The sequence below is a fragment of the Saccopteryx leptura genome, chromosome 2, assembly GCF_036850995.1.
Source record: "Saccopteryx leptura isolate mSacLep1 chromosome 2, mSacLep1_pri_phased_curated, whole genome shotgun sequence".
Classification (NCBI taxonomy): Eukaryota; Metazoa; Chordata; class Mammalia; order Chiroptera; family Emballonuridae; genus Saccopteryx; species Saccopteryx leptura.
This window is the reverse complement of record NC_089504.1, coordinates 348493383-348632770: the sequence shown is the minus strand read 5'-3', so window position 1 is coordinate 348632770 and position 139388 is coordinate 348493383. Positions and strand designations below refer to the sequence as shown.

Sequence of the window (139388 nt, the reverse complement as noted above, 5' to 3'; positions counted from 1 at the left end):
AGTTCCTACCCAATGACTCTCCAGTCTCAGGAAAGAGCCCGCACTGTGAGCTCTGTGACTCAGAACAACTCAGCTTAGACCCTCCGAAGGCCATCTGTCCGTCCTCCTGCCTTGTCAGACTGCTGGCCCCTGAAGGGCGAGTGTGTCTTCCCTGTTTCTAATCATGTCCCCTGAACTGTTTTCATAGTCCTTTCCATTAGCCAGCTGGACTCTGGGCATGGAAGGGACATCCGGTCAATGGACTGTTGAGCCTGGAGCCCAGAAGTTCTAGTCCCCAAATTCTAAACAAGCGACCTCCACTTTTCTTCTACAGCTTAGTAAACACGAAGGATTTAGTCTGAGTCGAAGAATTTAGAATCAGGATTTTGGAGACCATGTAATCCAACTCTCACAAAAGAAAATGCAGTCTAGAGAAGCTTGTGAGTTGCCTGAAGTCACAAGTGTTAGTATCAAAACAGGGATCTGAACTCAGGTGTTTTGACTTAGAGCTCAGGAGGGTGCCTTTGACTGCACAGACTATTCAGTTATCTGATATCCATCCCAGTGAACATGGCCTGGAGAAACCAAGCTAGGGTAATCCGAAAATAAATGTCTACCATCAACACAATTGATGACAGTAGAGATAATAGCATCTGAACTAGCTATGAAATACATTATAAATTTTTTTGTTTGTTTAAGGCTGAAACATTTTGTCTTCCTGCCTTCAGTGGCCAGGAGGGAGACTACTAATCTGTCTACAGTTGTTGGGGTGCTAAATGGCATAATCCCACATCCAGAAAATTGAAAGCGGAGCTCCCTGAACCTTGCCCCAGCAGATGGTCAGAGGTGGCTCAGCAGTGCCAGAGGTTTTAGGACCTCCTTCCAGCAGGACACATCCATGTTCAGGTTAAGAAACTGCGTCAGAGAGGGGCTCACCAAACCCTGTAGGCTACCCAGCAAGATAGTATTGATTTAATTGTGCAATGTATGCCGGAAAGTTTTCCTTAGATACTTGATCTTCATAACTCTACCTAAAGTCAAACCATCCATGGCACTGAGTCCCAGTTCTGCCCCTATTATAACTGTGAGATGACAGGGAAGTTACCTGATTTCTTTACGCCTCAGTTTCCCCATCAGTACAATAATGATAACAAAGTAGCTGTTAGGATTGTTCTTGTTGTGATGAAGGACCCCAGGCTCTGCCTTCTTTCCTGTAGACTCGGGTTCTTGTAGCAGCAGTGTGACTCAGTGGCCGCACCAATCCTCAGCACGCCGCACACCTGCTCAATGTACAAAAGCCTCCAGGAAAAGATTCCAAAAACAGGCCTCAAAATTTCTCTACTTTGTATTGTTTTCTTTGCTTAGAATTTGTGTTTCTAAGTAAACAGTGAGCAGTCAGGCCTGGAGGGCAATAAAGAGCTGGGGCACTTGGTCAGCACCAACTGTTCCCTGCCACCCCTCTATGGAGGAGCCAGGCTCCGGAATGGCTGTCACCCCTTCTCCTTCCCTTTCTCATAGTATTATGATGACACATTTCCCTCCACGAAGGAGCAGATGGCCTTTGAGAAAAATGTCTTCAATAAGACAAGCCGGACTGACAGTGAGTACGCTCCTCTTCCTCGCCTAGAGTTCAGATGCGCGCTATTGGCTTCTCCATCTGGGCACATCTGTCCCTGTCGGCCTTGCACACCTACAGGGCATTTCCTTTTCTTCGGAGGGTCTTTTTCCTCTCCTTCCTGGCTGTTACCTCTACCTCTGGGGAACCTGCACCGCCACCCCTCTCAAGCCTGCCGCACCCAGCACACCCAGACCTCTCTCTCAGGGGAAGAGTTGTGGGTCCCCTACCAGCCTGAGACCAGTCCAAGGCATTGCACATGGTGCGAGGGGGTGGGAGGTCGATCTTGCACTGGGTTTGTTAACTCCTCAGAATGAGGCATCACTAGAAATAGAGGGGGAAGGACATGAGCAGCCCACCTGGAGTGTCCCCAGTGCTAGTCTGCTAGTCTTCCCCAGGGTTCCCTGGGAAGGGAAGAAGGAAATAGGGGGAGAGGCGCAGAGCCGGAGGCAGGGAAGAGGGCCAGGCAGAGGAGGCCAGAACTGAAAGTCCCCTCCACTTCTAGGTGAGATTGCGTTTTTCGGGGGCATGACCATCGTCTACAAGAGCAGCATTGACCTCTTCCTGTATGTGGTGGGCGCATCCCATGAGAATGAGGTGAATTCAAGAGGTTGGGGTCCAAGGAGGGTCTGGCCGTGGGGGAACGGCTTGGAATCTGGGGTGGAAGCTGGGTTCTAAAGGCTTACCATTGGTACCCCTCTGTCTAGACTTGAGGTCAGAGAGCAGCCAGAATGGTTCTGGGGAAAGACATACCCATTATGCCCCTGAGGTTCCTTAGGAACCAGAAATGAAGTTCTCTGCAGGAGCCTTTGTTATTGTTGTTGTTGTTGTTTAAACGTCACCGGAGCAGGATAGGCTCAGTGTCCCACAGCAGGGCACCCCAGTGCTTCCCAACCTGTACACAGGAGGTGCCCTCCAAGGTCAAGCTGCAGTCAGTCTCCAGCCTTGTTGTCTCTGGAAAGGGACAATTGCTCACGCAGGTAGACTCAGGTCTCCTTTCGGCCTTCTCAATTTCAAGCTCTCTCATTTTCCTCCTCCCACATCCGCCCACCCCCAGCTGATGCTCATGTCTGTTCTCACCTGCCTGTTTGAGGCCCTGAACCACGTGCTAAGGTGAGTGAGGTCCTCTGCCCTTCAGGGCCCCCACCCCCCAGGCCTTGTCACATCACAGAGGGAGGGCCCTCCCTCACTGCTTTTGTCCTGATGTCCCTACGAGACTAAGAATGGAGCCAGAGCACCCCCCTTCCAATGCCCTTTACCCAACCACCGTGGTCTCACCCGGAGCAGAGCCACATGAAGGTATGGCCAGAACATGAGGTTTAGAGAAGCTCAATGACTTGCCTGAGGTTACAACCTGTTTTTATCAGAACAGAGACTCAATCAGGTTTTCTGACTTGAGGCTCTGGGTAGTTTTCACTGGACCCTCATTCAGTTATCTGGTGTCTATTCCAGTAAGCATGACCTGGGGAAACCAAACTAGGATAACCCCAAAATAAAGAAATTCCCCAGTCAACATAATGAACTCTACTAGAGCTATAGCGTCCCAACTAGCTATGAAATGCACTAGGGGTGCCATGGTGGCCATGGTGTCTATGCCCCAAGTCGGGGAGGTTGGGCAAGGAGGGCTTAAGGAAGCAGGCCTGTCCTCTGCTCAGGACTCCCTGGCATAGGAGGCGCCCTCACCACCCTCGACCTTGCCCTTCCCAGTGCTGGCCGGGGGTGTGGGGGTATGTGTGGGTGGAGAGGGGGGGTCTGTGCACCTGGGTGGGCACCTGGCCCGCTGGCCTGGAGTGGCTCAGGCGCTGTGTCTCCTCCAGGAAGAACGTGGAGAGGCGCTGGCTGCTGGAGAACATGGATGGAGCCTTCTTGGTGCTGGACGAGATTGTGGATGGCGGGTGAGCAGGGGAGGTCAGGAACACTCCCGGGGGGACGTGCCTCTGAAGGTCATCAGCTCTAATTTGCACCCAGCACACTGCTGGCTCTCTTTGGCCAACTTCTCCCTCCCTTCCCCCAGCACATTCCCAGTGATCTCATCCCCCCACCCCACTCATGAGGATGGAGGTTGATGTCAGTGTTAGTCAAAGCCAAGCAAATAAGAAAGGAAGCTGATGTCCAGCTATGGCTGACTGTTGACTAGGCAGGGTTTGGGAGAAATGGTTTGCTCTCCAGGGCCCAGACAAAGCAGGTGGCAGACACTTGGCCCTCCCTCGAAGGACTTCATTCCAGCAGAGCACTGCTGCCTCCACACCTCCCACTCTTGGAGCTCCCTTCCGGCCTTGGCTAGATATGTGACCTGGGCCACTTACTTATTCTCCCTGAGCCTCACTTTATTCATCTTTCAAATGGGCACGATAAAGGAATTACCTCACAGGATATAGGGATTAAATAAGCTGATGCGGCCCTGGCCAGTTGGCTCAGTGGTAGAGCGTCGGCCTGGCGTGCGGAAGTCCCAGGTTTGATTCCCGGCCAGGACACACAGGAGAGGTGTCCATCTGCTTCTCCACCCCTCCCCCTCTCCTTCCTCTCTGTCTCTCTCTTCCCCTCCCGCAGCCAAGGCTCCATTGGAGCAAAAGATGGCCCGGGCGCTGGGGATGGCTCCTTGGCCTCTGTCCCAGGTGCAAGAGTGGCTCTGGTCGCGACAGAGCGACGCTCCAGATGGGCAGAGCATCGCCCCCTGGTGGGCGTGCCGGGTGGATCCCGGTCGGGCGCATGCGGGAGTCTGACTGCCTCCCCGTTTCCAGCTTCAGAGAAATGCAAAAAAAGAAAAAAAGAAAAGAAAAAAAGCTGATGCTGGTGAAGCTTATATTCTCCTTCAATAGATGTCACCTGCAATTGGGATGCTATTAAAATCTTAGGAAAGTGGGTGCTCTTATGAGAAAGATTGGTCAGTGAATTCCCATTGGGGGGCAATAATTGAAGACAAAAAGAAGTTCTGGCTTTGGGGCAAACGATAATGGAAACTGATCATCTTAGAGACAGCCACGTGTCTCTACCATTATACCCATTTTAGAGGTAAAGAAAACAGAGGCTCAGAGATTCAAGTGACTTGCCCAAGGTCACATGGCAGGACCAAGATCTAAAACCATGGGCATGGTTCAAGATTGCAGTCTTTCTGTGGCACTGTGCCACATTCCTGGGGAGCAGGGAGCCCTGGGAGATGGGGTACTGGGGAATGCCTCCCCCTTCCCTCCCAACTGACTGCCTCCTAGCTACTGCAAGGCCTTGTTGCTAATTAGTGGGGCCCAAAAGGGAGTGGAATAAGACCAGGTTTTGTGGAACCAGAAGTATATACAATTTGGTGGACCTTCTTTAAGAAAAGCACACACCCACAGGCACACTCACACACAATTACAAAGTGAGGCGCAGGGCCTATGATGAGCCCATACAAGGGAGGACGTAAACTTTATAATCTTCTGGGTCCGTGCCCCCAGCAGGCCCAGCGTCTGCCCCTCGAGTAGCTCACAGTCCCCCTCCAGGGAAATCAGGGAACTGTCAGCAGAGTCACTGCCTCAACCAGAGCACTGGCCTGGGATCCTTCTGTCTTTATGGGGGAAAAGCCTCTGCTTGAGGGAGCCTGGCTCCGAGGGTGCCCGGAAAAGGCTCTTGAGAAATGCTTCTTCACCCCTGCTTTTGAAACCCTGATTGTTCTGGACTGGACTCACTGTTTCACAGTTCTTGCCCGATGACAACCAAGTGTGTGGGCACCAAGTTTGAAGTGTGCGAATCAGAGCTGAGAGCTCTCCACAGTCAGGGAGTTTGGAGTTGAGCAGTATTGGTGGGAACGTCCCCCAGAAGGGAGTGTTGCAGGACATGGTGAGGAGAGAAGAGGCTTGGCAGGGGAGGCGGCAGAGGGGACGATTGTGTCACTGATCTTCTTCCTGGTTTCTCTCTCACCTTGTAGCGTGATTCTGGAGAGTGACCCCCAGCAAGTGATCCAGAAAGTGAATTTTAGGGTAAGGGTCTTCCTGTATGCCCCCACGTCTCCTCTAGGCTGCGCTCCTGTCCTCCCCGCCCCCTGTCCTCCCTGTGTGGGGGGCTGACAGGGCCCAGCCATGGGAACCCAAGCTCCTCTAGCAGAAACGGCTACTGGAGCTATGTGCACTTGTGTGGGGGGTGTCAGTAAAAGAGATCTCCTGTCACCATCCTTCCTGGTGGGGAAATAAACTCGAGAGATACAAAGTGGCTGCCTTGGCCTTGAGGCTGGGGAATGGGGGTCTAGATGGAACCACCCTGCCTAGTTTGGCTCTCCTGTATGAATTAAAACCTTTTCTCCCATCTTTATTCCCTTTGTTCCCTTATTCTCCCTGCACCCCAGAGACAGGGCCCTGGGGGTCCTGGCTTCCAATGACAGGGTGCAGTGCTTCCACTAACTGGCGATACAGGGCAGTTCTGGGTCCCCTACCCACTGCCTCTCTCACTACTGCCCACACCCCTTCACCTCCCTTGCTAACCCCGACGCCTTCATCCCGGCCTGACGACCCTCTGACACTGCTTCCTTGCAGGCAGATGACGGAGGCTTGACTGAACAGAGTGTGGCCCAGGTAGGCCCCCAACAGCTGCCTCGGGCTAGAGGGAAAACAGCAGAGCTTCCCAGGGGGACGCAGTGGGGGCTACCAGCATGTGGGAGGCATGAGGCAGTCACAGGCCATCTGTTGGACAGAGTCGCAGGAGGCTTCTAGAAGTCTCCAAGGTGGTGCGAGCTGGGCATTAATAATTGATGCAAGCCTTTCTGGCAGCCCACCTCATCTCTTGGCTTGATATTGTTAGATTGAAACCCTGGGGTAAATTGCCCACCCTGGAGATGGCTGGGTCACTTGTCCCCCCAAAGCAATCTGGGGACTCAGATCTCTGATGCTTCCCCTAGCCTGGGAAGGACAACAAATAATCTTCCTCCAAACCCTCACCCCTCAATGTTAAGGTACAAGCTGGAGTTGTTAAGGGACCCTTCAGCCCATGGTCGGATCTAACTTTCTCCAATCCTCACTTGCCACCCAGCCCCTGAATGGCCTGACTGTGGAAAAGTCCACTCCGCCAGCCCCCTGCATGGTCCTAGCTGGGAGTGCATGCGGGGGAAGGGGGAGGTCCCTGGATCTGTGGCTCGACTGGTTTCCCAGCTTCGCAAACTTCCTGCTTATCAGGCTGCCTGCTTGACCTCTGTTCTGTCTGCCTGCAGGTCTCTCTGCACAGACTAATCCTGATTGTGTGGAGCTTCCTGCCCTGGCACTAACTACCTCCTGCTGTGATGGCCCAGGCCGGGATGGGGGTGTGACATTCCGTGTGGAGCCCCAGGTGCGGTGTCCACATTCGTGTCACTGCCCCAGTGCTCACCTTGGAGCTCACCCAGCCTCCCCCCCCCACCCCCCCACCCCCCGCCTGGTTCTCCAGGCCTCCCCGTCCCTTGCTGGGAGGAATGCAGCCGCCTGCCCGCTTTCAGGGCCAGGGAGGTGAGGGAGCAATGAGCAGAGCAGATAAGAACACAGGGCAGCTGTGGCTCCTCCCGGTACACATGCTCCACTTTACTACCTGGAATCGAGTGACCTAGGGCAAGTTACTCAACCTTTCGGGGACTTGTATCAACACAGCACACTCCTCATCGAGTTATTATTAGAATTAGATGAGCTAATGTATGGAAAACTCTTTGCACGACTCCTGTTTTTCCAGTGGGGGAAAGAATGAAGGCAGCATTTTTCTTGGAATTCTGGAGTAAAAGTTGCAGGTAGTGCTTGGGAGATGAAATGAGGAGAAAGTTAGATTCTGGTTAGGAGAAGCAGGACAACCTCCAGGGCCAAGCTGTCCCTGAGAGAGGAAGGGAAACCATTCAGGAAGAAGGGACGGAGAGTTTGGGACAAACCTTCAGAAGGGACTAACGCTTGGTGGCTGGAGTTGCCACCACGCTGGCATTGTGTGTGTACATTCGTGTGGATTGTTTCCTCAGCTGCGTGTGATAGTGACCAATCTGAGTGCAGGTGTCCTGTGGCAGTGTCTGGCCAGCCACAGTTTGCCAGCTGTGCCACATCAGCAGTGGGTTGGGGTGGGATGCGGAGGACACACTGCCCAAGGCCAGACCTAGAGTTTTCCTGAGGTATCTGGGCTTAGGAAGTGTCAGGCCCGAGCCCAGTTTCTGCCTGGACGTGGCACTGTGGGCAGGAGCTAGCATGACATGGTATGGGAAAGTGGAGCCCATGGCCACACCCACCACCTCAGATGCAGAAGCCAGAGGATTGGGCAGGCTTGGGGCCTGGGCTGGGAGCTGGCTGCAGCCAGTTTGGACTGCTCTTTGGTCAGGATGGCCTGTCCCCGCTTAAGTCAGACAGAGATGAGTTGCTGCCACCTAGTGACCACAAGATGCAAGGACACTTAGAAAGGGTGGGCTGTAGACCTCCCTCTCGCTGCAATATCAAAAAGCATTTGACATGCTCCCTAATGCTTTCTCTCAACCTTCCTCCCCACCCCCAGGTTCTTCAGTCTGCCAAGGAACAAATTAAATGGTCGTTACTGAAATGAAGGTTGTGCATTCAAGGCTCCCTGCCCCCAGACAATTTCCCCAATTCTAGCAAAAACTCAAAGACTGACCCCAAGGGACAGGACAGACCCCTCTGTATCCCCAGGACCTCACAGAACCGACACCTGGTTCTCTAGCTAGGGACTCCGAAATGAAAATATTTGGCTTTAGCACTGAGTCACCCCTTCTCATTGCCCTGTCCTGCCCCTTGGGCGGTGAGAACCAGCTGAACTGCATTAACTCAGACCTTAGGCATCTCTGATTCCAGTGCCCTAATAAACCTGCTTTTGTCTCCTTTTCCTGGAAGTGTGTGTGTGTTCTGTTAAGCGCTCCTGCACCCTTTGTGCCTCGTCTTTAGGATGTCCATTATCAGGCATATCCCAGTGGTTGTGTGACTGGGGAGAGGAGAGTCACGGGAAAGGGGACAATTTAGCATAGTGAGAAGGGTGACATGAATACGACGAGGCCCCATATGTGGTTGTATGATCGTGTGACACGGTAAAAGTAATAACAGGAGGAACGAAGCATATTTGGAAGAAGGAGACAAAAGATGGTACCCACGTGGTGGACCCGCTAGGAATTCTTTTGAGTCACTTTTCTATTACCAGCCTCCAGAAGGGAAGGGCGTAAGGCTTCCTCTGGACAAACTGAGGAACAGCACGCTTGTTTTTCTTGGCATGCCTGGGACTGCGGAATTCCTATACTGGCATAGACCCTGGGCACTGGAGCTCTGCAAGCTGGCCATGGCTGGACCTAGATGCTGGAGGCTAGGAAGCATCAGCTAACACCCCCTCCCCAGCCCACGGGCATATGTGTCCAGAGCACCCAGTGCACTCCAGAGGGTGTGAATAATTGCAGGTCCATTGGGATAGAAGGACGAGGAGGGACCCCATGGGCAAACGGGAAGGATGGAGCGACTTTCTGGACTACGCAACTCCTCTTTTCTCTCCCCATCCCAGCACCCCTCGTTTCTCCCGTTTTCTCTGACGTGTACACTTCTTGAGTCCATGTACTTAAGTCCTTGAGAGTGCCTAATGCTCAGTCCCCGGAGAACTTGTTTCCCTGGATCTCTTGCTAACTGAAACCGCCAGTTTACGCTTCGCTCCGGCCCCGCCCCCACCCCTCGCTGGCTAGTGGGATGAGGGGGATCTCCGCCCCATAAACGCATTCGCGATCCTGTAGCGCCACCTGGAGGGACAGGTGGGAAACGCGCTCCCTCTGGATCCGGCACTCCTGATGAACTCCGCTCCGCAGGACCGGACCGACCTGGGCCTCTCTGCAAGATCGCGGTGGGGCTCCTTTGCAGGTGACTGTCACCGTGACAGCGTTGCACTAGCAACCAGCATGCTTGATCCGATCCGTCCCGCGAGTTCCGCGCCAGCGCGGGCACAGGAATTTCCGCCGGCCGTTACAGTTAGAAAGCGGTGTGCCCTGGGCATTAATTGAGGCTGTCCCTGCGGGTTTAATGTCCTCCATTATAAAACTCTCTTAAAATTGGTTATTTATAATGGGCATGACTACTTCTGTAATTAGAGAAAACGACAAAGGTATAGTTATGTAAACATATATATTGTAAACACTGCACAACCCATTCTAGTAAGTAATGCAAAAAGGCAACTCTAAAAGGAAACAAAGAGTATGCAATTAAATGCTGTAGAGTTCAGGGGCCAGTGTGACGACGGGAAATGAGAAATTCTCCAGAAATACTTTGGCAAATATGCGGCCTCATCCGGTACCCGGCTCTAAAAGACCGCAAGGACCGGAGGGGCAAAATCGCTTCCTAGCAACCCGGTCGCACCCTCCCGGGCTCTGCAATTTCAATTGTGCAGGAACAGGAATGTGAAAGCCCAGGGTTTCCACAAACTGGCTCATTGAATCCTGTAAATTCAATGCGATGCGATGCTACCCCTATTTCACCGAAGGGCACGCCGAGGCTCTGAAGGTTAAAGTATTTGCAGCAGTTTCAGTAGAGCGAGGCTCCGGACGGAAACTGCTGGAGAGAGGTGGCTTTCTCACACCTCTCGCCCTAGGGCCGCCTGGACTACAGAGGAACTGTTGTGGGTTAAGAGGACTGAGCCGAGGGGGCATGGAATACACAGAGGCGACCAGAAAGGCATCCTCGCCTGCTCTGGCTAAAGAACTAGGGGAGGGGGTTGCAGTAAAGCAGTCGACCCAAGCTCAGGGCTGCTCGGAACCGCGGGAGGAAGAACCAGGGAGGGCCGGCAAGGAGGGGACACTGCTCCTACCCAGGGAGCCCAAGTTTGCAGGTACGACCCTCTGGGGGCAGACAGGGAAGCCCCATTTTTTCTTTTTAAAATTTTTGTATATTGATTTTAGCCAGAGAGGAAGAGAGAGACAGGAACATCGATCCGTTCCTGTATGTGTCCTGACCGGGGATCGAACCAGCAACCACTGCGGGAAGCCCCGCCCCCCCCCCCGGCCCCCTCTCGGCGCCCGCTGCCCCGCGGAGCCAACAGGACGGCGGGCCTGGTCGTCTGCCCACTGGCACCGGCTCTTCTCAAACAACCTCATTAACGCTGCCGCAGGCGCGAGCGGACGGGCGCGGAGGGGAGCACAGTGCTGTCTGCCCAGAACCGGGTTTCGAGAAGAACAGCCGGCGGTTCCCCGCGCGAGTGGCCGCCGGGGCCTGTATTCCCGGCTGCTCTCACCCAGGACCCCTCCCCGTCTTTCTGCATCCCTCTCCCCCTTGCCCTTGTGGGCGACCCAGAGGGTCTCGAGAGTGTGTAGTGAGAGGGGCTTCCGAGAAGTCCCTTTCTTTCTGTAACGTCAGAAACAGAGACCCAGTGGGCCCGGGTCCGGCCAGAGGGCGCACAGGAAGCACTGGTCCCCGGGGCTCTAGTATGGAGGAGGGGCGCTAGCCACACCTACACCGGGTTAGGGACACCGAAGTAGTACCGCCAAGCTCTCGGACCCCCTTTATACCACTCTGAGCCGGCCACCGACCCCCGTCTCAGGCTCCGCGCGCCCCCTGCTTTCTGGTCATTGGCTGGCAAGAAGGCAGCACTGGTCCGATTGGCTAGCATCCGGACAGTGACAAATGGGCCCCTACGGACTGGACCGCAGCGGGGAAGGTGGCTTTGCCTTGCTGCACAATTTGGCGAAGGCGGGGCCCGCCAGGCTTGGGAGTGGGGTGGGGAGTGAGCTGGAGACCCACCTACGGCGCAAACTCTCTGTGCCCTCAATCTCTGTTTGAAACTCTACAAAAGAAAAGAAAAAAATCTTACCTTTAAATTACCAGTAGATATCCTTTTAACTCCGGAACCTGGTGCAGGTTAAATAGAATAATTCACCCAAAGCAGTTTGGGCACAATCCTACAGACCTCCCTTTCCTTCCAAACCGAGTCTCATTCATTTAACAATATTGGTGAGTTCTGTTCGTTCGTTCACTCATGTATTCACTTATTCAAATATTTGAGTGTTTGCCATTAGCCAGGAACTAGGGGGCAGGATGGGGGTGGTGGAGGGGGGGAGAGAGACTGATTAGCAAGTGATTGGGCCCAGACGTGGCAGTGGGATGGGAATGGAGGGTTGGAAGGAGAGAAGAGATTTGAGAGATATTTCAAAGTAGAATTACCTTTTAAAATCAGATGGTGTTCTATAGCTTAATCTGGGTGGTGGTAAAAATTCAGCACTTACTTCTAAGATGTGTGTTCTTTCTTGTAGGCAAGTCACACTTCATTTAAAAAGAAAAACAAAAATTAGCCCTTGCTGAATAGCTCAGTTGGTTAGAGCATCCTCCCGAAGCACAGAGGTTGCTGGTTCAATCCCCAGTCAGGGCACATACGGTCTATGTTCCCCCCTCTATCTCTTTCCTTCTTCCCCTTCCTCTATCTCTAAAATCAATCAATAAAAAAAGATAAATGTAATCAAATGATTGTCAAAATGTATTCTATCATCAACATTTGTATAGTCCTCATCTGTTTCCTACTCTCTTCCTCAGCTCTACCAACTAAAACTGGAAAATATTTTAGGTGAGGATCCAAAGAAATAAGAGTGGTTGTGGAACACGTGTGGATTTTCACTGTACATGTAGACAAGCGCCATCCCTCAGAGAGGACTCTCTGGTAAGAAAAGCAGCTTTGGCTAACAAAATAATAGCAGTACTAGTAAAATAAAGTTTCTTTTGGAATGAAAATTTTTTAAATGAGAGGAGGGGAGATAGACAGATTTCTGTATGCACTCCAACAGGGATCCACCTGGCAAAATTCTCCCCCCACCCTGCCCGTCTGGGGCTGATGCTCTTATCAACTGAGCTATCCTCAAAGCCTGGGCCAACACTCAAACCAATTGAGCCACTGGGTGAGAGAGGGGAAGGGGGGAGAGAGGAAGAGAAGCAGATGGTTGCTTCTCATGTGTGCCCTGACCAGGGATCAAACCTGGGACATCTGCATGCCCAGCTGATGCTCTATCTACTGAGCAGACCGGCTAGTTTTTTAAACAGATATTTACTAACTGGCTGTTCTGAACCAGGCACCTCGCTGGGGCTTGGCGGGAGCTTCTAAGCTGAAATGAAAGATAGCTTCTGACCCAAGAAGCTTACAACTTGTTTTTTGTTTGTTTGTTTTTTTGTTTGTTTGTTTTTTTGGTTTTTTTTGTATTTTTCTGAAGCTGGAAACGGGGAGAGACAGTCAGACAGACTCCCGCATGCGCCTGACCGGGATCCACCCGGCACGCCCACCAGGGGGCGATGTTCTGCCCCTCCTGGGGGTCGCTCTGCCACGACCAGAGCCACTCTAGCGCCTGGGGCAGAGGCCAAGGAGCCATCCCCAGCGCCCGGGCCATCTTTGCTCCAATGGAGCCTCGGCTGTGGGAGAGGAAGAGAGAGACAGAGAGGAAGGAGAGGGGGAGGGGTGGAGAAGCAGATGGGCGCTTCTCCTGTGTGCCCTGGCCGGGAATTGAAACCGGAACTTCTGCATGCCAGGCCGACGCTCTACCACTGAGCCAACCGGCCAGGGCTTACGACTTGATTGGGACAAAGTCACATATGCAGAAATTATAAACATTGACTGAGGAGATGGTGTGTTACATAGTATTAGACAGAGAGAAATCAGGGAAATAGACACTAAAAAGGGAGCTGTGGCAAGCAAAGCAAAGCAGAGAATCTGTCTAGAAAATTGCAGGTAGGCAGATGTAGCTGGATGGAGGATGTGTGTCTTCGGGGCAAAGCTGGGGTGTGTAGAGATGTGAGGCTTCTCCCTAGACAGGTCCAACTAGATCAAGGCAAGTGTTGAATGACATGCAGAGGAATAACTGCCACTTACTGAGTTTACTACTGTGTACACCTTAGAAATACTATTGTCCTCAAAACAACCTAACAAAGTAGGTGTTGTTAGCCCTGCTTTTTACAACTGAGAGCAAGAGAGTTTGGATAATTTGCCCCAGGGCACAGAGGTGAGATTTAAACCCGTGCTGGTCTGACTTCACTGCCCATAGCTTTTTGTCTCAACCACAGAACTAAGGAGCTGGCCTTGTATTCTGAAGGTAATGGGGAGCCACTGAAGATTTTCAAGCAGTTAAGTGATATCAACTCTGTATTTTGAACAAGGAACTTTGCCAGTGCCATAGAAGGTGAACTGAAAAAGGGGAATAAGAACTTAGGGTCGGGCCCTGGCCGGGTAGCTCAGTTAGTTGGAGCATCATCCTAATATGCTAAGGTTGTGGGTTTGAGCCCTGGTCAGGACACATACAAGAAGCAACTAATGAATGTACAACTAAGAACAAATGACTGTTTCTCTCTCTCTCTCTCTCTCTCTCTCTGTCTTCCTTCCTCTCTCTAAAGTCAATAAATAAAAATAAAAATAAAGAATTTAGGGTCAGTGTATGATCCACAGAAGGTAATTGTTTCTATTACACTCACTTCTCATCCTTTATATAAAACAGTGCCATGCAGCTTGATTGCTGATCTTGTCACCAAACCACTTGCAAAACTCAGGTCCACCTAGAGTTTGAATTAATTTAGATAATTACGAGAGGGGTTCTAAAGGGACCACTTTGCTAGGGACAATAATTTGGACATTTAGGTAATAAAAAGTATGTTCAAAATAAATAAATCTATTTTATAGTTTATATGTTTGGTGCCCTCTTATCACCCTCACCTACACTTACCCTGAAAATAGACACTCTCTCTCTCTCTCTCTCTCTCTCTCTCTCTCTCTCTCTCACACACACACACACACACACACACACACACACACACACACACACGAGATCAAATGAAAGAAAAAGAAATCGCAAAAGTGATCTGATTCCATTTGACCAGAATCACCATTTCTTTTTATCCAGACATCTGATTTTTAAGACACTGAATGCATGTATCCTATTCTCACAGTTATCAATGAACCTGCATCCAGGAAAACTTGAGAATAAAACTCTGAGAGCCCTGGAGACTTGGCTCTGCCTCCAGGCTACAGCTTCTTAGTGACTGACAGGGATTCCTGGGGTGGGTATGTTAGGGGCACGGGGGGTAGATAAGTGGAGACAGGGGTTCACTGATAGAATGATTGGAAGAGACCGGCCTCAGCTGCTTCTGGATTTCAGTGGGTTGGGGACCATCCCTACCACTCTGGAAAGTTGGAGGGCTCCTGGAACATTCTCTCCTAAGAGATGGCTAGGAAAATCCAGAATTCAGAACTTGGTTATGGGGAAGCAGATGAGTCCAGAAGATGGCGCTGTAAGACAAGCACCTCTTCCATCCTTCCTTGCCTAGCAGTTACCAGGATGGGGTGGTGGAAAGGCCTGCAGGAACCAGATCTAAAGGGCATCTCTATCTACTACCTATGTGGAGGCAGTTATCCAATAGTACTGAGCATTGGAGTCCATCCCTAGAGATCCTCTAGACCACAGGGACGAACCTTGGGTGGGGGTCCCATGTGAGAGGTGTGAACACCTTGGTGGGAAAAAGGGGGTGACAGACTCTAGGAACTGGGGAGAGTTGTGCTGAGAAAACAGGGTTCCTGGTGAATACACTGTCAGGAAGCCAGACATGCCTTTCAACACTCAACATCTGACCCCACTCCCCAGCGTTGCTGGTTGGAGAGGGATCTGAGGGGCTTGGGCACAGAACGAGGCTTATACTCTCAGGTAGATACAAGGAAGTTGATTGGTTCTGGGAGAACAAGCTGGAGAAGTTCAGATGAGGAAAGTAAAGCTCAAAGGATGACTTACTCGATGTCATACAGCTAATAAGTGACAACTGAGACAAGACGAGGGTTTCCTGAAAGCCTGCTCATCTCCATGTGTCCTACACAGAGAGCATCAGAATCTAACATTTATAAACAGAATTCCTGTGACAAGGAGAGGCATTTCTGGGCAATTAAAAAAATAGCAGGGTTCTTGATTTGAATGCCAAATCACATTTTTCTTTCCATGTGAAAAGATTGATTGAGGTATAATTTACATACATTAAAATAGATCCATTTTAAGTCTATATTTCATGAGTATTAACAACTTCATACAGATATGTGGTATAGTTTCTAGGTATACCAACTCCAATAATGTTCTTAAATAATGAAATTAGGCCCTGGCTGGTTTGCTCAGTGAATAGAGAATTGACCCAGCATGCAGACATCCCAGGTTCCAGATGAGGAGAGCTCGTTGGTATGAGCATTAGCCTTAGGCACTAAAAATGGCTTGGTTGATTTGAGCATCGGCCCAGGTCAGGGCACATGTGGGAGTCTGTCTCACTAGCTCCCCTCCTCTCACTTAAAAAAATTTTTAAAAATAATGAAATTAATAAATGAGTGCTATCAGCTGCATTTATTTTCAAACAAAGGAAGAAGAAATTATATATAAAATACAGAACAGAGTCTTGCACAGTTTTTTTTAAATAAGATTCATGCAAATAACTCACATTTGTCAAGTTCTATAAAAGAATTCTCTTCTTCCACACAGGTAATTGTATTTGCACTCCCTCCTGCTGCGAGGTAGGCAGGTATTGTCATCCCCACTTGACAGGTGGGAAAACTAAAGCAGTGAGCCAGTCTGTGAGGCCTGACCGGGGAGTTGGTTTCACTTTGAAACAAAAGGTGTCTCCTTTGTGAGAACACTCTCCCGGACCCAGTGGGCCTGCCCTTCTATTTGTTTGCTGTGAACCCGGAATGTTTTCTGGAGCTGGCAAGATGGCAAATCATGACTGACAAAATGGCTGGGATTGGGCTAATGGGTGGATGGGTGGGTGGAGGAAGGAGCTGGAGAAGCAGATTCCAGTAGAAACTTAAGGGACAATATTGAAATGAATCGGAGAAGGTAAGAATCCTGGAAAACATGGCAGAACACTGCACCCCCTCTCCTGACCCTTCCCCCAGGGAGGACTGGGATGCAGGGAGGCTGCTTTGATGCAGCCAGGATGAAACGAGTGTTTACAAAGGCTGGGGACCCTGCCAGGACGCTAGTCCAGGAACACCTCATTTCCAGGACCTGAGATTAATCCTGCTTCACCCTGAAAAACTGAAAATGGGTGGAGTCTCTATTTCTGTACCCTCTTTGTTCTAGGGGGTGCATTTGGGGTCTCTTTAATTTCCGTCTGGATAAATTGAGAGGGGCTAAGATGCAGCAGGTGGGAAGGAGACAAAGAGGGGCTAGGAAGGTAGGAGGGTGTAGCAGGGAGAGAGGGAGGCGGGCTGAGAGGCTGCCCAGGGCCTGGGAAGGCTCTTACTTGCCCCCCCCCCCCCCAGTGCATGTGCACAAGCATCCCCTCCAAGATGGAGCTTTCGAGAGGATTAGCTTAGAGCTCAGACCCTGGGCAGCATCAAGGAGGGGGAATTGGACTGTCTCAGGGTAGGAAGGCTCAAGGGACCTATTTGTTGAGTCAGAGGCTCATGGACTGCAGTGTGCAAGCTGCTTAGGGCTCTGGGAGGCAAGAGAAGTAAGAAGCTTCCCTGGTGACATTCTTTCTCCTCCTCCTCCTCTTTCTGACTCACATCTTCCTTCTACTCTCCCTAAACCCACTGAATCCCTTAGGCAGCTGGGATCAACATAAGCTAGAGGCTGATCCGTGTACAAGGGAAATAGAGGAGCCTGGAAACAGCAGAACCTGGGAGAGGCATCCGTGTACCGAGCAAATGAGGGGAGCCTGAAAACAGCTGAATCTGGGGAGATGGAACTGCCTAGTGAGAGAACAAGGGGGTTCTGGAAACTGTCGAACCCAGGGAGGCCAATTTGTGTACCAGGGAAACATAGGGGAACCTGGAAACAGCAGGAACTGGGGAGACAGTTCATGTACAGGCGGGGTGGGGGGCAGGAAGAACGAGAAGCCTGAAAACAGCTGAAGCTGGGGAGGTAGATTCGTGTGCAGAGGGAGCAAGGGGGGACTGGAAACCGCACAATCTGGGGAGAGGCGACAGTGTACAGCAGAGGCTGGGCAGCCTGAAAGCAGGAGGTCTCTGGGGACGGATCTGTGTCCATTACGGTGGGGGCACCGGGGAGCCTGGGGAATCTGATGAGGCAGGAGGGGGCAGGGAGACAGGCGAGCGAGCACAGGTGTGAAGTCAAGAGGGGGCTGTGTGGACTGGGGCACCATGGAGCCCCTTTACCAGTAGGTTTGAGTTAGACTCCTTTGCAGCCCCTCCTCCTGGACAGGGCAGGGTAAGGGAGTAGTAGATCGCCAATGGGGACCCAAGATTTCACTTGGCAAGAAGCGAAGGGTCTTTGTGGGCAGTTGCTGCCCTGGTTCCAAAGTGAGCAAAGCCCAGAATTCCCTTGGGGAGCTAAGGAGTTGGGGGGGGGATGAAGAGCCCCTAGCTCCTCCACACACCCCCCCCCACTGCCTTCCTCCCTGCCTTCTTCCCCACCCCTCACTGACAGGGACAGCCTTTCTTCCTTTCCACCAACCAGCCTGACCTCTCTGGCAGAGGTTCACTTCTGAGTGACAGACAGACAAAGACAGAGCTGCAGACAATCGACTGAAGGAGGCCCCACAAAAGCTGTCTCCCCACCCACCACCCCCAGAGAGGCCCTGGGCTGGCCAGGGCCAACGGGAGCTGTCACTCCAGTGGAGCTGCCTGCAGGTGACAGGCCTTCAGGAGATGGTGACAACGGGCTTGGAAAAGCCTGAGATTTTTGGGATTCTGCCTGTGCCTCTTGGAAACCAGTTTCCCAGTCAGTTATGGCCTCTGAGAGAGGGCAGAGAAGGGCACCCCTGGTCACCATAGCAGAAAGCAAAGCCTGGTTCCACTATTCTGTGGATCTTGGGCCAGTTCTGGTCCCTTCCGGGATCTGTTTCTTCATCCGTTAAATGAAAGATTGGTTTAGCTCTCGGAAGGTCCTTGCCGCTCTAACAGGAAGATTCTTAGTAGACTCAGGAGAGAGATCCCTGAGTAGCATTTCTTCTCATTCGCTGATCTGCTCAGGACTTTGCAGGCAAACGTGGGGAGGAAGCCTGCATTGGGGATCTTGTGGGAGTGTTTAAGTAAGCTTTCTCTGGCGCTGATGAGAACTCCACTTCTCATCACCCAGGAAGGGTCCCTCCTTGTAAACAAAATTACTTTTTGTTTCAACCACCCCGAACTTCCTGTCTTGTCATTTTGCCTGGAATGTGGAATCTGCAGGAGTCTCACCTCCCTGTCCCTCATGTTTTGCATTGTTTCCATGCTGGCTTCACGCCCAGCCCCTTGTCCTCTTTTGCCTGTGGCCTGTTATTACCCTGTTTTTCTTCCAGCCAGGGATGGTTGGAAAGGGGGCTATGTTTGGGATCTTGCCATGAAGGTTCAAAGTCTTCAGGGAAAGGACCCTTCTTCCCCTAACAGAAATTATCTCACTACCACCTTTGCCTCCTACCAAACCTGGAGAAGGGACACTGTGTATCAGTTTTGAGGCTTCCTGTTGTAGTGCATCTGAGACCACCAATAAGCAAGCTGCCCTCGTCTGCAGCCTGGGGGCATGGAGAGCCTACTGAGTGTGTGATGGGGAGGGTCAAGGTAACCACGGACCTAACTCATCAGGCCGGCATCATTTCAGTACCTGACCTGTGCCTCTCCTTTCCTCCTTCAGTCTGAAAAGGACTGGGTTTAGCACTAGGGGCATAGCTTGGACTGGTGCTCTGATCGCTCCAGAAACCTTCCTCGCCTCCATCTCTGCGGAAGAATTAATTCCTAGCACTTTCAGAATCATAACGGAAGAAGAGTCCTGCCCAAGCAGAGGGGCAGCTAGGATTACTTGCCTTACCTCTCAGAGACCTCAGATGACCCAACCTCAACAAAACCAAGGGGAGGAGAGGTAGTCCCCAGGAGAGAGTCCTGGGAGCAGGACCCCCCGCGGTAATAGTGCGACTAAAGATGGCCTCAGGTGCACAACAGGGGTCAGTCATTCCTAAACACGGGAGTGCGGGGCATCTCTACCCCTCCTCTTGCCTCAGCACCATCAGGGATGCACCAGCAGTTCTTAATGAGTCCCAGGGATGTGGGAGCCGGAGGGTAGTGGGCTGGGCAGAGGAGAGTGGGCTCCACGGGCCTCAGGGAAGGGGGAGGGGAGGGGATCTGATTAGAATCCGGGCCGTATGGCGAACGCTGCGGAGATGGAGGTAATCACTGAGCGGGCGAGACAGCGTGCTCCGCGACAGCAGGCGGCCCGGCCGTCGCCATGGCAACCACGGCCTCCGGGGCGCGCGGCTCCGCGAAGCTCCGCGTCCGCGGCGGAACATCTGCTTTGCACCGGGCTGCTGAGAGCCGGGGGGCACGGGCGCGCCTGTTCCCCCCACCCCGCGAAAAAGAAACAAATTAGGCCAACTGTCCAATGAGGGGCCGCAAATGTATTTATTAATGCGAGGGAAAGGTTGTTCCGGAGCGCAGTTTGATTAATGTTTGAGTCTTCAGCTTGTCAGTCTGGTTTTGTCTCCCGCAAAAGGGGGAAGGGACGGGTGGGGTGGGGGGCTGGAAGGGGAGTGGGGAGGAGAGAGACAACAAAGCGGGAGGGGATGTTAATAGCCAAATAGGCTCTTTTTCATGTTTCCCTCAGCCTGCCACCCTTGATGGATGGCTCAGACAGAGACCGGAGCGCATCAGGGAGACGCGAGCCCCTCCGGAGGGCTGGGGGAATGGAGGAGAGGGGGGCCGCTGGAGCCTGGCTGGGGTCTGTGGGGAGGGTACTCCCGAGAGCTGCTAGCAAAGGAATGGCCCCAGGAAACTGGCAACTCCCGGGGAAACCGAAGGAAAATTGCACAAACTGTTTGCATTTCTCCCCTATTTGCAACCTCTGGGCCCCTGGGACAAGCACGGGAGCGCAGAGAATGGGAGTGAATGTCCTTTCTGAGTTACAAAGAGCAGAGACGCTTTCACCCGTGGGGTTAGGGGTTCGAGAGGGGAGGTGGACAGAAGACTGTGGCTTCGAATTCTCCTTCTTTCTTTCCTTCACTGTTTTCTTTATTTTTCTCCCCCCGCCCCCCGCCATATTTCCCATCTTCATTTTTGACTTCATCTTCCCTCCTTTCTCTTTGTCTCTTCTCCCATTGTTTCTTTCCTGCATCTTACTCTCCTCTCTTGGTGGCATCAACTGCTGTGATAAGGTCTGCCTTGCAGCGATGTCTGCTGTGGACACAGTCTGAACGTATCTAATGCTTCCCATTTTCTGTCTCTTCTTTTCTGGAATCCCAAACTTGACCTGAATTATGGGAAGACACAGCCCTACTCCTTTTCTTCCCTCCTCACCAAATGCTCCTCAGCCCAGAAAACTAGGAATGCAGGGCAGAAGGTGCAAGTTACAGATTTCCTGTGGACCTGGGATTCAGAAACCCAGGAGAGAGGGTCTGTAAACTTAAGACTGATCTGAGGTTAGAGGCTTCCTCTTTCCTATCCCTTGCCAAAACAAAACAGAAAAAGGAGAGTGGAGCCCTTTACTGTAAAGCCCAGGCCAAATTCTAATGTAACTGCAGCTCATTTTATCTTGTACAAGAAAGGGTTGAATGTGTACTTCTGAAGAGCTTTGCAAGGGTGAAGTTATTAAACACTAAAAGCTGCTGGAACACATTAAAGCCTTGCTTTCTTTGGAAGGTTTTTATTTATTATCATCAGCATCACAGTTATTATTTGAAGTCTTGGGGTGGGGATTATCTTCTTTGTGGTAATTAAGAGCTAGGACTGTGCAATCTGACCATCTGGGTTGAATTCTGGTTTTTCTGCTTATTAGCTGGATTACCATGGGCAAATTAGCTTCTCTGAGCCTCAGTTCCCTCATCAGTAATATGGGGATTATACTTGTCCCTAGATCACTGGGCTGTGGAAGGGATATATGAGATAATTCACATGAAATGTATCGCACTGTGTCTGATGGTTATTACATGTGCAACACATGTTGGCTATTATTATTTGGCTATAGACCATTTCCAAACAAATTCCATGATCACCAGCACTGAAGATTCATTGTGTTCCAACTATATAAATGGCATTACATTAAATATAAGATGGTAAGAGGCTCTGGCCAGGTAGCTCAGTTGGTTAGAGCATCATCCAGATACGCCAAAGCTGTGGGTTCAATCCCCAGTCAGGGCACATATAAGAATCAACCAATAAATGCCTGACCTGTGGTGGCTCAGTGGATAAAGCGTCGACCTGGAAATGCTGAGGTCGCTGGTTTGAAACCCTGAGCTTGCCTGGTCAAGGCACATATGGGAGTTGATGCTTCCTGCTCCTCCTCTCTCTCTTTCTCTCTCCCTCTCTCTCTTCTCTCTAAAAATGAATAAATAAAATAATTCTAGAACATTAAAAAAAAAACTTCCTTAAAAAAAAAAAGCCTGACCAGGCGGTGGCACAGTGGATAGAGCGTCGGACTGGGATGCAGAGGACCCAGGTTCGAGACCCTGAGGTCGCCACCTTGAGCGTGAGCTCATCTGGTTTGAGCAAAGCTCACAAGCTTGGACCCAAGGTCGCTGGCTCAAGCAAGGGGTTACTCGGTCAGCTGTAGTCTCACGGTCAAGGCACATATGAGAAAGCAATCAATGAACAACTAAGGTGTCACAAAGTGCAACGAAAAACTAATGATTGATGCTTCTCATCTCTCCGTTCCTGTCTGTCTGTCCCTGTCTATCCCTCCCTCTGACTCTCTGTCTCTGTAAAAAAAAAATAAATAAAAAAAGAATCAACCAATAAATGCATAAATAAGTGTAACAACAAATCGATCTTTCTCTCTCTCTCTCTCTCTCTCTCTCTCTCTCTCAAATCAGTAAGTTAAAAATAAATAAATAAACATAAGTGGGAAGAGGTAAAAACATAATGTCTGCTCTTGAAGGACTTATAATCTTTCGTAGGAGAAAGAGTAGATGCACTAAAATTACAAATCATCTAAAGAGTCATGTGCCAAGAGCCAAATAAGTGGTATAGGTGCCGAACACAAACACTCAGCCTAGAGGTGAGGGTTGCAGGAGTCAGAGCCCCAGAGGCGAAGAGACAGGTTTCTAAGGACGTGAGGGATGGAGTGTAGTGCAGTGGAAGGGGCGTGGATGCCAAGAGCGAAGACTGAGAAGATGTCTTGCTCGTGGATGGAGGAGTTTAGCTAGATCTAGAATAGAAACTTGAGGTGAGTATTCAACACAGACACATGGAGATAGATATGTATATCTATATATCCATATATAGACCCATATAATATCCATATATATATGGATATATATATATATATGAAAGATTAATCTAGTGGTGTTATGTAGAATGCATTAATAGGAGAAAGACTGGAGAGAGCCCAGGGAACCAGTAAAATAGGACTTGGACCAGAATGAAGAGAAAAGAATAAATGTGAGAAGTGTAAAAAAGTTTGGTGACTTGATGGGATGTTAGAAAAAGGGAGAAAAAGAATGATTAAACATTAAGCTCTAAGGCGCTGAATCTGAGTGCTGAGGAGGAAATCTACAGAAACATTGTTTGGTCATCATTAGCTTGAGTTCCAGCTAGAGCCTAAGTTACCTTAGTTTAGCAGGTGACTGTGCAGGCTGCTGCCATATGCTTGTTAGTGTCCTTTCACATTTACTGGGCGTCCATTATAGAGTGCGTATTGTGGGAAGTCAACGTTATCCATTCTCCATCAGTCTGACACGTGTTCTGAGTTGTTGGGAATTGATTACCCAGTACATCTTTGTTTTCCCACCTACATCCTCCAAAACTGATCTTAGAGGTTAAGGGTCCATGCTATGGCAGGTATAACTAGCCCTTTCAGGGGGAGGCTAAACCTAGGGTTCAGCTCCAGCAGCCCAATACTCAACAAATAAGCTGAGAATGTACCTATCACATAGGCCCCGCTCTCTGGGACCTGAAATCCTAAGATTGTGTGCAGTTTGACTATCAAGTAATGAGGCAAACTTGTAAGCAAATGCCCTAGGAGTCATTCCTCTTTTTGAGGAGTTTCCCTCCAAATTCATTTCACCAGTAGGCTGGCTGCACTTCTTCCAGATGCTTCCATTGCTTAAAACATTGGTGAGGTGACCCTGGCTGGTTGGCTAAGTGGTAGAGCGTCGGCCTGGCGTGCAGGAGTCTCGGGTTCGATTCCCGGCCAGGGCACACAGGAGAAGTGCCCATCTTCTTCCCCACCCCTCCCCCTCTTCTTCCTCTCTGTCTCTCTCTTCCCCTCCTGCAGCCAAGGCTCCATTGGAGCAAAGTTGGCCCAGGCACTGAGGATGGCTCTGTGGCCTCTGCCTCAGGCGCTAGAATGGCTCTGGTTGCAACAGAGCGACGCCCCAGATGGGCAGAGCATCGCCCCCTGGTGGGCATGCCGGGTGGATCCCGGTCGGATCCCGGTCGGGCGCATGTGGGAGTCTGTCTGACTGCCTCCCCATTTCCAACTTCAGAAAAATACAAAAAAACAGAAAAAAACATTGGTGAGGTCTTCATGGGAATTGCCCTCAGGGTCTGCGGCACATTTATTTTGCTGTCCTCAGAGGTACCAGCTCTTCACCCTTGGAAGGTGTGATGGTGTGACTGTTTCTTAGGTTGGCACTTTTCAAAAAAGTTTCCAAACTGCTTTTAGCGAAGTGCTGAACTGAAAACATGGGCTCCCACCAGAGAGTATGACAACTGAATGCCATGCATGACCCTGGACCGGCTCCTCAACTGGGGGTAGCGGGAGATGGAGGTGGGGATGGCTATAAAGGACATTCCTGGGGAAGCTGATGAACTTTGATGATGGACTATGAATTACATAGTAGTCTTGTAGCAATGTTAGACTTCTGGATTTTTATAATTATACTGAGGTTGTTTGTGTAAGAGAATGCCTTTGTTCTTAGGAAATACATACTAAAAGTATTTCGGGGTAAAGGGACATGATGTCTCTAACTTAATCTCAGAGAATTCAGAAAAAATATGCCTATGTAAACATGTGGATAGAGAAGGATAAAGCAAATAGAGGGAAGGGTAAACAGTGGATAAATCTGGGTAAAGGGCATATGGGAATTCTTGGTACTATTTTTGGTATTCTTATGTAAGTTTGAAATTTATCAAAATAAATACCAAACAGACCAACTGTAGTCTCTAATGGAAGGAGACTCATCTTGGCATTGATTCTTTCAAAATAGTCCACTCAGGAGGCACAATACTCTTCAACACTATTGGGGATTGGATGAAGACGTGGGAAACAAGCTAATCGCATCTGTGGATGAGACAGAGCTGGTTAATATTATGGGTAATAGGATCTAAGACCTCAGCAGGATGGGAACACTGGCTCAAATCAAATGCAGTGAAACATGATAATGCTCCATATGGTTATATGATTTGAGTAAGATGATCTTGTTTTTAATTTTTATTTATTGATTTCAGTGAGAGAGGAAGGGGGAGAGAGAGAAACAGGAACAATGAGCTGTTCCTATATGTGCCCTGACCAGGGATCAAACCAGCAATCTTGGTGCTTCAAGATGATGCTCTAACCAACCGAGCTATCCAGCCAGGGCAGTAGAAAAAATTTTAATTTTATTTATTTATTCATTTTAGAGGGGAAAGAGAGAGAGAGAGAAGGGGGGAGGAGCAGGAAGCTTCAACTCCCATATGTGCCCTGACTGGGCAAGGCCAGGGTTTTGAACCGGCAACCTCAGCATTCCAGGTTGACGCTTTATCCACTGTGCCACCACAGGTCAGGCGTAAAAAGAAATTTAAAAGGGTTAAGTGATATTTGTTATACTTATGGCCAAATGTGTTAACTTAGTAGGGTTGAGGAAGAATGGCTTATGGGGGCATAGACCCAAAACAATAAGTTTAGTTGACTGCAACCTCAGTATGCTAATGATATAAAAACACTTATGACCTATGACTGCCGTTAAAACATTATAGATTCTGAGCTGCATTAATAAAAATACATTCTCCAGAACAAGGGAGGTAATATTGTTTCTCTGCCCTGTGCCCATTGGACTTAATCTAGAGCCATGATGGCGAACCTGACACGCGTAGCCATTTTTGATGACACGCAGCCGCATGGGGCCGCATACCAGAGAAGTATGGGGCCGCATGCCGAGAAGGACATTTCATTCTCAGCTCCTGAACAGCCAGGTGCAGTAGCCGAGTATAAAATATTTGCTGTAGTGTAGACACTCTGTGCCGGAGGTCTGTAGGCCTAAACAACAGAACTCCGGTACAAAGCGTCTAGTTCTGGGACTCCCAGTTAGGCCGTTAGGGGATCCTTGACCTCACTTCTGGCCAGCGGAGCTAGGAGCAACGTGAATGCTGGAATGCTGCAGGGGATGCATCTCTGGGGGCCCTGTGATCGCCATTACCAGCAACCACATAACCACAGCAACCATCATACAATCTACTGTGCTGGGGTGTTGTGGATTTCTAGTTGACCATCATTACTGAGATAAGTGAGGGGGAGGCTGGGAGAGGCTAGGGCCTGTGCTATGGGTGTCGTTTCCCGCCATTAGAAATAGCGGCAGCCATCTTAATTTACATAAGTGCAACTTGCAGAATTTCAAGACAGTATCTGGGCTCAGGTGTTTGTCGACTTGAGGTCAGACTTTGAGAATCTGGAAATGTGCCGCTTGGAGAATCAAGAGGAGTGCCACTATGAACAGGAAATTTGGAGTGCCTGGAACCGATTACCAGACACTTTTAGCATCCTGAAAAATATAGCAATGGCTTTACTCCCAGTTTTTCCCTCTATATACTTTTGTGAGACCTTATTCTCAGCGTTAAATAATATAAAAACCAACCAAAGAAACAGATGGACAGATCAAGTTAGTAGCGCTTGCTTGGACTTGAAGTGTACAAAATACCAACCTTCGATTGAAGATTTAGCCAATGAAATTCAGCAACAAAAAAGTCACTAATAGGCAGGTTAGTTAAAGAATTCCCCCTCCCCCTCACTTATCTTAGTTCACGGCACCCCACAGAAGTTAAATAATATCAAGACCAACAAAAGAAAACAACTGACAGCCTGACCAGGCAGTGGCGCAATGGATAGAGTGTCGGACTGGGATGTGGAAGACCCAGGTTCAAGACTTCAAGGTCGCCAGCTTGAGCACGGGCTCATCTGGTTTGAGCAAAAGCTCACTAGCTTGGACCCAAGGTCGCTGGCTCAAGCAAGGGGTTACTTGGTCTGCTGAAGGCCCGCGGTCAAGGCACATATGAGAAAGCAATCAATGAACAACTAAGGTGTTGCAATGAAAAACTAAGGATTGATGCGTCTCATCTCTCTCCATTCCTGTCTGTCTGTCCATATCTATCCCTCTCTCTGACTCTCTCTCTGTAAAACAAACAAAAACTGACAGATGAACAAAGAAGTCACTAAGCAGGTAGGTTAAACAATTAGTTTTTGGTTTATTAAATACAGTTATATGTTACAATTATACATTTCTGTTATTTAAACTATAAGTGACACACCGGTTTTTTGGCAAATTTTGATACACCAAGCTCAAAAGATTGTCCATCACTGATCTAGAGCATTCAGTTTAGGCCTGGGGCAGCATTTATAAAGAAAATTATTGCTAATGAAAAGGGATACAGAGGAGAAGAGAGAAATTTTGAAATAAGAGCACTTGAATAGCTGAAGAAACTAAGGAATGCGTAAATTTGCAAGGGTTCCTGTTGGTTTGCCTTCTACAGACACTGGGAAGGAAGATTTAACCATTCTCCATTGCTTCCCAAGGTGAAAATAGGACAGAAGATGGGAATTATAGGGGATTTAATATAAGACAAAATTTTCTAAACAGTCTGTAAATGGAAAGAGGTCACCTAGTGAGGCAGTAAGTTCCCTGTCACTGGAATTATTCAAGAAGATATTACCAGGGCCACTGTAATAAGAATTCTTGCAGCAGCAAGGACTCTGGGTTAGATAGACCTCCTGGTCCCTTGAACTCTGAAATTCCAGGTAATCATGGGTGTGCTTAGAAAGAAAAAACAAACGCACCAACCTCCTTACTCTGTGGTCTTTATTATATCGTGTTGATAGAACTGCCCACAAACCCGGGGCTGGTATAAGGCTTGGGGAGACTGAACAAGGAGCCTGCTCATTCTCAGCTCTCCCTGCTCTCTGGCCCTGGCTTTCCAGTCTCCCATCTGCCCCGTGGCTGCTCTGCTGAGAACTCCCCTTATCTGCCTACAGGATGGGACTTCCCTGGAGAGATTTGTAACGTTGAGAATTCTAGGTGATGTACCAGCTCCCCTCTCTAGGCTGACTCAAACCCATAGTTAGCGTTTGCTTTCAGAGGACAATTCCTGCACTTGAGGATTTAGCTGGGACCCCAGCACTTTGGTAAAAAGCGGCAGAAAGTGGGGAGAGGGGAGTGTCATTGGTATATGTGAGTTCTCCCCCCCCACACACACATGTGAGTTCTAAACCCCAAGTGAAACGAACCTCTGAAGATGGACTGCAAATCTTAAAAAAAACAAAAAAAGTAGAAAACAGAGATAAGAAATAGGCCTCTCTTCTCTGCTGTAGTCACAGCCTCTTCCCCCCCACTCCCCAATTCTTTCCTGTTTTAATCACAAGAAGAATGATTAGTCAGCCGAGGAAGGACAGGGGAAGAAAGCAGATGAGTTTTATCTGGCTGGGGTCTGCCTAAGCCACAGCCATGTGACTACCTGGCTGACCTGGGGTCTCCGTCGTGTCCCTGCCTGTCCACAAGACGGATCAGGCTGCCTCTCAGCCCCCCCCCCCCCCCCCCCCCGCCTGCCTCATTCCGGGAGAGGGTTGCTAGGATAATTATAGTCTCCTTGTTTCTCTCTCTCCTCTCCTACTCCTTGGGGTCCTAGAAATGTTTTACTTTCGCAGGGGACTGAGAAACCTGGCAAACTAGCGCCCGGAAGGGGCTCTGCAGCAGAAACCGTGAGGTTAGATTCTCAGAAATCATCGCTAATTTTCATCCAAGCGCTAACTGGAAACCTAACCCTGTTTGTAGCTTTGCCCATTGTTTCAGCAACACAGAACCTTCCCTGGAAAACTCAGGCCTTCTCTGGTATCGACAGAGCTGCTCCCTTCACAAGGGCCATTTCTCTTCCTCACCATTGGAGGAAACAGACCCGGGTTTGAATCCTAGTTCTGCCTGTTGCAAGCTGTGTGACCTTGGGCACCTGGCAAAATCTCTCCGAGATCCAATGATTCCATTTGTGAAATGGGATTAATTATACCTACTTCAAGATTTTTTTTTTGAGGATTTAACAAAATAATGTATATAAAGCTCTTAGCCAGGGGTGGGCAGTGTAAGTGCTCAAAATACAGCAACTATTACTCCTCGGGTTGACATCTGCCCGTGCTAAGGGGATAAAATAAAAGGTGATAGTCAAGGTTAGGGAAACAAACTAGGAAGAAAACTCAAAGACGAAACGCTGAAAGGGATGGACTTGCTTCAGTGGAGGAGGGATGCAGAGAAGGAGGCAGAAGACTGAAGAAGGAAAGGACAAGAAGGGCCCGCCGCAGACTGGCCAGCGGAGGAGAGAAAGCGGGAATGGACGGAACACGACTGAGAGGGGAGAAGAGATGAACAGACAGCAGAGGACGGATAGACAGAAGATGAAATGACAAAGATCGGGGGCGGGGGTGGGGTGGGGGGGCGGGGGGGCCAGCTGGTGTGGGACAGACGAGAGATAGAGGGAAAGGAAAAAACTGAGGGGGAGGTCAAAACAAGAAGGGGAAGCAGGGGCAGGACAGACAGACTGGGAGCGAGCGGGGAAAGCATGAGACAGACAGACAGATGGCAGGGACAAGAGGGTGCCCTGGGTTGCCTGCATTCTGCTGTGTTTACCAGCTAATTGAGTTAAATTGTTGTCAGAGATGTAATTAAAGGGTAGAGAGAGCTCTCTGGCAGGCCCGAAACAGATGGAGGGGGCTTTAATTGGTAATTAAATTCTTCCCTGGCAGCTGAGGAAGGAGCTTGTGCTTCAGCCGCACAAGGCCACGGGTGGCCTTCCCCCCACTCCCGGCCCCTCTCAGGGGCTCTTTGGGGAGGGGGCTGGGCTCTGCACACCAGCAGTCTGGCAGACGGGAGGCCTGGTAACTGCAGGAGAATGCCAAAGCAGCCCTTCTTCCCTGCCCGAGCTGGCTCAGCTCCCAGGGGCCGATCCAGGCAGACCCACCCCTGTGCCTGCCCCTTCCTGACCTCCCCGCTCCCACCCCCCAAACTAGCTCTGACCAGTGAATTCCTTCGTGGCCCCTACGGCTTCACTTGGGATCCCAGGGAGGAACAAGGGGCTCTGGCCCCCCACGCTGATCGCCTTGGGAAGGGTTAGTTGATTTAGTCAGGGACTCAGGCGGACCCATCTGTTGGCATGGCTCCCAGTGAGCCTCTCAGCACCTGCCCCTGCCCACCGCCCTCCCTTCCAGGAGCCACTGTGCAGAGCTGCTGTTTTGCCCGCATATCACTGTCAGTGCTGACTCTGCCCCGTCCTCGCCTTCCACCCCCCACCCCCACAGCAGCAAATAAGACAGGATGGGATCAGCAGCCTTGATGGGCAGATTGGTTCGACTCTCTAAAATGTGGGCATTTAGACTAATCAGCTTTCAACTCCAAATCTCAGTTTGACCTGCATTTCGTTGGAGAAGACCCTTGGGAGGGCAGATTTCCCCGAAACCCACATCTTCTCGACACGTTCCACTTCAAAGGAAGAGATAAGTAAAAAGAGAGCAAAGAGGCAAGCCTTTTTAAAAGAGAGCCGAACGGGAAGTTCAGCAGAAATAAAATGCGAAGGCAGACATTGTGGAATTCTTGTAAACGGCATGGTGAACCGTGAGTGAGTAACATAGGCCCACAGACAAAAGCAAGCTCCAAGCCGGCTGCATAAATAAGGAACGTGGGGGTCACTCGCTCATTATAGCTCAGCTGATCAGACAAAAGTTCTTTGTCTCTCTCCGGGCTCCCTGGAGCCCAGAGAGTTATGGAGGAGCTTAGAGGGGTTTCTGGGAAGGGGCATAGAAATGACAGGAAGGTTCGGGAGGCACAATGCCTGGCTGTGTGGGTTTCCACTCATTTGGTTGAGGCTGGCTTTGCTGTCTTACCTTCAGTCCCACACATGCTGTTCTTGCTGCCAGGAACTGTGCTCCCTACCCTCCCACCCCCCTTTCTGGACTCTTCTAAGGCCACAGCCTCTCCATCATTTCTTCAGAACTCTCTCCCTCCCTCCTCCCCCCAGCCCAGCATCTCGGGTCCCAACATTCCCTCCATTGCTAGTTTCCTTCTGACTCCCTCCCAGGCTGTCAGCTCAAAGGCCAAGGGTCATGTTCATTTTGTCCACTGCTGTCTCCCCCTAACATAGGACCCTGCGACTAGTAGGCGCTGAAGGAATTTTTTGTGAAATAAAAAACAACTCAGAACATTCAGCATGCAGACAAACTCCAAAAGCCATCCATAAAGTTATGCCAATGAGAGGGCTAGAATTGCAGCAGAGATGTAGGTTAGCATTAGGGAAGAGCTTCCAGAATCTGTCTGTATTTGCTAAGGGAGAATGAGGAAATCTCTTTTAGAAACAGAAAGAGGACAAACTAACTGATGGCCAGCTCCGATGGTAGCTCTGTCTCCACTGTGGGCAGCTAGGAGAGTGAACCTTAATGGTTCCCAAACAGCACAACCTCCTGCATTGGAAACTTTTAAATCAGTGTGGGTTACGGGCAGGGGCAAGAAATTGTATTGTTTTAAAAATCTTCCCAGGTAATTCTGGTGGTTGGCAGAGTTAGAAAGCACTACATTAAATGCCAGGATTCTTTCAGCTACAAATGTAGTTTTTTTCTCTCTCTCTCTTTTTTTTTTTTTTGCTTGCTGCACCCCCACGCCCACCCCCACCTCCACCCCCACAAGAATGAATCAGCCTGGCTGATTCTAATAGGCCTGAAAGCAAGCAAGCTTTGGGAATATTGACTTCCTTCCCAGAAACTAGGTAAATAAATGTAGGAGTGAAACTTGCTTACGGAGAGGGCCCTTTCACCACCAGCTGAGTGAGGTTATGCTCCCCGGTGACCACCCTGTACCTTCCCCATTGAAAAGACCAAGTTTAAAATGAATATGATTTTAACCCTAGTTTAGCAGCCCCCATCCCACAAAATGGTACTGAAATACAAAAACCGTCAAGGTCAGGGACTGCAGGATCTAAGATCAAACCTGCATTTTATTTCTGGTCTCTACCTCTCCTGGTTGGCATTTCCCCCACCACATACTGACAAATCCCACTGGACTTCCCCCAGAAGGCTCCAGCTCTCTCTGTACCTGAATGGACCCAAGTGGCACAGCCCTCCCCTGCACCCAAGAGGTCAGGGGACAGTTTGGGGGAGGGGAGGCCAAAAGAGGGAGATGGATGACATGCCCTCCTGCCACCCAGTGAGAGGCCTCCTGGTGCCAGACCTCTCCTGAGGCCCCTGCTCTCGGAGACCACGACAAAACCTTGGGACCTCAGGTTTAAACCACTCCCAGAATTTCTCCCTGTCTCCTCAAAGCCGACTTGCCCACACAGCCAAGTCTTGATTAGCCAAATACAGTTGTAAAACCCAAGCCTCTCTATTATTCCCCATTCTCCCTCCTGTGTTACCTCCTGGTCTGGTACTTAAGACTCTCAGAATTTACAGCTGGAACGAATCTCAGGCTTCTTCTGGTGTGACAGTCAAGTCCCGGATTTGGCTAAAGCTTCGAGGGAAGGGGAGTTGGGGGACACTCCAGCTTCAACCAAAGCAGATCCGCCTTTCTGTGTTTTTATGTAACATGTTAAGAGTCTGGTCAGTGGTGCAGTGGTGTGCTGGTAAAAGTTTAACAGTCGATTCTCACTTCTCACTGGGGTGGTAGTACAAAGTCCCCATCTGTAACATTTGCCACTTTCTGTGGTGTAAATCCTCCTACCAGAACCCATTCCAAGCTACCAACCGGAAGTGACCCAATGCGAAGGTGGGAAATCCATATAACAGGTTCTTGGGAGCTCTTGGGGGGCCAGTTCAAGTCAGCAAGCCCCAGCCCTAGTTCTGGTCCTTCTATTTATAAATGTGAAGACTGTGGTCTAGCATCACTCCTTCAAGATGAGGCCACTGAGGCCCAGAAAGATTAAGAGTTGCTGAGGCTCCCACAGCTAGCCAGGAGCAGAAGCCAAGCCTCCTGACACCCCTCCCACCCCCTCCGCCAAACCTCCCAAGACGCACTACAAATCCTGCTCAGCCTGTGGCAGGGAGCTGGGAGGGAAACCGGAAACCATCGCAGTGGGTCTGGGGAGGACCAGCAGCAACAATGTCACAGAAAGGAGCAAGCCATCTTGCAGCCAGCCTTTGCTGGGCACCCATTTGGAGCTTCTCCTTACTCTTTTATTTTTCTTTCTGATTTCAAACTTCTGCTTGACTTGAAAAACATTTATTTTTCAATTACAGCTGACATTCAATATTATTTTATATTCGCTTCAGGTGTACAGTACAGTGGTTAAACATTTATATAATTTATGAAGTAATCCCTCAATAAGTTTTTTTTTTTTTTTTTACAGAGACAGAGAGAGAGTCAGAGAGAGGGATAGATAGGGACAGACAGGAACGGAGAGAGATGAGAAGCATCAATCATCAGTTTTTCGTTGCGACACCTTAGTTGTTCATTGATTGCTTTCTCATATGTGCCTTGACTGGGGGCCTTCAGCAAACCAAGTAACCCCTTGCTCGAGCCAGCGACCTTGGGTCCAAGCTGGTGAGCTTTGCTCAAGCCAGATGAGCCTGCGCTCAAGCTGGTGACCTTGGGGTCTTGAACCTGGGTCCTTCGCATCCTAGTCCGACGCTCCATCCACTGTGCCACTGCCTGGTCAGGGCCCTCAATAAGTTTAGTACCCAACTGGCATTAAACTTAAAATAGTATTTTAAGTTTATGTATAGTTCTTAAAATAGTATTTACTATATTTCCTATGCTTCTTCTTACTCTCCATGGAGGCCAAAATAATCATCATCATCATCATCATCATCCAACAATTAATAAGCCTCAAACTTGCCTGACCTGTGATAGAACAGTGGAAGTTCTAGCATCAACCTGGAATGCTGAGGTTGCCAGTTCGAAACCCTGGGCTTGCCAGGTCAATGCACATATGAGAAGCAGCTACTACCCGCTCCTCCCTCCCCTTTCCCTCTCTCTTTCTCCTCTCTCTAAAAATCAATAAATAAAATATATTTTTTTAAGCATCAAACTCAAAAAGCCCTATGTTCAACCAGCCTCCTTCCCATCCTCAGGGAATGACAGTCCCCATCCCCACCGGGATGACACAGGAAGCACCTTCCGCCGCCATCTCCACGCGTGTTCTGTCTCCCACGTCTGCCGAATGCCTGGGGCAGTACTGTACACAGTATGTTGTTGAGAAAGAAAAAGTTCTTTCAGACAAGTCCAGGAGTGATTATTTTAGCAACCATTATACAATATTTTCTCCTGGGTAAGAAGCAAGGCAGGATTGTGGTGGACACAAAGTCAAGGAAGATGATCTTCTAGAATCCTGGATTCTAGCTCTGGCTCTGCTGCTAATTTGGGTGGTCTCTTCCCCCTTCTAAGGCATCAGTTTCCTTATCTGTACAATGAAAAGATAGAATTGATGCTTTCCAGCCTCTCTCTCTCTCTCTCTTTTAATTCCATGAATCTCTAAGGGGGAAATGTGTCAGAAGCCACCCAGTAACGTTTCTTTCCCCCCACTTCCTGCACCCCACTCTCTTTCTCTGCAGGTGCTCCCCTCTCCATAGACGACACCCTGGAAAGGCTCCCTCCTCTGGCCCCTCTGCACGGGGCTAGGAGACGGGAAGTCTCCAGGCCGGCCTTGGGGCTGCCCCAGGCCGACGGCTGGTCTCCTGTGTCCTAGTGATTTCTTTGTGTCTGTGTTTCTTCCCAAGGAGATGGGGTCATGGTGCCAAGAAGAATGAAGGGGGGGGGGGGTCATTTTCCCCAGCTTCTGCCCATCTCTCCCTCCCTCCTGTCTGGTTTTCCAGGGAAGGGGAGGGTGGGTGGGGGGAGGTGGCAACAGAATCTTGTGACCCCCCCACCCCCACCCCCAGCCTGTCCTGCACCTTCTCACTCCATCTTCCCCTCCACAGGGGGAAAATGGGTCAGGCTACACACACAAGGGCCGTCATCGCCAACCTGGCCCTGCTGCTGTCTGATAGAGCCCAGCCCTCCCCCGCCAGATCTCATTAAGGGGTCACCGCTTATGCTTCCCAGTCGCCCCCCATCCATCTTTGGCCACGGATGACAGACTGGGCCCGGGGGCTGATGTCCGGCAGGTGACAGGGTTAATGGCAGAAGAGGGCAGAGGGCAGAGGCCAGCCAGCTCACAGTGTCGGGAGGGCAGCCTGGGAGGCCCTGGGTCTATTCCAGCTGGGCAGCCCCTTAAATTACAGCACCTGGGGGAGGGATGCGCCCTGGACCCATCCGTCCCCAGGGAAGCAAGGTGGGCAGTGTCGGCCATCTTGGGAGCAGATGGTGGGAGGAGAGACTGTTAGCCTGGGAAGAAAAGGAAGGAAGAATCTTAGAAGGGGAGGAAGGGCTAGAAAGAAGTGGAGGGAATCCCTCTCTATGTGGGCTCAGTGGAAGAAAAAAAAAAAAAAAGCCTCTTGGATCCCTGAATGCCCTTTGGCAAGAAACACATATTTTGCTGATGGGTCTGAAGTCGGGTGAGTGTTTTGGGGTGAGTACCCACGACCCGTTCTGTTTTCTCTCCCACCCTGTACTCCAGTGGCCCAGCACTGTGGATAGGGGCAAGGTTCCAGGGTCACACGATGTGGGTCCAAATCCTGTTCAGGTCCTCCCTGTGTGAGTCAGGGTAAGTTACTTAACCTCTCTGAGCCTGATGTTCTCCAGCTGTGCCGTGGGAATCTAGTGTAACCAGCTCCCATGAGGATGAGGTGACGTGATGCGTGGAAAAGACAGTCCTGGTCCCCTGTGTGTGTTCAATGAGAATTGTCTGCTTTCGGTAGTTGCAGTATTGTTTTCATTATCGTATCACCTTTGCTGCCTCTCACCGATCCTCAGGCTTTTCCCAGGCCTTCTGCCTCGGGACCTCCCCTCATGTGACCTCCTACATGCCCAGGATCACCTCTTGGCCTGTTCTAATCCCAGGGAGCTGTTGAATGCTGCTTTGAGGGCAGCTGTCCCCCTGACCACTCCCAGAGGGGAGGCCCCACAGTGGCCAAGGGTTAGTACCTCTGGGCCTGGGCCTTTGAAGCCCCAGGGAGGGGAGGGGCAGCCCTGTGGTCCTCCCCTGCCACCGTGGGAGGAGAGCTGAGGAACAATGGGCAGTGGAGGGCTGGCTCCAAGGCTGGACAGCTGGCAGTCAGGCAAGCGGGTGGGAGTGGGAGCGTGACCTCCCAAAGCAAGCCAGAAGTCCAAGAGAGCTGGTAGGCGCTGTGGTCTCCCCACAGGGAGCCCAGATGTGAGGGTGTCCTACGTGGAGGGGAGAGGGATTGTTGCCATGTTGGACTGAAGTTATCCAGAGCTCTCCCAGAAGGGGGCTGGGAGCCTCTCCTCAATTCCAGGGACCCTCTCAACTGCACCCAATCTCAGGATGGACAAAGTAGCCAACTAGCACTGCTATGCCCCCTTCCGGAGCCTGGAGGGAGTGGCTCCCCCAGGTGCTGATCGCCTCCATTAGGTCCTCAATCTTGTGAGGATAATTCATGGCCCAGGCTGGGCTGGGGGAGGAGGCCTGCCGTGGGGCAGCTGGAGGCGGACACAGGGGTCTGAGCAGAGTAGCAACCAGCAGGCCTAAGGCTGCCCCTAGTGGCCATCAAACCTGGGCTGGGCCAGTAAAAGCGGCAGGGTGGGGTGCAGGTGGGGAGGGGGTCTGTCCCCACCCTCTGCAGCCCCTAGCCTCCTCTGTAGTCTCATGCCAGCACCACTAACTCCCTGTGGCTAAACTTCCAGAACTCAGAGGAGCTTCTTCTCAGGGTGTCTCATCTTCCCCAGGCTGCCAGCCCACCTCCTGCCAGGGTCCTGGGTAGCAGGAAACAGCAGGATCGGCCCCACTTGACTGGACCAGAATCCTGCTCAGCCCAGAGCCTCTGAGATTGGCCCAGCAAGACCAGAATAAAAACACCCTTGTTGGCGGTGGGACTCAGAAAATGAGAATATTTCCCCCTGCTGTTGTCTGTCCACAATTGTCAAATGAAATAAAGTACGACACTTTTTTTTAATTGACTTACACAGAGAGGAGGGGGTGGGGAACAAGAAGTATCAACTCATAGTTGTTTCACTTTAGTTGTTCATTGACTGCTTGTCGTATGTGCCTTGACCCAGCAAGCCCAGGGTTTCAAACTGGGAACCTCAGAGTTTCAGGTCTTTGATCTATCCACTGGGCCACCGCAGGCCAGCAAGCAGGGCACAGTCTTTCAAAGGCAGTATTGCTATGTTGTGGCCTGCTTGTTGCTACGTTTGGACGTTCCTGCCTTTGCCGGTGTACTCTGGCATCCACGCCTTTATCTCAGTTCATCTCAGCCCAACCTCTGTGTGCTGTCCGTGGGGAAAGCCCTTTTATACCACCATGTGTGTTAGTTGGCAGAGCCCTTTCATACCTATGGGCAAATCTACCTCTCCCCACACTGCCAGGTGGGAGGACAGGTGTTCCTATCCCTGGAAAGCAGCTGAGCCTAACAGGGACTTGGAGCCTGGAGTCAGATAAGTCCAGGTTACAAACCAGCATCTCTGCTTACTGGCTGTGTGACCTCTGGCAAGCGGCCGAATCGCTGGGAGCCTGAGTTTCCTTATCTACTAAATGGGGATTAAACTAGTTATTAGTATACCCATTGGGTATGAGAATTTGTTAAATGAGATGATGCTAACGTAAATCATTCAACACAGTGCCTGGCACATTATGAATGCTTAACAATGGTAAAGGGAAAAAGCATTTTTTTAAAATCCCTAGTTTCTAGGTGAGGGAAATGAGGTCCTGGAAAGTGAGAGGTTGGGTGGGATCATAGGAACAGAGAGGGTGCTGAAGTGAGGTCCCCAGACTCTCAGTCCAGTGCTCTCTCCACCGCCACGTCCAACAGGCGCCTTCCTGCCCTGCCTCAGCTGGTTCTTTCTCACCCTCCGGCCCCCACCCTCCGGCCCCCCACCCTTGGCCCCCAGCACTGAGCTGGGGCGCCCCTCTCCAGCCGCTGAGCTCCCTTTGCCTGGGAAAGGCAGGTTCTCTCTTCCCATCAGGGCCGAGTGGAAATGTCTGTAATAATGGGAGCAGCAATCAGAATTCAAGGTCCATAACTCACCAGTGATCAGATGCAGGGGAGGTGCCAGCCCAGTTATATTAATAACCGCACCATTAAAAACTAGCAAGCAAGGCTCTCGTAAAGCATGGTTGGTCGGGGTGGTTGGGTTTGTTTATTTATTTATTTTTTTTCCTGCAGGAGCAAACAGGGCCACAGAGGGAGAACATTAAATTATCTCGTGAAATGATTCTGGTAATAAGTTGGGCAGGTTAGGAGAACTGTTGGCAGCTCCCGCCAGACCTCCTTTGACCTTTCTGAACCCCTATCTTTCACTTGGCCTTGTTTTCTAAGGGGCCAATTACTCCCTGCTGGGTTAGCCGTGCCCCTTGTTCAGAGCTGCTGCCCTCATGGGCAAAATGTGTGCTCTCTCATCAGCCAAGCAAGCGAGAGTGATCAGGTAGTATTCTTTGCCAGAAATCAGAACATGCGGTGTCAAGTGGAGAAGAGGGAACTTGCAGGGAGGGACAAAGGCTTTGAATATATTGAAATACGCACTGTCCTGGAAAATCAGGTCCACAGAGACCCAATGATAATAACATCAGTAATAGTCGTAACTAACATGTCTACAGCGTGGATGAAGTGCCAGCTTCCCCCCTGAGCGCTTTTGTGTGTTAGCATATTTGATCTCATAATAACCCTGGGCAGCAAACACTGTTATTATTCCCATTCTCTGCATGCGGAAAGCGAGGTCTCTCAGCTGGTAGGTCGCGGGTCCGGATCGATTCCCAGCGGGTCTGTGGTCCTGGTTGTGTTCCCACCAGCTACACTGCCTCAGACATTCTTCACTGGGGATGTCCTTGATCTTTAACAGTCTGAGCTGGCTATGCCCTGGCCTGAGTTAACTAGATCATTCCTGAAGCCTGAGGATTCCTGCCTTGCATAGTCACAGCCATCGTACCTTCCTTCCGAGAGCCAGGCGCTATGCGCATGCTCTGTGCAGCATCTCACTTGTACCATTGCCTGTGAGGTTGGTACATTGTCATTCCCACTCTGCGGATCAGCATATCAAGGCTCAGAAAGGCAGGCTGTAGTAAGCAAGTACCAAAGTTCAACCCAGGACTGACTGCATGCCTGGCTGCCCTGTAAGAGTTCCTCCCGCTTCCCATGCCAGGATTTTTATGATTCTAGTGCTCTAGGGTCAGGTTTGACCAAGCCCCGTTGCTAGGAGTTTAACGCTTTCTAAGATGCCCAGATTCCCCAGGGTGGAGTCCTAGGCCGGCCGACTCAGCCAGAAGCAGGCAAAGATAGGAAGGCACAGGGAGTCTTTTAATTTTACATTAAAAGAGAGCGTCCCCTCCCCCATGCCCCTTCCCCCTCCCCTGCCTCAGCTCCCTTCCAATCACATCAGAGACCCCGAGGAGGCTTGACCTCTGTCCTCGGGGGAGGTCAGCCGGGGTGACCCCGCCTGTGTGCAGGATCCCAACGAGAGAGGCCCAGCTGCAGGCCCCGGAGGGCTGGAAGCGCACCCGGAAACGGGCTCGGGGTCACCGAGGGCGGCCCAGCTGAGGGAGGGGCTTCCCGGGCCCTTTGTGAGCGATGGGCAGGGGGAGATTAGTTCCACAGGCAGCCCCTGTGTCTCCAGAGAAAGGGGCTATTATGGAGCGACTGAAAATACAGGGCACAGCCCACCCCACCTCCCCTTTTATCGCCATGGAGATGAGGGAGGAGGGGAGGGGATGATGAAGAGACCAAAAAAGGGAGGGAGAGCGCAAGGCAGGTGAAAGCAGGGGAGGAGGTGGCAGAAAGGGTGGCAGTGGAAGCTGCCAGAGGAAGAGGGGAGAGGGTAAGAGGGGAGAGAGCCTTGTCTTTCTCAACCCGAGGCGGGTGGGCTCCCAGCTCGATTTCCCTCTCACCACTGCCTCATCACAGACACTCCCTGGGGGCTACGAGGGCCGAGGGGGGTTGCCCACTACCCTGCAGCTGGCCCTCTGACCTTTGAGGGTGAGGGGTCTGACCATCTGGGATTAAATTGCAGGATGGCCACATGGAAGGCAGCTGGAGAGCAGCTGCTGGGCCTTGTCCAGCTTCTGGGCACACAAGTGCTCTCAGCGTCATCCAGCCCAAACTCCCTTTCTCTGCAGGGTCCCCACCAGACATGGATCCAGTGTCAGCCTAAGGTCCTCCGTGATGGTGACTTTCTCACCTGGGCCCTGGGGAGCGCCTCCGGTTGTCAGAAAGGGCTTCCTTATATTAAGTAGAAACCTGTCTGCCTCTCCTACACAGGCCTAATTCTTCCCTCTAGGACTGCACAATGGAATAAGGTAGGCGTTTAATAAATATTATAGAAGAGAGAACAAAAGTCTGACACTTCTTGACATGAAATATTTGGAAAAAGTTGCAGAGGGGGTAGTTGTGTTGGAAAAAACAACAACAGTGCTAGCCACAGGAATCACATTGGGTGGGCAGAGGAGAAGATGGATTGAGATGTCAGGATCCTGGGTGTCGTTCTGCTGTCCACACGGAAAGTCATAGGGCAGGGCTTTCTGTATAGCTCAGCAAAGTAGGCATTTGATGAATAAGCAGCCCAATGAACAGAGAGGGGACCCATAGTCAGAATTTGCCGGGTTATTGTGGCTGGTCTTTGGCTCTATGCCTCAGTGTCCCTGCTACAAGCTGGAGAAGTGACCTCCATCCCAAACAGGATGCTCTTGAAAAGAGGGACCAGCTCCTAGTGAGCAGCCAGAGGACCTGTGTTCTCATCAGAGATGTAGAAAGGAAAAGACCTCCTTCTTTGGGAGCTAGAGCTTCCCAAGTGGAAAAATTTGTGATTTCATAATTTGGCGAGATTTAAGGATTCAGGGCTGAGGGAGGGTCCTTTAACTAGCAAGATTACAAGTTCCAGCCTGCATTCTGGGGCCCCCACCTGGCCCCCTACAAGACTCTTCTTACCAGGATTGGTCAGTCATGAGGCTGCGTAGGGCAGGGAGGATGGAAGAGAGACAGGAGGCAAACTCATTGTGTAGGAAGAAGTTAAGGCTCTCTGCCTCCCCCTACTACGCCGCCGGGGAGCCCTCGGAAGCAGGCTGCATAGGCAGACAATCAGAGTTGGTGCAGTTTAGCTGCACCAGGCACCAGAGATAAGCTGAGGCTTGAAGGCATGCTGACAAAGGCCACATCTTATGCTGAAGAACAGTTGTTTCAAAATGCCAGGCCTCAGCAGATGTTGGAGACGACCCTGATCCATGCATTAGAGAGAAAAAGGAGATTAGTCCACAGCCCCCTGTTTGAATGGTGCCAAAGCGTTGGCTGTCAAGAAAGGCAGGCGTACCTGCTGTTGTCTCTTCCCATTCAGCACCGGGGCTTCTGCCCAAATGCTCATGTCCAGATTGTATTTATGACTGTTTTAAGAAGGAGTGACAGAGCCTTTTAATATCCCTGACAGCCTGGGATGTTTTAATAGATGGTGGAGCTGGGCTGCGGGAGTTAAGAAAAGAGAGCTGGGTCGCTGAGCGAGCTGTCAGGCCTGGTTTCTATGACAGACCTACTGATCGACTCGACGACAAAATAAAATACGGGGCTGTGTCTCTCCTCGGCTCCGTCAGGTTGACAGACAGCCTGTCACCATTGTATGTCATCTTTTACCTCCTAATCACACCGGCTTAGGGGACTTGCGTTTAACGGGGAGTTCTACAGGATTTCCACCCAACTTGCCTCCCGAGCCTCAGGTCTCCTTTCCAGGAGCTCCAGCTGGGCTTCTCCAATTTTCCAGATCCAATAGAACTCTTCTGCCCACAGAACTCTGCCTCACTTGTTGCTGTTTGTTAAAGGTGATCATAGGTCTTACAGGGCGGCTGGATCACCTGCTAAAACTGATGGAAAGGGTGGTGGGGATGGTAGTATTGATACAACGTTGTGAACGTACTTAGTACCACTGACCTGTACACTCAAAAGGGTTAAAGTGGTCAATTTTATGTGATGAGCTGGGTCAGATATCTTCACACACACACACGCACACACGCACACATACACATGCACACAGATGGAGTAAGAAACAAAGAGAGATACTTTGGATCTCTAACGTGGGTGTTCTACAGCCTATGCCTATAACCTGTAGCAAGACTATTCCCAGGGTCTTTCCTCCCATGGAAACACTCCACCCTCACCTCCTGCTTCTGTGACTTTGCCTCCACCCTGGGCTCAAGGTTGGTTTTGGTTTTTGAGTTGAACATCTGGAAGTTCCTTTGACACACTTTTCCAGCCCCAGGCTTGGGGCTGGTCTGACCATGAACTTAGTACATGTATGTGGTTAAAGCCACTTTGGTCACATCCTCTGCATATCCTAGTAGGTGAGGTCCGTCGGGTTCTCTTACTTTTTTTGGGGGGGGGGCAGTAAAAGCAAAAAGCTGCAAATGTAGGAGCCACTGATCTTGTTTTTCTTGAGTGGCTGAAAGAAACCAGGAAGGGAGCACGAAGGCCTCCCTTCCTCACGTGTTAAGGTGAGTGGGGCTGGATCGGCCCCCCCATCCAGAGCTCCCCTCCCCCCTACACCTCTGACAAGGGGCAGCACTCAACCTTCCTGGCCCCAGTTCCTGGAGCAGCAGACAGCTATAGACAAGAGCTCCTCCTACCCTCACCAGCCCAGGGCTCTGCGTTCGAGTCCTCTGCCAGGAGAGAGTTAAGGGCTTGGGCTTAATTTGCCCGTTAATCACAGTTAAAAGAAGTAATGAGTGTCTCCCTAAAGCCTGGGTGTTTCTCTGCAGATTAAGCAGCAATTTGCATAGCCCCTTTATTCATTCCCACCTTCCCCTGTGGGGCGGCTTGTCCTTTCAGACACAGCCAAGCGCAGCCTGCGGAGGGAGCTTTGACAAATGGCTTTGCTGCGCGTGGTTTGGGGGAGAAGGAGGGAGGGGAAGGCTGGGAAGGAGAGGGCAGCTCCCGACAGTAATGGATAGCTGGGGCGTTAAATAGTGCAGAACTTTTTATTAGACACACAGGAGAAGTTTAAATATTCCAACTGGTTTTCTTTGAAGCCTGGGGAATGAGAGGAGGGTGGCAGACAGGATAAGGAAGAGTTTAGGCAGGGCCAATTTGCTGAGAGGCCCTGCCCATCACCTGAGAGGAAAGGCATTTGGAGGACAAGGCAGATCTGTGGTCAGCTGGCACCCCTGCTCCACAGCCCTGAAGTAGGCTTGACACCCTCCTGCTGGGCCCTGGGGTCTGCCAGGCAGGGTGCCTGGAAACAGCTCCTGGGCCTGACTACTCAGGGTGCAGAACAGCTCCGTCAGAGCCCAGCGTATGGGCTACGTTCAGTAAGTGGGGGCTGACTCCAGCTTCAGATAGTAAACCTGGTCCATAAAGCAACAGTATCTCCAAGAGGATGGGATGACAGCCCTCTCCTCTCTTTCCCTCCCCTCCCCTCTCCTCTAATTCTCAAAAAACAGGGAAAGAGGAGAAATGAGGCCCACAAGATACTCGGGGCAGCATTCTCACTGGACAGCTGGGGGACAGGACTTCAATCTGACCATCGATCCATTTGAAAAGCCTACATAAACCCAGTTCCTACCAAACATCTTATGTTTTGTGGGTCTGTTCCTTTTTATAATTTGTGAGCCATATGATGATATTTTAGAGGTCACTTTAGAAATCAGTAAGACAATTGAAGTTCAGAGAAGTTTGAGATTCCAAAAGGGACCCGAAAATGAGCAAGACTCAGCTCTGGCCGGGTGGCACAGTCATCCTGATACACCAAGGTTGTGGGTTCAATCCCCGGTCAGGCACATGGAAGAATCAATCAATGAATGCATAAATAAGTAGAACAACAAATCGATCGATCTCTCTTAAATCAATCAATAAAAAAATTAAAAATAAATAAAAGAAACATTTAAAAAGAAAGAAAAGGCGCAAGACCCAGCCCCTGCCTTTAAGCAGCTCAGTTTGGGGACAGTCGCTGGGATGGCATTAAGGTGCAGTTGTTGGCATCTCCACATGGCTTCTTCAGGGATATTGCTGAGGAGGGAGGGACTAATTCTGCAGGAGGACTGGAAGTGTCCACAGACATGTTTGGATCTCTGGATCAGGAAGATTAGGAGGGGCCACAAAGAGGGCGGGGGCTCGGGGGACCATGAGGATTAGGTCTTAGATGGATATACTCAGGCTGGAAAGGCAGGTGAAGGCCCGAATATCAAGAGCCGGCATGCTACACTGGGAATCTGGGGAGCTAAGGGGTCCTCAGAGTTCCTAAGCAGAGGAGTGATGGATGATAAAGCCCATAGCACACGGAAAGTGTGAATTAGCAGGGAGCCATGGAGACTGGGAGCCTGTTGATGGCAGAGAGGGATGTAGCGTGGGATGGGGACGATACTGCATTTGGTCTGGGACGTGTTGGAAAATCTGGGACATATGGAGCCAGGACCCAAACACAAGTTTCTACCCCGGTCCAGGATATTTCCAGTCCACTAGCCTCTCGCAACAGCTGACATGTGAGTCTTACTGCGCCATGCACTGTCTAGGTGAGTCTATACCCACGACCACAGCTACCTACCCTGGGGTAGGTAGTATCTTTGTCTTCATTTTACAGGTGAGAGAAATGAGGCACAGAAAGGGCCAGGGTCTTTCCAAAGGTCACACAGAGGGCAAGAACAGAGCCAGGATTTGACCCACTTCTCAGATCTGGAGGATATGCTAACCATTACCACTTTGTCTTGCCTGTCATCTTCTCAAACGTTGCTGTTATTGGATTTTTATATGTGTACGTACAGGCGTGGGAAGGAGAGGAGGAGAATAAACACATGACAATTAAAAGATGAAATAAAAATTAGTAACAGGAGGCCCTGGCCGGTTGGCTCAGCGGTAGAGCGTCGGCCTGGCGTGCAGAAGTCCCAGGTTCGATTCCCGGCCAGGGCACACAGGAGAAGCGCCCATCTGCTTCTCCACCCCTCCCCCTCTCCTTCCTCTCTGTCTCTCTCTTCCCCTCCCGCAGCCGAGGCTCCATTGGAGCAAAGATGGCCCGGGCGCTGGGGATGGCTCCTTGGCCTCTGCCCCAGGCGCTAGAGTGGCTCTGGTCGCAACAGAGCGACCCCCCGGAGGGGCAGAGCTTCACCCCTGGTGGGCAGAGCTTCGCCCCTGGTGGGCTTGCCGGGTGGATCCCGGTCGGGCGCATGCGGGAGTCTGACTGTCTCTCCCCGTTTCCAGCTTCAGAAAAATACACACACACACAAAAAATTAGTAACAGGAAAGCAAGGATGAAAAGGCAGGAGAGCCCAGGACTGTGTATCTGGAAGAGAAACTGTAGGCAGAATCTTGGGACCTAATGAGGGAAAGGGAGAGGGGGTGGGGGTGGGGAAGGCGACGGGATCTGGATGGGGGAGGAGGAGTGCGCCCAGGATCATCTCCTGCACTGGAGGGCTTGGGATGTACTTTCCTTTGGTCCTCAGCTCCGGGCCAGCTCTCTGGAGCAGGTAATTCTTTAGACGGGTGAGATTTTTAGTGTAAATTATGCAGAGAATTCCCAGCCCCACACTGGCGATGGGAAGCTAGTTCTAGCTGTGTGGGACCTCGTATCTCCTTTAGTGGGCGGCCAGGACCCAGACGAACAATCGTGAGCATGCCACTTAGCAGCATGTTCATGGTCAGCCACTGCAGGCTGCAGTGCCAAGGGTCCTCCTTCTGTTGACAGTGAAGAGACTGCACTTTGAGAGGACACTGCTTGGGGCTTGGGCAGTGACCGGATTTAGCAGGGTGAGGTTTTGGGAAAGGTGACTCTGCTTCCTTCTCTGAAGCAGGGTGACAAATCTTAGCTAAACAGTCAGGGCCTTAAATCTTTTCTGGAAAGAGGCAGCATAAAAGTTAACCATAAAAGTAGGGTGCGTTTTTTTTTTTTTTTTAACATTTTTTTTTTTTTAGTTTTTATTTTATTTATTCATGTTAGAGAGGAGAGAGAGAGGGAGAGAGAGAGACAGAGGAGAGAGAGAAGGGGGGGAGGAGCTGGAAGCATCAACTCCCATATGTGCCTTGACAAGGCAAGCCCAGGGTTTCGAACCAGCGACCTCAGCATTTCCAGGTCGATGCCTTATCCACTGTGCCACCACAGGTCAGGCAAAAAGTAGGGTGCGTTCTTGGCAATAACTCATGTCACCTTAAAGATTCGAAGGGTGGAATCGTGGCCCACTACCTCCCTGAATTTTTTTTCAATCCTAAAATCCTGACTGCTCAGAACTTGGTCTTCAAGCTCCACGAGGAAAACCTCAGCCCTCCCTTTCAGGAAGGCAAGTTAGACGAGGGTGAAGAGTCCTTATCATTACTTCACAAACCAAAGGCAGGAGCTCCCATTTGCCCAGCGAGTACTTCCCCTGTGCCCAGCACTGTTCTGAGGACTCTGTGTCCATCCACTCATCTAATGCTCACAACCACCTCTGAGGCAATTCTGAGAAAACCGAGCAGGGACCTCAGCGCAATGAGAGCCACGCAAGGGAAATGTGGAAGCCAATCCCGGGGACACAGAGGGTCCTCCCGCGGGGTGACACACCCAGGCAGGATCTTCAGTGCCTTAGGAAGGTCTGGGAAGGGGCCCCAGGAAGCAAAGAACAAGGCCAAAGGCAAGTGGGGCTAAAGGTTCTGGAGAACAAACCCAATGTTACATGGTTAAAGGCTTTTTAAAAACCACTTCCATCAGTCTAGGGGTGGGGTGGTCCTTCCTCTCACCAGATAAGCGGTGACATGGGCCTAATCCCTCTGAGCAAGAACAGTCCCTTAATCATACCATTTACCCCGGCGGCCAAACCCTGCTGAGGAACCTTTTACATAAACCCACCTCCTTTCCTGCGCAGATGGCAGAATCTCAGCCTGCGCAGTTCCTCCCACCGGCCCTCTGCAGGGCAGAGGAGGTGGGCGAGGTGCTCCTCTACAAGGGCAGGAGTGAGACTTCGAGGCCCGAAACCAGCCTGCAGGGTCACGTGATCCAGAGCTTCTCCCTAAAGCTCGGTGCCCGGTAAGCAATAGTCTGTGTAACAGCTGGTGATTGGATGAGGGGCATTAGTGGGCAAGGGCAGCATGCCTCAGTGAGCTGATGGCTGCTGCAAGAGGGAGGCCAGAGGCCAATGGAGCCAGCAGCGGAACAGGTGGGGCAGGAGGCAGCAGCCATTCTCCTGGAGGGGAAGGGACCACGGGACACGGACAGCTCTGTAGCCCGAGAGCCTTCGCGGCGACCGAGGGCAGGACGCAGCCCTCTCAGGTCCCTTTACGCCCTTCCATTCCAAGGACAGTTTTACCTCGACATTCCACACCCATCGTTTTCCAATTCCTAGACTTATTTCAACCCCCAATACCCCCAAAAGGAGGTGAACGGGCAAAGATTGGGGGGAAGCGATGGGCTGACATTAATTGATAGGAGCAGCTTCAAGCAGTTCATGCTGCCTTATCTCTCTCTCCTTTGGATAGCGTGTGTCCACCGGAGTCCGCGGGGTCGGTGATTAATAGGGGCCATCACTCACTGTCCAGGACGGCTGAAAGGCAGCAGGGAGGGGGCGGCCCTCCCCAGAACTGAGATAACAAGCAGCAGGAATAATGAGTGGTGTCACTCCACTTTTCATTTTGATGGAAAGTCATTACGGGAGTCAACGCCAGCGACAAAGAGCCATGAATCAACTGCTCTGCTATGAAATTAAAATCGAATTGCCGGCCACCCCCAACCCCTACCCTTCCTGGGAAACGGAGATGGGTAGGTGGCTTGGGAGAGGGTGCTATCCTGGGGTGGGCTCTGCCCAATCACACAGCAGGCAGTTACGGGCAGGAAGTGGACAGGCAGCTAGTGAAGGTGACAACTCCTGTCTCCACCTTGTTCATCAGACCCTTCCTCCCCAAACCGCGTTTCCCCTCGGCCTGGAGGTAAGCTGTGATTAAAAGGAAAATACAGCTTTGCTGGCTCCAGCCAGGCTGCCACCCACCTGACTGCATCTCGTGGGCTTTTGGCCTGAGTGGGGCAGCCTAGGCCTGGCTGAGAAAGGGCCCCAACTGACCCAAGGGGTTAACCCTCAAGTCCCTTGCTGAACCATTTGCAGGTATTAACTGGGGCCCTCCTTGTCACCAAAAGAGGGAAAGTCCCTAATCTGGGCCTCCATGGAGCCCACGGGGATCAAAAACCCCATACGAACAGGGGCGCAGCCTCAGGCCCAGGCCCAGAGAAGCAGCAACTGTCAGGAATGAAGCCAGAGTCTCTTCCTCTTTTATTAAGTCCAACTAGATAACGAGAAGCAACAAAAGCTGTGGTTTCAGGCCGCCAGCCACAGGGCCAATAAAGACAGCTTCTTGCAGAGAGTACAGTGAGTGCCAAGGTTACCATCTGGGTGCCGGCGGTTCCAGCATGTGGCTTTCCATCCTCCAGGCGGCCTGGTCTCTTGCTGGGAAAGGTCCCGCAGCATCAGCCCCGGCCACCCCAGCATTGTCCAGAAGGCCGAGAAGACGCACAAGAAGGGTGTGCACGGCATCACAGGGAGCTTCCCATCAGGTTCACAGGGCGCCCATTGTACCTCTTGGAAATGTCAGCTTCGATCTAAAAGACAGTGATGCCAACTGGGCAGGAAGCAGAGGGGCCTCGTTCTGCAGAAACTGCCCCCCCCCCCAGGTCTCCCTCTCCTGTCTTACCAGCTTCTGCAGCTCCTTGGTCTTCTCTAGCAGCAGGTCCAGCTTGGGCTCCAGAGCGGCCTGCTCCTCAAGTGCTTCCTGCTGCTTCTGCACCATCAGCTGTTTCTTCAAAGCCAGCAGCTGGGACTGCTTCAGCTTCTGCTGGAGGAGCTCAGTCACTCTGTCCACATACCTGGGCAGGGCACTCAGTTAAGTGCTCAGTGGAGCTGGCACCCCGAGCATCCTGTTCAACTGCTGGGAAAGGAGTGGCTCAGGACACCGAACCCCCAACGGGCCTCGTCCTGCCGCCCTTTAGAGGAAGGATGCCACCCCTGGTTCCCGTCCTCCTGGGGAGCGGGTTCTGTCTGCACACATCAAACCACCCATCTTGCCCACAGAGAATCTGTGTCCCCAGTTGGGGTGGCACAGTTACGAAAGGCAGATGTGAGGTCTAAGGGGTCATGGAGAAGAATACAGGGGTCAGGGCTGCTCAAGATGGCAGGGCGCCTGACCAGGCGATGGCTCAGTGGATAGAGTGTCGGACTGGGAATACGGAAAAACCCAGGTTCGAGACCCTGAAGTCGCCAGCTTGAGCGTGGGCTCATCTGGTTTGAGCAAAGCTCACCAGCTTGGACCCAAGGTCGCTGGCTCGAGCAAGGGGTTACTTGGTCTGCTGAAGGCCCGCGGTCAAGGCACATATGAGAAAGCAATCAATGAATATCTAAGGTGTCGCAACAAAAAACTGATGATTGATGCTTCTCATCTCTCTCTGTTCCTGTCTGTCTATCCCTATCTATACCTCTCTCTGACTCTCTGTCCCTATTAAAAAAAAAAAGATGGTAGGGACCTGCATCAGGTCCCCCGACAGCCTTGACAATGTCAAGGTGAAAACCAGACCTTGGTGAGGCCAGGATCATAAACAGGTGTTGCATTCGAAGACTGGTGAGCCGGCCAATCAGGTCCTGCAGCACTGACACCATGGTGACCACCTTCTCTTTGGTCTGGCCCTGCAGGATGGCCGGAGCCAGCTGGAACTGGCTCACCGAGAGGATGTCCGCCTCCTCGCTCATCTCCACCGCTCTCTGGGACAAGAAGATCTCGAGCTGAGGACCAAAGAGGATTTGATTCAAACTAAGAAGAGAACTCAAAATGAAGAATGAGATATATGGGTTAGACTCTGGATGAGGACAGGGTTTTTCCTCTGAACACTTTGATTGCTAGAAACTCACCAACTACAGCATGGGAGCTTGGGGCAGCCTCCACTGTCCCTCTTTGGTCTCCCATTTCTATCTTGGGCCCAGACCCCCCTGCTTCCTCCCAGCCTGTGGATCAGGTAACTAAAAATGCAGATTCACCTGACTGGGCAGTGGCACAGTGGATAGAGCGTCGGACTGAGATGTGGAAGACCCAGGTTCGAGACTCTGAGGTCGCCAGCTTAAGCAAGGGCTCATCTGGTTTGAGCAAAAGCTCACCAGCTTGAGCCCAAGGTCACTGGCTCGAGCAAGGGGTTACTCGGTCTGCTGAAGGCCCGCGGTCAAGGCACGTATGAGAAAGCAATCAATGAACAACTAAGGTGTCGCAATGTGCAACGAAAAACTAATGATTGATGCTTCTCATCTCTCTGTTCCTGTCTGTCTGTCCCTGTCTATCCCTCTCTGTCTCTGTAAAAAAATAAAAAAATGCAGATTCAAAGAGCTCTCTCGGCCAGTGAAGGTCTTTTCTCTCCATGGGAGGAATGAGACTCAAGGCATATGAATCCAAGTTTGAGAAGCTCTGGAATAAGAAAGGGCTACGAAGAATCTGAGAACCAGCCACACAACTTGTCACTCTTATTCGACAGGGAAACTTGAACCCTTTTATCGTCCTCTCCCATGAAGGCTAGGAGGGACCTCTCTGGGCAGAAAGAGGACAGAACTGGTGAGGACAAGAATTTTCATGAAACCTTCCCCACCCAGCAGACCACTGGGAAGGGGACAGACCCCCAGCTTCCCAGCTCCACAAAGAAGGCCCAAGAGCACTGGCTCCTTACTCCTTAGCCATAGGGATGGTACCGAAACAAAAGAGATCACGTGGCCCCAAACCTGCGCAAGCCCTCCTACAGCTTCTCAGTTCATTCAGGGGAAAAGCCAGAGTTCAGACTCTTTGCTTCTCTGATCTCCTTCACTCTCCAGCTCTGGCTCTGCACACTGGCCACCTTGTTCGTCAAGAGTGCAGGGCAGGCCCTGGCCGGTTGGCTCAGTGGTAGAGTGTCGGCCTGGCGTGCAGAAGTCCCGGGTTCGATTCCCGGCCAGGGCACACAGGAGAGGCCCCCATGTGCTTCTCCACCCCTCCCCCTCTCCTTCCTCTCTGTCTCTCTCTTCCCCTCCTGCAGCCGAGGCTCCATTGGAGCAAAAGATGGCCCGGGTGCTGGGGATGGCTCCTTGGCCTCTGCCCCAGGCACTAGAGTGGCTCTGGTCACGACAGAGCGAAGCCCTGGAGGAGCAGAGCATCGCCCCCTGGTGGGCAGAGCGTCGCCCCCTGGTGGGCATGCCAGGTAGATCCCGGTCGGGCGCATGCGGGAGTCTGTCTGACTGCCTCCCCGTTTCCAGCTTCAGAAAAATACACACACACACACACACACACACAAAAAAGAGTGCAGGGCAGACTCCCATCTCAGGGCCTTCGCCATTGTTCCCTCTGCCTACAAAGCTTTTTGGCCTGGCTCTCTTCACATGGCTGCAGGCCTTGATCTACTGGTCACCTCTGTAACAAGGCCTGTCCTGATCATCCGATATAAAGCTCCACAGCCCAACAACCCCACATCTCTCCCAGAGGATGAAGGTACCTCCATGAGCTCATCAATGAACTGATTCCGGGTCTCAGGGTATTCAAGAAGTGTCAGGGCGTCTGAGCCCCTAGCAACTCCTTCCGGAGCTGCAGGAAGAGAGATAGAGAAATGACGAAGGGGTTGAGGACCAGAGAAGGAGACTCTTGTCCCGACCCCAAGTTTGAGAATCCCTGGTGGGTTAATGTGTACATGGACTCACTGAACTAAAGCCAGTCCCTGTTCCAACCAAAGGGGGAAAGGTTACCCATTCCCGTGTCTCAGCCATAATTAGGCACTACTGCCAACCCCCAGCCTGTGGGGAGTGGGAAGGCCAGTCCTCTGCTCTGGTGGGCAGTGGGAGGTCAAGTTTCATCCTGTACTGCCCTCTAGTGGCTCACACCACTGCTGCAGCCTCTCAGCTGGTGGGGAGAGAAGACTCAGACTGCAGAACCTATCAGCACTCCTGGAATCCCCTCACTAGAATAGCTGACCTACATTTGCCTCCAAAAGGTTGAGTGTTTCATCCCCACCTTCCCCCCTCCTTTTCTTCCCTCCCAGGTGTGCTTCCCCTGCCTCTCTTTCTCCTAAGCGACAGAGAATCCAGGAGACTTGTAACCAGGGGAGCAGTGGGCAGCAGCAGCTCATCCTAAGCTCACCCCCTGAACCCGTCTCCAAGGCCCCCCTTCCTCTGACTTTCTTCCTGCACCGCCAGTAAATTCTTCCTTTACTTGCTGCAAAAAATAAATAAAAAATAGAGTTTCTAGGCTGAATTTTAAGGACTCTCTCTGACTCTTGCACTCATACACTCATGTAGGTTTTCAGCAAACAGTTACATGTGTGAGAAGCCCAATCTGAACAATGCATTCTGTCTTTTGTTTCTAGTGGCATGGGCAGGAGACGGTGCACTCACCCTGGGTTCCAGCTTCCAGCACTGTGATCTGCAAAGCAGCAGTGTCTCCCCAGTCTATCTCGTCACCCCCAGCTTCCTGGGTGGAGAGCAGAGAACCCCAACAATGTTGGCAAAATTGTCCCCAGCAAAGGGAGCCAGAAAAAACCAAAGCCCCCAGTAAGTACCATGACTGCACATTTCACCTGCAGGAAGGACATGCAGCCCTGAGGCAGGTGGCAAAGATGGCAGTGTGGGCCCAGGTATGTTGCCACCCTCACCCGTTTTGTCAAGTGACCACCTGCCGACACCCCCACACCTTGCCCCAAACACAACAAGAGGTCAAAACTCTGACACGCCATTTTGGGAACTGTCTCCCCCTAGACTACAACGTGGTCTGAGAGTTCTGGACTTCGAGTGATGCCTTTAAAGACACAGACAATACTTTTCTTCTCACTGAAGCAGTACCACAGAAAGTCCTCAGAGATGGACCATGAGGGCAGCCTAACCTTCGAGTCTGATTCCAGGGAGATGCCCCAGTCAATTTCAGCGGCCTGGGCAGAGATGCCGGAGTCAGTCCCTTCGGAAGGCACCTCGACCCCAAAGTCGCCCCAGTCAATCTAGGAGAAAAGAAGTGTTAGCTCTCAGGAGGTGGGTGATGCCAAGGGGCCTGCCTCCCCCCCAGGCCTCAGCCGCTTCTGTAGGGAGTGCTAGCACATCCTTAGACGCAGTAGCCTCCGACTGCCCCAAAAGAGAGCCCATCTCGGAGAGCTTGTGGGACTGCAGGGCTCCTAGTTCAAAGCCAACCAGTCTGTTGAGACTTTTCAGCAGTCATCTATACCCTGATCTCAAGAAGGCCAGAAAAATAAAGGAGGAGGGCCTTCTGGGCCCTCCCACCTGGTCTGTCTCCCACCTGGTCTGTCTCTCACCTGGTCTGTCTCTCACCTGGTCTGTCTCACAGGAACCCCCTTTCTTCCTTTGGGATTCTGATTCAGGTTGTGAGGGGTTGGGTTGTGTGTGGGGGAAGCGATTCTCCCTCAGCCTGTCTTACCGCATCTTCTTCCACCTGCTCAGGAGTCTCCTCGAGGTGTGGCCGCTCCACCACGGAGGGCTCTGTCCCCGTCCTCCACTCGTACACCGTGGCGTTTCCCCGCTTCTGCACAAATCGCAGCATTGGCAACACCTGCTCTTCGGGGCTGCAAGAGAGCATACAACTGACCCTCCTGCCTCCTGCTGCGCACTCCTGAAGCCGACAGTGGGCTCGGCTTGGGCCATAAGGTCAGACGGGCAAAGCTCTCTTGGGCTCAAGTGTATAAAATAAAACTCAACTGTCATACGGGAAAAATAGAAGTGGAGAAGAGAACAGCCAGGGAAAACAGAGCAGCTGTTTCCCCTGCTAGACAGAAGCCGAAGCCCGTTTACCTTTCACACACGAAGCCCACACAGGCCTGGTACAGGTCAATGGCTTCCCCCAAGGACTGAGCTGCAGCCCCAATCTCGGCCAGCTGACTTGGCAGCTCCTTCACTAGGGACAGCAGCTCTCTTCGGACACTGTCTCCCTAGAGATGGGAGAGGTGGGCTCAGACAGTGATGAGAAGCGGAGGCCAAGGGATTAAAGAAAACACACAGAGACTGGAGATAGGAGAGAAACTGGCTCAAAAAGGGCACAAGCAGGCTGAGAAGCCTTTCCCAGATGCAAAGGTGTTGGGCCCAGACAGACAGGCCCCAGGTGCCTCCAGTTCCAGCGAGACCCCTCCCTCACCATGATGCCCTAGGGTTAGCTCCAGGGAGACCCTCCCTCACCGTGATGCCCTACGGCTAGCTCCGGGGAGACCCTCCCTCGCCGTGATGCCCTACGGCTAGCTCCGGGGAGACCCTCCCTCACCGTGATGCCGTAGGGCTAGCTCCAGGGAGACCCTCCCTCACCGTGATGCCGTCGGGCTAGCTCCGGGGAGACCCTCCCTCACCGTGATGCCGTAGGGCTAGCTCCAGGGAGACCCTCCCTCACCGGGATGCCGTACGGCTAGCTCCAGGGAGACCCTCCCTCACCGGGATGCCGTCCGGCTAGCTCCAGGGAGACCCTCCCTTCTCCGGCTAGCTCCGGGGAGACCCCTCCCTCACCGTGATGCCGTCCAGCTAGCTCCAGGGAGACCCTCCCTCACTGTGATGCCGTAGGGCTAGCTCCAGGGAGACCCTCCCTCACAGGGATGCCGTCCGGCTAGCTCCGGGGAGACCCACCCTCACCGTGATGCCCTACGGCTAGCTCCAGGGAGACCCTCCCTCACCGTGATGCCGTACGGCTAGCTCCAGGGAGACCCTCCCTCACCGTGATGCCCTACGGCTAGCTCCGGGGAGACCCTCCCTCACCGTGATGCCATACGGCTAGCTCCGGGGAGACCCTCCCTCACCGTGATGCCCTACGGCTAGCTCCAGGGAGACCCTCCCTCACTGTGATGCCCTACGGCTAGCTCCAGGGAGACCCTCCCTCACCGTGATGCCGTAGGGCTAGCTCCAGGGAGACCCTCCCTCACCGTGATGCCGTACTGCTTGCATGAGTGGTAGAACTGCTCCCGCATCTCGGCGGCCCCCGCCTGGCCCTCCTCCTCTTTGCGGCTGTATTCCTGCTGCAGCTGCTGGCACTTGGCGATCTGCTTCTTCAGCGAGGGGATCTCATAGTTGACGTTCCGAACCAGGAGGCTAGCGAGTTCCACTGAGAAGGCCCCAGGAAATTCACCTCAGATACCCACACCATAAGGCAAGCGTGCCCCAGGCCATGCACACATATACCCCAGCTTGGAGGCGAAGAGCATGGGGTGGCCCCCAGCTCCTCCCTTCCTAGCTGTGGAACCTAAGACAGACATTTAACCTCTCTCATCCAATTCTCATCTGTACCAGAGGGACAAGAACATTTACTGTGAGGATTAAAGAGGGATTCCATATAAAGCACCAAACATAATTCCTTGTATAGGTGTTTGGTAAATTGTAACTGTTAAGATTATTATTTATACTATTAGAAATCATACCCAAACTACAATCAGCCCTTCAGTTACTCTCTCAGGCACCTGTTATGACCCAAGGATGATCCATGCCTCTTCCGCCTCGTATAGAACAGGGGGTGCGTAGGGGGTGGGGCTCCCCACTACACCTTATCGAGACTTCAGTGGGACAGAACTCACATACACCTGCTGGGTCAGGCCCAGCAATCACCGGGGCCTGCTGGTTCTCCTCCTTTTCCTCCTCCCAACACTCTTTGGGGAGTATTTTTTGCCACCCTGCAAGCATCTACAGCCCCACCTCTTCCCCCACACGCGGCCTGTGCCTCCCAGAAGCCTCGTCTCAGAACTGAGGGAGTGGGCTGGCCACTTTACCCAGGTAGCTGTTGTCCTTCTCATACAGAGCTACAATCTCCTGCCAGTCCTGAGGAAGAACAGAAACAGAAACAGAAACAGGAAGTGAGCCAACAGCACTCGGCAGCCCCGTCCCAGCTCAGTCCCGGCCAGGGGAAGCTCTCCCAGGCTCCGCCTTACATCAAACACAAATTCCTTAGCCTCCTTTGTAACGCGCTGGCGCCAAGGAGCAATCCCCAAAGCAGCAGGTCTGAAACGTAAACCTAGGCTAAGAGCTACTTTTGGCATAAACCCTGGGGACGGAAAGTTCAGGAAACATTCCCTGTTGGCGTCTCCATCGGTTCCTCCCAGGGACGGGAGAGGCTCCTGATCCCATTGCCACCCTCGCCCACACTTGCCTTCATTCGCTGTGAAGAGTACCGGCCAAAAATATTTTTTGTGGAAGCTTCAGTGCCTTTGAGAAGGTCCACGATTCTTAGGCAGTGGAAGTAGTGAATATCTGGAAAGAAAGGACGAGCAAAGACTGAGAATTTTAGTATCGCCTGACCTGTGGTGGTGCAGTGGATAAAGCGTCGACCTGAAACACTGAGGTCACCAGTTCAAAACCCTGGGCTTGCCTGGTCAAGGCACATATGGGAGTTGATGCTTCCTGCTCCTCCCCCCTTTCTCTCTCTCTCTCTCCTCTCTAAAAAACTGAATAAATAAATAAATAATTTAAATTTAGTACCTTCCCCATGGACCCTGGCCAGTGCACACAGATGACTGACGTATATGCCGGTAATTTCAGCGTGCAGAGCCCTCCCCTTTCCCGGTTTGGGTTAGCATAAACCATCATCTCCACCCCACACAACAAGTCCCTTTCCCAAGGGATCAGCCCTGTGGCTAAACAACAGAGGAGCAGCTCAGCTGATAGACACCACTCCGGGAAGAGGGGGCTCCAGGAATGTAGCCCCCAAGCACTCACAAGATCCAGAGAGCAGCTGGGCAATCTCCTCGCTTTCCGGCATGTCCTGGATGGCAGCATTGATCTTCTCTCTGATCGTCAACACCAGGCTCTGCCATTTCAGGCTGCAGTGCCTTCTGTCCACCAGCCAGTCTATGTGGGAATCACCCAAATCACAGCATTCCCATTTGTATAATGAAAATGTTGTCACTGACTCAAGTGAAATACCCTAAGACAGTAAAGTTGCATTCTCAGTGGTTAAGGTGTGGGGTCATGGGAAGATGGAAATAAAGACAGGCCCAAGGGGATACTTGGGGCTAAACAGACTTTGGCAACCTGACTTCACAGAGCAATTGCCTCGACACAGGGATAAAGAAAAACTTGAAATTGGTACTGACATCAAAGTGCCACTTTCGACCACTCTAAAGTCTCCATAATATTTTTGCTTCTAGGGGTAATTATAACTTTCCTGACAGAGGATGCTGTTCAACTTCCACTTCCTCAGGGCCGGGATTAACCATGACAATAGAAAATACAAGATGATTATGCCAAGCTCTGGATGAATGAACAACTGCAAAGCCCCTAATACCTACAGCGCCCTGAAGACTAGATAACACTGGGCTATTCTAACCAGTGAAGTACCATCCTGGACACGTGCATACCAATGTGACTGACCTCCTGGAGTCTGGGCCTAGATGTATGTTTTCTGCAGGGGGTATGGGTGGCTGAGAGCCATGCATGTTTCCTCAGCAGGAAAGAGCTAAGAGCCAGGCTTTGTGGGTCAGATGGTCCTGGCTTCTATCAACTTTCTCGGCCAAGTCTCGCAATCTCTGTGCCTGTTTTCCCACATGTAAAAGGGAGATAATAAGATGCTGAGTATAAGGCAAAATGTAAGTAAAACATTAAACACTGTGCCTGGCAAGGACTCAATAAATCTTAGTGATCTTGATTTTTATAAAAACGTACCTGGTATAGAGTAAACCCTCAACAAATGGTTGTTGTTTTATTGGTCCTTGTGGTCCTTTAATGACCAATGACAAGTTTACACAGAAAGAGTACACATGTGCTAAAGAGCTGGGACAAATGTGAAATAAAACTAAAGTGGCTCCATTAAATGGCCACGGCACAGGATTGATTAAATGGCCCACAGTGGTAAATTCAGAACCTCGACCTGGGTAATAAATCTGCCAACGGGTCAAAAACACTATGGCCCCACACTGTTTATTATTATACTCCCTCTGCTGTCTTCCGTTAAAATTTCTCAGGCAGAAAAATTCTGTGGATGTCACAGAACAAGAAGCAAAGGGCTGAGGTAGTCAAACAGATAGCTTCTTAACAACAAAACTAGCATCAAATCAATTAATCCAATGAGGATTTAAAAACCAGGAGCTGTGCACTTGACCTGGAGGGGCTGCATTAAGAGGTCCTTCCCTGTCCCTGAACTGGGAGGAGGTACGTAGATCCTAAACAGAAAACAGGGAGATGGCCTGACCACTAAAAGACCTTTATTTCCAACTGGATCTATGTCCCTCTCCTTCCTAAAGTCAAGGGAAGATGGACGCTTTTAAAAAAAAGGAGAGTTTTTTTTTTTCTGGCTTAATACACAAAGTATAGACATTGGAGCCTGACATACTTAAGTTCCAATTTCAGGTCTGACACTTAGGTGATGACTGTCCTTAAAGTAAGTAAGCCATTAACCTGTGTCATGATATTTTGACAACACACGTTATAAATGTTAAAGTAGAAAACAGAGGTCAGGTACAGTCTATGTATGATTCCTTCTGCTTCCTGTTAATGAAACAGGCTGGGACACAGAACACAGATGGGGACATAAAAGATGGCTAGTGGTCAGAGATTTAATAGGGGCCTTGGGGTGTTAGGGCTCCCAGCTGTTGGCGACAGGGGGCTAGGGGTCGGGACGTCCCGTCCTACCGAGCAGCTTGCTGGTCTGGATGTCGATGGGCACGTGCTGATGGTCCTGGCGGGAAACACGACAAACAAGGGCATGAGCGTGGGGAGGGGGCGTGCCACTCGCACGCGCATTTCACGGACACAACCGCCACCCTGCGGGATCAGAACGAGGAGCCGGGGAGAGCTGCGCCCGCCCGGGAGAGTTGCCGAGGAAACGGCTAGGGACAGATGGACGGAACCCAGTCCAGGGGTCCCGGGATAGCCCCCCTTTTCCCCAGTTCCTGTTCCCCACCTGCATCTTCCTTCCACTTCTGCTTCCGGCCGACGACCTAAACACGCCCCGCCTACCATCAGACCAGGGCCAGTGCGGCAGTGCCTCAGTATAGGCACAAACAGGCCTCCTCCCGCCACGTCGTCTCTTTCTTCAGAGCCAATCCGGGCGCTCGCTCCACCCCTGGCCGTAAACCCCACCCACTCCAGGGCTCCGAATGGCTGATCCCAGGAGGGGCGGGAGAACAAGAGACAGCCAATGAGAGATGCGAGGCGGGCTCAGGGGTGGGGCGCCAAGAACCCTTTCAGTGCGGCGTGATCGCGGCAGGGGGCGCCCGAGAGCTGGTCGCAACCGCACGGAGCCTTCTGTGTAGGGATTAAAGCGTCTGCAGGCAGGGTCTTAGCGCCGACGTTGGCGCCCTGGAAGCCGGTAGAAATGCCTTCTTCCCGCGTTGCGTCGTTTTACCTTTTCTCGTAGGTTTAGGTTTCTTATAACACTTGTCACACTTTGCCTTCCCATTCTGTTTACCTAATAGACATGTGTTGAGCACCTGTTACGTGTTGATTAGGGCAGGGAAAGAGAGGGAAGAGGTTCAAGGGAGGCATCACAAACATAACACCTAAATTGAGTCTTCAAGAAAGAGCTGCAGAAAGAAGGATTTTGTTTGGAAGGGGTGTTCCGGGCGGAGAAGACTGTACAGACAAAACTCTGAAGGCTACACACTGCAAGAGAGGTGCAGGTAGGCCCTGGCCAGTTGGCTCAGGGGTAGAGCGTTGGCCTGGCATATGGATGTCCCGACCAGGGCACACAAGAGAAGCGCCCATCTGCTTTTTCAGCTCTCTCCCTCTCTCTCTCTCTCCTCCTCCCCTCCCGCAGCCATGGCTCAATTGGAGCGAGTTGGCCCTAGGCTCTGAGGATGGCTCCATGGCCTTCTCCTCAGGTGCTAAAAAATGGCTCCAGTTGCAATGGAGCAAGGGGCCCAGATGGGCAGAGCATCGCCTCCTAGTGGGCTTGCCGGGTAGATTCTGGTTGGAGAACATGCGGGAGTCTGACTCTGCCTCTCTCCTCTCACTAACTAGAAAGAGAGAGAGAGAGAGAGAGAGAGAGAGAGAGAGAAGTGCAGGGAACAGGCAGCAAGACTGGCACCATAGTTGGTGGAGGTCAAGGGCAAAATGAAAATTCAGGTCCCTTGCTAAAAAAAATATGAATTTCAAAAGGGCATTGCATATGTCTCACACTCATGAAGCCAGCCGCATGAGTCATGGGTTGGCCAGAGAAGAGACTGTAAAGGTTGAAGGGTCATATCATAGAGAGCCTCATTAAAGAAATTGGACTTCAGCCCTGCAGAGAGAAACCATTGGAGGGTTTTAAGGGTTTGAGACAGGGGAGGACCTGTACAGACTGGCTGCAAGAAGGATGGATTCATAGATAAGACTGGCGACACAGGAGATAAAACTGTCAGGAGGTTATTACTCAGAAGTTAAGACCTGACCTGGGAGAGAGGTGTGAGGAGGAGGGGAAGGGCTGGATTAAAGAATGTTAGAGGAAGAAAAGCAGGACTTGGCAATTGATTGGTTGTGTGTTGGGGGAAGGGGACAGCAAGGATGACACCTAAATGGTTGGATAGGGGAGCCACCACCTGAGACAGGGATGCAGGATGCTGAGCAGCTGTTGGGGAAGAGGCCATCTCAGCTTTGCCCTTAGGGGGGGGCGGGGGGGCTGGGAGACCCCCTGTGGGCAGTGTGCTAGAGGCAGTAAGGTCTGTGACTCTAGAGTTCAGAGAAGCCAGTTTGGGGATACAGCTTTGGAAAATCACAAGCTGACTGATCTGTGTCCTGGTGGTGGCTGAAGCTGGAGGAGGGTATGAGATTCAGCAAGAAGTAGGTAGAGTGAGGAGTGACAGTGGGCGAGGTCAAATCCCTGGCATCTCACAGGTCTGGGTGGGCCATTTGGCGCCCCTCTCAGTCCAAGTTGTTAGCTCCTCCAGGAGGCTCTGCCTGGTTCTTTCTTTCTTTCTTTTTTTTTTTTTGTATTTTTCTGAAGTTGGAAACCAGGAGGCAGTCAGACAGACTCCCGCATGTGCCTGACCCGGGATCCACTGGCATGCCCACCAGGGGGCGATGCTCCGCCCATCTGGGGCGTTGCTCTGTTACAACCAGAGCCACTCTAGTGCCTGAGGCAGAGGCCACAGAGCCATCCTCAGTGCCTGGGCCAACTTTGCTCCAATGGAGCCTTGGCTGCGGGAGGGGAAGAGAGAGACAGAGAGGAAGGAGAGGGGGAGGGGTGGAGAAGCAGATGGGCGCTTCTCCTGTGTGCCCTGGCTGGGAATCGAACCCGGGACTCCTGCACGCCAGACTGACGCTCTACCACTGAGCGAACCGGCCAGGGCTCTGCCTGGTTCTTTCTAAGCAACCCCCGCCTCTGCCCCAACACCGCACTTGGGGCTCAGTAAATTTTTTATTAAACTGTGTTGTGTGATACAACAGCGACAAGATCTAGATTCTTGCCCAGTGAGATCTTGATCTTGGACCATTTCCATAACCTCTCTGCCAGCCACAGTTTCTTCAACACAGAGACAGTACCATCCTGACTATCTCAGGGTATTTCTGTATACTTGCTTAAATAAATAAACGGACTAGATGAATGTAACTCTTTACAATTTACAACATGCTTTAATATAGTTTCTCATGCTTTATAAACTCTCTCTCCTGTGTATAACGTTAATCATTATTATAGCGTGAGTTGAAAGACTTTCCTGAAAATGGCTAATAGGGCAGAACTAAGGGACTCTTCAGGGCTCTCTCGTGGGAATTTGGCTCCTGTCTGAGTCCTGACTCAGGCTGTAGGAATTGCTGGGGCTCCCCGGTGATTAAACAAACACTTTCTGGGCTCCAACTCTTTGCTCCTGGCTCCCTGGGACATCCCAGAAGCATAGCCCTGCCCCACCCTCAAGGTGCATCTCCCCCCCTAGGATCAGCAGGCAGGGAAGAGCAGGGTGGGGTGAGCCTGGAAGGCCCAGCCCTGGTGACTTGGTGGAGAAAGAGACCACTGGCACTTCACCTTACCCTCAGCTCGCTGGGTGACTCATGTGGAACAGAGGGATGTTTGAGGACAGTCCTACTTTGCTGCTAGCCTCAGGGTGGCTGTTCCAGAAAGCATAGAACTGTGGGCTTTCGACAGCATTCTGCACCATTTGTCCTTTTCCAAGGCCATAGAGAACCTGGTGTCCAGGGCATCAAGGTGTTTGGGGCTCCCAGCATCTGGAAAGTGGCAGAGAGAGGAGTAGGATGCTTCTGACTGTGAGTCTCTCTCATCTCTACTGATTTAGCAGGTGGGACACTGCCTGAGGGAGAGGAGCACATGTAGGGAGGTGGGAGGGCACAGTAAGCCTATGCCAGCTTTGGACGGGAGAGCACACACCCACAGGGTGCCATGTGTGTAGGCTGACTTCCATCTTTTGTGGTTGTTGTTGTCAGTTTGCTTATTCAGTGATAACCGTGTGCCCCAGGCCAGTGTAGATCTAAATGTTTTACAAGTCTTATCTAATTTGATCCAACAATCTTTTAATGTGGGTACTATTATTAGCCAGATTTTAAAGGCAAGGGAGCCAAAGCTTAGATTGTTAAGTAATTTGTCCAAGGTCATACAGCTGGTGGGGCTGGGATTCAACCCCAGGCCTGTCTGGCTCCCCAGCCTGCATTCTTGTTCTCAGGGATGTGGCTTCCGCTGCAGCCCTCCCTGCCCCCTCCCTCAGCTCAGTCACTATGGCCCCAGGTCTCTTCTTCCCTTCTCTTTGACCTGACTCCCACTTTCTCCCCAGTTGTTGTTCCCAGCAGTCAGAACCCACTCCCTGCAGTCCCTGCCCCTTTCCAAAGTTCTTTCATACCACGCCCCATCCTGGGCAAGAACGCCCATTTCTTATCTTCCTGCGATATCCATAAAAAGAAGGCTTACCCTTGACATTCAAGTAATGCATTTTTTTAATGTCATATGTTTATTACTTTATGGTCCGTGTCTTCTGTGGGTTGGCTTGCAGCTACACTGACTACGTGTATGTGAGTGTGTGCATGTGCATGTGTGTGTGCGTGTGTGTGCGCGCACGCGCGTGTGTGTGTGCGTGTGTGTGTGCGCGTGCGTGCGTGCGTGTGTGTGTGTGTGTGTGTGTGTGATCTGCCTGCTGGGCCGGAAGCCCCAGGAACTCAGCAGCTTCAGCTGGACCTCTTGCTATTTGCAGTATAATCTCTGTAGTGTTTTTCAGTCTGTCTCCCCAGCTAGTCTGTGGGCACTTTGTGGGCAGGGAGGACAGGCTTGTTGACCTGTAACCCCTGCACCTGGCTTGGCACCTGACAGTCAATGTGAGATGACTAACGGATGCTTGTAAAGGAAGGAATAAGAGAGGGTGTGGCATGTGCATGAGGGTAGTTAGTGGTGAGCAGGGACCTGAGTCACTTGGTCTGGGGGGGCGGAGCTGTGTTCCCCAGTTCTTTTCCTTGTCCCTCTCTCTACAGCACAGGTCTCATAGTCAATCCCCCTGAACTGCTTGGAACCAGAGGGAGGAAATCACGGTGAAGATATCGGGCTGGTTGACTTCATGCGTGAAGCACGAGCCAGTGACGGCCCATGAGGGGCCAGCCAGGTGGGCCGTGCTCTGGGGTCACTGACTGCACCCTAAACCCTGGCCAGCCACATACCCCCCCCATGCTTTCGCCTTTGTTAGTCTTCTAGGGGAAACTACCTCCCTGGGCGGCCTTGTGAATTGGGTCTCAGATGTCATCTCCTCAGACTGCCGCTGCATTTCAGTATTTCGTCACCCCATCATGGCAGGTAGAGTCTGCTGCTCTCCCAAGGGAAGGGAAACCAGGTCCACTGCCAAACCACCCATCTTGTCCGCCTCCTTCATGTACTTCAATGTTAGGTACCTTCTGTTTGCCAGGAACTATTCTTCAAGGTCCTGGGGACCTTAACATGAAAACATAGTTCCAGCCCTCAAAGAAAGTGACAGTCTGATGTGTGAAGGGCTAAATCCCACGACAACCCACCCAGAACCTAGCACTGTGCTCATGCTTAATAAGTGCTTTAAAAATCCATATGGACCAAATAAGAGGTGTGCTCAAAGAGTTAGGGGAACAGAAAGGAGGAGTATCCAGAGTATCCAACTCAACTTGTGGATAAAGGCGTGGGGTGGGGACAGAAAGCCATCAGACCAGGCTCCTGGAGAAGGAGCACTTGAGCTGAGTCTTGCAGGATGGGAATGAATAGTGACAGAAGGGAGAGAAGACAGGAGAGGAACAGAACTGATGGGTGTCATTCTAGGGAGAGGGAATCACTTGGGTAAAGTGCAAGGTAAGAGAGAGCATGGTAGGCCTGACCTGTGGTGGCGCAGTGGGTAAAGCGTCAACCTGGAAACACTGAGGTTGCCGGTTCAAAACCCTGGGCTTGCCTGGTCAAGGCACATATGGGAGTTGATGCTTCCTGCTCCCACCCCTTCTCTCTCTCTCTCTCTCTCTAAAATGAATTAAAAAAGAGAGAGAGAGCATGGCTATTTGGAAGTTTACCATGGGAGCATGGGATGTTTATGGGGAGCGTGGAAAGATATTTGGTTGAAGAGGTTGGCCAGGGCAGCTCATGAAGAACCCTCAGGTCCATGGCAAAGGGTGGAAATTTAATCCTATAGATGAGAGATCCCAACCGGTGGGCAGCAGATCCCTGGAAAACTGGAGCGTTGTGCCAAGGGTCCAGGAATCCCTAGATGCGTTTATATTATTATAGTCAGCGCATACTAGAAGGACAACAGATGGAGGAGTGAGGTTTTTCGAAATTGAAAAAGGATCCCTTCAGAGAACAGGAAACCCAAATGGCCAACATATGTATGAGAAGATGCTCAACTTTACTAGAAACGTGTGTAGTCAGGGCCGCTGTAACAAACTGTCACAAAATGCATGCTCCAAATTGTCAGAAATAGATTCTTTCACAGTTCTGGAGGCCAGAAGTCTGAAATCAAGGTGTCACCAAGGATGAGTCATCCCAGTGGCTTTGAGGGAGCCTGTTCCACGCCTCTCGGCCAGCTTCTGGTGGCGGCAGGCTGTCTTTGGTGTCCTTGACTTGCTGCTGTATCACTCCTGTCTCTGCTTCCATTGTCACATGTCCTCCCTGCATGTCTCTGTGTCTCTCTTTTTTTTTTTTTTTTTGTATTTTTCTGAAGTTGGAAACGGGGAGGCAGTCAGACAGACTCCTGCATGCGCCCGACCGGGATCTACCTGGCACGCCCACCAGGGGGCGATGCTCTGCCCATCTGGGGCGTCGCTCTGTCACAACCAGAGCCACTCTAGCGCCTGGGGCAGAGGCCAAGGAGCCATCTCCAGTGCCCGGGCCATCTTTTGCTCCAATGGAGCCTCGGCTGCGGGAGGGGAAGAGAGAGACAGAGAGGAAGGAGAGGGGGAGGGGTGGAGAAGCAGATGGGCACCTCTCCTGTGTGCCCTGGCCAGAATCGAACCCGGGACTTCCGCACGCCAGGCCGACACTCTAGCACTGAGCCAACCGGCCAGGGCCTCTGTGTCTCTCTTATAAGGACACTAGTCCTTGGCCTGACCTGTGGTGGCGCAGTGGATAAAGTGTCAACCTGGAATGCTGAGGTCGCTGGTTCAAAACCCTGCACTTGTCTGGTCAAGGCACATATGGGAGTTGATGCTTCCTGCTCCTTCCTCCTTTCTCTCTCTCTCACTCTTTCTCCTCTCTAAAATGAATAAATAAATATTTTTTTTTAAAAAAGGACACTAGTCGGCCCTGGCCGGTTGGCTCAGTGGTAGAGCGTCGGCCTGGCGTGCAGAAGTCCCGGGTTCGATTCCCGGCCAGGGCACACAGGAGAAGTGCCCATCTGCTTCTCCACCCCTCCCCCTTCCTTCCTCTCTGTCTCTCTCTTCCCCTTCCGCAGCCGAGGCTCCACTGGAGCAAAGATGGCCTGGGCGCTGGGGATGGCTCTGTGGCCTCTGCCTCAGGCGCTAGAATGGCTCTGGTTGCAACAGAGCGACGCCCCGGAGGGGCAGAGCATCACCACCTGGTGGGTAGAGCGTCGCCCCCTGGTGGGCGTGCCGGGTGGATGCCGGTCGGGTACATGCGGGAGTCTGTCTCTCCCTGTTTCCGGCTTCAGAAAAATACAGGAAAAAAATAAATAAATTAAAAAAAAAAAAAAAAAAAAAAAAAAAAAAAAAAAAAAAAAAAAAAAAAAAGCCCTGGCCGGTTGGCTCAGCGGTAGAGCGTCGGCCTAGCGTGCGGAGGACCCGGGTTCGATTCCCGGCCAGGGCACACAGGAGAAGCGCCCATTTGCTTCTCCACCCCTCCGCCGCGCTTTCCCTCTCTGTCTCTCTCTTCCCCTCCCGCAGCCAAGGCTCCATTGGAGCAAAGATGGCCCGGGCGCTGGGGATGGCTCTGTGGCCTCTGCCCCAGGCGCTAGAGTGGCTCTGGTCGCAACATGGCGACGCCCAGGATGGGCAGAGCATCGCCCCCTGGTGGGCAGAGCGTCGCCCCTGGTGGGCGTGCCGGGTGGATCCCGGTCGGGCGCATGCGGGAGTCTGTCTGACTGTCTCTCCCTGTTTCTAGCTTCAGAAAAAAAAAAAAAAAAAAAAAAAAAAAAAAAAAAAAAAGGACACTAGTCCTTGGATTTAGGATCCACCCTAATCTAATGTGACTTCATCTTAACTAATTACATCTGCAATGACTATTTTCAAATAAGGCCACAATCTGGGGTTCTAGGTGAACATGAATATTGGGGGACACTATGCAACCCAATAGGGGAGTGCAGATATAAAAGACACAAAAAAATGTACTCATTTCGGCAACACATATACTAAAATTGGAATGATACCGAATAGATTGGCCTGGCCCTTGCACAAAGATGACATGTAAGAAAAAAAAGGACACAAAAATCACGTCATTCTCTCCTGACCAGGTGGTGGCGCAGTGGATAGACCGTTGAACTGGGACGCAGAAGACCCAGGTTCGAAACCCTTGAGTGTGGGTTCATCCGGCTTGATTGCGGGCTCACCAGCTTGAGTGCAGGGTTGCCGGCTTGAGCGTGGGATCATAGACATGACCCCATGGTAGCTGGCTTGAGCCCAAAGGTCGCTGGTTTGAAGTCCAAAGTCGATGACTTGAGCAAGGGATCACTGGGCTCAGTTGGATCTCCCCAGGGTCAAGGCACATATGAGAAAGTAATCAATGAACAACTAAGGTGTTGCAACAAAAAACTGATGATTGATGCTTCTCATCTCTCTCCGTTCCTGTCTGTCCCTGTCTATCCCTCTCTGTCTCTCTCTCTGTCTTTCTGTCACAAAAAAAAAAAAAAAAAAAAATTACATCACTCTCATCATTCTGGCAAAAATGAAAATGTCTGTCACAGGTTGTGTTCTCCAGAAGTAGGGGAAATTTTGGGGGCAAGGTGTTTATTAGGGATCAATGCCTGTGAGAGGAACCAGCCATAAGTTGGATCGGGCAGAGGGAGAAATCCAGTGATAATACAGAGATGGTCAGAGTGGAGAGTATGGTAGGTTGAAAAACACGCCCCTCCCTCCCCAGCCAAGGTGTCCACATCAACCCCCTGGAACCGTGAATGTGACCTTATTGGGAGAAGGAATCTTTGCACGTATAACTAAGTATCCTGAGATGGGGAGATGATCCTGGATTATCTCGCTGAGTCCCAAATACCATCACCAGGGTCCTTACAAGAGAAAGGCAGAAGGAGATTAGACACATGGAAGAGGAGGTTTTATGAGGATGGAGGAAGCAGAGATCGAAATGAGGCAGCCACAAGCCAAGGAATTCCTAGAGCAGGGGTCCCCAAACTTTTTACACAGGGGGCCAGTTCACTGTCCCTCAGACCGTTGGAGGGCCGGACTATAAAAAAACTATGAACAAATCCCTATGCACACTGCACATATCTTATTTTAAAGTAAAAAAACAAAATGGGAACAAATACTATATTTAAAATAAAGAACAAGTAAATTTAAATCAACAAACTGACCAGTATTTCAATGGGAACTATGCTCCTCTCACTGACCACCAATGAAAGAGGTGCCCCTTCCAGAAGTGTGGCAGGGGCCAGATAAATGGCCTCAGGGGGCCACATGTGGCCGCAGACCGTAGTTTGGGGACCTCTGGCCTAGAGCCACAAGGCATGGGTGGAGGCAAGAAAAGGACCGTCTGCTGGTCAAATAAGTTTTTAAATATGACATATATGTTTGCTCACTTTTGGTGTGGGAAACAGGCTGTAAACTGGCAAAGTCATTATAGCCTAAGGCTTAGTTTTAAGACTAAGCCTTTCCTACCCTGCTGTGGTGCATTCTCATGAGAAATCCCATATGCCTCAGATAAGTGACTTTGTATCAGAGGCTTCCTTATTTGTATATTGGATTAAAGGTTTGGATTTCTACAATATAAAATGGGGCAGACCAGAAGCTTGCTCTCTCTCAGTTCCTGAGATTAGCATTAGAGAGGAGAGCAGAGAAAGGCCACGTGGAGGAGAGGAGAAGCAGCCCTCTGGGTGCAAGCTAGGATTAAAGCGAATGGCCCACCAGTTCTTGGCTCCATTGTTTTATTACCATCTGTCCAAATCCAATGTGAACCTGCATGGGCCAGGCAGCTGTGATGGTGGACGTGGCTACTGGCTTTACACCGTCCCTGGAGCCACCAGAAGGATCGTGGCCCAGCAGACATCTTGGTCTGGGCCAGTGAAACTGATTTTGGACTTCCGACCTCCAGAACTGTGAGTGAATAAGTTTCTGTGGTTTAAAGTCATCAAGTTAGTGGTGATTGTCACAGCAGCCATAGGAAACTCATACAAAGAGTACAGTGATGGGAAAACGGCAGGTGGGAGTGTAGGTTGGTGTAGGGGACCCGGCAGAGCATCCGGAACAGTGCCTGCAACTCAGTCCCTGTGAATATTGGCTGCTCATACCCCCACTGTAGACTCTTGAAAGGGGAGTCCTCCCACAAAAGCAAGGGGAAAGCCCCCTCCCATGATAAACCCACCACTCACTTCAGATCAGAATGCAGCTTCTGCCTGCACCTGCCCACCTCTCCAGCTGCACCTGGTGTAGCCCCCAAAGACCAGTGTTTGGCCTTGTCTCACTTGTCATCTTGGTCAGGTGGGGTGCCCTCAGGATCTCCAGTGTCCTGGCCTGCCGGAGAAGGAGGAGGGCTGAGGAGAGTGACAGCTCCTCTCTCCTCCATGCTTTGGGAAAGAAATAGCCCTGGAGCCCTGGTCAAGTAGTTCAGTTGGTTAGAGCATCGTTGCGATACACCAAGGTTGCGAGTTCTGTCAGCTAAGTCAGGGCACATACAAAAGTCAACCAGTAAATGCATAAATAAGTGGAAGAACAAATAAGTGTTTCTCTCTCCTTTCCTTTTTCTCTAGAATCAATAATTAAAGATAAAATTGTATTTAAAAATTTACTCCTAGAGCCTGAATCTACTACCTGAGCCGAGGTCAGTAAGATGGGAACCATATGTCGGATCATACGGAATCTGTACAAAAATTACCACAAAGCCTGACCTGTGGTGACTCAGTGGGTAAAACTTCCACCTGGAATGCTGAGGTCACTGGTTCAAAACCCCAGACTTGCCCAGTCAAGGCACATACGAGACACAATCAATGAACAACTAAAGTGAAGCAACTGAGTTGATACTTCTCACTCCCCCCTCCCCTCCTCTCTCTGTAAAATCAATAAGTAAAAAAATTTTTTAAAAATTACAACAAAAACAAGACCTGCATGCACCAACAGGCCACCAAGGTCCTTGGAACTCCCCTGGTATATTTTATTTGCTATACTCAACAAGGACACATTTCTGAGAACATGCACATTGTATGTTTGTCTGTAGAATATCACACTTGAACCTAGTTTTAGAAAGGGGCATTTAAAGGTGAGACATTTTATAAAGCAATAAAACAGCCCATGTGTGGGTGATCTCTTAAAGGGATATTCATAGTCTATGGCCGTATTTCAAACTCCCCTCCCAACCCTGCACCTCCCAGAAATAAATCTCCCAAAGGCTAGGGGTTGGGCCTGACTTCCCAAACCCAAAGCTGGTCTCTCCCAGGATGGTGGGGTGGGGATCTGGTCTTAGCGGCATTCTCAGAAGGACAGGCCACGGGTGGGCTTCCACTGAATCCTGCCCACAGCGGTTCTCACAGGGGCTCTTCCCCGACGTGTCCCAGAGATCAGAGCGCCCTGGTTTCAGAGTCCAGTGTGGGTGGTGGGTGGGGTAAGGGCCTTCAACAGGAGCCCCTTTCTATAAAGATGGAATTGGTGTCCTGGCCCCTGGTGAGAGTCCCCAGTGCCTGTCCCTCCATCCCCCCAGTCTCTTCCCAACACCTGAGTTTTTAGCCTCTTCTTGTGTCTTCTGCACTGGACATCCACTCTCAAATAGACCAGGCTTTCAAACAAAGTGGCAGATCTGTAAAGCTGTGGGCATCTTCTTGGGACAACTATGTACTCTTCTCATGACAGGCAAAGGACCTTGAAAAATAATATCTTTCATTCACATAAACCCTGAGGAGGCAATGTAACAACAAGCCAGCTGTAGCTGAAAACCACGAGAAGTAAAATAAATGAGTTTGCTCTCACAGTTACCTACCCCAGAGAGAGTGGGACAAAGGCAGCTGGCTACAGTAACAATTTCTTAAGGCAAAGACAATGCTTCTGTTTCTCATTCCGGCTGTAAGGCTTGCATTAACTACCTATTGTATGTCAGGTTTGAATCAGTGATAGAGAATTCTAGACTCAGGTACCTAAAATTCTTTAAGGAAGGCACACACATGCAATACTATATATGTGTGTGTACATGGACATATATATAATTAATATAGATATATAAACAGAAGCATATGAACAAGCGCTATAGGAACAAGAAACTTCTTGGTGAGGTAGGAGGCAAATAGTGAATTTGGGTCTTTTTTTTTTTTTACAGAGACAGAGAGAGAGAGTCAGAGAGAGGGATAGATAGGGACAGACAGACAAGAATGGAGAGAGATGAGAAGTATCACTCATCAGTTTTTTGTTGTGACACCTTAATTGTTCATTGATTGCTTTCTCATATGTGCCTTTTCCGTGGGCCTTCAGCAGACCGAGTAACCCCTTGCTCAAGCCAGCAACCTTAGGTCCAAGCTGGTGAGCTTTGCTCAAACCAGATGAGCCCGTGCTCAAACTGGCGACTTCGGGGTTCCGAACCTGGGTCGTCCGCATCCCAGTCCGACGCTCTATCCACTGTGCCACCGCCTGGTCAGGCTGAATTTGGGTCTTGAGGGATGAAAAGGAGTTTGTCTTCGTTTACACAGGGGTTGGAGAGGCCATTCCGGGCAAAAGCATAGCGTGCATTCCTAGTCTCACCCTCCTAGGCAGCCTCTGCACCCAGGAAGGTAGGCAGAGAAAGGGTCTGTGTGCACATTCAGGGAGGGTTAGGGGAGGAGGCTGCAAAGGCCCCGTCCTAGGAGGGCCAGGCCAGGTGGGTGCCACTATGGGCCAGGGGGAACCTTTGAAGGGCTGTCCTCCTGAGGCCTCCTGATGAGGATCAAGGCGATGAGTTCATAAGGCCATGAAAAGCTGAATCAAGTAGAAGCATGGTTGGCAATGGTGGGGCAGGTTGGAGAGTCAGCTAGTTAGGATTTAAAATAAAACTTGGAGGGAGATCCAGGGGAGGGGAGAATTGTGGGCCTTTTCTCTACCTAGTGCCTCCCCCGGGGCCTGGCACGCACGCACTCAGTCCGTAGAGGAAGAGAGCTGGACAGGTGGGTTGAGTGTCTAAGCTGAGCAGCTCTGGACAGGAAACTGCAGGCACTCACGGCAGTTTCCCCCTCTTCCTGTGACACCCATCCGTCTGAGGGGAGAGGTGCAAACACAGACAGACCACCCAAGGGCAGTGGTGGGATTCAAATAGCTTAACCGGTTCTCTGCCCTAATGACAGTTTTAAGTACAGAAAAAGATATACTGAAAGGTAGTTTATTATTTTATGCACTTAATAAGAACAATAAAAGAGGTATACAGAACTAGATTGTTATAAGTTTTAAGATATTAATGGAAAAATATTAAATAATACCTGACAAAAAAACAATAAAACTGTTATTTAAGATATTTCCATATTGCTTCTTGATTGCCATCCTCATTTGCAATTTTCTTCACCTGTGGATAGAATGAACATTACTACAGACGCTGAGAATACACTGTTGAACAGATGAACGTTAAAAAAGAGCAAGGAATGTGAATTTGTGATTTCTACATTGGGCGGCTGCCCAGGCGCCCACCTTAGAGAGAACCCTGATTACAAGTGTCATTTTAACAACCGGTTCGCTAAACTCAACAAAAACTTAGGTACCGGTTCTGCCAAACCGATGCGAACCGGCTGAATCCCACCACTGCCTAAGAGTGGCTACAAACAACCTTTGCCAGGGAGTGCGCCATCTGTGAGAGCAGCGGGGCTGAGGGCTGCAGGCGGCCTTGGCTGAGCGAGGTTTGCCAGAGGAGGTGTGGGAGGCGTGGCCGCAGGTCAGCAGGGGGCTCAGTGAGGGCGCGCGCATGTGTGTGGGTGTGTGCGCGCGCACACACTCTGCCCTCTCTCCCCACCTCACCAGAGGCCCTCCCCACCTCCTTGCCCCAGGTTTTGCTTACCTTGTAAGTCCAAAGTCCATTCAAAGGACAGCTTGGGGGAATTTTTTTTTAAACTTTTATTTATTGATTTTAGGAGAGAAAGGAAGAGAGAGAGAGAGAGAGAGAGAGAGAGAGAGAGAGAGAGAGAGAAGCATCGATTTGTTGCCACTTATTTATGCATTCATTGATTGATTTTTGCATGTGTCTTGACTGGAGTCGGCCCCACAGCCTTGGTGTATCCGGATGACGCTCTAACCAACTGAGCTACCCTGTCAGGGCCTGACAGCAGGTGAATGAAGTGGCACTTTGCGGGTGGGGAGGCCACCACAGTTCTCTGAGAATCTAAGGAAAGTATGATCCCGTATACTGAAAAATAAACGCCCCTCTGCCCACACACATAGGATTTTGCATGTGATTCTAAGGCCCCTAAAGCCCATCTCTAAGCAAGTGAGGAGAGGGTGAGGATGTTTGAGGGGTGGTGAGTCTAGAGAGCCTGGCCCAAGGAGGATCCCCTTCCCATCCCAACCCGGGGAGATCTACAGGAGGGGTCCTTTAGGCCAGGTGGGAGCCACGGCCCCCCACCCAGTGCCCGCCTGAGGAGCACTGAACTTGGGCGGAGCGGACACCTGGGAACCGGTCTGCCAACCAGTTTAACCAGGGACTGGTTTCGACTCTGGAGTTCAAAGGAGCTGGGTGCACCCGGTCCTTCTCAGCCAACAACGGGAGCAGCGGCCCTTAACCCTTTCCCGGTTGTGCCCAGGGCAAAGTCCAGGCTCCGTCATGCTGGAGAGGGGTCTGAACCTCCTTAAGGCACCAAACAGGTGCGGGTGACATTGGCTACGGTTGGTCAGCAACCAGGTACTTGAGGGTGGGGAGACTGAGGAGAGAGGCTCCCCGCTTCCCCTAACCTCTGACTTCCCTGGGGTTTTCCTGCTCCAGGCCAGGCAGTCCCTAGAGGACCCTCGTTTCTGGGTGGGTGTAGGGGCACTAGGATTGGATTTCTGGGTTAATGAATATTCATCAGCCTATGCCGTCCTCTGCTTCTGTTTACTTAGCCGGGAGGGGCTGGGTTTCAGGTTCACCTTGACTCCTGGAGGCACAGTGAGCAGGTACCGCTCCTGCACCTGTTTCTCCTGCACCTGCTGCACAGCTGCTCCTACCCAGCTCACCTGACCTGAGCCTCGCCTGGCACGGCACCCTGGCGGCACCCCCAGCTCCCCCAGGCTCTCCTCCAGGCTTCGTCTGCCCTCAGCCCCTTCTCTAGGGAAGGTCTCATCTCCAGCCTGCAGCAGTCAGGATTACAGGTACAGGCAGAGGGCGGGCAGGCGGGGAAAGCAAGGCACAGTCAGGGCGCTCCGTTCTGCCTCTATGGCTGCCAAGCTCAGCTGGGAGGGAGAACCTCTCCGTAGGTGAGCAGGCAGAATTCAGGACTCATCCCATTGGCTTCTTGGAGTCCAGCCAGGCCTCCAGCAGAGCTCCTTCTGGGAAAGTTTCACTCCAGAGCAGTTCTCTGTTAACTCTTGCTGAACTGGAGCCTATCAGTTCCTACCCCCAGCCTGGAGGACATTTCTGGCTGTCTGATAGGAACCTCTTCCTATTCCTATCCAGGGTACCCTAGTCTTATCCAGAGTGGAGAAGTCCACACAGGGACCCTGCAGAGGGCTGAGGGCTGTGGGCTCTGGACGATGTAGAAAGCTAACTTGCTCCCTCAACCCCCCTCTACCTTTCCACCATGCCCCCGTCAATGGTTAACTTGGCTCGGCTAAGAAGAGGCTCTACTCAGTCTGGGCAGGACCCTTAGGGAAGCTCAATGAACTCAGCTGGGGTGGTGGGGCCTGTCCTGGGGTGCCCACGTGTAGGCCATGGTGCCAAAGGCTGGGTTCCCAAACTGTACAAACAGTGGAGGTGTAGCTGGCCTCCCCAGGGCCAGATTTCTATCATCCCAGGGATTGCAGGGCCCCAGGGCAAGGGCTCAGCCCTCAACTCAGCCAGCTCAGGGCCCTGCAAAAGCAGATTGCCGACCATGTGTCACCAAATGCTGGTTCTGTGGCTGGAGGTATCTTGCTTGGCTACTTTGAATAGCTGGGAAGTTTGGATATCATCTTTCTTTCTTTCTTTCTTTCTTTCTTTCTTTCTTTCTTTTAAGCAAGTCAAATTTTATACTATCTTGGGGTAACTCACTATTTACAAGAATTTTATGCTAGCTGGGTTATTCTGCAAGACAAAGACCTAATTTAGCTATTCTGCAAATTCAGATTTCCATAAGGCAGGCTTGCCTACAGGGGCAAACACCTGCTTAAGTTGTGCTCCCACGTCCTAAACAGGGACAACAAGGCCTGGCAAAAAATATCCAAGAGAGACGAGAGTGCAAGCCATGAGACAAGGCACCAATGCCTTAGAGTGGTTGTGGAGGCTTCAGGGCAGCGTCCGAGGGCCATTCCCAGTTCTATGGGTTTTTGACGAGGTCCTTGTGATCTGTCTCTCCCTGTGGATGCATTAAAGCAGGTATATTTTAAGTGGCACGGCCAGAAGCTGCTTCCCCTAATGGAGCCAGGCGGAATGGTGATTACTATTGGTTCAGGAGCTAGATCTTCCAATCCTCAAGTTCCTTGGTGGCCCTGGACTTGCCCTAGACCAGGTGATGACTGGGGCACCCACGGGCCAAGGAAGCATCCTCTCTCTCCTTCCCTGCCTTGCTTGCGCCTCCTTCAAGAAACCCATTCTGGAACACAGAGTTCTGTGCAAGGCTGTGCTAAGCCCAGGTAGGGCAGGCTGCCAAAGCAAACCTCTCAGGCTGTCCCCTTGGTGCACTCACCTCTCAGGGTGCCCTGAAGGTATTCATCTGGCCACTCTCACCCCCTCCCTCACTTTCTAAGCAGGGCCTGCACAAGATCTCCCCAGGTTCTCTTGCTATTTGAGCTCAGTTAGTGGGACAGAGCTAGCAAGGTGGGGTCTGCTTTCCGGACAAAGTGGTGGAAGGAATCTGTTGGACATGCGCTCTGAATAAGGGGACGGCTCTAGGGACAGGGGACAGCAGCAAGGAGGCCGATGGATGGAGGCACACAGTTTATACCCAGCTTCGGCCAGCACCCTGCTTTCATTTTCTCAGAATTTGATATGCTCTTCCTCTAAAAAACAAACTCTATGCTCATCATGGGAAATATGGAAATCAGAAAAACAGAGGGGAAAGCACCCTGTGCTCCTTCTGCAAAAAGAAAACAACTGCTAATTATTTGTCACGTTTCTTTCTGGTCTTTTAGAAAAGGTATTTGAGACCACCAGTTTTTATTTTTATTATTATTATTTTAATTTTTATTTATTGATTTCAGTGAGAGAGGAAGGGGGAGAGAGAGAGAGAGACAGGAACATTGAGCTGTTCCTGTATGTGCCCTGACCGGGGATCAAACCAGCAACCTCTGTGCTTTAGGACAATGCTCTAACCAACCGAGCTATCTGGACAGGCTATTTTATTATTTTTTAATATTTAAATTTTATTTTAAATACTTTTAAAATTGATTTTTAGCAAGAGAGAGAGGAATAGAGAGTGAGAAAAACATTGATTTGTTGTTCCCACTTGTTTATACACCTATTGGTTGATTTTTTTTTTTTTTTTTTAGAGTCAGACAGAGTCAGAGAGAGGGATAGACAGACAGTAATGGAGAGAGATGAGAAACATCAATCATCAGTTTTTCGTTGTGACACCTTAGTTGTTCATTGATTGCTTTCTCATATGTGCCTTGACCATGAATGAGCCTTCAGCAGACCAAGTAACCCCTTGCTCGAGCCAGTGACCTTGGGTCCAACCTGGTGAGCTTTGCTCAAACCAGATGAGCCCGCACTCAACCTGGCGACCTCGGGGTCTCGAACCTGGGCCCTCCACATCCCAGTCTGATGCTCTATCCACTGCGCACCGCCCAATTAGGCCCATTGGTTGATTTTGGTATGATTTTTGTATGTGCCCTGACTGGGGATTGAACTCACAACCTTGGTGTGTTATAACAAACTAAGCTACCTGGCCAGGGCAAGACCACCAATTTTTTTTTAATTTTTTAATTTTATTTTATTTTATTTATTCATTATTCATTTTTAGAGAGGAGAGAGAGAGGGAGAGAGAGAGAGGAGAGAGAGACAGAGAGAGAGACGAGGGGAGGAGCTGGAAGCATCAACTCCTATATGTGCCTTGACCAGGCAAGCCCAGGGTTTTGAACGGGCGACCTCAGCATTTCCAGGTCGACGCTTTATCCACTGCGCCACCACAGGTCAGGCCAAGACCACCAATTTTTAACAGATTTTATTCTATTATTATTATTATTATTATTTAGCAATTGAGAGAAACAGACAGACAGGGAGGGAGAGAGATGAGAACTATCAACTCATAGTTGTAGCACTTTAGTTGTTCATTGACTGTTTCTCATATGTGCCTTGAGGGGGGACTCCAGCCGAGCAAGTGACCCCTTGCTCAAACTAGTGACCTGGGGCCTAAGCCAATGACCTTGGGCTTCAAGCCAGGAACTTTTGGGGCTCAAGCCAGTGATCATGGGGTCATGTCTATGATCCCACCCTCAACTCAGTGACCCCAGGTTTTGAACCTGGGTCCTCAGCATCCCAGGTCAGTGCTCTGTCCTCTGTGCCACCGCCTGATCAGGTGAGACCATCAGTTTTGAAGAGGAGGTGATATGTTTGCCTGTGCCTGGACCGGCTGGCTGACCATCTAGCCTTCCTGTATGTTGTGGCTCCTACCCACCCCTCCTTCCCAGGACCTTTCACAGGGGGGTCCTCAGACCAGACTCCCAACCTCTCCAGACACAGAGATGCCTTGATTTCTCATCACTCTGTCTGCTCTTACATTGATCTTAGTTCCTCTGGTCTACTCTCTCCTTCCATCTTACATGCTCCACTTGTCAGTGATGTCCGGGCCACTTTATCTCCCAAAATTTCTACCAGCTCAGACAGCTCTTTTGTGGAGATTAGTAAATGGTGAGGTCACATCCAAGGCACATCACTCATCAGTGGAGAAGCCTGGATTTCAGCCTTCTTTGCCCATCTCCATGGGGTGTCCCATGAAGAGAGCCCAACTTGTGAGACTCATATCTCACATGCACCTCCAGGCCCCACCCAACCTCGTTCCAGATTTTCAGCGCCCCCTTCAAACTCCTGTCCTCTTAGAAGCTGGTTGGGGCAAGGGGGCCATCCTTCAATAATTATTACCATGATCATACGTTGTATTTTGCAAAGCAGGTCTCCCTGTGTGGCTGGGCCTCATGTCAGAGCTAAATATTAGGGCTGGAAGGAGCAATGAAGATGCTGAGGTCCAGAGAAATGACTTGCCAGAGGTCACAAAGCTGGAATAGTCCCCAGGGCTTCCCACTCCCCAGCTTGAGGTTGCTCTCTCTTAGAAAAAGGCCAGCAGCTTCTATACTTCTGCTGGTCACCACTGGGAAGTCCATCTTACTCCAAACGTCACAAATCCTATTTAATTTTGTAATGAAATCCAAGCAGAATGCACAGGGTGTTTCTGTCCATCTGATACCAGTTGACCATCTTCCTAAAGGACCTCGAAGTCCTATGTACTTGGGTATGCTGTTCACCCAAGGGACCTGGAATCTCAATGCTGCATGGCGGTGGTGTGTGACTTTCCCCATTGTCACCTCCACCAGGTTCAGGTGTCTTTCCTGCTGACGTGTCCTTGGCTGCCTCTCCCCCAGACCCTCTCGTTTCAAACTCTCCAAATGCACTGCATCTCTTCCCTAATCCCAGGTTCACTCAGCCCCACCTTTAAGTCTTTTAGGCTTGGGCCATTAAAACAGCCTGTGCTTAGGAGTCTTGAGAGCGCTGCTCCAAGGCACTTCCCCCGCTTCTCCCCACTGACCCCTTTCTCCCCACCCTGCTCCTGCAGAAAGCCCACCCTCTGCCCTGTTCCTGCAGAAAGCCCACCCTCTGCCCTGTTCCTGCAGAAAGGCCACCCTCCGCTCAGGGAGCGCCATGACCGAAGTTGGTTGGTGGAAGCTGACCTTCCTTCGGAAAAAGAAATCCACCCCCAAGGTGCTGTACGAGATCCCTGACACCTATGCCCAGACAGAGGGCAGCGCAGAGCCCCCGCGGCCTGAGGATGGTAGCCCCAACAGTGACTTTAACACCCGCCTGGAGAAGATCGTGGACAAGAGCACGAAGGGCAAGCACGTCAAGGTCTCCAATTCCGGCCGCTTCAAGGAGAAGAAAAAAATTCGAGCCACACTGGCAGAGAACCCCAACCTCTTTGATGACAAGGAGGGCAAAGGGCAGTGAAGGGGGCCAAGGAGGATGCTAGCACCTCCCCGCTCTTTGCTGTCCGCCGGCCCTGAGATAGGAGCTTGCCACGCTGGCCTCATTGGCCACCGCTGAAGCCGTGGGGGCTGTTGATGCCTGCTGGCGGGAAATGTCTGGTTTTTCAGTTTGTATTTATGTGCCCCAGCCTTCTGGAAAGCCTGGGAGATTCCAGGTGCCTCCCACTGTCCCCCCACCATATAGAAAGGCACTCTAGTTCAAGGATGAAAAGTGCCACCCAGACAGGACAACCCTCCTTGAAGGTGTGTCAGGGCGGGCAGGGAGGGGGGCAAAGAATGGAGAGAGGGAGCCTGCCTGACTTTACTTCCCCCAGGCGCAGGGTCGGGGGGAGTTTGCATTGCTGCTTCCTCTACTTGCTCTACACTTGACTGCTCTCTGGGCCAATTCGGAGAGTGCATTTTCCTGAAGCTATGTGATGGGGGTTCGTTTCCAGGAACCAGAAGTGGACTGAATTTGAGCTTCCCTCCTAACCCAAGTAGGAAACTTCCTGAACTTGGCCCTCAGATGTGCAGGGGGAGGAGGACCCTGACACTCCCTGGGGGTGCTGCAGAAGGCCAGGTTAGGGACCCCACAGGTCCAAATGAGGGGAGAGGGTGGGGAAGCAATGGGAGGAGCTAAAAGCAGCCAGTTCTCTTCTCTCCTTCTCTAGTCATATTTAAAATGGATCAGCCCCAGAGATGAGTCCTGGAGCCTTGAATTTTGTTTAAAAAAAATTGTAGGTTTCTCTCCTTGTAATAAACAATGCTGCAAAAGCAGAGGGCCTATTTATATGCTTGTCTTGCATTTATTTTTAAATTTTTTATTTATTGATTTCAGAGAGAGAGGTAGGGAGAGAGAGAGAAACATTAATTTGTTGTTCCACTTATTTACGCTATCATTGGTTGATTCTTGTATGTGCCCTGACCAGGGATTGAACCCGCAACCTTGGTATATCAGGATGATGCTAACCAACAGAGCTACCCCGCCAGAGCCACCTTGTATTTATTGAGAGGACTGCGGGGTTTTTTTGAAAGGCATTTAAAATTTTTTTAAAAATTTATTTATTCATTTTAGAGAAGAGAGACAGAGACAGAGAGAAGGGGGGGAGGAGCAAGAAGCATCAACTCCCATATGTGCCTTGACCAGGCAAGCCTAGGGATTTGAATCGGCAACCTCAGCGTTCCAGGTCAACGCTTTATCCACTGTGCCACCTCAGGCCAGGCGAGAGGACTGTTTTTTATGCCTTTATCTCCCTTCATGTGAATAAAATGGAACTCGGTGCTCAAACCATTCCTTTCAAACTTCGGAAAGAGTCCCTAGGTAGTAACTGGGACACTAATTTCACCACCAAGCCACCCTTAGCACAAGGGTTAGAACAAAGGGAGGACTTCATGACACCTCAGGGGTCAGGTCCTCTGGTAACAGAGAGGCCATTAGGGGCTCCAAGAGAATGGAGTAGACCTTTGGTGACTGACCCCAAAGTCACAGTTGTTTGGTTTGGGATTAATATTCAAATCCTGATTCCACCCCTTAGTAGTTGGTTGATTTGGGGAACATTACGAAAAAGACCCTCTGAGCCTCAGTTTTGTCCTCAGGGGCTGTAATGATACCTACTTCATAGGCAGTGGACAATATTAAGTGGCCCATGAGTAGTACATTAGTAGGTGCTCAGTTAACATTGGTTTCCTTCCCCCTTTCCTTTATTAAGGAACTCCACCATAGCCCACAGCTTCCATTTAAGGAAGAGGAGAGAGCATGCTCCTTGTGCTGTTCGGTAGACCTTTCCCAAGTCCTGGGAGCTGGCCAAGCTTCTGGAGCTCCTGGGGAACGTGGAGAGAGAGGCCAAGGTGGCGACTGAACATTGTGATCCCGCAGCTTCCAGCTCAGCTCCTTGCAGGCTGCTGGGTCACTGCACCCCAGGGAGTGTTGCTCAGGAAATTTATTACCAAAACAAACAGACCACACAAGGGGGCCTTTGTTAGGTGGCCTCACCCAGGACACAGGGAACTCTGAGGATGAGTAAGAGACCAGGAACAGGAAGGAGGGAGGGACTCTTCCCCTTTCCCTCCTCATCACATGGAACTTTCTAGGGTCCTCCCAGTACTCAGTCCATAGAGCCTCCATGGAGGAGCAGACTTGCCCCACACTCCTGCCCTGCTCGTTGTCAGTACCGGACATTTACAGAGGGTTTAAAACAGGCCAGGCCCTGTGGCAAGTACTCTCCAAGGTTCCTCATTTCATCCTCTCACCCCCCCCCCTAGACAGGGATTATCATTAATTATCCCCATTTTCCAGGTGAGTCAGCTGAGGCTTAGAGAGGTTCAGGTCCCTCGCCTGAGGTCATGCCTTCGCGTGGAGCTGGAACTGAAGCCAGAGCTGGCCTGTGCATGTGACCACTGAACCACACTACCCTTTCCACTCTTGGTTTCCATCTACTTAGGAGATGGGGAATTGAGGCTCGGGGCAAAGAGAGGAACACAGTCACCTTCTGCTGAAGGGAAGGTGGGGTGAGGTAGGGCAAGGCCTGGATCTTGGGATCCTGGAGGTGAGCAGCATCTGAGAGCGTGAGGCTGACTACGCTGAGACTGCTGATTGTAAAGGGCCTCCCATTCCAGCCCATCCTGAGCTTCCCTGAGGCTGGTCCCTGGACCGAGGACACGGCCTGTGGCTTATTGCTGACCTATCCTGACCTGAGGCTGGGACCGCATTGCCTCCATGACTCCTCTTAGGTGAGTGGGTCTGCAGACCCCTCTGCCCTGTGCGTATGACCATGCTCTACAGCCCCAAACTCTACAGCTGCAGGAACTTTTCAGGGAAACTCCATATATGCCTGTAAGTGGGTATCAGTGGGTAGAAGTGAGGAGGGTACAAAAGGCCAAAGGAAGGTCTGGCTGTCCAGGGAGTGGGAGCCCAGGCAGCTGCAAGTTTTCACCAGGCCGGGAGAAGGAGGAACTGAAAGTGCAAATATGTACAGCAACCGGGAGAGGCTACGGGTTATCGACCACAGTTTCACTGGGACTCAACCCAAGGGGGGGAAGGGGAAGGCAGGAGGGGCCAGCTAGAATTGGCCGGTGCTGTCCAGAAGGGGCCAACCTTGGGCAGCGGGCTCCCCCTGCTGGACGCCCCACCACCCAAGAGAGAAGAAGCAAGGTGGGCGGACAGGTGCTTCAATTCTCCAACTCCCCTCCTTCCTAGGGTGGGGGGCAAAACCAGGGCAGACCCAACACCAACATCACGCACATTTGATGAGTTTTTATTACAGGTTTGTTACAGTGATTGTCAGAGAACAGGAAAGGAGCTGCTGAGACCAGGCTCGAAGCTGGGGCGATACGCAGCTGCCAATAACAAACAGGACAAGGTGGGGAAGGACAGCCCAGCACCCCCCCCCCATAGGTTTTGGAAAGGTGTTGTGCCTTCCTGCACTCAGGCTTCGGGGGGATCAACACCAAGAAGGCCCTCGGGAGAGCTGGTCAATAGGAGACGTCGAAATACACGCCCATACAGTGGAATGAAAGTTTACAGAGTGGCAAGTTCAATGCCAACGTGCACAAATAATAGTCTCGGTTCTCTTATTCTGACTTAGTCACAGCAAACATTTACCCAGCCTGGCTCCTCTCCACAGCCTGCAGGCCACTCACCCAGGCCGTCCCTGGTCACCAGACTTGTGCTCAAGGAAAGCAAATAGTTCAACACAGGCCTCAGCTGAGGGTTGTTGAAGAATCCAATCGTGAGGGTGACAGGCAGTAGATTTTAGAGGTTAAGGTCAGTTCGTCCAGTCACCGGGGCAGGGGGTGTCCTGTTAAACACAGGATGGGATTCAGTGGGTTTGGGGTGGGCTCCCAAGTGAGCTGCCAAAGCAGAGAGCTGTCTGAGGACCACATCAAGGTCCAGACCAGAGGGTCGCTGTGTTGGCCACACAGAATCCCCTGGGGAGCCTTTAAATTTCCCAAAGTCCAGGCTGCACTCAGACGGCAGGATTTTTCAACTCCTCCAGGTAATTCCATGCGGATGAAAACTAGTGACATAGGAGTTATCATCAGTAGAGGTGAGGAGTAGGGGAAGGGGATGTGTGAGTAGTCAGAAAGGCATAATCTCTATAGTAATTTAATTTTATACCTGGAAAGTAAAATAAAGAAATACTCTTTATAAGTAGACATGGAAAGTAAAGCTTGATTGAAATCTTCCTGGCCCAAAGGTACCAGCACACGAATCCTTTTTACAAAACTCCTATTGACCAGGATTGAATACTTCCAGGAAGAGAACACTCACAACCACTCTCTCTTGAAATCTTCCCCTATATTGAGATGAAATCTATTTCTGTGTAATCTCCACCTCTAAATTTAATCTTTTTGGCCCTGGCTGGTTTGCTCAGTGGTAGAGCGTCGGCCTGGCATGCAGGAGTCCTGGGTTCGATTCCCGGCCAGGGCACACAGGAGAAGTGCCCATCTGCTTCTCCACCCCTCCCCCTCTCCTTCCTCTCTGTCTCTCTCTTCCCCTCCCGCAGCCAAGGCTCCATTGGAGCAAAGATGGCCCGGGCGCTGAGGATGGCTCTGTGACCTCTGCCTCAGGCGCTAGAATGGCTCTGGATGCAACAGAGCGACGCCCCAGAGGGGCAGAGCATCGCCTCCTGGTAGGCGTGCCGGGTGGATCCCGGTGGGGCGCATGCGGGAGTCTGTCTGACTGCCTCCCCGTTTCCAGCTTTGGAAAAATGAAAAAAAAAAAAAATTTAATCTTTTTTCCACATTGCTGTGCTTCAGAAAATGGAAGGCAGCTATTGATAGGATAAGTGCTATAAAATATCTATTAATAAATAAGTTAACTAAGGTTCTTTTATTTGCAATCAACAGAAATAGATTCCGCTAGTTTATGTCAAAAAGATTGTTTTAGAGACAGCGGGTGTTTGAGGCAGGAGGAGGAGCTGCACAGCCCAGACGTGGGAAGGAGGGATCCAGGGCCACTCAGGGAACTACAATAGCCAAAGAGGCTACTGGCTGCCATTAGTGACTTGGCTACAATGCCTCATCATGTTCTGGTCTCTCCATTTCAATTGCAAGTAGACGACAAGACCCTGGCCAGGTAGCTCAGTTGCTTAGAGTGTCTTCCTGATACACCAAGGTTGTGAGTTCAATCCTGGGTCAGGGCACACACAAGAACCAACCAATGAATGCATCAATAAGTGGACCAACAAATTGATGTTTCTCTCTCTCTAAAATCAATTAAACACACACACACACACACACACTCAAATAGTTGACAAGAAAAATCGATTGGCTAGATTGGCTCAGGTCCTTATGCTAGGACTAATCAGCTTTGGCCAGTATGACTCAGTCACAGTGGTAAAAGGGGCTACTGGGGCCCACCCTGTTACCAGAAAAGGGAATCACACCAGCTGCTACCCCTAGAGGGAGCTATTCTAATAAATTGTCAAAATCAAGAAAATAATTATGGAATTATTTTCCATTTGTGATTCTCTATACCACAATTACACTCCACTAGACAGCTTATTGAGACCCAAAGAAGTACAGAGTACTTAAAGGATGAACTCTGAAGACCCCTAAACATAGGGAGTGGGGAGGGAAATGGGTTGAGTTGAGAAAGGCCTGGCTCCCAATCCCACAGCCTCTCTCAGCATGTGGTCCTAGCTCCAGTGGGCATCGCAGACTGGGACTCAGGGAGCGAGTCTCTCATAGAGCCAGTCGTCCTCCCCTCGGTGGGTCATGGGCCCCAAAGGGGCATCTCCTGTCAGAAGGCTCCGCCGAAAGACAATCCGGTCATGCAGGCGGTTGGTTTGGCCTTGCCAGAATTCTATCACCTGTGGGTACACGACATAGCCACCCCTACAAAAGGAAGCAGAAGCTTCAGCACTCTGTGCATTTTTCCAGCCATGTTACCCCCACACCTCCACCATTCCAAGGCCCCCTGAGGGCAGTTGCTAGGATGCTGGGATGTATTTGATGATGATTGACAGGGAGATCTGGAATTCCTGAGACAGGGTGGCTTCAAGTAAACACAAGGGCTGTGGTGTGCCTTTCTACACAACTACCATGCATCACTCACCAGTATTTTGGCTTTGGCACCTCTTGTTCCTGATAGAGCTTCTCTAGTTCTTCGTTTTTCTCTCTCAGGTACTGTCAAGGGAAAGGAGGTGGAGGAAGGGCCAGACCCAGTCAATGATTCACTTAATACACTTATTGAGCATGTGCTCTGTGCCAGGTGCTGGGGACTCAGGTGAGTAAGGCAGGCTAGCTGTTCTCCAGGAACACAGTCCTGGCCCTGGCTGGTTGGCTCAGTGGTGGAACACTGGCCCTGCATGTGGATGTCCTGGGTTCAATTCTTGGTCAGGGCACAGAGGAAAAGCACCCATCTGCTTCTCCACCCTTCCCCCACTTGCTTCTCTCTCTCTCTCTCTTCCCCTCTTGCAGCCATGGCTTGATTGGGGCAAGTTGGCCCCAGGTATTGAGGATGGCTCCATGGCTTCCACCTTAGGCACTAAGAAGAGCTCAGTTGCTGAGCAACTGAGCAAAGCCCCAGATGGGCAGAGCATCTCCCCCTAGTGGGCTTGCTGGGTGGATCCTGGTCCAGGCGCATGCAGGAGCCTGTCTCTCTGTCTCCCCTCCTCTCACTGAATTAAAAAAAGAAAAAAAAGGAACACACTGCAGTAGGAAGGTCAGATGGAATATAGGAGCCCCCTCCCTTGCTCCCCATCCCCATGCCCCCAGGGAAAACAACCTTTTCACTTTGCTGGAGAGAAGGGGCCCTGGCATCCCTGGGAGATAGCCTCTGGGGATGAGCCCAGGCCCTCAGCACCCAGAGGACTTAGAGGGAGCCCCACTCACCTCCCGATCAGGGATCACGGAGCTCTGGCAACTGACCACAGCCCCAATCTGGCTGCTCTTGGGGCGGGATTGGAAGTAGCACGTGGCCTCCTCCTCTGGCAGCTTCTTCACAGAGCCCTCCACACGCACCTGCTTGGGGATGGTCCTGGCTACATGGCATTCAGTGCCACCCATCCTCCCCACCAGCACAGGCCCTGTTCCTCTGTCTTTTCTTTATCCATTGTTCCACCACTACTGGCTTTAACTAGATCAGTGAATTGAGAGCTATTTGAGAGGCAGAATGTTTGCCCAGCCTCGGGACCTCCACTGGACTCGTATAAACCCAGGCCCCTTGCAACGCAGTGAAGGCCATGCTGTCCTGGGAACGCTCACTCACCTGACGGTTTAAGGGCTCCCAGTAGAAGACAAGGGAAGCACAGGGATTCGAGTCCTGGAAATAAAAAGAGAACCCACAGCCATCAGGACAGTGGGGAGGACGCCTCTGGCATGCAGGAGGAAAGTGGGAAGTCTGCAGTGTGCAGGCCTGCTGGAAATGCATTCAGCGTAATATCTCATTTGAACTCTCAAAGGTAGGCCTACTTTTATAGGTATGGAGATGGGCTCAGAGAGATGAAGGGATGTGTCCAGATTCACACAACAAGTAGCGGAGCTGTGCTGGAAACTTAAGCCAGTTGGATTCCAAAGTGAGGCCTGCCATTTCTCAAACCCACAGACCTGCAGGTTTCAGAAATGCATAACGTGGCTGGCATGGACTCGGGGAGGGTGACTCATCTGGGTTTATGAGTTGTATGCATATGAAGTGCCAGTTCTGTACTTGACACCAAAAGAGGTCCTGGGGTTTAACCGAGATACAACAGATGCAGCCTCTGCCCCCACAAAGCTTAGCATTTAACAGAGGACACAAACATTAAACACAAAGTCATACAAATAGTTAAAAACGGAAAAAATGGCAGGAAAGTTGCTCGTTATGACAGCAAACAGCAGGCATGACTGACTCATCATAGGAGTCGAGGCTTTTTTGAGGTGGTGACATTGGGGCTGAGACTGGAAGGACAGGGGTTACTTAGGTAAACAGAGGACAGAGATGGGGTGGTCGGAGAGAGCACTCATGCACAGTGAGGAAAATGGCAAGTGCAAAGGCCCGCAGGCACGGTGGCTCTTGAGCACAGACCACAAGTGGGTGGCGGTGGGGGTAGCATGGGAAAGTGACCGACAGGACAGGGGCTGGACTCCGCAGCCCTGAGGAGGATTTACCGTAAACCCTCACCAGCTCTTTCCCCTTTCGGCTCTCGAAGTTCGTAAAGAAGCGGAAGCCATCCTTGCCAAAGCCCTTCAGCAGCACCATTCGTGCAGAGGGCTTCCCGTCCCTGTGAAGAGCGGAGCGCCAGCGCTGTGGTCAGAGCCCATCTCAGTGCCTCGGGCCGCCCCGCCCCACAGGGGATCTGAGCACCCCTACAGCTGTGTCCCCTCAGTCAGCACTGTCTGGGCACTTGGGCTCCCTATTCCCACTTACCCCTGGGGATTTGTCCTGGAGATACAATATGACACTCCTGCCTAGGGTCCTGTTAGGGACTGAACTGTGTCCCCCTAAAATTCTATGAGGAAGCCTTAACCCCCAATGTGCGTATTTAGAGATAGAGCCCTTAGGGAAGTAAGGTTAGATTAAGTCATGAGGGTGGGACACTAATCCAAAAAGACTGGTGTCCTAATGAGAAGAGGAAGATCACTCCCTTGCAGTCCCCACATGCACACACACACAAAAGGCAATATGAGGACACAGCAAAAAGGCAGCCATCTGCCAGCCATGAAGAGAGGCCTCACTAACCAACTCTGACAGCACCTTAATCTTGGACTTCTAGTTTCCAGAACTGTGAGAAATTAAATTTCGGTTAAGTCACCCAGTCTGTGATATTATGGCAGCCCTAGCAAACTAACAAGGTTCTAAGGGCAGCAACCAACAATAATGCAATCAGCCAGTGCTTAGGAATCACAGACGGTCTAGTTATATCCCATCCTCTGCTCAGGGCTCTGGGGGATGGATACCCAGGGCCCAGCACGAGACCTGCCTTCAAGGCCTTACATTTCAGTGAGGGGGGACATTGGAGAAGAGGCTAATATGAGAGATGTCTCAATGATTGATTTTCAAGTGAATAATACAGTCAAACACTGTCTGCATTTCAGGAGAGAGAGAGCGCTTCATGGAGAGGTTCCAGGAGACCCAGCTCTTAATAAAAGGGCAGCTAGGAGTAGGGTAGGTAAGGGTGTATGGGAGATTGAATAGAGGGAAGAGATAAATGAGGCACTGCATTTCATCAATGAAATGGAATTGAGTGAGGTGTGATCTTTGGTTTACAGGTAAGGACACTGAGGCCCAGAGAGGACAAGTAGCTTGCCTGAGGCCACAAAGCATGTTAATAAAAGAGCTAGAACGATGAAGTTGTCATCCACCAAACTGAGAGCTTCCTAAGTGTCCTGCTTCATCTGTACCCGCCCACAGAAGGGCCCACAGCTATGCCTACCTGGTGCAGGTAGCCAGACACATGGCATTGGCTTCCCCTATCTCAGGACACTGAACAGCCTCTTCAAACCAGGCAGCAAACTGCTTCATGGGGTCCAGAGAGGTCAGCTGAGTCTCCTCAAATGCCTGGGAAGGGAGAGTTTTATTTCACTTAATAAACACCTATATTACTTAAAGTGTATGCAGAACTATTTTAGGCACTGAAAAAAATTTTTTTAATCTTATTTAGAAAATTAACTTTAACAGGGTAACATTGATCAATAAGAGTACACAGCTTTCTGGTAAACATTTCTAAAGCATTCGAATTGTTGATTATGCTGTCTACTCATCAACCAAAGTAAAATCATTTCCCATGACCGTGTATTTGTCCCTCTTTACACCCTCCCCCACCCCCCTATTTTTTAAATTTAAAAATAAATCCCATTGATTTGAGAGAGAGAGAGAGAGAGAGAGAAGCATCAACTCGTTTTTCCACTCAGTTATGCACTCAGTGGTTGCTTCTCCTATGTGCCCTGACATGGATGGAACCTGTGATCTTGGCACACCAGGACAATGTTTTATCCACTGAGCCACCCTGTCAGACTAAATGAATATTAACTCATTTAGTCCGCATTCAAAAAACAGTACCCAGGAAGTAGGTTCTGTTAGCACCATATTACAGGTGAGGGCACAGGAATAAGGTACAATAATTTGCTGGGTCCCACAACTAGTGATGGATGGTGAATCAGGGTTTCAGGCCATGGATGTCAAACCTATCACTTGATAAGCCTCTAAAAAGAGAGAGAGATTCTGGGCTCTGCCCTTGTAACTTCTTATTCAGTAGTTCTAAGGTTTAATGGAAAACCACATGTTTAACAAGAATTTCTGGAAATGCTTAACTTGCAACCAGAGGCTTTGGGCCCCAATTCCAAAACAGTCCTCTCGGTTCTTTCCAGAGGAGGGAAAAGGAAAAGAACTTCTCCAAGTAGTAAAGGGAATGAAGGCAGTAAGGAGTTGGGAGCATTCTCTGTCCTCCTCAACAAGTTAGTCCCCCTGCCCCATGTTTTATTTATCAAACATTTATACGTTGATCGCCCCTGTTCTTTTGTTTTTAAGATTTTATTTATTGATTTGTGAGAGACAGAGAAAGATAGGGGGTGGAGGGAGTAGGAGCAGGAAACATCGACTCGTGGTAGCTGCTTCTCGTATGTGCTTTGACTGAGCGAACCTGGGGTTTTGAACTGGCGACCTCAGCATTCCAGGTCAAGGTTCATCCCCTGCGCCACCACCACCACAGGTCCGGCGCCCCTGTTCTAAATACTTTACAAACATCTGCGTGCATTACATCCCTGTGAGGTCGGTACTACCACTTCATAGGTGAGGAACCCGAGGCCCAGAGAGGTTAAGTAAACTGCCTAAGGTGATTCCAGCCGTTGCAGGCTCGAACCCGTGCCCTTTACGCACCACCACAAGCTGCCTCCCGAACCCATCTTCGTCCGGGTTTCCCCAGAACCTCACCTCCGCTGCTTGTCTTCGAATCTTTTTTTCCCACTCGGACGACCCCAAGCCCAGTAGCCCCACAGGGTGGCCCCAGAAACCCCGAGGGGTTCCTCTCACCCCCTCCCCTCCTCAGTTGACTTGCAACCCACTCCTCCCCCACCCCTGCCGAGACCCTGCCCAGCGATGACACCTCTCGGTCCCCGCGGTAACTCTTGCGCATCGGTCCCAGGTCCATGATTGTACCGCGGCCGCACAGGTGACGAAGGTACTGGGACCACTGGGCAGGTCGCCCGAACGTCAAAGTGACGCCTTGCAGCCCGCACGTCATGGGGCCATCGGCCACGTGACCCGACGTCGCTCCGCACCGGGTTCCGTTGTGTTCGGAACCAGTTTCTCAGTCCGGAGTCTACCCCGGGGAAGGAAGAATTTGTCAGTCGCCAAACCCAGATACCTTGAGTCCTCAGAGCCAATGGGAGCCCAGGGTCAGAGGAGGGAGACGGACACTGGGATGCCATTGGTCGGAGTTTTCCGGAGCGAGGCCAATTACAGCGAGTGCAGAGAAACCCAGCGGCCAATGGGCGGTGCCTCTGGGGGCGGGAGCAGGGAGACAAGGAAATTCTGTCACCGCCGTTAACACGCACGTGTAGGTTTGTTAAAGATATAGGGACTGCTGCTGCTCACCCCGGAGGCCTGGATGAGCCGCTGGGGGCGTGAGGGGAGCGGGCAGTATTAAGTGGCTGGTCCCTGGTAGGTGCCAGAAGGCGAGCTTAGTTCAGGAAGTACCCCCCAGGAGGGAGGCTGGTGTTCTGGGAAAAGACAAATGGAAAATGGAATTAGGGCCAGATCATGAGGCAAGGTGATGGGGGAGAAATGAGCCATATAGTTGGGGGAAGAAATCGGAGCTCCAGAGTGAGAGAAGTTGAAGTGACTTGTGATCTCTCTTATCAGATGCTGTGTAGTGTGTATGTATAGGTGTGTAGGGTGGGAGAGAGGGGTCTCTAGGGCCTCAGAGGTGCAGTGGGGTCAGGAAGAGACTGTGGGGTGAGAAGGAAGACAGCAGAATGGAAAAGGGGAAGAGGGAAATTTGGGATCCAGATATCCCAGACCAGAGCTGCCATCTTCCAGCTCTGAACCCCCTCTCTCCAGCCTCATTTCTTTCACCCCAGGCAGGAGCATGCCGCTCCCTTTGCTGGTGGATTCCCCTTCCATAGTGCAGACTAGCCAGTGTTCAGGTAGGTGAAAAGGTTTCCACTGCCCCACCTATCCTGGGCCTCCCCCATCTTTGCCTTTTTTACATTTGCCCTTCCTAGGTAGTTGGAGTCTGGTACCTAGAACAGAGCAAGCCATAGCTGAGGGCACAGTAGAGTAGGTGGCTGTGCAAAGCCATTTCCAGGATGTCTGCGCAGGGCTGAGAAATGGGAAACCTGCCAGTACCCATTCCGGCTTTGACCTGGCTGGGGCAGCCATGGGCCGAGGTCCCTCTGTAGTCCTGGTTTCCACCATCATCAGGAAGGGGAGCTGCAAGAGCCATCTAGGCAGGCACCCCAGGACTGTGTCAGGTAAGGGAACTTCCTGCCTGGCTCAGGTGTCTGCGTTATAGCTAAGCTTCATAAAGTCCTACATTAGATACCTATCATCCTTTATCATGTGTAGGTACCTTGAACCAAATAGAATCTGTAAGACAAATTTGCTGCAAAGAATAATACATGTCTCAAGCCTTAATAATTTTTTTTTTTTTTGTGATAGAGACAGAGTCAGAGAGAGGGACAGATAAGGACAGACAGGAAGGGAGAGAGAGATGAGAAGCATCAATTCTTTGTTGCGGCACCTTAGTTGTTCATTGATTGCTTTCTCATATGTGTCTTGGCCCAGGGGCTACAGCAGAGCGAGTGAACCCTTGCTCAAGCCAGCGACCTTGGGCTTCAAGCCAGTGACCTTTGGGCTCAAGCCAGTGACCATGGGGTCATGTCTATAATCCCATGCTCAAGCCAGTGACCTTGGGGTTTCAAACTTGGGTCCTCTGCGTCCCAGTCTGTCGCTCTATCCACTGTTCCACTATCTGGTCAGGCAAGCCTTAGTAATGTTGATCTGTGGATTCTCCACTGGTTGGAATGTTTAGTGCATTGTTTTCCTCCATCAACATGATTGAGCGAGAGTTGACTAGACTTTTTTGTTATTGTTGAGGTTTTCTTTCCACATATGAACATTGCTGTCCTCCCCTCCTCCCAAGCACCTGTACTTAAATCTGTATAAGCAGTAATTAGTACCCCTTAACTCAGATGGTTTTATTTATGGACCCACACTCTTAGCACTCTTGAGCTATGCTGTGCTGGATTCTAGGGCACCAAGACTAGGATCATTTGAATGTTTTGCTTAAAAGCCAAAAGCTCGGCCCTGGCCGGTTGGCTCAGCGGTAGAGCGTTGGCCTGGCGTGAGGGGGACCCGGGTTCGATTCCCGGCCAGGGCACATAGGAGAAGTGCCCATTTGCTTCTCCACCCCCCCCCCCTTCCTCTCTGTCTCTTCCCCTCCCGCAGCCAAGGCTCCATTGGAGCAAAGATGGCCCGGGTGCTGGGGATGGTTTCTTGGCCTCTGCCCCAGGCACTAGAGTGGCTCTGGTCTCGGCAGAGCGACGCCCGGGAGGGGCAGAGCGTCGCCCCTGGTGGGCGTGCCGGGTGGATCCCGGTCAGGCGCATGTGGGAGTCTGTCTGACTGTCTCTCCCTGTTTCCAGCTTCAGAAAAATACACACACAAAAAAAAATTAAAAGCCAAAAGCTCAGTACAGTTGACCTTTGAACAATACAAGGGTTAGGGCTGCTGACCCCTCCCCAGTTGAAAATTCATGAATCCCCCAAAACTTCTAGTAGCTTACTGGTGACCAGAGACCTTACAGATAGTCAATTACCACATATTTTGTGTGTTACATGTATTATATGTTGTATTCTTAGGGAAAAAAAAATAAGCTAGAGAAAAGAAAATTTTATTGAGAAAATCATAAATAAGGAAAATACATGAACAGTATTGGGAAAAAAAATCCATGTATAAGTGGACCGTGTTTAAGGGTCAGCTGTATAGATATTTATTCATTCAGTTGACATCTGTTAAAGACTTTCAGGCCAGGAACTGAGCTAGGTGTGAGCATGCTAAGATGAAGAGGCACGGTTTCTGCCCACAGGGGCTGTAGTCTGTAGGGAAAGCAGATCTGAATGCTGCAGTTACAGGTATTCTGTGAGGAAAATGGAGGGGGGTAGAAGGAGGAAGTGGTCTCCGGGGTTCCAGCAGTCCGGAAAGCTTTTGTAAAGGGAGCAGACATTTGATTTGTCTTAGTGAGTATGTGTTTGCCAGACGGACAATGGAACGAGCATGCCAGGAAGAGGGAACAGCGTGAGTAAAGGCTGGGCGCCTTGGGGAAACTTGGAACAGTGTTATCCTGCTGGGATGGGGGGGGTGAGCACGCAGGCTGGGCACGTAGGCAGGGGCCTGGCATGCCAGCTGAAGATCAGGCAAGTGGCATGGGTTAGGCTTTTAGACAACGATTCTTTTTTTTTTTTAATTGACTTGATTGGGGTGACACTGGTTGATAAAGTTATATAGGTTTTAGGCATACAATTCTATAATACATCATCTATGTATTGTATCGCGTGTTTACCACCCCAAAACAACGATTCTTTTTTATCCTCTGCTGTTGTCAAACCAGAGTGTCTAATTCCTGTTGTTAAAAGGGCAGATGAGGAGAAAAAATACCGTATATTCCAACAACCCCTCCCATGCTTGGCAATTAATGAGGAAGCTTGCAACTGGTTGCCTTTTAGTATTTTCTCCTTTGTCTGAAAATAATAAGTAGGCTTGTGTTGTGTTTTTCTGCCTAGTGGGATTTGATGTCTGGATTACAAAGCAGCCCCGCCATGCAGAAAGGAGGGGAGCATGCCCGCTGGCTGTGCCTCTACTGCTGTAACCTCAGCAAGGGTTTTGCCTGTGTGGAAGAAATGAATTTTTTATTGTTACTGTTTTTTATTGAATACTTTGCCACCCTCCCTCACAACTTTGTAAATTTATTAATCTTTTCTCGAGGGAGTCTTAAATGAATAGAGAATGTATTGCAATATTTCAGTGTACACTGAGGCGCACTGTTTTCTCCACATGAAACAAAGAGGCTGCGGGTGGGTTTGGGGACTGAGCTGTGCCTATTTTCTTCTGATGCTTTTGCAGTTATGTTCTGAAATCATCTTTTAGCCTAATTGTTTGATTGGATTATGCATTTCAGTTACAGTGTAGTGATTGTGTTTTGGGACCCCGGTGACCAAGTAGATGATGTGCCAGGGAGGTGAAGACACTGCGATGTCATCTAAATGGAAGTGGGACCCTGGTGCTTGAGTATATGGGTGGGCGGAGATGGGAGAGGAAGGAATCAACTCACCGAGGTGACTTTAGGCGACAAGGGTGGTGCTGTTCATTAAAGTGGGACATATTGGAGGAGGAGGTTTGGGGGAGAGATGAAGTCACCATCAGACCTGTGGAGTGTGAGGGGTTATAGGACCCCCACGCTTGGTCGGATTGGACAATCAAGCCTGAGTTTAGGAGGTTTGGGTTAATGAGACCAGTTTAGTTGTCATGAGCCAATGAAGTGGCACCTGAAGCCATGGGGGAGGGTGAGAATGTCTGAGAGGGGCAAAGGGCATGAGGAAGACAGTGGGAGAGGGGAGAAGCACAGGAGGATGGAGGTGAGGCTGGTGCTGATCAGTGCCCAGCTTTTCAGGAGGCGATGGCAGGCTGGAGGGGTGTACCGGGGCCCTTGAGCTCAGGACTTTGGGCCCAGCCTTAGGGTGAGCTCAGGACACTCAGAAGGATGGGTACTTGGTGCTCTGCCAGCAGGCGCCTGAGTCCCGAGTCTGGTTATCAGTGGCCCAGCGAGGGATGCAGAGGAGGCTGACCCTTACCCAGGGGAGGCTGACCCTTACCCAGGTATCCTGCCTGTGGTTGTGTGGTTGACCCCTCACGCAATCCTTGCATGTGTTTCTGGGTCACTTTGCAAATACATCCGGTAGTTTGTTTTGTTGTTGTTGTTGTTTTTTTTTACAGAGACAGAGAGTGAGTCAGAGAGAGGGATAGACAGGGACAGAGAGAGATGAGAAGTTTCAATCATTAGTTTTTCATTGCGCATTGCAACACCTTAGTTGTTCATTGATTGCTTTCTCATATGTGCCTTGACCGCGGGTCATCAGCAGACTGAGCAGCCCCTTGTTGGAGCCAGCGACCTTGGGTTCAAGCTGGTGGGCTCTTGCTCAAACCAGATGAGCCCATGCTCAAGCTGGCGACCTCGGGGTCTTGAACCTGGGTCTTCTGCATCCCAGTCCGACGCTCTATCGCCACCGCCTGGTTAGGCCATCCGGTAGTTTTCATACACTTTCCCTATTAGAAGCTCCTTCAGGGCATGGACCGTGTCACTTACTTTCTCTGGCTCCTTCTCAACATGCCAGCCAGGAAATGCTTATATGTCATGTTTATGCATAAACTGCTTTGTTAAACTTCTCTGTAGCCGCATGCTAGGCCTCGTGAGTGGGGCTTGGGGTTTTTTTGTACCTGGGGTCCTTGTTGGCCGGAGGGGTGTTAAACTTTCCCAGGCTGAGTGAGATTTCAGGGCATCAGTTTTATTCCTGGCACTGGCTGCCTTGGCAACTAAGTGTGGGCCTCCGGCAGAGGAAGGAGGCCTGATGGGAGGTTCCCAGGCAGGCCCAATGGATATGACCTGGCGGCTTCTTAGTGTTACTGAGAAATCCTGGTGGGTCCTTGCTTTTGGCCTGCCCTGGGGTCGTTTCTCATTTTCTCTTGCCTGGGACCCCAACGAACAGGTAGGTATTTGACTCTCCTCTCCAGCCCTGATTCTCTGCCATTTCCCACCTGGGTTTGCTTTCTTTTCACCCACACCCATTCTTTATTCCATCTTCTGAGACTCACTTCCTGCCTCTTGTATTCCCTGCGGGCCGAAACCCAGCTGCCACCTGTCCTGAATTACTGTAGTACCTTTAGCGGCTTTATCCCAGCTGCAAAGACCTTGGACAGGTCACAAGAAGTCTCCGCCCTGAGACTGTCACACCATGTAGGCCTCAGCCACGTCCATGAGCCAGGATGAGCCAGGGACCTGAGATGCCGCAGGTGGCTCTCACCATTGCACTCATGTGGGCCCTCAAAGGATCCCCAAAAGGTGATTGTGAAAGTGGACTGAGTAGTTTGAAGGAAGCTGAATTCTACTTGCTGTGCTGGTTTGACGTTTTAAAAAAGCCCCCCCCCCAAGGCCCTGGCTGGTTGGCTCAGTGGTAGAGCGTCGGCCTGGCGTGCAGAAGTCCCGGGTTCGATTCCCGGCCAGGGCACACAGGAGAGGCACCCATCTGCTTCTCCACCCCTCCCCCTCTCCTTCCTCTCTGTCTCTCTCTTCCCCTCCCGCAGCCGAGGCTCCACTGGAGCAAAAGATGGCCCGGGCGCTGGGGATGGCTCCTTGGCCTCTGCCCCAGGCGCTAGAGTGGCTCTGGTCGCAACAGAGTGACACCCCGGATGGGCAGAGCATCGCCCCCTGGTGGGCGTGCCAGGTAGATCCTGGTCGTGCGCATGCGGGAGTCTGTCTGACTGCCTCCCCGTTTCCAGCTTCAGAAAAATAAAAAAGCCCCCCCCACTTCATCTGGGGGGAACTTCCCCAGCCCTTTTCTTTCTGGCTTGTAATCCTAGGATCTGGGATCAAAGAGCTGCTGTGTTGAGCATCACTGAGCAGATAGGAGTGGGTAGGGAGGGTGGCTTTGGTGCAGATGACCCTGAGGAGGGAATTTGGGTGGTGTGACACCCCTCAAGCTGTTGGGGATATCCTGCTCCCAAATTTCAGCCAGGACTGATCAGGTGTCCGGGAGACGGGGACTCTGGCCTGGGTGACCTTGGGCTGCATTGTACCAACAGCCCCTCCCCCGCAACTCACAAGTAAATTAAGGGGAGGGGTTGCAGTGAATGCGGGCTAATTTGCCACCAGGTCTCTCCATTTTGTACTCATGCCGTCACCTCGCCTAAGCAGAATACGTTTTCTAGCCCCCTTGCTAACTCAGGCATCCCATGGGAGGCAGAGATGGGCAGGCATAGCGTTTTGACCGCCTCACTGGAGAAGGAAAAGTCTGGAGTGTCAGCAGTCAGCTCTGCCCCCTAGGCATCCTTTGGAAATGGCACCCTCATTTCCAAAGGATGCTGAGGAGTCGGTCAGTTCTCGCACTTGAAGCAGATGACTTAGAATCAGCTCCCAGGAAGGGATAACTTTTGTGCCTGAGCGTGAAGCCAGTGGTGAACATTTAGGAGAAAGAGGTCAATTTATTTTTTTAAGTATTTTTTAAATTTTATTTATTCATTTTTAGAGAGAGAGAGAGAGAGAGAGAGAGAGAGAGAGGAGGGAGGGAGGAGCAGGAAGCATCAACTCCCATGTGTGCCTTGCCCAGGCAAGTCCTGGGTTTTGAAGTGGCGACCTCAGCATTCTGAGTCTATGCTTTATCCACTGCACCACCACAGGTCAGGCAAGAGGTGAATTTATTAATATTCCCCTTCTCTCCACCAATCCCAGTTCAGAACTCAGCAAGGCAGTTTTCCAGTTGCACAATCCATGTGTGAGGAAGAGAGAAATGCACCTCCCGTCTGGCCCCTGCCAGTGCAGTGATGAGATGTAGGACTGATGGGCTCTTTAAGAGGCTTCTATGCCAGTGTAGATTCAGCAGTCGGTTTGGCATCACCCAAAGGACTTAAGTATGGGTAGGACGGGTCTCCCTGCCCGTTAACGAAGATGTGACCAGGGGCAGAGATCCATCTGAGATCTATTCCCTTTTATTACTCCAGCTGATGTGAGAGTGGACTGGCTTTTAGGAAAAGCTGTTTGCTTGCAAATGCAGGCCACTGGTGACAGAGTAAGGGAATGGATAACTGCACAGAACCGCGACCCTGGGTGTGTCTGAGGTGAGAAAAGGCGTCATCACTGTAAGGAGAGCACATACCGTTCTCTGCTTGAGAACGCTCGCCTCTCCCTTCAGGCCAGATGCTGTCAGGCCCCCACCACTGTGCTGAGCTTGCTCCAATTTCAACCTGTGTAACATCCCAACCTGACCTTCACAGCTCTGCTCCCCCCCAAATCACCTCTAAAATGTCAGAGCAGCCTGACCTGTGGTGGCGCAGTGGGATAAAGCATCGACCTGGAACACTGAGGTCGCTGGTTCGAAACCCTGGGCTTGCCTGGTCAAGGCACATATGGGAGTTGATGCTTCCTGCTCCTCCCCCTTCTCTCTCTCTCTCTCTCTCTAAAAATCAATAAATAAAATATTAAAAATAAAATAAAATGTCAGAGCAGCAGCACTTGGTAAAACCAATCAGCTCCCTGCCTCCCCTGGAGCTGGGCTGAGAGACAGAAGAGAAGCAGACTCTGGCAGGGTCCTCTCTTGGGTGGAGACGGGCTCCCGGCCTGGCCCTCCGCCCTAGGAAGGGATGCTGGCCCTCAGGGAATTTCATTTTCTCCAGACTCTTTAGCCTTCTGGAAGGGATCGAGCCAAGCCCCTTTGGCTATCTCTCCCAAGTTTCTTTCTTTTCTTTTTTATAAATTTTTATTAATTTTAATGGGGTGATATCAATAAATCAGGGTACATATGTTCAAAGAAAACATGTCCAGGTTATATTGTCATTCAATTATGTTGCATAGCCATCACCCAAAGTCAGATTGTCCTCCGTCACCTTCTATCTAGTTTTCTTTGTGCCCCACCCCTGTAACCACTACACTCTTGTCCATGTCTCTTAGTCTCGTTTTTATTTCCCACCTATGTATGGAATCATGCAGTTCTTGTTTTTTTCTGATTTACTTATTTCACTCCATATAATGTTATCAAGATCCCACCATGTTGTTGTAAGTGATCCGATGTCATCATTTCTTATGGCTGAGGAGTATTCCATAGTGTATATGTGCCACATCTTCTTTATCCAGTCTTCTATTGAAGGCCTTTTTGGTTGTTTCCATGTCTTGGCCACTGTGAACAATGCTACAATGAACATGGGGCTGCATGTGTCTTTACATAAAACCCCCCAAATCTGGCCCTGGCCGGTTGGCTCAGTAGTAGAGTGTCGGCCTGGCGTGCAGAAGTCCCGGGTTCGATTCCCGGCCAGGGCACACAGGAGAAGCGCCCATCTGCTTCTCCACCCCTCCCCCTCTCCTTCCTCTCTGTCTCTCTCTTCCCCTCCCGCAGCCAAGGCTCCATTGGAGCAAAGATGGCCCGGGCACTGGGGATGGCTCCTTGGCCTCTGCCCCAGGCGCTAGAGTGGCTCTGGTCGCAACAGAGCAATGCCCCAGAGGGGCAGAGCGTCGCCCCCTGGTGGGCGTGCCGGGTGGATCCCGGTCGGGCGCATGCGGGAGTCTGACTGTCTCTCCCCGTTTCCAGCTTCTGAAAAATACAAAAAAAAAAACAAAAAAAAACCACCCAAATCTCCCAAGTTTCTTACCAGCAGGCTCTGAGACCAGCGCTGGTGCCCCGGGGTGGGAGAGTTGAGTGGAAGTAGCTTGCCGGTGGGGAAGACATGGCTGGGACTTGTCTGTGCAGGGCCACCTGCTTTTATCTGGGTAAGACTGGCTTACAGGACAAAGCAGGAACACCTACACTAGGTCCTGTCACCGGAGGTCCCACCCAGGAGCTCTGGGGGCTCGTACAAAAGCCTTGTCTGTGTGGCCGTGGTCCTTTTCAGGTTGGGAGAGTAAGGTCCTGCCTTGACCCGTGTGGGTCGCTCTGAGGGACCAGGGTCCCTCCCTAGTCCCCTCTCCGAACCCTCTGAGGTCACAGGCAAAGGAAGCAGCACTGCCAATTGCAGATTTTGCCTCAGGCAACTAAATTTATTAGCAAGAAAAAATTTTTGTCAGCCCAATGCTGAACAACAAAGTACATAGTTAATAAAGGATAACAAATCTGTCAATCAAAACATACCTCAAGCAGTTACAACTAAAAATAAAGTTGGATTTTGTTTAATTTAAAAGCCTCAAAAATAACAAGCAATATGTTTTTAAACATGTAGTAGACACAATTGTCTATTATACAATATACACTGTACATAACTAGAGCTTGGGCCGGGAGGGGGGAGAGGGGAAGGGGGAGTGGACAGGTTCAGGATGTGAAGTTTTATCTGAGTCCAGATTTGCGTTGAAATGCTGTGACATTTAGAAAAGAGAATTGTGAGAGAGAGAGAGAAAAAAAAATCTATATGCTTCTCATTGCCCCCAAAATCCTCAACTGAAAGCAGGCATGGGGGAGGTGAGTAACAAGGACAGAAGAGGAGAGCAATTAAATAAAACGTCTTTAAAGCACACACAATACACAGTGTTCATTATCTGAAGAAGAGTATAAGGCAACGTTCTCCATAGAAAAGGGGGTCAGGGAGTCCGTGGGTAGCTTTATTTTTAAATAGAAAGTTGGAATGTGCTGGAGAAGAGTTGTGGTGGGCTGGGCACATGGAGTGGAGGTGACCTCCTGAGCGTCTCAGGAGGAGGTGCCAGTGGTGCCCTGGGTGCGGCCCGGGGCGTCCAGGTGGCGGGCCGGGGGGTGCAGGAGGGAGGGGCATGGCACGATGACGCCACTCCGGCAGTGTTGGGGGGTGAGGGGGCTCACTTTGCTCCTCGACGGAGTGAAATTCGTTTTCCTTTGGAAATAAAGGTTCCCGCTCGTCCTGGTTTAGAACGTCTCATTGGGCACTGCCAGTGTCCACGGTCTGGTGAGAGGGAAGGGCCAGGGAGGAGTCCAGGGGCTTCAGAAGGAGGCGAGTGGGGGCTGTGAGCCCCCTGCCATGGGTGGGGAGAGTTGCAGAACAGGAGGGAGGGGCTGAGGGAGGGCCCAGGGCAGCCACTGGCCTCCTTTCCACCAGCGGCCCAGGCAGGACACCAGAGGGACTGCATCTTCGGGCTTGCCACCGCACTGGGCCTTACAAGTTCTTCGTGACCAGGTGGGTCTTGTAATGTTTGGTGAGGTGGTCACTCCGCATGAAGCGCTTCTGACACTGGGCACACTCGAAGCGTTTGTCCCCTGGGGAGAGATGCCCGTCACTCACAGAGCCATTCAGACACTACTTCAGCCCCCAAAAGGAGAAGCACATGCGGTATCAAGCTTGTGATGTCAAAAATAATAGAGACTGGACATAAATGAGTGAAAATAATGAAACTAGGTATTTCAGGAAAATCATTCGGGAAATCCCAGTGGGAAAGGCAGCATGGGGTAGCAATCAGGAGCGGCTGCTGTGGACTTGGGAGCCCCAGGGGCCACATCTGAGTCTGGCTCCACCAGTCACCCGCTGCATGACCTGGCCACCTCTCCGTGCCTCAGTAAAACGCCATAATCAAAGCGCCCTGCCCAGAGTTGTTAAATTAAATCAGTCCATCTGTAAAGTGTGCAGTACAGTGCCTGGCATACTACATCAGTGCTTGTTAAATAAATAACTATGCCAATATGGAGGAAGCCATCAAGGCCCATAAGGCAAACGGCATCGCTTTGGGAAACACTGAGAAAGGAATGGCTTGAAAGCATTTCCTGAGAAGGCACGGACCCCTGAGAAGGCAGTCTCTAGCTCTTGCTCCACGTGGCAGTACCTTGGCTGGGCCAGGAATCTGGATGTCGCTGAGGGCAATGGAATGGCAGTGAGGGGAGAGGCTGGGGGCAGACCATGTGGGTGCAAGCCTGCCAGGAGAGGGGGTGAGGAGCCCTGTCTGGGGCGAGGGTACCGCTGGGGAGGGGTACAGACCTGTGTGGGTGCGGGCGTGTCTCTGGAGTTCGTCACTCCGTGTGAACCTCTTTCCACAGAAGAACCAGTTGCAGACAAAGGGCCGCTCGCCGGTGTGCAGGCGCACATGGGCCCGCAGCAAGGATGTCTTCCGGAAAGTCTTGCCACAGTCGGGGATGTGGCACACGTGCTTCTTCTTGCCCTGCTCTCCAGCCCTGGGAACGGAGCATGGATGGAGGGAAGGAGTGAGGCAGGAGGTAGACGATGGGGGCAGGCAGGATGGGGAGAGGATGTAGGGTCAGGTCAGAAACCACAGAAGTGAGGAGGCCAGGTGGCGTGGAGCCGCTGCCTTGTCCCCTCTTGAGCTGTGTCCCAGGAAGGTGCTCGGGGAACAGGGCACATGCCAGGCTGCCGGTCTGGCTCCAGTTACCTCTTGTCCCCGTCCTTGCAGTTGGGACATGTGCAGGCCATGCGGCGCCGCTTCTCCCCTGGCTGGGCCTCTCCGGCCAGGGCCTGCTCCATCTGCAGCTGGATCTGGGTGGGGCTCAGCCCACTGATGGTCAGGTTGTTTCCAGAAACATTCTGCACCGTCAGCTGCTGCTGCCCTGTGGGGAGGAGGAGGGCACGGTTCAGGGTGAGGAAGCCTGAAGGGGCAGAGCAGGAGCCTGCCACCCTCCTTCCCTTCTGCACACAAGGACAACCACAGCCGCTGGTACTTTCAAGAGCCTGTGATATGCCAGTACCACTTTAGAGGCCTCAAATGTATTAACTCACTCAACCTTCACAGTCCTATGAAACAGGTCCTACTGTCCTCTTAGAGTTGAAGAAACTGAGGCTCAAGAACGTATCAAGCTAACACCACAGGGCTAGTAAGCGGCAGAACTCCGATCTGAACCCAGGCAGCCGACTTCTGAGTGAGTGTGCTGAGCCTACACGACACAGGCCAAATCCACTTGCAGACACTGCCCACACATTTCAGCTGGGAAGGGTCTTGTCTTGGAGTGTTTCTTCCAGAAATACCTCCAGCCTTAGGCCCTTGTGAGATACCAGCTCAGCTCTCAGGAAAGTATCCTGGAATTTTTGTTAATAAGAGCAAGAAAACAATTTTAAGGGCTCTGAAAAAATCAAGTCCTCTAGGATTTGCATAAAGCCTTTCAGAGCAGGGGAGTGTTGCTGACCTTTCGCTGGTGTTAAAGCACCACCACCCTGAAAAGGGCCCTTTACCCAGCTAAAGAAGGCAAGGCAAGGCTAGGAACCATTTTTGCTAGGTAGCTACAAGGTCCTTTGATGATTTGCAAGGCTGTTTTCACATTATAATTATTAGCAAATATCCCCACTCAGCTGAAGTGCAGCACAAGCCATTCCCACTGGCAAAGCCTCCCTCCTTTCCTTCCAACTTTAACTCAAGGCCTTCCTCATTCTGGAAGCCTTCAAGTTTCTTTACCCAGGGCCTCCCCTGAACATCTGTCTTTGGTCTGTACCAAATGAATGTGCATTTGTGTGATAGTTGGAGAGTTTTCCTGAGTATATCTTATTTTCTCCACCATATTCAAGGTCTTCAGCTGTCTGGTGGGGCCAACAAGCCCCTTAAACTGTCACAGGGCTACTGTAAGGACCCAAGAGGATGTGCTTTTAAGCTGGAAGGGATGAGGCATGTGTCAGGCAGCAGCCTCACTGCTGTTACTGGGTAAGCTCGGGGCTGGCCCACAGTTCCCACATGAGAGGTGCGTGAGCACACTACCCGTGCCCTGGCCCAGGGGCCTTCCCTCACCACCGGTGTTGGTGATGGTGACAGGCACGCCCTGGACCTGGACGCCGTTGATGTTGATGGTCTGCATGGCCTGGGCCGCCGCCGCCAGCTGGGCTGCGTTCAGGCTGATGATGCTCCCAGCAGGGGCGATCTTTGGCAGAGGACGCTCTTTCCGGAGAATTGCGGCTGAGTGCTTTTTGCTGGTCCCACTCGGATGAGGAGCACGGGATGCAGGGCTGCTACAAGTGGTAGTCGAGGTGGTCACAGCTGTTGCCGGGGCGCTGTCCTGGACGAGGACTGTTTGCACCTCACCGGAAGGCGTACGGATGTAGACCTGGGAAGGGCCAGAGAGAAAAAGTCAGGGTCCCAGCAGAGACTGGGCTCCCGGCACCTTTCAGTGAGTGCAGTGTTCTCTCCTTGCCCAAGTGAGAAGCGGGAGTGCCCCTCTGTCTACCCGAGTCTTCTCCAACTAGCCCAAACCTACATGGCCGACGTCCAAAGGGCTGACAGCATACCTATGCTAAGCTGGCAAATGGTAACTTGATTTGAAACCAAACATTTACTTAGCATGGAAAAACAACTGCCAAATCTTAGAACTGGAGAATCAGAAGGCAACTAAATGACGACCTTGGCCCTGGCCAATTGGCTCAGTGGTAGAATGTTGGTCCAGTGTGTAAAGTCCCAGGTTCAATTCCCAGTCAGGGCATACAGGAGAACCGACCATCTGCTTCTCTATCCCCCCCCCCCCACCGGCCATGGCTCGAATGATTTGAGCAGTTTGGCCCTGGGCACTGAAGATGGCTGTATGGCCTTGCCTCAGGTGCTGATAATAGCTCAGTTGCTGAGCAGTGGCCCAAGATGGGTAGAGCATTACCCTGTAGGGGGCTTGCCAGATGGATCCCGGTCGGGGCCCATATGGGAGTCTGTTTCTGCCTCCCTGTCTCCCTCCTTTCACTTAATAATAATAATAATAATAATAATAATAAATGACCTCACAAAAGATACAACCATCATCATAAGAATGAAAACACCTCTTTTCTGCCTAAGCAGTGGTGACACAGCGGATAGTGTCAACCCAGGATGCTGAGGTCCCAGGTTTGAAAACCCAAGGTCATCAGCATGAGCATGGGCTCATCTGACTTGAGCGTGGTGTCACCGGCTTGAGTGTGGGGTCATCAATATGACCCCAAGGTCACTGGCTTGAAGCCCAAGGTTGCTAGCTTGAGCAAGGGGTCACTGGCTCGGCTGGAGCCCCCCAGTCAAGGCACATATGAGAAGCAATCCTTGAACAACTAAAAGTGCTACAACTACAAATTGATGCTTCTCATCTCTCTCCCTTCCTGTCTGTCTCAGTCTCTCTCTCTCTCTCACAAAATACAACAAAAAACTGCTCTCACACTCTTCAGCAAGAGGAACCAGGACTTCTGGGAGAAATGGTTGATCCCAGGGCTGAGCTTGGGAAATACAGGGAATGAAGTACTGAATCATGCAAGGATGAACCTCAGAAACATTACACTACGTGAAAAAAACCAGGCACAAAGGATCAACTATTTTATGATTCCATTTACACGAAATGTCCCGAATATACAAATCCATAAAAATAGAAAATGAATTAGTGGGTGCCAGGGGTTGGGGGAGAAGGAAATGGGGAGTGAGCATTAAAGGAGGATTTCTTTTGGGATGATGAAAATGGTCTACAATTAAATAGTGGTGACGGCTGCACAACTTTATGAATATACTAAAGTCTGGGCCGGAATCCACCCAGCAAGCCCACCTAGGGGTCGATGCTCTGTCCATCTGGGGCCATTGCTCAGCAACGGGAGTCATTATTTTAGCACCTGAGGCAGAGGCCACAGAGCCATCCTCAGCACTTGAGGCCAGCTTGCTTGAGCCAACTGAGCCAGTGGCTGCAGGAGGAAAAGAGGAAGAGAAGGGGTAAAGGGTGGAGAAGCAGATGGTCACTTCTCCTGTGTGCCCTGACCGGGAATCAAACCCGGTACATCCAAAAAAATTAAAAAGTAAAAACAAAACAAAACAAAAAAACAAAGAAAAAAACCCAGTACATCCATACACCAGGCCAATGTTTTACCACTGAGCCAAACAGCCAGGGCCAAGTTGTACACTTTAAAAGGGTGAATTTTATGGTATGTGAGTATCTCAATAAAGCTGATTGAAAAAAGGAAAAAAGGATAAGAGTATGTCATAGGGATACAGGAGCCAACCCTAAAGAGTTCCAATGTTAGCAACAAAAATAATGTATTAAATTATAACCCAAAGTATAAAATAAGTAATCATGAATTGCTACTGGTATAAGTAAATGACTGAATAAAGAAATAAATGGAGGCCCTGGCCAGTGGCTCAGTGGACAGAGTGTTGGACTGGCATATGGACATCCCAGGTTCAATTCCTGGTCAGGGTACACATGAAAAGCAACCATCTGCTTCTCCTCCCCCCTCTTCCCCTTCTCTCTCTCTTTTCCTCCTGCAGCCACTGGCTCAACTGGTTCAGGCATCGGCCCTGGGCACTGAGGATAGCTCCATTGGAGCTCACCAGCCTCAGGCGCTAAAAATAGCTCGGTACTTGAGCATTGGCTTCAGATGGGGTTGCCAGGTGGATTCCAGTCGAGGCGCATGTGGGAGTCTGCCTTACTATCTCCCTTTCTCTCACCTAAAATAAATAAATAAACAAATAAATATTTTTTAAAAATGAAATAAATGGAAAAGAGATAAATCTTCCTTACAGAGAATCCCAAATAATATTATGTAAATATGTCCCCTTCCAGGAAGGTGGGAGACTTAGTGACTAGCTTCCAAAGGACAGCGTAGAGAAAGGGAAAAGTAACAAGTAGCAATGAAGAAACCGGGCAAACATCACCTTAACCAAGTGACCCATGTTGACACCAGGTATGCTGCGTAGACATCACATACATACCCCTCATTTCACCTCTGTGGTACTCTTTCCAAAACCCATAACCCCAGACTGGGGGACATTCTACAGGACACCTGACCCATGTGTTTCAAGTCTGTCAAGATCATGAAAAACAAGGACTGAGAAACTAACAGACCAAGGGGCCTGGGAGACATGCCCAGTAAGTGCAATGTGGGATCTGGACGGGATCCTGGAAGAGAAAGAGGACATTAATGGAAAAACCAGTAACATCCAAACCAAGTCTGGAGTTTAGTTAACAGTAATGTACCGAAGTCGGTTTCTTTGTTTTGACAAATGTACCCTAGTAATATGAGATGTTTAACAAAGGGGGAAGCCAGGTGACAAGTATACTGTACTACCGCTGCAACTTTTCTGTAAATATAAACAGTCTAAAATAGTTAATTTTTAAAATCTCTATCAGAGTAAAAGATACCAAAACAAGTAGGCAAAAGTCTGATGAGGAATGGGATATTTCCAGTCTCAAAGTGCTATTCCCACACACACACAAAGAAAACACAACCTGCCATCTAGTGTTGAGGAAACATCACACAAACCTAAACCGAGAAACACTATTAAATAAATGGCCTGTAGCCTTCAAAAAAGTCAAGTGCAGACCGAGGCACTGCTCCAGATCAGAAGAGACTAAGGAGACGACACAATGAAATGCAAGGTGTGATACTGGCTGAGAACCTTCTGCCACAAAGGAATTATTGGGGCAAGTGGTGAGGCCTGAACGTGGTCTTGAATTAGACATTAGTCTGTTTCACTAACTTCCTATGTTTGATGGTTGTATTTTTGTTATGTAGAATGTCCTTGTGTGTAAGAATTACACACTTTCTATATAGCATTCGGTGGCAACTTATGCTCAAATGATTCAGGGAAAAAGTTCTTTGTAAAAAAAATCCTGTTGCCTGACCTGTGGTGGCGCAGTGGATAAAGCGTCGACCTGGAAATGCTGAGGTCTCCGGTTCGAAACCCTGGGCTTGCCTGGTCAAGGCACATATGGGAGTTGATGCTTCCAGCTCCTCCCCCCTTCTCTCTCTCTGTCTCTCTCTCCTCTCTCTACCTCTCCTCTTAAAAATGAATAAATAAAATAAAAAAAAAATTTTTTTTAAATCCTGTTGTGATTTTGACAGGTTCTTTTGATTCCTGAATTATTTAGGACTGTATTTCTGCTAAAAGCAAGCAAACAAATCTTATGTCATCTCCTAATAAATACACAAATTTCATTTCCAGTTTTCTGGTATGTGCCCTTTTCTAATCATTGCTATTTTTTGTGTATCTGAAGTTTTTGTTACTAGAAAACTGTGTGTTCATAATGTAGAGCAGGGATCAGCAAACTTTTTCCGTAAAAGGCAGAGAGGAAATACTTTTCGGCTTTGCAAGCCATGCGCTCTCTGCCTTGCAGTGAAAAGGATGCACAACTGGCTGATCTCAAGTAACATGGGCATGTGTTAACCTTTATTTACAAAAACAGACGGGGGGCCAGGTTTGACCCGTGGACTGACAATCTTTGATAAAGAAAACAATACATTTTTTAAAATGTAGATATCCTTTGCCTCACTTTCAGGAATTTATTTAGCTCTAAGATTGGAAACAGCCTAGATATACAGTTAACAGGGTATTCATTATATAAAAGACAGCACACCTCAGGATAATGGAAAACTATGTTATCATTAAGAAATAATGTACTGGCCTAACCAGGCAGTGGCGCAGTGGATAGAGCATCAGCCTGGGATGCTAAGGACTCAGGAACCCGCAAGGTTACTGGCTTAAGCGCGAGCTTACCAGCTTGAGCATGGGATCACAGACATGACCCCAAAGTTGCTTGAGCCCAAATGTCACTGGCTTAAAGCCCCCCAGTCAAAGCACATATAAGAAAGCAATCAATGAATAACTAAGGTGCTGCAACTATAAGTTGATGCTTCTCATCTCTCTCCCTTCTTGTCTTTCTCATTAAAGAAAGAAAGAGAGAGAAGAAAGGAAGGAAGGAAGGGAGGATAGGAAGGAAGGAAGAGAAGATAGGAAGGAAGGGAGGGAGAGAAGGGAGGAAAGGGAGGGAGGGAGGACTGGCCTGTGGTAGCACAGTGCATAGAGTGTTGATCTGGAATGCTGAGATCACCAGTTCAAAACCCTGGGCTTGCCTGGTCAAAGCACATATGATAAGTAACACGCAAGCAATGAACAACTAAAGTGAAGCAACTATGAGTTGGTAATTCTTGCTACCCCACCTCCTCTCTCTGTAAAGTCAATAAAATCTTTTTTAAAAATTAAAACAAAAAATATATATATTGTAGCTAACTTTCTGCATATGGATGATCATTTCCTTAGGAAGACCTGAACTTAAGCTGCAGCTCCATCAACCTCAAGATACGGAACCTCAGGAAGGGATGGGAGGCATTGCTGAGGCTGTGCGCACCTGTGATGGTCTTTCACCCAGTTCTTTACCTGTAAGGTAGGTTTGATAATGGAACCTCACAGGTATTGTAATAGGTAAATGAAACAGTTCAGAGGAAATCACTTGGCAATACGTGATATGTCAGAAGGGAGGAGGCACTTGAGGGCAGGCTCTCAGGGCATCCCTGTCCATAGCTCAGACTCAAGGGCACCTCTCCATGCAGCAGATTATCCAGCCTCCTACTGTCACTCACTGTGATGCCTCATTTTTTTCTATCCAAGACTAGATTACAAATTCCTCAATGCAGGAGCTGTCTTTTTTTCTTCTTTTCCAAGAGAGAGAATGGGAGACAGAGAGGCAGAGTCCCGCATGTGCCCTGACTGGGATCCACTGGCAATCCCCCATCTGAGGCCGATGCTCTGCCCATCTTGGGCCATGCTCCCAACTAAGCTATTTTTAGTGCCTAACGCGTAGGCTCCATGTAGCCATCCTCAGTGCCCATCCCCAGCACCCAGGGTGATGTGCTGGAACCATTTGAGCCATGGCTGTGGGGGGGGGGGGGGAGAGAGAGAGAGAGAGAGAGAGAGAGAGAGAGAAGGGAAGGGAAGGGAAGGAGGGGTGGAAAAGCAGGTGGTCCCTTTTCCCATTTGCCCTGACCCAGAATCGAACCTGGGACATCCACATGCCAGACTGACGCTCTACCACTGAGCCAACAGGCCAGGGCCGAGGAGCTGTTTCTTTTTATATGAAAGAACAATCCTTGTCCTCAGCTTTAATTGTAGCACCTGCCACACATAAGACATAATGAGTCAAGGTGTAAACAGAAGAGTTTGGGGTTTGAAATGAGTTGAATTCTGGCTCCGGTCATCTATGCACTATGAGATTTGGATACTTTATAAACCTCTCTGAATTCCAGGAAACAGAGTATAATCTCTAGAATTTAGTAGTCATACACAATGAATGAAACCTGCCTAGCCTGACCAGGTGGTAGCACAGTGGATAGAGTGTTGGACTGGGACACGGAGGACCCAGGTTCGAGGTCCCGAGGTCGCCAGCTTGAGCGCGGGCTCATCTGGTTTGAGCAAGGCTCACCAGCTTAAGCCCGGGGTCCTGGCTTGAGCAAGGGGTCACTTGGTCTGCTGTAGCCCCCCGGCCAAGGCACATATGAGAAATCAATCAATGAACAACTAAGGTGCCGCAAGGAAGAATTGATGCTTCTCATCTCTCTCCCTTCTTGTCTGTCTGTCCCTATCTGTCCCTCTCTCTGTCACAGAAAAAACAAAAAACAAAAAAAAATCCCTGCCTCACAGAGCTATGTAGATTCCAGAGTATTAGAGCATCTCAAGAAAAACCAAAAACAAGAACATTCTTGAAGTTAACATCAAAGATGACTAGCCTAAATGTTCCTGCCCTCAAGCTAAGCTGCTGCTTCCTATTTTTTCCTTGTTTTAACAATGATCAACATTTTTCTGTCTTACTTTATATCAAATTCTATGGTTCTGACTGGATTTTTTCATTGTTACCATTCTGAGTATATAATTCTATATTGAGAAAAATAAACTTGTTAAAAAGTAGGTATATGCCCCCCCACATCCCTCCAAGAGACCTCCATAAGGAAAAAGTGGGCCAAAATATAGGTATGTGGGTCTGTTTCATCTGATTTCTACAGATGAGCTGCACTTGGCCCTAGGACCTGAAGAGAACCCACTTGTCAGGCAGAAGTGGCCACTTACTGCCCACCCCAAATGATACTGACTGCCAACATTCAGATCAAATCGGGAGATGCACCGGCATCATCTCTGAAAGCAAGCTGAGGGGGTGGAGCACTAGCCAGTTAGTGCTGAGGAGGAGAGGGAGGTGGGCGCAGAGGACGCTCGGTACCTGAGTAGACGTCGGCTCAGCCGCCTGGATCTGAAAGTTCTGGGACGGCTTCTGGGGGACAGTGGGGAGGGTGGCAGATGCCGCCTGCACCACCCTCAGGGCCTGCTGGGGGATCTGTACCACCTGCTGCTGCTCGGCCTTGGGGGGCACCACCTGCACCTGCTGGACCACGGCCGGCTGGCCCCCGCCAGGGCTCTGCACGATGAGCAGGTTGTTCCCGGCCTGGATGATGTTGTCTGCCGTGGTCTCGATCAGCACCGTCTCTACCTGCTCAGCCACGGCCACAGAGGGCTGGGAGGCGGGCAGACTCTTCTTCCTGGCTTTCTTGTTAGTCTTGGACAGTGGGGTGGGGGGGCTCTCCGTGAGGAGCTGAGTGGTGGCCCCAGTGTCGCTGGTGTTCATGAGGTTGTTGACAGGCAGAGTAAGTGTCACATTGCCTCCTCCACCTGTCAGTTTCACCACATTGGCCCCGCTCTGCACAGGAGTGGTAGTCGTACTCGACTTCTGGACAGGGGCTGGCTTGATGGGGACAGGCTTGTGACCGGACGGTGCAGGGGTGATGATGGCTTGGTTGGTGCCAGGGATGATCTGGATCTGGTTAGTGAGCCCGGGCTGTACTTGGATGGTCTGGGAGCTGCTCGCCTGAATCTGAGAGACTGCCTGGTACTGGATGTTGGCATTTGATCGGGTCCCTTTGTTGATCATGGTGGGATTCTGGATAGCAAACACCAGCTGACCCCCAGGATAGGACGTGCTCAGTTGTGACCCCTGAATCTGAAGTATGTTTCCTTTGGAGGACAAGATTCCAAAACTGTTCTTGCCGGGGCTAAGAGGGAGAGGGGCAGGTTTGATAGGGACAAGCTTCCGTGGTGTGGGCTGGGGGGGAGCAGGAGGTGTCACAGCCGCCTCTACAGCTGGAGGCCCAATTTTGCTACATGTTGCAGCAAGCAGGGCTAAGGGAGACGGCTGGGAGTCCTGTAAAACACCAAGCGGAGAAAGGAGTGAGACTTGTGGGCCTGCTGCTCAGCCCTGATCAGCATCTCTTGGCAGGCCCCGCCCACTTCAATGGCGGGCAGGGTGCCAGCATCCGCCCTCTGCAGTGGTCCTGTCTCCCCCGCTGGTTTCTCCATTGAATAATGGAGAAAAGGGGAAATGTCTTTCTCAAAAGCATCCCAGACACTGAACTAACAGCACACGCTGACCACTCACTCCCCACTGGCCTCGTTTCTAACAGGACACAGAAACACTCTCTGCTCTTAGGTGGAGTTCCACTGGCCCACTGCAGGGATTAAAGGGTCCCTGATTTCTCCACTGAGAAGGGAGAGGGGAAGAGACAGGGAGGAGCAACAGCAGAATAAATCCTCTGGTAAAGTGTACCCTAGTGCATGGGACATGACTTCACTGACAAAAAAGGCTGCTCTTTCGAGGCTACAAGAGTCTCCGGGGTGTGAGGACACAGTCTCTAATCTCCTTATACGGTCAATGGGGTCTAATGGAAGACAGTTTGAGTTTAATCCTGCTTTTCACCCCGACCCAGCTGTGGCACCTTGGGTAAGTGGCCATGGTTTCTTAGTTCATAAACAGGAGATAGAAGTGAACCTTCCCTGATCTCAGGTCCTGGGGTATTTGTAGTGACTGTTCAGGGTGGTTAAATGGCTGCTTCAGTGAGTCCTTCCTGGCGGATGCGACCCCCGCCCTCAGGGCCACTGCCCACTCACCTGGGTGGTGGAGGCAACGGGCTGCAGGTAGTCGCTGGGACTGACAGCAGCAGTGGCAGCCATGCTGGTCTGTGGATCTGTGGGAAGAGAAGAGAGTAATGCACACAAGGCACAAGCAGAAGCCAGACCCACTCGTTTCAGATTCCCGTTTTGTCTCTATTTGCTGCTGCTTCCCCAAGAGAGGGGAAGGACCTTTCCCCACACTAACTCCACTCAAACTTAGCAACCCTACATCTTTTTCAGTAGATGACCTCCTCTGTTCAGACTCAGCCATCCAAGGCTGTGAGGTCAGCTGGTCCTGCCTTCCCTGGACTGCCCCCTCCAGTCATCATCAAGCCTGAGATAACACGAAGATTTTAAGATTATATCAAGAGCCGCTTCAGTAACTAAACCTTTGGGGCCCTCTCTGAGGGGAACTCCTGACTCGCCCTAGCTAGGTCAGAATCCTGATATGGAGGGTGGGGGAGTCCCCCCAGCTAATCAATCCTCCAGCTCTGACCTAAGCTTCCTGATCACTGCAGCTGTAGCCAGATGCCAAGCCAGAAAGGGAGAGAAGCTTCGCTCAGTCAGGATCTGTGACAAGAAGGACACACCCGCTCCCTCCATGGGAAAGTCTTGGGTGCTTTATGTTCAACCTTTACCACAAAGGCCCAGTGGCCCAGGTACTGACCTACAGCATATGGGGAATTGCTTTATGTGAATTCACACTTCAACACAGAACAATAGGTATAGCCCATACGAGGTATCACCTAGTTGGCCCCATGGGTAACACCAAGAGTAGGAAGCTAATCGCCGAATATAATGAGAACAAAAACAGAGTAAATTCCATTTTTGTTTCAATGTATATACACATCAATGTATGAATCTAGCAGGAAAAGGTCTTAGAATGCTAAAATGTTAAAAATTGTTATTTCTTGGTGGTTGGATTTTGCTGGACTTTTCTGTATTTTGTCATTTTCTCACAATAAATATATTCTAAATTTTTTAATAAAGGAAAATAAACAATGTTGAGGAAGAAATGAAGGGAAACTCTACTCTGAACTTAAGTCTAACCTAAGATTAATATAAGATAGGTAAAATGGAAATCATGAGAATTTGCAGAGAAATAATCTAAACCATCTTACAGTTCACAAATCACTAAAGAAAAGGAAACCGAGCAGAGTCTGACCTGTACCCCAGACCTCTAGACAGTAGATCTCAGGAAGTACAGAAACAAGAAGGGTATTGATTACTTCCGGGGCTCAAAAGGGTGGAGGGGCTCAGGCACTGAGCCCTGGTCAGTATCTGTTGAGAAGAGGATAGAGGTTGGAAAGTGGAACCATTCCATTTGGCAATTTGGCTGTCTGCTTGGCTTCTCCCTTTGGGACAAAGATTCTTAAGTGGGAAAGGTACAGGAAATGTGAAGGGGGCTGAATCCAGGACAGGGGATGGACTCAGAAGAAGGCACACAGATGCCTGACATGGTTTCCGGGCCCTAAGGCCACACAAAATACACTCCAGAGTAGCAGAGCCTGTAGCACACTTGTAAATGGTGAGGAGCCAAAGGGAAGCTCTGGGCAAAACCCAGAGTAGAGGCAGATCCTGAAATAGTAGGCACTGATCCTGGCAAAACCCCAGAACAAACGATGGAGCAGCAACACAACTACTGAGGTGAGGAGGCAGTAATCATGAGGAATCTTCCATGCTGAACAGATCTGTGCTATGGGGTTTGGGCAGACACATCAGAATGGCATACACTGAGCATTTTGTTTCAACAAGGCACCTGACTACAATTTTCATAATATTCTTATAAACGAGAAGGGAAGACACTCAGGCAGGATGACAGTCTAGTCTGGGGGCTAGGCTGCACGTGCCCTCACCTAAGCTGAGATCCACAGTCGCACAGTTCGCTGTGGCAAGGTCAACCAGGGTACCTCAAACTAGGGAGGGGTCTTCAGGTTTCTCCTTGGAGACTCCTACTTTCTCTGCCAGAATGTTTTACTCTTGTTTTCACTGTGAAGATCATCTTTTAAAAATGAACAAATACTATAGATCCCTGGGTGACTGTTACTTACCCCAGATTTGCACAGTTCCAGGCCTGTACGTGTGTTTACAACTGCATTAGTGCCAAGTGGCACCACTCTAACTGCGTGGGCTAATTAAGACAATTTAATTCTGCACATTTAACTCATGATACATTTGTGCAATGTGAGGGATGACAGCTCTTCAGAAGCGTGGGAGGATTGTCTCTCTGCACTAGACAGTGCAGGGTGGGCGTGCGGAAGGCAAGGAGCCCAGGATGTCAAGTCTGTGCTGTGCGTATGATGGCAGCAGCAATTCAGGTTCAAACTAATGTCTCCCAGAATGACGATGTTGGTTTGAATTTTACTGGCTTTTGGGCAGTTATTTAATTAATTGTATAGGAGCTAGATCAATGAGTTCATACACAGATTTATGTGTGTACATAATTAAGTTGTAGCATTATAATGAAAACAATCTAAGTTGACTCAAAAACATTATTTATTTAGAGTGGTGTTCAAACTGGTCAGACCATGAACCACAGTTATAAAAACAATTTACATCAAGACCCAGCCCTGGCCGGATAGCTCAGCTGGTTAGAGCATCATCCCAAAGTGCAGAGGTTGCCAGTTCCACCCCCAGTCAGGGCACATACAGGAACAGAATGATGTTCTTGTCTCTCTCTCTCCCTTCCTCTTGCTAAAATCAATAAATTTTTTAAAAAAAGACCCAGTGTGCACCCACACCCACATATACACCTATGCACTTCCCTGTCCTGTGCTCATGCAATTAGAGTTTCCAGAAACAAATTCTGCCCTCACTACATGTGATAGACTTTGATATTTTTCTACTCTATTCATATTTTTTAATGCTGGTTGACTCACTAAATTAGTTTTGTGCCCTTGAGGCTGGAAAATGTGGCTTTAGAATAGTCTAACCACCTCCCAACTTTGGGAAACTGCAACAACCGACTAGGCAAGTTCAACTTGCAGATGTCACCAGATGGAGAAGGATTGTAAACACAATGGGTGTATTAGGGTTCAAAGAGATCTTTAAAAACTGGGGTGTAGACTGTCCAGTGGAGGCGCAGTGGATAAAGCATTGACCTGGGACACAGATCCCAGGTTCAAAACCCCAAGGTTGCCAGCTTGAGCTTGGGATCATCAACATGATCCCATGGTCGCTGGCTTGAGCCCAAAGGTCACTGGCTTGAAGCCCAAAGGTCGCTGGCTTGAAGCCCAAGGTTGCTGACTTGAGCAAGGGGTCACTGGCTCAGCTGAAGCCCCCAGGTCAAGGCACGTATGAGAAGCAATCAATGAACAACTAAGGTAACTCAACTACAAGTTGATGCTTCCTCCCTCCCTCCTTCCCTCCTTCCCTTTTTTCCTCCCTCCCTTTCTCCCTGTCTCTCTCATGCCAAAAGACAAACAAAAAAAAGTGGGATGTGCATGAGGCTCCAGTAGGGAGGCTAGGGCATTCCTCTCTCAGCCCCACTGCACCATCTGTAAAACAGAGGTAATGTCATCCTCACTGGGTTCCAGGAGTTGTCAACAATTCTTATGAAAAGCATTGAGCATATAGTAAGTAATCAATAAATGGTGATTTAAAATTTGAAGTTGAATAAATCCTGCACTTGAGTTTTTAAGAAGTCACATGTACATAGGACAGGAAGACAGCTTAATAGTGAGTTTCATGTAAAACAGTCCCAGTGGTTTTAACTCAAAGCAAAATGGAAACCTGGCCTGTGGTGGTGCAGTGGATAGAACACCAACCTGGAATGCATAGGTCACTGGTTCAAAACCCTGGGCATGCCCAGTCAAGGCACAAAGGAGAAGCAATTGCGAGTTGATGCTTCCCATTCCTCCTTGCCCACCCTCCCGCCTTTCTTCTCTTTTTCCTCTCTCTAAAATCAATAAATAAAATCTTTAAAAAAAAAAAAGAAAGTTAAATGGGAGCTAACAGTCTAGGTGTGGTCACTAAAAAAGCTACTGCAATCTTGGACTACATTTCCAAAAGTTCAATCACAGAAGAAAAATAATAGTGTTAGTGTGTTCTGCACACTTGGGCCACATCTAGAGTGTCAGGTTTCATTCTGAGGGACATTGTGAAAGGCAGATTTGCAATAGGAGCTGGTTCAGAGGAAACCAGCGATGGTTGTGGCCAGGATGTCAGAGTAGTGATACCCACCAGGGTACCAACCCCATCCGTGGGTTCAAAGGGCAGAACTAAGACTTCAGGGTAGAAATTTCAAGAAGGCAGATTTCAGATTCAGAGAAGGAAACGTTTCAAAAGATGGAACCGGTCGCCTTTAGAAGTAATGTTCTCCCTTCTCTGGAACCATTTAGCCAGAGGCGGAATGTCTGTCTGTCAGAGAGACAGGATGTCTACATGGGGGTGGGAATTGGACTGGATTACCTTTATGATTTTTACAATTCTCAGACCACGCTGCTGATAAAAACACCGGACGAGTTAGTGGCTGGCAGGGCTGGGAAGGAAGGCAGAGGCTCTTCCGGGAGGAGCCCTGGGCTCCGGCTCACTTAACTAAAATTGGTGAATGACTCTCCCTGAGACCTCTGTTATGAAACGGAAGGACATCAGAACAAGACAGAGTGCAAACAAAGGAAAACTGGCCTAGAGCTTCTTACTCATCTCCCTCTCTCCCTCTGCAGCCATTATTACCCTGGACTCACACTGTTCGGAGGTTGGGCTGGGCTCTGAGCGAGCCTTCAGTTAGGATGCCACAGTGGAATCTACTAAAGCAAGCTGCAGACTGCTGGCCCTCCACTTCCCGCCATTTTGCTTTGGTTTCCGTTTCCTCCCCACTTGCTCTTGAAACACTCCTCTAGATTGCAAACCAATGTTTGTAAGTATCCCTCCTAGGATCACTCAGAGCTCTGTGGCCCAGGGGCTGCAGACCTGGGCAAGCGAAACAGAGAGACATCCATCTCCCTGCTGTTGTGGGGATTCTATTCTGAGATTAACCATAAAAGGGAAGAGACGCAATTCCAGTCAATGTTTAGAAATGAGACGTGATTAAGAAATGGTGTAGACACATGACTATAAGACTCTGATCCAAGTACTTTAGAACCTCATTAATTTGGAACCTTATATTTAAAATGTGTAATTTGGACATAAATCATGCTTAACGTTTCCTTCATATTATTCAAAGTGAGGCTAAATTGTGTATAAAGACTGCAAAAGGACTCTTAGGCAGTTATGTAATTGTTTTATACCACTTCCACCATTTTAATTGTACCATTTGCTTTTAACAGCAGTTTACATCCAGTCACTGAAACTTACATTTAGCAACACTGGTAATTGGAATTGTTGCATAGTCTCCAAAGAAAAGGCGGCATTTCGTTCAGTTTTATATTTTATAGTTCTGGTTTGCTACAACTTTCCCAACAAAGTCCCTTGGCTGGTGAAGTTTTACAGCGATTTACTACACAAGCAATAGTAGCTCTCTCAGGCTCCAAGAACATCACATAAGGCGTCCAGTGCCAGATGGGACCCCTGTCCCTCCTTTCCCTATACTGGAAACCACTGTCATTCTAAGACCAGTAGAAAAGCACCCCCCAAGGACCCCCGCTCTTGATGTACACAGGTCATTCACCTCCACCTCCGGCCCCGCCGGCTACAGCCTTCTCTTCCTCCCTCCTTGGCCAAAACTCCGAGGCCCCCTCACTTCGCACTTGTTCGTTTTGCTAGCAGTGGTACGGGGACTTTCACCCGGCCTCTGCCCTTGCTCAGGTCACCACGGACCTCCTCATTATTAAATCTAAAAGTTCCTCTTCATTCCCTGCCCTCTGACCATCCCCACCTCCTTGAAAGCCCCGCACGTTCCTGCGGCCTCCCTGGCCACCTCTTCCCGCTGCAGGCTCCTCTTCCTTCCACCGCCCTTAGACACTGGTGTTCTCAGGACCCATCCTTCTCAGCCGATACCCGTTCCATGGGCGACCGTGCCCGGGTACCTTCCATAGGCCGACGAGGCTGGGGTCTGTGTACGGCCCAGGTATCTCCTCCCAGTGCAGACCAGTGAATCCTGCCCGCCGTGGGCCTTCCACTTGGGCTGCCACAGAGCTGCCACCACGGAGCTGTCCATCCTCCCCCGATCTCTCTCATCCCTGGCCACCAGGGGCCTCCCTCCAGGTCCTCGAGCCTTCATCTCTGCAGCTGTCCTTTCCTTACTTAGAGCTCTTTCTTCTCTTATTAGTTAACACCTACTCACCCTGCAGGTCTCAGCCTGTTTCATTCTCAGCAAAGTTTACCAAGAGCCCACTGTGTTACAGGCATGTCAGGGGGCCTCTCAGGGCCTGACAGGAGGTCAATTCCTCTGGTAACACCACCCATTAAATAATCGTGGGCTTAATGGCTCTCTCATAGTCATGAGAGGGCTCCCCAGGGCGCGCCAGCTGTGTTTCCACTGCTGAACAGCTACCCCGAGCCGGAATCACAGCGACCCTTCGGTGCGGCAGGCTGAGTGAGCGAATGTCTGGGGAACCGGCCGCTCTGCTGGTATTTCCAATCACAGTGAACTGAGCATCACCCTCATCACCAATCAATCAAGTCGTGAGTGGAGTGTACCTCCTAAACAGACACCTCTCTCCATCTACTCCCTGATACTCGTTTCCATCACCATTATCCCAGCCGTAACCACCTGCAGCTCAGCCTCAAATACTGCCCAGAGCCTTCAAAATGGCTTCCCAGCTCTGGCCTCGTCCCTCGTCCCTCTTATCTGGGCTCCATAACCTGGTCAGAAGAATCTTTTTATAATGCACATCCTATCCAGCCACTCCCTTTATGAAACCAGTAGGAGCCTTGGTTGATTTTATGATAAGTTTATAGAGGCCAAAACAATCTGCCCCCTCCGTCCCCCTCCCCCCCACCTCTCCTACTGTATCTCTTGCCCTCCCGCTCTGCTGATGGCACACCAGTGCTCTCTATTTCTGGAACTATCACATGCCCTGTCTCACTTGGAGCCTAAGCATGCTCTCTTCCATTTGTCTATCTCCAGCCCTCCCTCAGAGCTCATTTATAACTCACTGACTCAGGGGAAAACTTTCCTCTTCCCTCCGCCCCAACAGCGTGCCAGGGTACTGGCACCAGGACACCCTTCACAGCGCTTCCCCACCGCCAGGAGGAGCGCATCTGTCCCAGGGGTCTTCCCAGGGGCTGACACAGGGGGCACCACAGGAAGAGGCCTGGGGACCCCAAAGCCCTGCCCACTGAACTAGGGGCTGTTCCACTGGTCTTTCTCTGGAGACAGGGAATGAGAGAGGAAAGGGGCTCGAAGAAATACAACAGTAGGCTTCACGAAGCTCTTCCCTCCGGGAGAGAGCTTGGCTCACACTCCGTGGCCAGGCCTTGTGGGCACTCAGCTTTCCCCCTCGGGTCCTACCACACCAGCCAGGCTTCCTTGGCCTCCTGCTGTGGCATTTCCCCTGGAGGAATTCCACTCGGCACAAACAGTCCTGCCGTCTATTTCGGTCAGCTCGCTGGGACTAGAGCCAACCAGCAGTTCCTAGGCCTCCTCTTCCCCAGTTGCCTAGCCTGGAAGCGTTCAGAGCTGGTAAGGGAAAAGCAAGCCAGGCTGGTTTGAGAGAACAAAGATGGACCTCAAAAGGAGGTGACAAGGGCTAAGAGGATCAGCTTGGGAACGGCTCCAAATTGCACTGCGCATTTCTGAGAAGCAAATTGCCTGCAATCATAATAACCATATAAAAAAGCTCAATAACAGTAAAAGGAATTTCTTTGAGTTTCATTAAATATGAACAATTGGGTGATGGCCTGTCAATGCCACGGGCCAAAGGGGGAAGGTAAATCAAGAATGGAGCTCTTGTGTCCATGCAGACACCTTACCCAGCCATCTGGTCTCCCCTGCTCCCAACATCGACCCCGAGCCTCAGCCCGAGACCCTGATGTGTGTCCAGTTTCGAGAAGTTAAAATTCCCTTCATTAGCTAACATCTATTATATCTTTCATTTTTCAAGAAAAACTCCCTGCAAGAGTCACCTGTATTTGCTGTCCCTAATTTCTCTGCTGCCAGTCTTTCTTGAACCTGCTCCCACCAGGATGCCCCGCCCCAACCGTGCCACAGAGCCGCTCACACTACCAGTGACCTCCACCTCGCTAAGTCGAATGGTTAATTCTTGGACCTCATCTTCTGTGTTGATCTGACAGGTGACCCTTGAAATCAACTTCCTCCTTGAAGTTCTTCCTCCTTGAAACACTTTCTTCACTTGGCTTCAGGACACACTCGCCAGCTTTGCCTCCTGCCTCTCTGGCTACCTCTTCTAAGACTCCTTTGCTGGGTCCTCCCTTCCTCTCAAATTCTGGCTGGGCTGCCCCAAGGCTCTGTCTCCAAACCTGTTTTTCTTCAGTTTACACATATTTCCTGGGTGATTTCATCTAGTCACATAGTTTTAAAAACCAACAATATACAGATTCAACATTATGATGACTCTCAAATTTGTTATTTTCAAAGTTGTAACTCTGACTGCCTACTGAAGTCTGGAGATGCCTCGATGTATTAATAAGCATCTCAAGTCTAACTGGCCTCGAACAGGCCTATTGATATCTCTCTAATTCTGTGTGTCCGTCAAGCTTGCCCACAGCAGCGAGTGACAGCCCATCCCTCCAGCTGCTCAGCCCTGACGTCTTGGGAGTCATCCTCTACCCTTTTCCACACTCTGCCTCTGAGTCAGCAAACACTTTTGGCTCTACCTTCAAAATATATTCAGGATCTGATTGCTTTTATCACCCAGGTTCATACCCCATCATCTCTCAGCTGTAAACTGCGAAAGCCTTCTTCCTAGCTCAGCTTCGGACCTTGTCCCTCTGAGTCTCTTCTCAGTGCGCATCCAGTGAGACCCATCCAACTTAAGTCATGAAGTTATTCCCCTGCTCAGTACCCCTCAGTAATATCCCATCTCCCAAAGAGCCAAAGACCTCACAGTGACATACAGGGCCCTATGTCACCTGTCTCCCGTGACCTCTCTGACCTATCCCCTATCACCCTCCCTCACTGCTTCAGCCTCAAAGGCCTCCCTCCTGTTCCTGCACATGCCAGATACGGCCCCTTCTCAGGCCGTGGCACTTGCTGCTTGTTCTCTCTGCTGGAGTTCTCGCCCTCTGCTCCCACCCCGGATTGAGCATGGCTCAGACTCCCCTCCTTCACAGTCTCTTCTCATGGAGACCTCCCTCGACCACCCTATATGAATTGCACCCCCCACATTCTTCCTATCTTCTATTCGGTTTCTTTCCTTAGCATTTCTCATTGTCTAAAATGTATACGTCACTTATTTATTGTCTCCCACTAAGATGTAAGCTTCCTAAAGGCATGGACTTCTCTCTGCCTTACCCATTGATGTACCTCCCTATCTGGCACATAGTAGGTACTTAATATATATTTGTTGAATAGATGAGTAAATTAATCCTGGAGGCTTCAGACGGGGAAGGAGAGGCTAAACGGAGCTTAAGAAGGAAAGGAGCCTGACCTGTGGAGGCGCAGTGGATAAAGCGTCGACCTGGAACGCCGAGGTCACCGGTTTAAAACCCTGGACGTGCCTGGTCAAGGCACATATGAGAGTTGATGCTTTCTGCTCCTCCCCCCTTCTCTCTCCTCTACTCTCTCTCTAAAATCTAAAAAAAATAAATAAATAAAGTAAAATAAAAAGATCCCAAAGGAGAAATCCTGCAGAGCTGTACACCCTGGCCCTCAGCTGGGATCTGCTCCCTAGGTCAGCTCAGCTAACTCAGTCCCACAGGGAACTCTCAGGTCCACCAGTCACCCCACACAGGGGGAGTGCCCAGGCCAGGCCAGCGGAGCCCACTCCTGCTCCTGGACAAATACTGCAGAGTACACACACCTCATCACCACACGCCAGGCGCTGTTTCAAGGCTGACTAACATATATTAGGGGCAAGTTCTTTTCCAAGTAAGTTAAGCTGAGGATAGCTGCTATATGAATACCTCGTATCTGTCTCTACCCTGAATTCCTGTCCCCACGAATGTGACTGTCACTAGCTAGTCAGCATGCCGCCCGGGTCATACTCCGCGTACTGGAAGGGACTCTGGAGAAGTGAGGGGGAGCACGGGACAGCAGGGGATGGGAAGAACTCTTCGCTCTGAGAGGCAGTCCCAGGAAATGGTGCAAAGAATAGGGGCCTCAGGATTCTGTCTTGGAGAACAGGAGGAAAAAAGAAACCAAAATATACTTTTTGTCCCCCCTAAAGAATATCATTATGTAAAAATGCATGCTTTCTCTGTTTTGGCACATTTATGTGTGAGTCAAGCCCTGGACTAAGATCGGCTTCTGAAATGAGTGGTGACTTCATTTCCCCTGGGAAGAGAGGGCTGGCTTACCAACTACTTTTTTGAAGGCTAGGAAGTGTTTTGGTCCATTTTTAGGTTAATCTGAGACTCCCAATTAGACACTGACCAGGAGCAGAAATATTCCACTTCCAGTCACAGGGCCCTGCCTGCTGTCTCTTATTCCCTATTCATACCCTCTAGAGAGGCTGCTTTGTGATTCCACCAAGTCCCATAGGAGACGTAACAAATACCCCAAAGAGGAAGCTCTAGAAAGAGGACATTTGGAAATGTGCAGGCCAGTGCATACTGGTTCCTGAGCCATTTTCACCCCGTGGCTGAGACAAAAAAGGCCACCTAACAGCCTACGGACAAACTGGCACCACAGAGCCCTTAGCATCAAAAACAATAGTCACCCAGGCTAAACCCCTGCATTGCAATGTTCTGGGGCCTCTGGCTAGGTACAGCATGCGCCTCTGATGTTCAAACAAAGTGTAGCTAAGGAACGAGATGTCCAAAGGAAGGATTCGAACAGCTGGGTCTGTAAGCATGCTCTTCCTGTGACATCTCGACACTACTCAGAGCGACTCATGGGGGTAAACTGAGAAACATCTAAACCGGGCACGTAGCCCTTTCATACTCCCTTGCTCCCCAGCAGAGCTCGTCACCCTATTGTAGCGTTCAGAAGCACACCCCATGAGAGGTTTAGGAATTTCCTGTGCCACGGGGGCCTCAGAGCATCTGTGCAGAGCGCTTCCTACCCACGCGGTGGAAGCTGCAGCTTCCCCCGGCTGCGGGGGCAGACTCTGAACTTGCTCTGGGCTCAGTTTTCCACTTTGGAATCCTGTCAACTGGAACAAATCCACCAATACAACCAGGGAGCATCTCCTCAAGGGGAATCTCCAGTCCTTTTCCTACTCAGGCTGACAATGGCCTTGAATGAGTAATGCCCCGTGTTTTTACCTTCTTCTTTCCCCCAGATTCCACAGAAAACCCACCGAAAAGTAAGACCTTTCCACCCAGAGGTCTCCTAAGAGAATGCTGCCGGCCAAAATGAGATCTGCTGCTAACTGAGGAAGAACTCTTAAGAGAGAGAGAGACTTTCCGTTGCATTTCAGAAATATAAAGATCTAAGCTCTGGCTCTACGAAGGAAGAAATAAAGAGAAAGCTTTCGCCCCTCCGTCAACAGGTCTAGAAGTCACAACAAGGAGTTGCATATGGATCTAAAACAAAAACAAGCAGAAACCAAACAAGCAAAAACATCAACAAATGCATTCCTTAAGGATGTCCATTGCTCAGCCCGGCCTGTACTGGTTTGGTCCAGCATGCAGACCAAGTGTTCCTGGTTTCACACTTGGTGGGAAGAAGTTCACAAATCCAGTTAAGCTCCCCAAAGGGATACTATCATCCAATAAACTAATAAGCAAATATCGGAGTTTCTCCAAATAAATTTTACTCCAAGTCTGCAGTCCGTAAGGCTTCAGATTGGACCTTCTGTAACTGTTTAAACTCTGAAGTGTTCGCACAACTGTATCTCTCCACTTTTTCTCTGCACACTCTTTACGGCACTGTTTCTCTGCATCTTTCACTCTGTGGCCTTTGCCCACCTCTGTACCCTTTAATTTTTTTCAGTCTTTGGAAGTGATGCTTCTCATCTGTATGTATACAAAGAACAGAGGAGTGAAGTTAAGTCTTAGAAGGAGAGAGATCATGCTTTATTTCCATCATAGAAATGGGGGAAGGTGAGCAAGCTCTAGAAAATTGCTACTAGCTGAGAATGTCCTCACAGAGCCCTAGTTGGGTAATACTTGCTTAAAGCAAACTTGAGTTTTATTTCTTACCAATGCCAAAGTATTGTGCAGGCTACAAGGGACCCTGCAACTTCTCCAAATAGCTGCTATTCATCAACAGAACTAGGAAGTTCAAGCCAAGATAGCGAAATGAACTACCCTATCTGCTGTTAGGCCATGAGGCATCTTTACCCAGACATTTTCAAAATCTTCTTAGAGCTTCTCTCCTCTGACAGGCTTCCAGAGGCCCAAACTTGAATAGAATCTGAGAGGCAAAAAAAGCCAGCTAACCTATGTGCTATCAACAGTGATGCCAAATTCTGCCTCCTGGACCTAGTTCTCCTTACTGGGCAGTCAGGATACAATTATGAACTAACTCTACTTGACTCTCCTTAGCAAACAGACTGTGTCTTTAACAGCCTAGCGCAGGGGGTTCATAATATGTCAGAACAGCTTTTTCTTCTTCTTGTTGCTGCTTTTAAACCAAGAGGTTAAGCCTCTCTACAACCAAGTGGAAAAACCAGAACTGGAAATATTACCAATTGTCCCAAAGAAAATCCATTTCCAACAGATGTTAACGCCTGCTAGAAGCCACTGGACCACTGACATCATCAGCCCAATTGATAGGTTGTATGACAGATCTACCTCTTTCATCACACACAGGAATTTAAAACAAAAACAAGTCTTTGCAGTTATATTCATTATTTCAGACAATAGGTTTCTGTGTGTCATTAATCAAAATTAGTCCTATGGTGTGGACTCCCATCATTCCTTTCATAACCTGTGAGCTGGCCAACACCCTAAATTTTCTAACCCTAAAAGGCTTATCCAAAATACCAACTCAACATTTGGCCCTCCATTGTGGTACTTAATGCCTTCTGGAGTACAACCTGTGAGTTTTAGACACTACATGCCAGTATACCTTAAAATAATTATCACTCTTCTCTCTGCAATGAAATCGGTGTAATGGAGGACCATGGACCAATTCATTGCTTAAAGTAGACCTACTGGCTCCTCCCTCCCCTATTCCAGGAATCAACAAATAAGTGAGCAAGAAGTGACCTAAGAAGAAACAAAGTTCGGGAAATGTGCACTGTGAAAAGCCAGACTGAGTCCCTCCAAGTCAGGTTAATTAAACAAGACAGCATACTGGAATCAAAACCAAAGAGTGCAATGAAAACAGGTTTCTCAGTTGCCCGGAGGAGAGGGACAGTTCCTTTTCAAGTTAAATAATAAAGCCACCAGGCACATATGCCAAGAAGCATGGGTAAGAGGCTGAGATACATAAGTCTACGAAGGGGATGGAGGTGGGGTGGAAGAAGGGAAGTTTCCACTTTATTTCTTCTGTTCATTCCCTTAGGTTTGTGCCTGGCTTTTGCGATTCAGCAATCCCCTCCAACGGGACAGCAAGTTAACAGGCTAGCTCTGTCAGCAAGTTCTTAAACGTCCCACAGTTCTTGCAGATATTTAACTCGAGGCTCAGGATCCAAGCGAACGAACCCATTAAAAAGTATTGCCTACTCGCAGTTGAAGGCGAGAGGCCAACTGCCTAGGGAGCGCCCTTGAGTCCTGACACCACCTCTCAACTGGGACACACTGGTATGTCAACCATCTTGGTTTCTACACCCAGCAGTGCCCACATGGTTGGCGCCGTCTGAATTTCAAGCATTCCCTTGCCCGTCTCTGCATCGCTAGTGGGCACCTAGAGACAGAGTGCAGGAGGGTCCACCAAACACAGGGTAAGGGCCAAGGGGCGTCGGCCGCCTTCTCGGAGCAGGCCGTAGTATATCCACGGGTCCGAGGAGCGCTGAGGGGAGGGTCGGCGACCCGGCGGAGGGGGCACTCGCTCGGCCCCAGGTGCCCGCTCCTCTCGCCAGCCCCCGGAAGCGCTGCCCTCCCGCCCAGCGGGCTCCGAGGGGGCGGGGAGTCGAACGCCCCCTTCCGGGTGCCTCCGCCTGGCTGGCCAGCCCCGCTCCTCCTCCGGGCGGGAATCCTCCCTCCCCCGCCCCTCCGGGAGCCGGGCCCCGGCGCCAGGCCCGGCCCCAGGGGGCAACCCTCGGCCCTGGTTCCCCCTCCCTGCAGCCTCTGCCCGTCTTCCCAACCCTTGGGGGACGGGAAGACCCCGCCGGCAGCGGACAGGACCCACCGCTCATTACGACATCTTCCTCCCTGGCCTCCGCCGCCTCCGCCGCCACCGAGAGCCTGACACCGCCCGTCCAGCACCCGCCAATCCCGGAGCCCGCCACCGTCCGAGCGACGGCAGCGTTGACCAGTAAGAATGTTGTGCATTGGGGACCGACAGCACTACTAACCAATCAAAGAGAGTTGTCTAGAGCGACGTTGGTTTGGCCAATAGAGCTGCGAAGTGTAACTGATGGACGGTAGAGCGCACCAACCGGGAACCAAGTGAAGAGTGAACGACATGTTCGCCAGCCAACTGGAGGGACGCAAAGTCCCGCCCATGAGGTGGTTGATAGACAGCAACAGGAAGCTAGATAGGGTGGGACTTAGCTAAAGGCTGCTTTTGTATTGGTCGTGGTTGACCTTCCACCCACCTCTAACCCAGAGAATGAGTGATAGATCTGCCCTAAAGCCAATCAGAAGTCCTTAGGGTGAGACCCTGAAAAACCCTGTAAAGAGCGTGCAAATTACTCTTCAATCCAGTGTCTCAGTGGTGTGGCAGGACACATCTGGTCTTCGTCCACTCAATTACATACCTGGTGAGTGGAAAGCCTTTATTTAGTTCCTTGCCCTTCATCACTTCAGGAGAGGAAAGTGAGCTCCCAGGCAACTTTGTACGAAGAAGCATTGGATACAATGCGGGAATTGGGGCTACGTGACTTCTGACGGGATTATTTTCACCGTCTCAGTTCAAGCCCCTGTAATCCTCACCTGGTTGTCGCAGCGACCCCCTAATGGATGGCCCTCAAACGTACGCATCAGAAACATCTGAAGCTCTCTTAAAAGTGGATACCCGGGTCCGCCTCTCTTAATCCTCCTCTGTACCACTCCTGGAATATGCATTCTAACCAGCGCCTCGGGTGGACAGTTGATGTGTCTGCCCTACTTCCCTTTTGAAAAAGATGCTGTGAGTAAAGTACTTGGCAGGTGCTACCCGAGTAGGTTTACCTTTCTCTTCCAGGTCTTTTCTGTGGACTTGGGAAGGTTGCCTCGCATTAGTGAGAAGGAAACCACTTTGGCTTCCTACCAGCCTTTCTTCGAAACTTATGCATTCCACTTGGAGAGAGGGAGGATACCAAAACTCTGAGCCGGTGTCCTCATCTGTAAAATGAGGCTAAGCACACTATACTTGAGACCAGTGGCCTTTCTTTCTTTCTCTCTCTTCCTTCCTTCTCTCCCTCCCTCCCTCCCTCCCTCCCTCTTTCTCTTTCTTTCTTTCTTTCTTTCTCTTTCTTTCTTTCTTTCTTTCTTTCTTTCTTTCTTTCTTTCTTTCTTTCTTTCTTTCTTTCATTTCTATCTTTCTTTTATTCCTTCCTTCTTTCTTTTTTTTTGTTTTGTTTTAAACTGTAACCCTCAGTAAGAAATCAATTCCCATTCTGGCCCAGTATACTTACACTGCTAATGAGAGTGTATAACAAAGTTTCCAAAAACAATATTTATCCTTACTATCTGATATTTTTAATCCTGTCCTACCTTCTTTTCCTCTCCTTTCTTTACTTTCTGCCCTTTCTTTCTTTCCTATAAATTTGAAGAACACTGTCATAAAGAGTTGTGTGATTGAAAATAATATACTGCCTGACCAATGGTGATGCAATCAATATAGCATCAACCTGGGGCACTGAGATCCCAGGTTCAAATCCCAAGATTGCCAGCTTGAGCATGGGATGATCGAAATGACCCCATGGTCACTGGCTTGAAGCCCAAGGTTGCTGGCTTGAGCAAGGGGTCACTGCTTGTGCCCCAGGTCAAGGCACGTGTGAGAAGCAATCAACAAAGAACTGAAGTGATGCAACTACAAGTTGATGCTTCTCACTCTCTGTCTTCCTATCTGTCTCTCTATCTCTTCTCTAGATAAAATACTGAGCAGAATGCCCAATACACAGTTATTGCTGAATGTATGTTAATAGTCTCTTTTAGTCCACTCCTCTCAGCCTTAGCCTTTGAAAAACAAGAATTTAGAAAGATAGTACTCCTCTAGGGTCTTCCATTGGCCCTTTCTGAGTAAAAAGCCCAAACTTAGCTTTTTAGGCAAATAAGTCCTTCACACTCTTTATTTGTGTATATTTTATGCTTTATCTCCCACCCCCACCCCCACCCATTTCCTTCCTACAAATCCTCTCCTTTTGCCTCAAGGAACTATTTCAGGGTTCCTAACCAACCACGGCTTCTCTCTACCCTTTCCCCTCCTGAGTCCTTCCTTTCTTTTGGAAAACTGCACGTGCTTCAAGACTGGGCTCAAAGTCTGCACACCGGACTCCCAACCAGCCCTTCTCAGAACAGTTTTTAGTAGAAGTGTGAGTAAATTGCACACTTATTTTCACTCCTGACTCGCTGCTAGGTCTCGAGCAGCTGTGGAAGGACTGAGGGTACACAGAGGACTGGCAGGAAATGTTCGCTGAGTTAAAGAGTGAATATTTGCATACAATTACATCTACATATGGGTTGTATATGTAGACCACACATTCTGTTCCCAGGCCATTTTTCAAGTGAAGATTGCTTCACTCCCAAGCTAAAGACTCCACCCGGGTTCAGTGACTCAGGGTTTTGGGGGGAGGTGGGGTTGAATGTCCCGCTGGGCCACTGCCAAACCTCCTGTGGGATGCAAGCTGGGGGCAGCTGTGCCTCTCGCCCAGGAGCCCCGTCATGAAGAGAACAGAAGTGGAAAAAAAGTGCTCGTGAGTGCGTGGGAAGAAGGTACAAACACAAGAATTTGACAGCAGTTTTGAGTTACTTGAATAACTCTTTTTGAAAGCAGCAATTTTCGTGTGTGTGTTTTTTTTTGTTTTTTTTTTTGTCATTTCTGGCCTATCTAGCCCCTTTCATACTCAGGCACAGTTGAAGAAAGGGGCACTTCCTAAGGAGGGGACCCCCTGACGCTTTTGTCAGGGCTGTTGAAGTTTTTGAGCCTTATTTACAACTCCCCCCCCAAACCACCTTACAGCTTCCACAGATTGCTTCCTTCGAGGTGGCCCCGTCCTCAACAGAGAGAGTTTTTAATAAATGCTGAAGTCTGAGTCCCATCCCAGGCCAAGGACATCAGAATCTCGGGTGGGGCCCAGAGTGACAGTGTTCAGGTGTTCCTCAGGTGATTCTGGCGGGCAGCCAGATGTTGAAGAACCGCCCCTTAGCCCCGAAGTATCTTCCCACTGGGGGTGCTCAAGTAAACAGTTTTTCCCTCGGACAGTCTGTACCTTCCGCCTCCACCCACTGCTGTCCCTCCCTCCCTGCCTTTCTCCCCTTCCCCACCCTACTTGCCTCAGTCTGCAGAGCCACTGCGGACAGGGGGTTCCTGCCACGTCACAGCATCAGCTGGGGACATAGCTCTGCCTCTGTGTGTTTGGGGCAGGTTCTCTGTCAGGGATATTTTCCTTCTTGTTTCCAACTGCTTTCAGCCTCTTCCTGCTCTGAATGGTCACTTTCTCCCATTTCTGATTTACAAAGCTAGCCAGTCCCGCCCCTAGAGCCCCATGTTTGTCTTGTGCACCCTGCACCTTCCCCTCCCAGCACAGTGCTCAGTATATAGGAGGTACCCAGGAAATGTTTGTCCTCACTCTGTCCTTCTAATACCCTTCTCTTCCGGGCCCAGCGGCTTCACCTTCATTTCACTCCTCCTTCCCTGTCTGCCTTTTAAGCCCCCCCCCTCCCCCCATGCTTTTCCTAACATTCCCGTCCTCCTCCTCTTTTTTTTTTTTTTTTTGTATTTTTCTGAAGCTGGAAACGGGGAGAGACAGTCAGACAGACTCCCGCATGCGCCCCACCGGGATCCACCCGGCACGCCCACCAGGGGCGACGCTCTGCCCCTCCCAGGCGTAGCTCCGCTGCAACCAGAGCCACTCTAGAGCCTGGGGAAGAGGCCAAGGAGCCATCCCCAGTGCCCGGGCCACTTTGCTCCAATGGAGCCTTGGCTGCGGGAGGGGAAGAGAGAGACAGAGAGGAAGGAGGGGGGTGGAGAAGCAAATGGGTGCTTCCCCTATGTGCCCTGGCCGGGAATCAAACCCAGGTCCCCCGCACACCAGGCCGACGCTCTACCGCTGAGCCAACCGGCCAGGGCCCCTCCTCCTCTTTGGAGCGTGGCTGCGCCCATCTGATTAGCACCAGAGAGTGAGTGTCTATCCCCAAGGGTGCTCGGGCACCAGAGGGAGAGATGGATGGATACAGAACCACCGTCTGTGCGCTAAGGAAGCTCCAGCCTCCTCTGAGGCCACCTGTGAAAGGAACCACGTGTTCCAGCTGGTGCTGCATGTCCAGAAACTGGAAAAATATCCATGTCCCAGCTCTTGACTGTCTGTTGCTCCTCACTCATAGCTGTGACCCCTACTTGACTGTTTATTTTTGAAGAATTACAGCCAACTCAGCCTTCTAAAGGCTGTTCATTCTGCCTTAAGGATTTTCCCAGTAGCCTCTGCTTCTCCCTTTCCCCTCCTCTTGTTTTCTACATCCTCTTCTCTTTCCATCTCCAGAGAAATCAAAGTTTCAGACTTTCCAAACCATCCGGACACTTACACGCCTAGAGGAAGATTTGATGAGGCCAACACCTACTTTAAATAAGTCGTTATTTTTTTCCCTCCCAGGTCCAGCTAGGATTTCAATGATCCAGGTGTCCTCGGTCACACTCACAGCGGTTGTAAAATACATCTCCCTGGTATGCTCTGGCAGCCACCCCACTCGGCACCCAAGGGGCACGCACACAGGCACCCCTCTTTCCCCTCTGCTCTTCCTGACCCGGGCCCTGACTCCAACTCTCTCTGCCGCCTGGTGCCCTTGCCCAGACCCATGGCTGTCCACCAACTGCCATGGAATCTTCCAGCAAAGACATTCCACCCATCCTTCCTCACAAGGCTCTTTCTTCCCTGCTGCTTCCTGCCCCAGTCTCCTTGGGGTGAGATGTTTGGAGGGAAGGAAGAGTGGGCAGCTCTCTGACCCCCAAGGGAGAAGGAACCCTTTAGGGATGGAAGAACCCTTTAGCCTTTGTATGTCACCACCAGGGGGCACCCAAGACATTTCCAAAAGAAAATACCGGATTTCCCCCCCCCAAGTATAATTGAAATATAACATTATATTAGTTTCAAATATACAGCATAAGGATTTGATAGTTATATATATTGTGAAATTATATCACCACAGCAGGTCTAGTTGCCATGTCACCATACAAAGTTCCTTTTGTCCCCCCTATAATGAGAACCTTTGAGGTGCATTCTCTCAGCAGCCCTCAAATACCCAATAATATTATACATAAGGCTTTTAACCTCACAGGAAAGAAAGGCAGGCATGGGTATCTCACTTAGCAAGCATGCATTGAGTGCCTGTTTGCCACACCCACTCTCCGTTTTCACCTGGTCCAATCTGTACAAAGACTCTTCGAAAAGAGCCGTTTAGCCTTACCTGTGGTGGCGCAGGGGATAAAGCATTGACCTGGAATGCTGAGGTTGCCGGTTCGAAACCCTGGGCTTGCCTGGTCAAGGCACATATGGGAGTTGATGCTTCCTGCTCCTCCCCACTTTCTCTCTTTCTCCTCTCTAAAATGACAATAAAATCTTTTTTAAAAATTGTAGACAGCATATGTACAGGTCCTGTTTTATTTAAAAAACATTTTATTAAAAAAAAAAAAAAGCTGTTTGCCTCTTCAAAGAACTATTTCCCCTGCGACCTCTCCCGGACTCAGCCCCTCACCCCTCCTGCCCCTGCCTACCACACCTCCGTATCTGCTTCTCTGACCCTGCCTACCACACCTCCGTATCTGCTTCTCTGACCCTGCCTACCACACCTCCGTATCTGCTTCTCTGACCCTGCCTACCACACCTCCGTATCTGCTTCTCTGACCCTGCCTACCACACCTCCGTATCTGCTCTGACTGCGGGCACAGAGACTGGGAACATCCCTGGAGACCAAGGGAGGTTGTGAATTCCACGGGCTGGGACTGTCTCCCTCTCTCTTCTATGTCCCCGACCCCCTTCTGTCTAGGCCCCATTTCTGTTGCCTCATTAGGTTACTGAGGCCCCCCCAGACACGCCGGTGTGGACAGTGTGGGGTCAGTGCGGCCAGGGCCGGGCTGCTGGGCTCAGGAGCCTAACTTCTTCACCTGGAAGTGCCATCCAGCCGGCAGACTCAGGAAGTAGGTGACGGTGATGATAACAATAACAATAATAATATTAATAATAACATTGGGGCCCACAAAACGGCTGTGAAATACCCTCTAATGATCCCTTATATTTATAGATTGTCTCTTCCTAGACACTTCAGAGCCATTGCCCAATTAACCCTCCCAGCTTTCCTAGGAGGGACAATTAACCCCATATTTTATGACCGGGGGAAACCAAAGCCCTGAGAAGGCGGTGGAGTTGGCTAAGGTCACAGTGCGTTAAGTGACAGCAGGGTTTGTAGAGTAGCTCCCTCTTCTTCCTTTCTTCTCTATCCGGACCCCCCTAGGCCTGTGTGCCCTATACACACACACGCGTGCGCATGCACACACTCACTGTCCATCTTAAATCTGCCTTGCCAGGGACCTCAGCATCTGGGAGAAGCTGGAACGGGGGTCAACGACGGTTGTCTGGGGTAATAAGGAGGGACTCCCAGTTATCATTGCAGAGGCCTTCCCAGGGCCAGCTGGGGCCCTGGGGAAATCGTGTTCTGTTGATAGGCCTCATGTCCGGCAGCATGCCAGTCAAGACCAAGCCTCTCCTGACTTAAGGACCCATGAGGAAAGAAATGTGGGGTGTCTGCTCCCCCACACATACTCTGTGTCCCCCACTGGTCGTGCCAGGCAGATGTTCAGCCTGGAAACCAGTGTAAATGAAGAATCCCAGTAACCCCTTCAGGCTACGGTGTTGGGGATGGCAACGCAGCTTCTAGCAGGAGGGGTGGGGCAGCCTAGAGAGGAAGGGGGGGCCTTCCGCAGCAAAAATGGTAATTACTTGGCCTACACAAGAACACACTGAGGACAGGAGCAAGGGGAGGAGGAGAGATGGTGCCGGGCTGTGACTCAGTCTCCGCTTCCAGTCTGCACCAGGAAAGCACGACAGAAACTGGGAGCAGCTCTTTTTCTAGCCTGAACTCAAAGTGGAAAAGGGGAATGTGCTTTTGTTTATACAGGAGAGAGCATGGTTATCTAATCTAGAAGCTTCCTGCTTGTACAAGGTAATGCCCTGGAGCAGGTGACAGCCCAGGGCGGAGAGGTGCCAGTGGAATGATAGTGGCTAATATGGACTCCTGTTCCAATTGGCTTAGATGCTGGGGTTGGGAGAGTCACACGTGGGTGAGTTCCAGTTGAGAGAGAACAGCAGGGGAAGCCAATGTGGAGGCAGCCTAGGCTGGATTCTTTTAAATTAAATTTTAGGGAGAGAGGATTCAGGAACATAGATCTATTCCTGTATGTGCCCTGACTGGGGAGCAAACTGGCAACCTTTGCATATGGGATGATGCTCTGACCAAGTGAGCTACCCAGCCAGTGCAAGTTGCTGGTCATTCTTTTTTGTGTGTGTGACAGAATCAGAGAGAGAAACAGATAGGGACAGACAGACAGGAAGGGAGAGAGAGATGAGAAGCATCAATTCTTCGTTGCGGCACCTTAGTTGTTCATTGATTGCTTTCTCATATGTGCCTTGATCAGGGGGCTACAGCAGACTGAGTGACCCCTTGCTCAAGCCAGCTCCTTGGGCTCAAGCTGGCAAGCCTTGCTCAAGCCAGATGAGCTGGCGCTCAAGCTGGCAACCTCAGGACTTCAAACCTGGGTCCTCCGCGTCCCAGTCCAACGCTCTATCCACTGCACCACTGCCTGGTCAGGCTGCTGATCATTTTTTTTTTTTTTTTTTAAGATTTTATTTATTCATTTTAGAGAAGGGGGGAGAAAGAGAGAGAGAGAGAGAGAAGGAGGGAGGAGCAGGAAGCATCAACTCCCATATGTGCCTTGACTGGGCAAGCCAAGGGTTTCGAACCAGCGACCTGAGCGTTCTAGGCCGACGCTTGATCCACTGTGCCACCACAGGTCAGGCTGCTGATCACTCTTGACTGGCTCCCACCTGCCAGCTCCACTGCTGACTCTCCTCTCGCCTCTGACCCCCTGACCTCTGCAGCCAGGGCCTGGGATGGATGGTCCCACCCCCAGCTCCAGGTTCCCCGGGCAGAAACTCCCAGGCTCCACATTGCTGAGATTTTACTAGGGCTCCCAGCTGGGTCCCACCTTTGATCTGGCTTCAAAAAATAAAAAGCAGTACCGGGAGAGTAATTTTCCCCCGACCTGCTGGGGAGGAAGGCAGGCTCTAGGCAGGTCCTGACCAGCCCGGCCCACTCCTCCTTGAGCCTGTAGTCTGAGCTGGTGGCAGCAAGGTTGGGGGCCAAGGGAGCAATGCCATCGCTCCTCTCTGCTCCTCTCCCAGCGAGAGCACTGGCCTCGGGTTAGTCGTCCATCCCCACCTGCCTGCCAAGCAGCAGGAGAAAGGATGAGGGACAGGACAGCTGCTCCCTTCACCCCCTTCCCCACCACCTGGCTCTCCACCCCAGCCTCTCGCCTGCTGGGCTGGATTAGAGCAGAGCCCTGCCCAGGAGGGCAGTGTCTCTGACCTCTCCCTACTCTGCCCCTGGCCCGCTCCTGGGAAGTGCTGACCGACCGCTCGGGGTGGGGCCTGGTAATGGGCAAGTCTGTGCCCACCTGGCTGGGCACCCGAGACATTACTCAGTTGGCTGTCTCAGTGCCAGCTCTGGTCTTGGACGGCTGGACTAAAGGGGTGGGGAGGGGAAGGCCAGGCTGGAGAGCGGGTGGGTCAGCCTTTTCCAGTGCCTCCTCTCCGTTTCTCTCCCTCCAGTGTTGTTACAAGGCCCAGGCCCAGGGTTTCCATCTTCCTGGGCAGAAGCCCTGCCCCCTCCCAGTTCAAAGGCTCTGGCTCCTCACCTGTCCCAGATGCTTACCGGCCCTTTTAAGTGGTTAGCAGCGCACCCCTCCCCCACCCAGCTGAGGATCAGGGATTCTCCAGGCAGGTGCAGGGAACCTGGGGGCTGAGGTGATGGGGTGCAGAGTCCAGAGTCTGGGAGGAAGCAGAAACACACCCTTAAACCAGCTAAGCCGCCCCCAGTGGTGTCAAGCCCTAGATACAAGGTCACTGACCCAATAGATAATCCTTCCAGGGGGAGAAAGTGCCAGGGGTCCAGCCCAAGGGGAAACTGGTGGCTGCGGCTCGGCTCAGTGAGCAAGAACAGAGGACGGACGGACTAGGGGTTGGTGCTGGGCACCTCACGCTCCTGAGATGCCCGGCTCAGCCTTTTGGCCCCTGGCTAGAGGGAGAGATGTCCGCCAAGCACAGGGCTTTCTGGGTGTCCCTGTGTCCTCATTGTGCCGTCTCTGTCTCCTTCAGGTCGGTCTCCGCCCACACAGACACACTCTGAAAGCCCTCCCTAGTATTGGGACTCTCCAGAATTGGCCAGGACCCGCCCGGTCCTGCTCCCTCTTCCAGGCGGCTGCTGCCCTGTCCTTGTCTGAGAGAAGGGACAGACGGACGAGGCAGCACAGCCCCACTGTGTCCAGAAGGCCCCTTCTGGAAGCTCCCCCTCCGGCCCTAGGCACCTCTCCCTGACCTGGGGGCAGAGAAGCAAGTCCAGGGTGGGGGAGGAAGTTGGGAGTCACCTAGGCTCCAGGTGGGGCGGGGTCCCCATCCCGATAACCATCTTTCTGGCAGCTCCAACCTGTTCTAGTGGTAATTTTATTTTCCTGGAGGAGAAAGGTGAAGGCCTCGGTGGGGAGTTATTCGGGCTCTGAAGTGTCCTGGTAGCTCCCCGGGCCCCCTCCAGGCCTTGTGCAAGAGCAGTAAATCCCTGCCACCCACAGGCCCGGGGCGCCTGCTGCCCAGACTTTCATGTTGGGAGGTTTTATGCGTTTGCTGCTCGGTCGGGCTCCACAGCTCCTGCCCGGGGCCTCTCCCCAGCCTGTAAAAATCCAGTCCCATAAATCTCGGCTGGCCCCCTAAGGGCCAAGCAGCGTTCCTCCCACTCCACCCCCCACTCACAAGCATCCCCCCCTACACAAGAGATAGCCAACAAGCAGAGCAGTGGCAGAAAAGAGGCCAGAGGATTTCTGGGGGGGACAGCAGTGGGTGGGGGCTCTCTGGGGCCTCCCTCTGCCCTGTTCCTCTGGCCTCAGCGTTTGCCTGGTGGGTTTGGGCCCTGTAGCTGCAGGGTCTGCTGGGGTCACTTCAGTGCTGGATGGGACTTCTGGTCGGGGGGTTCTCTGGCCGGGAGGCCGTTGGCCTTCACTGCCTGCTAGCATCCACCTGAGCTTCCTGAGACAGGTGGCTATCTGTCTGCCAAGCCCCCAGGTGCAGTCAGAAGTGGCAGGCAGCCCAGTGACGGTGCCGCTTTCCCGGATCAAAATGGGGAGCATGGGGAATGGGAAAGGGGAGCGTGGCGGCTGAGACCTGGCAGGGTCACGGGGACTTGTAGGGTTCAGTGGATTCGGCAGTAAAACGCGGTTCTCAGCTTCTCGGTTTGATAGGGGAGACTGGACTCAACCCGCATGGGGACAGAGCGAGGGGGCCAGGTTGCAGGCCCTGGGGTGAGACTCAGGCTGCGCCAGGAAGGGAGGGACGGGCTCCTGCCTGGGAACACGTGGCTGGGAGAGGGGGGCTGCAGGACAGGCTCAGGAAGGAGGAGCGGGGGAGAGCTCAGAGGGACAGGGCGTCTCCGCGGAGGGAACAGTCTGTTCGGAGGTTTCCGGGGGTGAAGAGGCGACCTGGGCGGGGGCCTTGAGCAGGTCTACCGGGATGATGAGGAGCCGGAACCCGGCTCTGCTCTTCCTGGCGTCGGAGGTGGAACCGGAAGTGGGGAGAAACAAGGTAGGCTGTGGGGGGAGGGGGCTCCACGTGGAGTCGGAGGCAGCCTCGCAGTTCAGAGATCTTTTCACTTCGGGGTCATAGGGATCCCCCGACTTTCAGCAATCTTGCTTCCGGAGGCGAGTCTATTGGGAAACCCACATTCTTGACTGTTCTCAGCTATGGAAGTCATCTCACCCTCTCCTCCCCCATCCCGCCATGTCCAGGCTCAGCCTGACTCACATCGCATCTCCCCATTGTCACTGCCAAGATAGTGCTAGCGACCCCATTTACTGAGCACTTACTACATGCGAGGCACTGCTCTGAGCACTTGACATGTACTTAGCCCCACGTTATGGACGAGAAGCTGTGGCACAGCGAGCTTAAGGCACTTGCCCAGGATCATCCAGCTGAATAATGGCACAGTCAGGATTCGAACCCAGGCAGTCTGGCTCCAGAGCCCGTGTTCTCCGCCTCTACCCTCTACTGAAGAAGTAAGGGGCGCTATCACCAAGGCCAAGGGCATTCTCTGTACCTCCTCTGGACTCCCACAGAGGCCAGCGGGGATACGGGCCTCTTTCCTCAGGAAGGACCAGTGTGGCCTACTGCTCTGGTCCTCTCAGTCCCCTTGGCTTCTTGGGGAATGCCCGCCTCTGAAAAGCATCAGGGACTAGCTGCTGGCTCCCCCCGGGTACCCGGCTTCCGCTAGCGCCCAGCAACCATCGGGAAACTGGGCAAGAGCAAAAGTGAAACTGACTCAGCTGGTTTCCCGCCCCCACAGAGGGAAGCAGGGAGCAGCCTCGGCTGGACAACAACCAATTAGGCACTTTTTATTGCCCACACCGTCATAATCCTCAGAACTTGGCCAGGATGAAGAGGAAATGCGATAGGATGGAACTGCAAGATGCCTTCGGAGTTCGTCCCAGTCATCCCCTTGCTTCCAGGTGGAAGAGCCTGGATGGGGACTCTCCATCGGGAGAACTTTCCTCCGAGTGCTGTTGCAGCCCAGCACTCAGTAGTCTTTGTGTCTCCCAAGAGTCCTTTAATATCAGAAGGGGGCCTGACCAGGCGGTGGCACAGTGGATAGAGCATCAGACTGGGATGCGGAAGGACTCAGGTTCGGGACCCGAGGTAACCAGTTTGAGCGCGGGCTCATCTGGTTTGAGCAAAGCTCACCAGCGTGGACCCAAGGTCACTGGCTCGAGCAAGGAGTTACTCGGTCTGCTTGAAGGCCCACGGTCAAGGCACATATGAGAAAGCAACCAATGAACAACTAAGGCGCCCCAACGAAAAACTGATGATTGATGCTTCTCATCTCTCTCCGTTCCTGTCTGTCTGTCCCTATCTACCCCTCTCTCTGTTCAGAGAGAGAGAGTCAGAGAGAGGGGTAGATAGGGGTTTTCTGGAGTCCTATGCTCCAGCAACTGAGGGAAGAGGAGGAATCCCACCTCTGTTTGTTCCCAGGACGGGTCAGCAGGGAGCGGGACACCACACAGTAGGGGAAGCCCCTGGTTGGTACCTCCCAGGCTGTTGGCTCAGGGGTCAGGGAATTACAGGTTTTTGAACACATCTGACTTCCTTCTCAGACCAGTAGCTCCCTGAGGACAGGGATTTGTCTCCTCTATTCGATCAAATACTCCTCAAGAAGGTGTCTTCCCAAGAGAGGGCCATACTTCATTTGTCCCCTGCCCCTTCACACAATTGCCTAGGCCAGAGCTTTGTCCCAGTGGGTCACTCCTGCTTCCATAGAACAGTGAGTGGTTCTGACTTTGACCCAATGGGGGCTGGTTAGGAAGTGCCACCATAGCCTTTCAGAGCCTCCATTTCTTTTTTTTTTTTTTTTGACAGAGACAGAGAGAGAGTCGGAGAGAGGGATAGATAGGGACAGACAGACAGGAAGGAAGACAGATGAGAAGCATCAATTCTTCATTGTGGCACCTTAGTTATTCATTGACTGCTTTCTCATATGTGCCTTGACCAGGGAGCTACAGCAGACCAGTGACCCCTTGCTCAAGCCAGTGACCTTCGGCTCAAACTGGTAAGCCTTGCTCAAACCAGATGAGCCCACGCTCAAGCTGGCAATCTCGGGGTTTCAAACCTGGGTCCTCTGAGTCCCCGTCCGACGTTCTATCCACTGCGCCACCGCCTGGTCAGGCATACCCTCCATTTCTTCATCTGTAAAATGGGGTAATAGTAAAACCTACCTCAGGCGTTGTTGTGAAGATTAAAGCCTGGTCCACAGAAGGGCTCAGTAATAGAGCTCTTCCCCCCCCTCATTGATTTGAGAGACAGAGAGAGGAAGAGAAGGGACAAAAAGATAGAGGGGGAAAGGGGCAGAGAGAGAAGCATCACCTGGCCATGCTACTTGATTGTTCCATTTAGCGGTGTACTCACTGATTGCTTCTCTTATATGCTGTGGCCAGGGATCGAACCCACAACTTTGGTGTGCGGATGATGCTTTATCCACTGAACTACCCAGCCAGGGCCAAATGAGAGCTCTTATTAGCTTTTTAGAAATCTGGCAAAAGGGAAGAGACTCTTTCCCTGGGCAGCAACTTTCTGCCTATCAGAAAATAGGATGGGACTCCAGCAGCCCAGAAACCGAGGGGTAGCCCTCAGAATGGGAGCAGCAGAAGCTAGCCGGCCTGGTGGCTCTGTGCGGGTCCCAGCCAGAGACCTTGCTCCAGGAGGGAGCAAGGAGTGCT

At 50.8% G+C, this 139388-nt stretch overlaps 5 protein-coding genes, 1 long non-coding RNA gene and 1 other non-coding gene across 15 annotated transcripts in view; 4 read left to right on the top strand and 3 right to left on the bottom strand.

Annotated features, from left to right (window-relative positions):
* COPZ2 (COPI coat complex subunit zeta 2) overlaps positions 1–8386 on the top strand; it is a 9454-nt gene extending 1068 nt beyond the window's left edge. Inside the window, exons 3-10 of one of the 3 annotated variants that reach the window (XM_066366398.1) lie at positions 1498–1579; positions 2100–2191; positions 2652–2707; positions 3412–3489; positions 5496–5547; positions 6097–6135; positions 6768–6883; positions 8051–8386. In XM_066366398.1, coding sequence (XP_066222495.1) covers positions 1498–1579; positions 2100–2191; positions 2652–2707; positions 3412–3489; positions 5496–5547; positions 6097–6135; positions 6768–6821 — 453 coding nt within the window. In that variant the 3' untranslated portion in view covers positions 6822–6883; positions 8051–8386. The remainder of the gene's footprint in view (positions 1–1497; positions 1580–2099; positions 2192–2651; positions 2708–3411; positions 3490–5495; positions 5548–6096; positions 6136–6767; positions 6884–8050) is intronic. The other 2 variants (XM_066366399.1, XM_066366400.1) reach the window with 2 other exon arrangements.
* Positions 8387–47821: 39435 nt separating this feature from the next.
* On the bottom strand, positions 47822–58557 carry CDK5RAP3 (CDK5 regulatory subunit associated protein 3). The gene is made up of 14 exons (XM_066364425.1): positions 58434–58557; positions 58163–58208; positions 56252–56383; positions 55686–55786; positions 55309–55357; positions 54472–54650; positions 53363–53499; positions 52992–53136; positions 52450–52560; positions 51965–52040; positions 51073–51161; positions 49146–49351; positions 48270–48441; positions 47822–48177 (listed from the first exon to the last, which is right to left on the bottom strand). The coding sequence occupies exons 1-14, from the start codon at positions 58437–58439 to the stop codon at positions 48112–48114; spliced, it is 1515 nt and encodes a 504-aa protein (XP_066220522.1). The 5' UTR covers positions 58440–58557; the 3' UTR covers positions 47822–48111.
* A 7674-nt stretch (positions 58558–66231) lies between these two features.
* On the top strand, positions 66232–66338 carry LOC136396566 (U6 spliceosomal RNA). Its single transcript, XR_010749829.1, has one exon. It is a non-coding gene; the product is annotated as a U6 spliceosomal RNA (small nuclear RNA).
* Positions 66339–72738: 6400 nt separating this feature from the next.
* PRR15L (proline rich 15 like) lies at positions 72739–79139 on the top strand. 7 transcript variants are annotated; one of them, XM_066364419.1, is made up of 3 exons: positions 72739–72868; positions 73124–73351; positions 77973–79139. In XM_066364419.1, the coding sequence occupies exon 3, from the start codon at positions 78030–78032 to the stop codon at positions 78330–78332; it is 303 nt and encodes a 100-aa protein (XP_066220516.1). In that variant the 5' UTR covers positions 72739–72868; positions 73124–73351; positions 77973–78029; the 3' UTR covers positions 78333–79139. The 7 variants fall into 7 exon arrangements, with proteins under 7 accessions (XP_066220516.1, XP_066220519.1, XP_066220518.1 ...); XM_066364420.1 differs by having other exon boundaries at positions 72746–72905; positions 73198–73351; XM_066364418.1 differs by having other exon boundaries at positions 72746–72905; positions 78002–79139.
* A 2443-nt stretch (positions 79140–81582) lies between these two features.
* PNPO (pyridoxamine 5'-phosphate oxidase) lies at positions 81583–89621 on the bottom strand. Its single transcript, XM_066364415.1, has 7 exons — positions 89374–89621; positions 87706–87830; positions 86454–86553; positions 85563–85616; positions 85187–85315; positions 84408–84478; positions 81583–84187 (listed from the first exon to the last, which is right to left on the bottom strand). The coding sequence occupies exons 1-7, from the start codon at positions 89509–89511 to the stop codon at positions 84019–84021; spliced, it is 786 nt and encodes a 261-aa protein (XP_066220512.1). The 5' UTR covers positions 89512–89621; the 3' UTR covers positions 81583–84018.
* Positions 89622–89833: 212 nt separating this feature from the next.
* Positions 89834–124867, top strand: LOC136392321 (uncharacterized). Its single transcript, XR_010748933.1, has 3 exons — positions 89834–90742; positions 107945–108068; positions 122899–124867. It is a non-coding gene; the product is annotated as an uncharacterized lncRNA (long non-coding RNA).
* On the bottom strand, positions 99044–126744 carry SP2 (Sp2 transcription factor). Its single transcript, XM_066364411.1, has 7 exons — positions 125856–126744; positions 111611–111687; positions 109893–110867; positions 102707–103019; positions 101366–101540; positions 100957–101150; positions 99044–100244 (listed from the first exon to the last, which is right to left on the bottom strand). Exons 1-7 carry the CDS (start codon positions 125860–125862, stop codon positions 100144–100146), a joined length of 1842 nt encoding a protein of 613 aa, XP_066220508.1. The 5' UTR covers positions 125863–126744; the 3' UTR covers positions 99044–100143.
* Between the last annotated feature and the right edge of the window lie 12644 nt (positions 126745–139388).

Excerpts from the sequence above, each read along its gene's own strand:
- CDK5RAP3 (XM_066364425.1), bottom strand. Across the intron at positions 54,651-55,308 it reads GAAGGACAACAGCTACCTGG|TGGAACTCGCTAGCCTCCTG; the intron begins GTAAAGTGGCCA and ends GGGCCTTCTCAG. Across the intron at positions 51,162-51,964 it reads GCTGGAAGCTGGAACCCAGG|CTCCGGAAGGAGTTGCTAGG; the intron begins GTGAGTGCACCG and ends CTCTTCCTGCAG.
- PRR15L (XM_066364419.1), top strand. The coding sequence starts at position 78,030 with ATGACCGAAGTTGGTTGGTGGAAGCTGACCTTCCTTCGGAAAAAGAAA.
- PNPO (XM_066364415.1), bottom strand. The coding sequence starts at position 89,511 with ATGACGTGCGGGCTGCAAGGCGTCACTTTGACGTTCGGGCGACCTGCC. Across the intron at positions 87,831-89,373 it reads GTTACCGCGGGGACCGAGAG|GCATTTGAGGAGACTCAGCT; the intron begins GTGTCATCGCTG and ends CTCCCTTCCCAG. Across the intron at positions 86,554-87,705 it reads TGTCTGGCTACCTGCACCAG|GGACGGGAAGCCCTCTGCAC; the intron begins GTAGGCATAGCT and ends CGCTCTTCACAG.
- SP2 (XM_066364411.1), bottom strand. Across the intron at positions 110,868-111,610 it reads CCGTTGCCTCCACCACCCAG|GACTCCCAGCCGTCTCCCTT; the intron begins GTGAGTGGGCAG and ends GGTGTTTTACAG. Across the intron at positions 100,245-100,956 it reads ACACGCCCGCACCCACACAG|GGGACAAACGCTTCGAGTGT; the intron begins GTCTGTACCCCT and ends ATCTCTCCCCAG.